The sequence below is a fragment of the Rhinoderma darwinii genome, chromosome 1 (genome assembly GCF_050947455.1).
Source record: "Rhinoderma darwinii isolate aRhiDar2 chromosome 1, aRhiDar2.hap1, whole genome shotgun sequence".
NCBI lineage: Eukaryota > Metazoa > Chordata > Amphibia > Anura > Rhinodermatidae > Rhinoderma > Rhinoderma darwinii.
Genome location: NC_134687.1, coordinates 629,995,155 through 630,139,333, shown reverse-complemented (window position 1 = coordinate 630,139,333; position 144,179 = coordinate 629,995,155). Strand labels below are relative to the sequence as shown.

The 144,179-nt window shown below is 43.7% G+C and overlaps 1 protein-coding gene across 1 annotated transcript; it reads left to right on the top strand.

The window, feature by feature from the left end:
• Window positions 1–22,624: 22,624 nt before the first annotated feature.
• LOC142656549 (uncharacterized) lies at window positions 22,625–129,617 on the top strand. The gene is made up of 14 exons (XM_075831513.1): window positions 22,625–22,756; window positions 48,879–49,001; window positions 66,147–66,244; window positions 66,334–66,415; window positions 66,544–66,641; window positions 66,720–66,798; window positions 66,905–67,002; window positions 67,154–67,268; window positions 81,598–81,804; window positions 99,717–99,814; window positions 99,904–99,982; window positions 100,110–100,207; window positions 100,373–100,481; window positions 126,994–129,617. The coding sequence occupies exons 2-14, from the start codon at window positions 48,977–48,979 to the stop codon at window positions 128,577–128,579; spliced, it is 2,772 nt and encodes a 923-aa protein (XP_075687628.1). The 5' UTR covers window positions 22,625–22,756; window positions 48,879–48,976; the 3' UTR covers window positions 128,580–129,617.
• Window positions 129,618–144,179: the final 14,562 nt, after the last annotated feature.

The following is a 144,179-nucleotide window of genomic DNA, read 5'->3' as shown; positions in this document are numbered from 1 at the left end:
TTTGTTTTCTGCTATGGCTTTTTACCTAATAAAACTGGCTGAGGCCAGTAGTACCACACTGTGACTGGACTGTAGTCTGTTCTTACTGTGCCAAAAGTGCCTGTCTACCCCAGTAGACAGCGATCCGGAGGGCTGCCCCCTTACAAAAAAAATAAAATATATATATATATATTGTATAGATAGATAGATAAATAGATACATATATCTATCTATAGATATATATATATATATATATATATATATATATATATATATATAGTATTATACCAGATGATATCTTTCCATTCCATTCTTTATTATCCGGCAGCAAGTAACATGGCCGCCTGACTGTAGCAATGTCACAGAGCTAATATCAGGGTTGGGGGCCACTTATTATGAGCGGGTGTGGTCACTGTAGTGATGTCACAGAGCTAATATCAGGGTTGGGGGGTCACTTATTATGAGAGGGTGAGGTCACACTCACATATGATGTCATAATGACACTCACATATGATGTCACAATGACAAGAAGTTCTGTAAGCCCTAAGCACGGTGACATCAGCGCCATTTCCTGAGTTCATGCTTTTGCTGATACTTCATTTTGGTAGTGGAAGAGCGAACTAGTTTGTATTGCACATCTAGTCTTTACTTCCCGAGCTTCTTATTGATCCTTGATCAAGGCCAAATAACACCGGGGCCACCTGAGAACACAGTTCTCGAATTTTCCTTCAACCCAGTCTCAGGTAACTAAGCCATGAGTTCCCGAGAGCTGCGTCAGCTGACTGCTGACAATGATGCATTTTTGAGCCGACCCGAAAATCAAGGTAAGTGACATGTTTGGGGAGGGATAGACAATATTCCCACCCTGTAGGAGCTTTCCTGGGAGGGGTTATCCCTGGGGTCTGTTGGGAATTGTTTTAGTTAGACAGTGCATTTTCCAACTTCTATTTCTTTTCCTTGGGGGCAGTTTTACCTTCAGCCCAGTTCCACCCCTGCCTTGTGACGTCTATACTCGGCAGCTTTACTCAGCCCATAGTTGAACTGATCTTTTCTAGGGCTCCCCTCTCCCTAATTCGCATAACAGCAGCAGGGTCCGTCCCTATGGCCCAAAAGTAATTGATAAAAATGTGTCAAATTCTAATAAATTATATCCTCTTTGTAGGTGAGGCCATTATTATCCAAAGACTCAGGTCTTCCCAAAGAGAACAGGGAAGGCCTCCTACCATCGATGATGTCACTGGGAGGAGAGAGAGACGGGTAAGAGTTCCTCTGCGGCGCAGGGAACAAGAAGAGAGCAGGGAAAGAAGCCGCTCTCCACTAAGACCCGACCCAGCGGAGCCCTCCAGAATAACAGGAGAGAGCAGCAGGGATGACGGCCGTCAAGCAAGTGGATCTGCAACCAGCACCACATTTGAATTCAGACGGCCAAATGCAATTTCACCCTACCGCAGACCCATAGAGGTACCAGCTCCGAGCAGACCTCCTGCCATGATGACACCACCGCCACAGGCAATGCCACAGGTGCAGCCACCACCACCACCTGCACACAATCTGCCTATGCAGGTAAGACGGCAGCCTAGACACAGAGGGAGAGCGCTGCAAATTCAGAACCTCCCAACAAGGAATATATCATCTCCAGAGGAGGAAGAGTCATGTGTCATCTGCATGACTGAGTATGAAACCGAGGAGCTGGTCACAGTGCTACCATGTGCCCATACCTTCCATCAGGGCTGCATCTCTACCTGGCTCCACACCAACCCTCAGTGCCCCCTGTGCCGTAGCCACTGCTTCCAATGAAGCACCCAAAAAAACAAAACTGAAAGCTTCAAGAAGGAGGAGAAGATCAAGGCGCTGGCAGGGGAAGAGAACATCTTCTATTCATAGGAACACTGATCCCATCATGTGCGGTGATCCTGATAACTGCGACATCTCCAGACTCGGATGTTGTCATATATTCCATCCATTGTCAAATTATTCCTAAATATAATACTATTTTACCATCTTTATATCTGGAGTGTAGAGTTATTGTTTACTGTATATATCATACCACACCACAGCTGCTGCAGAACTACAAAAAGAGGGAGGTTGAAAATGATGTCATCAACATGTTGCCTAGCAGTTTTTCCGTAAATACGGACGGCTTACGGATGCGCATCAGTAGCCGTTCGTATTTACGGAAGCTCCCATAGACTTCTATGAGGGAGGCCCCATGCACACGACCGTGAAAAACCTCAGTTTTTGCGGGCCGCAAAAACGGACCCATTCTCTTTAATTGAACGCGGACACCTTTCCGTAGCGCTACGGATGGTTGTCCGTGCCGTAGATATGTTCAGAAAATTATGGAATGTGTACGTTCTTTTGCATTTTGCGGGCCGTGCTCCCATACTTTGGTGGTCGTGATTGCAGGCACAGTCGTGTGCATGGGGCCAGACTCCTTGCCGTAATTACTCGCAAGAGTAGGACAGGTTCTATAATTTTTTCAGCACGGACACCCATCAATAAAAATACTGAAAGTTGTCCGTGGCCAATAGAAATAAATGGGTCCGTAATTACTGTCAGTATTTACTGTCCATAAGGACTGATGAAAAATACTGTCGTGTGAATGGGGCCTTACAGGTGACCGGGGCAGATCTAGCAGATAATTATTATAATGAGGGTATGTTCACACGCTTAACCAAAAACGTTTCAAGAGAAAACAGCTCCTGATTTTCAGAAGTTTTTTAAGCCACTCGCGATTTTCGCTGCGTATTTTACAGGCGTTTTTATAGCTGTTTTCTATAGAGTCAATGAAAAACTTTTTTCGCAGCCGTTTTTTTACGCGGCTGTTTTTCAAAACGGCTGGGTAAAAAACGGCACATCGGAACAGAACGCCGTTTTTCCCATTGAAATCAATGGGCAGGTGTTTGGAGGCATTCTACTTCCGATTTTTCGGCCATTTTTCGGGCGTTTACGGGCAGAAAAACGGCAGAAAATAAGCCGTGTAGGCATACCCTAATAGCACTTACGAGTGACCGGGCAGATCTAGCAGATAATTATGACTGTGTGCATGCTAAACCTTTTATATCCCGCTAGGTTGGACTATGACACCTTTAATTACAAATAACTTGACCAACTACCAATGAACTTTTGAACGTGGGTTGACACGAAGGGTCGGCCACAGCTTTATTTATTTATTATTTGGATATTTATCAACATAACCGTAAACCAATACACATTTTAATGTACCTGTATGCCAGCCCGCCTATGGAAGGGCATGTAGGTCGTACCTATCCACAAATACCGCCTGCTGTGACATAAAATTAACAAACATCCTGATAAAATACTAAAAGTATGATAACCAACTTGGCAACAACAACTAATTTAGCATCCAACATTGGAGTGAATTGAATAAGCATCAAATTTGAAATTGTTTGCGGTTTTCCTTTTTTTAAATTATTTTCTTATCTTATATTTTTAATTATTTTTTTTTATATATATACACAAACCGTTCTTTTTCTGTTTTTTTTTTATATAACAAGCAACCAAAATAGGGAGGTAAGTGCACACACAGTTTTTAGCAGTACAAATCCCTGAGTGGTAACGGCCAAAAGAGGAAGATGTCTTCACTCCCTGCCCTTATAAACCCTAGCACGGGGAGGGTGTGTAAGACTGCCCTATATCCCCCCCAAAAACACCATGTAGGCGGGTACCCCATCCCTATAGGCCCCATTATTATAAACATTACATGGAACAATCCCCCTAGCGTAACGTGGCTAAGTTAACCCTTTTATTGCCACCCAGTCATGGGCACAACGGCCAATAAACCTGAGTGCCTTCAAAACACTTACTGTATGTGCACACACAAACTCAAAAACTTCTCAAAATACGTAGCTGTTTTGAAGGGAAAACAGCTCCTGATTTTCAGACGTTTTTTGAGCAACTCGCGTTTTTCGCAGTGTTTTTTACGGCTGTTTCTGGAGCTGATTTTCAATAGTGTCAATGAAAAACGGCTCCAAAAACGTCCCAATAAGTGACATGCACTTATTTTTCGGGGCGTATTCATACGCGCCGTTTTCGGAAAACGAGGCGTAGAAGAACGCCCCGTTGGAACAGAACGCCGTATTTCCCATTGAAATCAATGGGCAGATGTTTGTAGGCGTTCTGCTTCCGATTTTTCATCTGTTTTTTTGGGATGTTTATGGCCCGAAAAACGTATGAAAACACTATGTGTGAGCATACCCTTACAGGTGACAGGGCAAATCTATCAGATAACAATAATAGTACTTAGGGTATGTTCACACGCAAACGCAAAATACGTCTGAAATTACGGAGCTGTTTTCAGGCGAAAGCAGCTCCTGAATTTCAGACATTTTTGTATGTACTCACGTTTTTCGCTGTGTCTTTTACGGACGTAATTGAAGCTGTTCTTCATTGGAGTCAATGAATAACGTCTCGAAAAACGTCTAAAGAAGTGTCCTGCACTTCTTTGACGCGGACGTAATTTTATGCGCCATCTTTTGACAGCGACGCGTAAAATCGTAAGACCCATTGCAAGCAATGGACAGATTTTTGCAGATGTATTGGAGCTGTCTTTTCAGACATAATTCAAGGCATAAAACGCCTGAATTACGTCTGAAAATAGGTCGTGTGCACATACTTTTACAGGTGAACGGCGCAAATCTAGCAGATACTTACAATAATAATAGCACTTACAGGTGACCAGGGCATATCTAGCAGATAATAATAATAATAATAATACAAGTGACCGGGCAGATCTATCATATAATAATAATAACAACACTTATAGGGGACCGGCGCAGATCTAGCAGATAATTATAATAATAATAGCACCTACAGGTGACCGGAGCAGATCTAGCAGATAATAATAATAATACAGGTGACCGGGCAGATCTATTATATAACAATAATAACAACACTTTTAGGGGACCGGTGCAGATCTAGCAGATAATTATAGTAATAATAGCACCTACAGGTGACCGGGGCAGATCTAGCAGATAATAATAATAATACAGGTGACCGGGCAGATCTATTATATAATAATAATAACAACACTTATAGGGGACCGGTGCAGATCTAGCAGATAATTATAATAATAATAGCACCTACAGGTGACCAGGGCAGATCTTGCAGATGATAATAATAATACAGGTGACCGGGCAGATCTATCATATAATAATAATAATAACAACAACATTCATAGGGGACCGGCGCAGATCTAGCAGATAATTATAATAATAATAATAATAGCACCTACAGGTGACCGGGGCAGATCTAGCAGATAATATCACTAACAGGTACAGGTATATGGGAAAGCTCTAGCAGATCCGAAATTTCATGAACTGACTTGTGGTAAAGGTGGAATCCTACGACAGTGCCACGTGTAACGTCACTGATCTCTTCAGTACGATCCATACTACTAGCAATGTCTGTCAATGGAGATTACATGACTGTGTGCTTGATTTTATGCACCTGTTTGCAATTGGTGTGGTTGAAACACCTGAACTCAATAATTAGGAGGGGTGTCTAAAGTCTTTTGGCCATACAGCTGATGCAGAATCTCATAATACACATATCAGCTGTTGCAGATCATAAAGGATGACGGTGTTACATATCAGTCAATGGTGAACAGGAATCTCCCACTTAGGCCGGATTCACACAAGCCTGTGCGTTTTGCGCGCGCAAAAAGCGCAGCGTTTTGCACGCGCAAAAGGTCCGTGTGTCATCAGCATATGGTGCGCGGCTGCGTGATTTTCCCGCAGCCGGCATCATGATGACACTCTGTTTTTATGTTTGTAAACAGAAAAGCTCGTGGTGGTTTTCTGTTTTCATTCATTAATTTTACTACTGTTGCACGAATCACGCGCGGCACCCGGAAGTGCTTCCGTGTGCCGAGCGCGATTTGCACGCACCCATTGACTTCAATGGGTGCGTGCAGCACGAACCACGGCCAAATATAGGACATGTCGTGCGTTTCATGCAGCGCACATACGCTGCGTGAAATTCACTGACAATCTGAATGGCCCCATTCAGTAACATAGGTCACTACCGGGACAGGCACACACTTGTTATTTCAGTCAGGGACAGGCTTACACTTGTTATTTCAGTCAGGGGCAGGCTTATACTTGTTATTTCAGTCAGGGGCAGGCGTACACTAGTTATTTCAGTCAGGGGCAGGCGTACACTTGTTATTTCAGTCAGGGACAGGCTTACACGTTATTTCAGTTCGTGACAGGCGTACACTTGTTATTTCAGTCCGGCACAAGTGTACACTCCTTCTTTCAGTCAGGGACAGGCGTATACTTGTTATTTCAGTCAGGGGCAGGCGTACACTTGTTATTTCAGTGAGGGACAGGCGTACACTTGTTATTTCAGTCAGGGACAGGCGTACACTTGTTATTTCAGTCAGAGGCAGGCGTACATTTGTTCATTCACTCCAGGACAGGCGTACACTTGTTATTTCAGTCAGGGACAGGCATACACTTGTTATTTCAGTCAGAGGCAGGCGTACACTTGTTCATTCACTCCGGGACAGGTGTACACTTGTTATTTCAGTCAGGGACAGGCGTCACCCAACGATCTCACCCAAACCTCCCACTGATACCAGCCAGCCACATATGCAACAGACGTAGGCCTAGCCAATGACTGCTTAATCAATGCTTCTGCTGCAGTGAAACCAGCTCCCATAGATGATCCGGGCAAGCCGTGCCGATCCGATCTGCTCCAGGCGCCAGGTGCCGGAAACAATCCCACTGCGAGCGAGAGAGAGCGTCAGCAACACAATTTTCAACCCCAGGCACATGCACCGCTACCACCCAAGCATTTAATGACAAAATCACTAAATGCCGCAACAACTGAACAACCGGGGGAGAGGACACCGAGATATTATTGATAGCCAATACCACATCAAAATTGTCGCAGTGAAAACGAACCTTCTTGTCCCGGAGCCTATCCCCCCAAATGGTCACAGCAACCAGGATGGGAAATAGCTCGAGCAGGGCCAAGTTTTTCGTCAAACCGCCCTCAACCCATTCGGCCAGCCACCCTCCCGGCACACCACCGACCGCCGCAATATGCCCCAAACCCCCCCCCCCGCTGCTTCCGTAAACACGTCCAAGTCGGCAGAGTCCAGGGCCCCAGACATCCAGAGGGACCGCCCGTTATATTGCCCCAAAAAACTATTCCACAACCTCAGGTCCACCCGATGTTCAGCGCTCAACCGCACGAAGTGATGTGGTGCTTGCAAGCCCGCAGTTGCAGCCGCCAAACGTCTACTAAACACTCTACCCATAGGCATGATTCGACACTCGAAATTCAAGGACTGCAAGCTGCGCAACGTAAGCTTTTTGAAACGACATGTCTGCAGCACCTACAAACGAAGAGCGCCCAGTTTATCCTCAGGGAGTCTGCATTCCATCGCGATAGAATCAATTTCTATGCCCAAAAAACGAATAACCGTAACAGGACCTTCTGCCGTTTTGTCAGGAGCCAACGGGACACCGAAATCCCTCCTGACCCCCTGCAAAGCATACAGAATATTAGCACATACCGAGGATCCACCCGGACCAACACATAAAAAATCGTCACGGTAGTGAATTTACGGAATTCACCCCCGCAACCTCCCGCGTCACCCACTCTAAAAAAGAACTAAAGGCCTCAAAATATGCGCATGACAATGAACAGCCCATGGGCAAGCAACGATCGACAAAAAACTCCCCCTCCCAAAAACAACCCAATTGTCGTTGGCTGTCAGGATGTACTGGCAACAGCCAGAACTCTGCCTCAATGTCCGTCTTTGCTAACAGTGCTCCTTCCCCCTCTGCCCTAACTAAACAAACCGCCTTATCAAAAGACGCGTACACCACTAAACACAACACTGGATCTATGCCGTCGTTAACTGACGAGCCCTTGGGAAAAGAGAGATGATGGATCAAACAAAACTTGTTAGGCTCGTGCTTAGGCACCACACCCAACGGGGAAACCACAAGATCAGCCACAGGCGGGTCCAAAAAGGACCCACCATGCGACCTAATGCCACTTCCTTCTGGATTTTCTTGGACACAACATCAAAGTGCTGGAAAGCAGACCGAAGGTTCCGACGAAAACCTACACTGAAACCATCGTAAAGTAAACCTGCCCCCGCCCTATCCTGATATCTACTTAGAAAGGGGGCAATCCGTTTTAACTTCACCGACGTCACCCTCTTGACCAGCTGAACCCGACTGACTACCCCCTCTCTTGCTCTTTCGAAAGCAGTTGGACGCACCATGGGAAGACCCGCTGCAATTGGAACAAACGTGCTTTAACTTGCACGTTGCTCCAAATTTACATTGGCCGTCGTTAAATTGCCAGCAAAACCCGAGTTTTGATCCGGAAACCCTGACCGGACTGGCCGACCTGCCCTGCAGACCCACCGCTCCCTGAAAAGGGCTGACCCAGCTTAACTGGAGCAGTTACCCTCAACCATAACGCAATATCCTTCTGATCCCACCTAATGCTTGGCCTCACCGCCTTCCTCTGACGAAACTGCTCGTTGTAACGCAGCAATGCCAGACCCCCAAAAACACAATGCGCTTCACCAATAGAATCCAAATAACAAAAAAGGGCAGAACAATTGTCCGGCGCCTTATCCCTAATCACACTAGCCAATATAGAGAAAGCCTGCAGCCAATTGACAAAAGTCTGCGGAATGAGACGATAACGCCGACGTTCCTCCTCCTCGTTCTTACTCTCATCCCTTTTTCCCTTATCCAAATTAAATTTAGCCAGGGGGAGGAGAGAAAATATTTCCATGTACTCGTCCTTCCAAATACGCTCACGAATTTCCTGTTTCAGATGCGCCCCCAGAGGGCCCTCAAAGCACACAACACTTTACCCGCGCCCGATCATCAAGCTGAACCCTGTCCCCATCCTGTAAAGCATCCGTCTGCACTGAAACCGCAACACCCGCCGCATAGGCTGCTATGGCCCCCATGACCTGAGACTGCCTAACCACCGCCGGCTCTCCACCCCCCCAAACCGCTACAGGGGACACCACCAACGCGACCCATCCAATTTTACCACCAGCTCGCGCAAGCAGCCTACCAGTTCAGCTAAACCGCCGCTACCCCCCCCCCCACTTGCGGAACCACCCCCACGGAAGACCCGTACGCGGCCGCGCTGCCCGACGCACCCCTGACTCCTCCTGACATTAAAATAGCAGGAAAAGGTAAAGAAGGAGATAATCACCCACCTGGCTACCCAGGCGCTGTGATCCCACCAGCCGGAAAAGCTTGAACGCGCTGAATCTCATCCACTTCTCCGTCCTACAATTCAGGCGCCATCCGCGGCCGCTGCCCACAAGCGCAGCAATGGCAAGGAGATCCACGAGACGACTGACCCGAGGGGCCGACATCCAGAAGATCGCTGCTGTTGAAAGGGCCGGCAACCTGCCACCCGTGAGGCGGTATCTACACCTCAGACCGCACGCCACGAACATCCGGACTCCTGGCCATCCGTGAGACATCCTCTTTAGAAGCCAGCCCCCTGGTCGGCACATCACCAGGCGGGGCTGCCAACATCCCTCCTCCATTCACAACACCAGATGGAGGGGGTGTGGCCGGGAAGCCAGGAGTTGACCTCCCCCCCTAACCGCCGGGAATCGCCGCGGCTGGGAATTCCTGCCAGGCCTGGACCGCCTGGGGGATGCAGCTCTCCCGGCTGACCGGCCTGCAGTGACCCAGGAGGGGCTTCCCCTGCAACGCCGAACCCGCGGGACCTCCTCCGGACTAAGCCCGCAAGTGGGCAGGGACGCCGAGACCGGCGAGCCGTCACAGCTACAGGGGATTCAGAACCATGAGTGCTCCCCCCGCTGCCAGGGGGATTGCACAACAACGGGCTGCCCACCACCAGGTCCAAAACGGCGGGGGCCGACATAGGAGGGGGAGGTGCGCTACGCCTAGCGACAGACACCGCGCGATGTGAGCGCCGGGGCCCAGCTGCCTGAGGAGTAGGCAACCCCACAAGTCTCGTCACCTGAGCCTCCAGCCAGCCTGGATACTGCTGTTCGGCCGCAGCCCGGAGTCGCTCCACCAGAGCTTCAAACTACGCTATCCCACAAGTAGCACCGAGGAAACAGGTAAGACTTGATTTTACTGTTCACTCGATTTTGCTGTTCTTCTTCCCACAACTTCCTACGCACTGAAGAAAACAGTGAGAAGACCTAGTTACCACCCCACTCCTCCCATCCAACCCCTCCCACCTCCTTACACTATTTTAAACACTCCCCATCTTAACTCAGCAACTTAACCCTTTCCTCACCTACTCCCTCCTATACCTGTCATGGCGGCCTCCCCTTACTACTTTCAGGCCGGCAGTGCAGCCTCTCATGGAAACTTTACACTGGACCGCAAGCAACTTGGATTGATGCCTCTCCACTCTTCCTCCAGACTCTGGGACCTTGTTTTCCAAATGAAATGCAAAATTTACTTTTATCTGGAAACAGGACTTTGGACACTGAGAAATAGTGTTGGTGCACTAGGTTATATCAAGTTCAGAGTCAGCGCAGCCATCTACCAGGAAATTTTAGAGCCCTTCATGCTTCCCTCTGATGACAAGCTTTATGGAGATGCTGATTTCATTTTCCAGCAGGACTTGGCACCTGCCCACACTGCCAAAAGTACCAATACCTGGTTTAATAACCACAGTATCACTGTGCTTGATTGGCCAGCAAACTCACTTGACCTAAACCCCATAGAGAATCTATAGGGTATTGTCAAGAGGAAGATTAGAGACAGGAGACCCAACAATGCAGACCAGCTGAAGCCCGCTATCAAAGCAACCTGGGCTTCCATAACACCTCAGCAGTGCCACAGGCTGATCGCCTCCACGCCTCGCCGCATTGATGCAGTAATTCATGCAAAAGGAGCCCCGACCAAGTATTGAGGGCATATACTGTACATACTTTTCAGTAGGCCAACATTTCGGTCAGGGGCGTAACTAGGAAAGACTGGGCCCCATAGCAAACTTTTGACTGGGGCCCCCCTCCTCTGGGTGTCACACAACCCCCCCCTTGTAGATAGTGCCATTTTTACAGCCCCCCCTGTAGATAACGCCATACAGCCCCCCCTCTGTAGATAGCGCCATACAGCCCCCCCCCTGTAGAGTACGCCATACAGCCCCCTGTAGATAACGCCATACAGCCCCCTGCAGAGAATGCCATACAGGCCCCCCCTGTAGAGAACGCCATACAGCCCCCCCTGTAGGGAACGCCATACAGCCCCCCCCTGTAGAGAACGCCATACAGCTCCCCCCCTGTAGGGAACGCCATACAGCCACCCCCCCTGTAGGGAACGCCATACAGCGTTCCCCCCCCTGTAGGGAACGCCATACAGCGTCCCCCCTCCCAAAAAAATGTGACCTACAGTGTGTCCTACAAAATACATGTATCCCCTCTCCACAGGATCTCCACAGGATAGGGGATACATGAGTGATCGCTGGCAGCGATAGGGAGAACGGGGGACTGAAAGTCCCCTGAACTTCTCCATGACAAACCTCTGACTTCCGGCGTCTGCGCAGCTCAATAAAAATGAAAGGAGCGCTGGTCACGCATGCGCACAAGCACGACCGGCGCTCCATTCATTTCTACGGAGCTGCCGACACAGACCCCGGAAGTCCGAGGTTTGTGATGGAGAACTTCAGGGGACTTTCAGTCCTCCGTTCTCCCTATCAATGCCAGCGATCACACATGTATCCCCTGTCCTGTGGAGAGGGGATACATGTCTTTTGCTCTATTTTGCGCCTTCAGGACCAGACACCGTTTAGCCATTTTTAGCACGTGTTAGTTAAATGGCTATAACTTTTTTATTTGTTGGGCTAACGACGTGATTTTTGCGACGTTTTTTTCCGTAGACAATGCAGGTTTCATTTTTTATCGTTTTTATACACACTTTTTTTGCTATTTTAGAATTTTTATTAATAAAGTTTGAAAATAATAGTAAAAAAATAAGCTTTTTTACATTTCAGGTATTTTTTTTTTTGGGTAATAACATAGTTTTACCCTAAAATAGACCTTTTATTTGTGATCGTCATTGTCTACCGTAAATGTTTATATATTACATGTCTATATTAGGGTAATTGGGTCAGCGCTAGCATTACGTCAATGATTGGTGGGGGGGATGTTTTTTTTTTGGGGTGGGTATTTTATGTGTATTTATTATTTACATTTTTTTTGCACTTTACTTTGTTATTTTTTTATTACTATGGTCTGTCCCCCAAAGGTCAAAAAAGACCTTTGGGGAACTTTATATATATTTTTTTCTTTCTTTTACACCATCTTTTCCACTGTAACTGGAGCTGCACAGCAGCCCTAGTTACAGGGGAAATCAGCCCTCTCATAGTGACGATTGTCACTAATAGGGCTGTGCTGGGTCTAGTAAGACCCAGCAACAGTCTGCCACTAACGGCACCCGGCGATCATGTGACCAGTCACTTGATCACCGGGAGGAATAGAGACAGCGCCGCTGCTGTCTCTATTCCTGTATACAGCGCGCATTGAGCGCTGTGTACAAGTGATCGGAGAAGACAGAAGCAGCTAAAGCTGCTTCTATCCTCTCCTCAGGGTCCCCGGCAGTCACTGACAGCCGGAGACCCGACATTCAGCTGCCCGATCGTGCGGGCAGCAAGTTAAAACCCGAGCCGTAGAAAGTCTATGGCTCGGGTTTTAAGGACCCTGAACGCTGGCCGTAAAAATACAGCCAGCGGTCGGGAACCAGTTAATGGCAGAGCGGGGAGATACCTCCCTGCTCTGCCGTAGTGTTCAGTGGCGTCCCGCTGTAGCAGCCATAGCGGCTGCTAGCGGAGCCTCCGGCCATGGTGTGGGCCCGTGCCGGCGGGCGACACGGGCCCCCTCATGCCGCGAGCCCCGTAGCAGCCGCTACTGCTGCTACGGCGGTAGTTACGCCACTGATTTCGGTATTAATCCCTTAATGACCAGCCTATTTGGGATCTTAACCCCTTCCCGCCTACAGCCCTTTTTCAGATTTTCATTTTTGTTTTTTCCTCCCCACATTCCAAAAGCCATAACGTCTTTATTTTTCCGTCTATATAGTCCTATGAGGGCTTGACTTTTGCGGGACGAGTTGTAGTTTTGTGTAGCACCATTTATTCTGCCATATAATGTACTAGGAAATGGGAAAAAAATTATTTGTGGGGTAGAAAATGAAAAAAACATTGATTCCTCCATGTTTTTTTTGCGTGCCGTTTTTACGGAATTCACTGTGCAATTAAAACATGTGAACTTTATTCTGTGGGTCAATACGATTACGGCGATACCAAATATATATAGTTTTTTCTATATTTTACTACTTTTACAAGTAAAAACCTAAGTGTAAAAAATAAAGTTTATTTTGTGTCGCCAAATTCCAAGAGCCATAACTTTTTATTTTTCCATTGATTAAGTGGTATGAGGGTATTTTTTTGCGGGATAATCTGTCATTTTTAATAATACCATTTTGGTGTACATGCAACGTTTTGATCACTTTTAATATATTATTTTTTGTGGGAGATGAGGTGACCAAAAAATAGAGATTCTGGAGTTTACAATTTATTTGCGGGTTAAATAATGATATATTGTAATAGTTCAGACTTTTACGGACGCGGCGATACCAATTATGTTTATTTATTTTTTTACTATGCTCTAGGGGGAAAATGGGAAAAGGTTTTTTTTTTTTACTTTTATTTTTATTTTTTTTACATAAAAAAAACCTCTTTATTTAACTCATTTTTACTTTTTTTTTTTATTAGTCCCAGGGCTTAATAGGTGCACAAAGATAGCAGACCTGGGGGCCTTCATTAGGCCCCCAGGCAGCCATAGCAACCATCGCCCCCCCGCGATTGCGTTGCGGGGGGCGCGATGAACTGTTAGAGTGGGTCACCCCCCTCTTTCTAACGATTTAAATGCTGCAGTCGCTATTGACTGCAGCATTTAACGAGTTAAACGAGCGGGATCACGCTCGAGCGCGATGCCGCTCGTTACTCTGAAGTGTCGGCTGCAACATACAGCTGACACCGGCATTGTATAGTAGCGGGTTCACTTTGTGAGCCCGTTCCATACTTCCCCTACCAGACTTTGGTGTATGGATACGTCAAATGTCGGGAAGGGGTTAATGACCAAGCCATTTTTTAAGTTTTTCCATCGTCTCACTCAAAGAGCTATAACTTTTTTATTTTTGCGTCGGCATTGCTGTATAAGATCTTGTTTTTTGCGGGACAAGTTGTAATTTTTATCTTACCATTTTGGGGTACATAGAATTTATTGATTAACTTTTATTAACTTTTTTTTGGGGGGGAATAGAAAAAAAACTGCAATTTCGCCACACTTTTTTGCATACTAAATTTACGCCGTTTACCGTGTGGTATAACTAACACAATAACTTTATTCAGCAGGTTGTTGCGATTGCAACGATACCAAATTTATATAGATTTTGTATGTTTTACTACTTATTATTATTTGTTTTTGTGTCTCCATATTTGAAGAGCCATAACTTTTTTATTTTTTCGACGATGCAGTTGTATGAGGGTTTTATTTTGCGGGATGACTTGTAGTTTTTATTGGTACCATTTTCGAGTAGATGCAACTTTTTGGTCACTTTTTATCACATTTTTTTTAAGGCTGGATTTAAAGAAAACATCAATTTTTGCATGGTTTTTTATTTAATTTTATAGTTGGGGTCATTACGGATGCGGTGATACCAAATATGTGTAACTTTTTTACTTGAATTTATTTTTTAATACTAAAGCAGCTTTTAAGGGTAAAAAGTGGGTTTTTCATTTTTTTTCCACTTTTCATGAAACTTTTTTTTAAACTTTTTTACTAATTCTACTAGGGGACTTCACTATGCGATCCTCTAATCGTATTTATAATACACTGAAATACTTATGTGTAAAACAGACAGGCATCTGCTAAGCCATGCCACTGGCATGACCTAGCAGGCATTTACTACAGGCAGACCTGGGGGCCTTTATTAGGCCCCCCCGACTGCCACGGAAGACAGACACTCGGCGATCTTAAAACAACTCAGATGCGGCGCTTGCTCTTGAGCTCCACATCTGAGGGGTTAAACGGGTGAGATCGATACTGATATCGATCTCACCCGTTAGAGCAGGGATGGCCCCAGCCCTCAGCTACCTCTGGCAGCTGAGAGCAGGGAGATTTAATTTTCTCAGACACTACATTTTGGGTTTTCATTAACTGTTACCATAATCATCAACATTAAAAGAAAAAAATGCTGGAAATAGATCCCTCTGTGTGTAATGAATGTATATAATATAGGAGTTTTACTTTCTGAATTGAATTACTGAAATAAATAAACTTTTTGATGATATTCTAATTTATTGAGAAGGACTTATACACACTACCGTTCAAAAGTTTGGGGTCACCCAGACAATTTTGTGTTTTCCATGAAAACTCACACTTATATTTATCAAATGAGTTGCAAAATGACTAGAAAATATAGTCAAGACATTGACAAGGTTAGAAATAAATGATTTTTATTTGAAATAATAATTTTCTCCTTCAAACTTTGCTTTGGTCTTGGAATGCTCCATTTGCAGCAATTCCAGCATTGCAGACCTTTGGCATTCTAGCTGTTAATTTGCTGAGGTAATCGGGAGAGATTTCACCCCATGCTTCCAGAAGCCCCTCCCACAAGTTGGATTGGCTTGATGGGCACTTCATACGGTCAAGCTGCTCCCACAACAGCTCTATGGGGTTGAGATCTGGTGACTGCGCTGGCCACTCCATTACAGATAGAATACCAGCTGCCTGCTTCTTCCCTAAATAGTTCTTGCATCATTTGGAGGTGTGCTTTGGGTCATTGTCCTGTTGTAGGATGAAATTGGCTCCAATCAAGCGCTGTCCACAGGGTATGGCATGGCGTTGCAAAATGGAGTGATAGCCTTCTTTATTCAAAATCCCTTTTACCTTGTACAAATCTCCCACTTTCCCAGCACCAAAGCAACCCCAGACCATCACATTACCTCCCCCATGCTTGACAGATGGCGTCAGGCACTCTTCCAGCATCTTTTCAGTTGTTCTGCGTCTCACAAATGTTCTTCTGTGTGATCCAAACACCTCAAACTTCGATTCGTCTGTCCATAACACTTTTTTCCAATCTTCCTCTGTCCAATGTATGTGTGCTTTTGCCCATATTAATCTTTTGCTTTTATTAGCCAGTCTCAGATATGGCTTTTTCTTTGCTACTCTGCCCTGAAGGCCAGCATCCCGGAGTCGCCTCTTCACTGTAGACGTTGACACTGGTGTTTTGCGGGTACTATTTAATGAAGCTGCCAGTTGAGGACCTGTGAGGCGTCTATTTCTCTAGAGACTCTAATGTACTTGTCTTGTTGCTCAGTTGTGCAGCGGGGCCTCCCACTTCTCTTTCTACTCTGGTTAGAGCCTGTGTGTTCTGTCCTCTGAAGGGAGTAGTACACACCGTTGTAGGAAATATTCAGTTTCTTGGCAATTTCTCACGTGGAATAGCCTTCATTTCTAAGAACAAGAATAGACTGTCGAGTTTAATTGAACCCACAAATGTAATGCTCCATATTCTCAACTAGCTCAAAGGAAGGTCAGTTTTATAGCTCCTCTAAACAGCAAAACTGTTTACAGCGGTGCTAACATAATTGCACAAGGGTTTTCAAGTGTTTTCTAATCATCCATTAGCCTTCTAACACAGTTAGCAAACACAATGTACCATTAGAACACTGGAGTGATGGTTGCTGGAAATGGGCCTCTATACACCTATGTAGATATTGCATTAAAAACCAGACGTTTGCAGCTAGAATAGTCATTTAGCACATTAACAATGTATAGAGTGTATTTCTGATTAATTTAATGTTATCTTCATTGAAAAAAACTGTGCTTTTCTTTCAAAAATAAGGAAATTTATAAGTGACCCTAAACTTTTTAACGGTAGTGTGTGTATATATATATATATATATATATATATATATATATATACACGTAATGCAATATACGGCCGGAGAATAACCCAGACACACACACTGTATGGTGTATCGTGCAGATTCTGCAAAACCATGAGTTTCAGGTTTGTTTATAACTTCCTGCTTTCAGTTAAAAAAAAATAAAAAAATCAACCAATCAGATATTTACAACAGTAGAATATATACGTCACTTTTACATAATTATGTCTAGAATATCACATGATGATAATTATGACCTGTCTTACATAAAAGTTCTTTCTCAGCACTAAATTTTGTAAAAATACAACAACGTATTTTTATCTGTAATCTCTCAGGATGGGATGCCACCTATGTCCTGCCTTCTGTGCGGTGGCTAGAATTCTATTGCTCTTACAGCTCCTTTCAAAACTGCTTATGAGACATCTTTAAACAATGAGGACTATATTCTTAATTTGAAACATTAATAAAAAAAGGTATACAGTTTCATAGACATTAATCTGTATTATTCTCAATTATGCTTTAATTACTCTTATACGACCAATAATAATTGTGTAGAGAAAATTTGTGTAGTAAAACAAAGACCAATATTACCACCATACAGTGGCCATATAGTGGTACATATCAGTTCTACACAGGTGCTCTGCAGGCCATATAAGTGAATACAGTACAGTGGCATCCTGTGACTCACAGGTGACATCTTCTCAGATTGCAGTACTTTACTTTCTCTTTTCTTCATCTGGCCCAGAACCCCTTGACGTCTTCCTGCCATGAATCACTTTTGCAGAATTACAACACAAACATCTTTGGCTGCTCACTTTTCAGCACCCTCACCACCTATTCCCCATCCTCTAGAAAAACTTTCCATTTATAGTGCCCCAGATATAAATAATGCCCCCTCTTGGTGCCGCACACTGAAATAGTACCCCCTTTGGGTTCCACATAGTAATGGTGCTCTTCATAGTGCCCTCAAAACAGTAACAGTGACCCCTCTAGGCCTCACACAGTAATAGTGACCCTTTATACTCCCCACAAATGAATACCCCTGTATGTGCCCTCACACAGTAGCAATGTCCCCCTTTTTGCCTGATGCAGTAGTTAGGTCCCCTTTGTGCCCCCTTTAGTAGATATGCCCACTTTGTGTCCTTTTATAGTCGTTAGACCCTCTTTAAACCCATATATAGTAGTTAGGTCTACTTTGTGCCCCGATAAAGAAGGTCCCCGTTTGTGCGGCCATTATAGAAGTTAGGCCTTTTTTTTCCCCTTATATAGTAGTTAGGCCCTCTTTGTGATGTCAATGTAGTTGTTAGGTCCCTCTTAAAGTTAGGTTCCCATATGCGCCAATTTAAAAAAAAAAAAAAAACTCACCTGACCCCGTACCCAAGATGAGTGGATAGGTCCAATGCTGTTGTCATCACATCACTTGCATCGGGACGCCATCAGTCAGCCCATTCCTCCATGAACTCCACTCAGCAAAACCACGTTCCACTCAGCAAAACTTTGTTCCACTCAGCAAAACCTCGCTCTGCTCAGAAAAACCTTATTTGCAGTCTCTGCCGCCTGCAGCTCATTCCTGTGGCAAAGAAATTTGTCTGGAATCTAGAGATAATATTACCATTCTTCTATCTAATTCCTGGAAAAATTAAAAATGAACAGAACAGCGTTACAAGTACGTTTAACACATGCACAAAACTATTTTTGGGTGGTTGTGGGGGTCAGCTTTAGATGTTGTATGACCATGTAGGAACAACACTATAATAGAGCATGTATGTAATGGGAATAGGACTGGTTCCCCTTGTGTGCGGTGCCCACCTTGCCGGGCATTTTGAGAATCAGCAGACAACTGGACAAGAATCCACGTACAAAAGAAATGAGGCACTCGCCTGGCGCAATCCTCGTCTGGATAAATATGCTTCAGAAATGCTTGTAGGTTTTAAAGCTTTATGCGCTTTTTTAAAAAGACTTCACATTTCCGGGTACTTTGGACCCTTTCTTCAGGTCAAACAGAGACGTGTACACAACATGGAGGCAAACAAATTTAGGCCGGGTCCACATGGGATGGTAATTCACTGCAGATTTTACCTGCGCAAATCCATAGGTAAAATCGCTGCAATTCTGTCCCATGTGGATTTATCCTATAACGGCCGGTGATGAAAAGCGAAGTGGCGGTCGCGTGCTAATTCTCACACCGTGATCCTGGCAGGTTAACCCCTTAGATGCCGCAGTCAATAGCAACTGCAGCGTCTAAGGTGTGTCACAGGGGGCGTGGGCTCACTCTGTCCCTCTATTAGTGCCCCCACGATAGGATACCAAGGAAGCCGTGAACCTAACAAAGACCCCCAGGCTTGCCACCGGTATCTTCCTATTAGCCACTTCAAGAGCGTAACACGGACAGACAATAATGTTGAGGAAGACGATGTACTCCAAAGTATACAAAGTAAGTATTATGTACATGCATTTTTTATAAGAGATTATTTGGGGTGTTTTTTTTATGGTGTGTTCAGCATGTGTTTTATTCAAGTGTTTTTCACGTCTTTTAGGGAAGCATGGGGAAATGTCAGAAGAAAGACGCTATACCTAGAATATTAAAAAAAAATAAAACGGCATGGACAAAAAAAATGCACCAAAAGTGAAGAAAAACAAACAAAAAAATCCTGTGCCGGACTGAAAGAACAAGTGTACGCCTGTCCCTGACTGAAATAACAAGTGTACGCCTGTCCCTGACTGAAATAACAAGTGTACGCCTGTCCCTGACTGAAATAACAAGTGTACGCCTGTCCCTGACTGAAAGAATAAGTGTACGCCTGTCCCTGACTGAAATAACAAGTGTACGCCTGTCCCTGACTGAAAGAACAAGTGTACGCCTGTCCTTGACTGAAATAACAAGTGTACGCCTGTCCCTGACTGAAAGAATAAGTGTACGCCTGTCCCTGACTGAAAGAACAAGTGTACGCCTGTCCCTGACTGAAAGAACAAGTGTACGCCTGTCCCTGACTGAAAGAATAAGTGTACGCCTGTCCCTGACTGAAATAACAAAAGTACGCCTGTCCCTGACTGAAAGAACAAGTGTACGCCTGTCCCTGACTGAAAGAATAAGTGTACGCCTGTCCCTGACTGAAATAACAAGTGTACGCCTGTCCCTGACTGAAATAACAAGTGTACGCCTGTCCCTGACTGAAATTACAAGTGTAAGCCTGTCCCGGAGTGAATAAACAAGTGTATGCCTGTCCCGGACTGAAATAACAAGTGTACGCCTGTCCCGGACTGAAAGAACAAGTGTACGCCTGTCCCTGACTGAAATTACAAGTGTACGCCTGTCCCTGACTGAAATAACAAGTGTAAGCATGTCTCGGAGTGAATAAACAAGTGTACGCCTGTCCCTGACTGAAATTACAAGTGTACGCCTGTCCCGGACTGAAATAACAAGTGTACGCCTGTCCCGGAGTGAATAAACAAGTGTACTCCTGTCCCGGACTGAAATAACAAGTGTACGCCTGTCCCGGAGTGAATAAACAAGTGTACGCCTGTCCCTGACTGAAAGAACAAGTGTACGCCTGTCCCTGACTGAAATTACAAGTGTACGCCTGTCCCTGACTGAAATAACAAGTGTAAGCATGTCTCGGAGTGAATAAACAAGTGTACGCCTGTCCCGGACTGAAATAACAAGTGTACGCCTGTCCCGGAGTGAATAAACAAGTGTACTCCTGTCCCGGACTGAAATAACAAGTGTACGCCTGTCCCGGAGTGAATAAACAAGTGTACGCCTGTCCCTGACTGAAATAACAAGTGTACGCCTGTCCCTGACTGAAATAACAAGTGTACGCATTTCCTGGCCTGTGTGATCAGGTCTCCATGTGTTCCACTTTCATCTTTCTTCTTGCCTATACATATAAAGGAGTGGCGGTGCTCGAGATAAAAAATAGAAAAAGTCACCCAAATATTGGAAAAATCCCCTCCCCACGCCTGGTGCCCACCAGATGTACACGATGGGGAACAAGATGGAGCAGGAGACAAATGTAAGGGAGCCAAGGAACTCTGCGCTTCTGACTGTCTGGGGCCAGATTAGAGTATCCACCAGGCCGCTAATCCACCTGCAGCAGGAGGCCGGTGCCGGTAGTAATTTCTCTGTTCTTTCTGGGTTATGCTGTGACTTGTAGTGCTTCAGTGTATCATTATATATATGAGTGTGGAGCAGACGTGGTTCCTGGGTTTTTCTGTGAGTGCGGTGTCCGGTATCATCATGTTTCTGATACGGTGCGAGAATGTCTTGCTGTGGAGAAGAGAATTACGTCACCACTGATGGAGCCCGGCAGCAGCGGGAAGACACTGGAAATAGACCGCGCCAGGAGTGGATTCACTGCAGGTGTAAAGACAGTCATCTATAAAGTGAGCGCTGTATCCCAGAATAACATATGACACAACGACTGACGGGAGCGCCACACCGGCCGTATCTAACCTGACATTGTAGTCTGGAGAGAAGAAGAACTGTTTATATCACTGCATGGATTTATGTCAAGGCTGTTATTATGGGATATCAGAGGACATTACAGGGAGGAGGTATAAGAGAGAACTACAACTCCCAGCATGTCCAGGCTGTTATTATGGGATATCAGAGGACATTACAGGGAGGAGGTATAAGAGAGAACTACAACTCCCAGCATGTCCAGGCTGTTATTATGGGATATCAGAGGACATTACAGGGATGAGGTATAAGAGCAGAGAACTACAACTCCCAGCATGTCCAGGCTGTTGTTATGGGATATCAGTGGACATTACAGGGAGGAGGTATAAGAGGAGAGGACTACAACTTCCAGCATGTCCAGGCTGTTATTATGGGATATCAGAGGACATTACAGGGAGGAGGTATAAGAGAGAACTACAACTCCCAGCATGTCCAGGCTGTTATGATGGAATATCAGAGGAGATTACAGGGAGGAGGTATAATAGAGAACTACAACTCCCAGCATGTCCAGACTGTTATTATGGGATATCAGAGATTACAGGGAGGAGGTATAAGATGAGAGAACTACAACTCCCAGCATGTCCAGGCTGTTATTATGAGATATCTGAGGACATTACAGGGAGGAGGTATAAGAGGAGAACTACAACTCCCAGCATTTCCAGACTGTTATTATGGGATATCAAAGGACATTACAGGAGGAGGTATAAGATGAGAGAACTGCAACTACCAGCATTTCCAGGCTGTTATTATGGGATATTAGAGGACAATACAGGGAGCGGTATGAGAGGCGAGAACTACAACTCCCAGCATTTCCAGACTGTTATTATGGGATATCAGAGGACATTACAGGGATTAGGTATAAGAGAACTACAACGCCCAACATGTCCAGGCTGTTATTATGGGATATCAAAGGACATTACAGAGAGGGGTATAAGAGAAGGGGACTACAACTCCCAGCATTTCCCTGGCTCCAGTTCTCACACAATTGCTGACAATCTATAGAAGAAAACACTGAATCAATTACTTCTCCAGACAGAACAGTAGCCCCGCCCCATCACAGAGCCCTGCCCCCCTCATGTCACGTGATCATCATCACTTCACTTCATAGTACAGGAGCCCCGCCCATCACAGAGCTCCGCCCGTTACGTCACTTGACCATCGGTCACAGGGCCTTCATCCAGCACTTATACGCTGCACTGCTAAGCCCCGCCCCCTTTATATGCCGGTCACGTGTACGTGACATCTTCACAGGTCCTTCAGCTATTGTGCAGTAACAGGTAGAGCGGCCTCCACCGCTTCTCAGCTTCCTCCCGGCTCCTAGACCGGCCGCAGTTCTCGGCTCCCTGCAGAGAGCGCCAGGTGGGTAGCGCCGCCGCTATCGGAATAAGTAAAGTGAATGTTACGCGGTGATCACACGCGGCTGTCCAGCGAGGAGCTCGTCTCCTGTGTTACTGGCAGCTGTACACACCAGCTGACAGGAAATCAAGAGCTCTAACTATATACAGGGGGTACATGCCAGTCACAGTGCCCCCTATCAGTGCTATCCACGTGCCCCTTCTCAGTGCCAGCACCAGGTTCCCCACATTAGTGCCAGGCACATGCCCCTTGTTAGTGCCCCCTATCAGTGCTATCCACGTGCCCCTTCTCAGTGCCAGCACCAGTGTCCCCACATTAGTGCCAGACCCCCTTATGGCGGTGTTATCCAGTCCCGGTATCGTAGTGTTATCCAGTCACGGTATGACAGTTTTGGCCAGTCACAGTATGGAGAACAATCTAATGTCACAGTATGGTGGTGTTATCCGGTCACGGTATGATGGTTTTGGCCAGTCACAGTATGGAGGTGTTATCCGGTCACGGTATGATGGTTTTGGCCAGTCACAGTATGGTGGTGTTGTCCGGTCACGGTATGACGGTTTTGGCCAGTCACGGTATGGAGGTGTTATCCGGTCACGGTATGGAGGTGTTATCCGGTCACGGTATGACGGTTTTGGCCAGTCACAGTATGGAGGTGTTATCCGGTCACTGTATGGAGGTGTTATCCGGTCACGGTATGACGGTTTTGGCCAGTCACAGTATGGAGGTGTTATCCGGTCACGGTATGACAGTTTTGGCCAGTCACAGTATGGTGGTGTTGTCCGGTCACGGTATGACGGTTTTGGCCAGTCACAGTATGGAGGTGTTATCCGGTCACGGTATGATGGTTTTGGCCAGTCACAGTATGGTGGTGTTATCCGGTCACGGTATGACGGTTTTCGCCAGTCACAGTATGGTGGTGTTATCCGGTCACGGTATGACGGTTTTGGCCAGTCACAGTATGGAGGTGTTATCCGGTCATGGTATGACGGTTTTGGCCAGTCACAGTATGGAGGTGTTATCCGGTCACGGTATGACGGTTTTCGCCAGTCACAGTATGGTGGTGTTGTCCGGTCACGGTATGACGGTTTTGGCCAGTCACAGTATGGAGGTGTTATCCGGTCACGGTATGACGGTTTTGGCCAGTCACAGTATGGAGGTGTTATCCGGTCACAGTATGATGGTTTTGGCCAGTCACAGTATGGTGGTGTTATCCGGTCACGGTATGATGCTTTTGGCCAGTCACAGTATGGTGACGTTATCCGGTCACTGTATGGAGGTGTTATCCGGTCACGGTATGATGGTTTTGGCCAGTCACAGTATGGTGTTATCCGGTCACGGTATGACGGTTTTGGCCAGTCACAGTATGGTGTTATCCGGTCACGGTATGATGGTTTTGGCCAGTCAGAGTATGGTGTTATCCGGTCACGGTATGACGGTTTTGGCCAGTTACAGTATGGAGGTGTTATCCGGTCACGGTATGACGGTTTTGGCTAGTCACAGTTTGGAGGTGTTATCCGGTCATGGTATGACGGTTTTGGCCAGTCACAGTATGGAGGTGCTTTCGGTCACGGTATGATGGTTTTGGCCAGTCACAGTATGGTGGTGTTATCCGGTCACTGTATGGAGGTGTTATCCGGTCACGGTATGACGGTTTTGGCCAGTCACAGTATGGAGGTGTTATCCGGTCACGGTATGATGGTTTTGGCCAGTCACGGTATGGTGGTATCCGGTCATGGTATGATGGTTTTGGCCAGTCACAGTATGGTGGTGTTATCCGGCCACTATATGGAGGTGTTATCCAGTCACGGTATGACGATTTTGGCCAGTCACAGTATGGTGGTGTTATCCGATCACGGTATGATGGTTTTGGCCAGTCACAGTATGGTGGTGTTATCCATTCACTGTATGGAGGTGTTATCCGGTCACGGTATGACGGTTTTGGCCAGTCACAGTATGGTGGTGTTATCCGGTTACGGTATGATGGTTTTGCCAGTCACAGTATGGTGGTGTTATCCAGTCACTATATGGAGGTGTTATCCGGTCACGGTATGACGGTTTTGGCCAGTCACAGTATGGAGGTGTTATTCGGTCACGGTATGACGGTTTTGGCCAGTCACAGTATGGTGGTGTTATCCGGTCACGGTATGATGGTTTTTGCCAGTCACAGTATGGAGGTGTTAACCGGTCACTGTATGGAGGTGTTATCCGGTCACGGTATGACGGTTTTGGCCAGTCACAGTATGGAGGTATTATCCGGTGACTGTATGACGGTTTTGGCCAGTCACAATATGGAGTTATTATCCGGTAACGGTATGACGGTTTTGGCCAGTCACAGTATGGTGGTGTTGTCCGGTCACGGTATGATGGTTTTGGCCAGTCAAAGTATGGTGGTGTAATCCAGTCACTGTATGGAGGTGTTATCCGGTCACGGTATGATGGTTTTGGCCTGTTACAGTATGGTGGTGTTATCCGGTCACTGTATGGAGGTGTTATCCAGTCACGGTATGACGGTTTTGGCCAGTCACAGTATGGAGGTGTTATCCGGTCACGGTATGATGGTTTTGGCCAGTCACAGTATGGATGTGTTATCCTGTCACGGTATGATGGTTTTGGCCAGTCACAGTATGGAGGTGTTATCCGGTCACGGTATGACGGTTTTGGCCAGTCACAGTATGGAGGTGTTATCCGGTCACGGTATGATGGTTTTGGCCAGTCACAGTATGGTGGTGTTGTCCGGTCACGGTATGATGGTTTTGGCCAGTCACAGTATGGTGGTGTTATCCGATCACGGTATGATGGTTTTGGCCAGTCACAGTATGGTGGTGTTATCCGGTCACTGTATGGAGGTGTTATCCGGTCATGGTATGACGGTTTTTGCCAGTCACAGTATGGAGGTGTTATCCGGTCATGGTATGACGGTTTTGGCCAGTCACAGTATGGAGGTGTTATCCGGTCACGGTATGACGGTTTTGGCCAGTCACAGTATGGAGGTGTTATCCGGTCACGGTATGATGGTTTTGGCCAGTCACAGTATGGTGGTGTTGTCCGGTCACGGTATGATGGTTTTGGCCAGTCACAGTATGGTGGTGTTATCCGATCACGGTATGATGGTTTTGGCCAGTCACAGTATGGTGGTGTTATCCGGTCACTGTATGGAGGTGTTATCCGGTCATGGTATGACGGTTTTTGCCAGTCACAGTATGGAGGTGTTATCCGGTCATGGTATGATGGTTTTGGCCAGTCACAGTATGGTGGTGTTATCCAGTTACGGTATGATGGTTTTGGCCAGTCACAGTATGGTGGTGTTATCCAGTTACGGTATGATGGTTTTTGCCAGTCACAGTATGGAGGTGTTATCCGGTCACGGTATGACGGTTGTGGCCAGTCACAGTATGGAGGTGTTATCCGGTCATGGTATGACGGTTTTGGCCAGAGTCATGGTATGGCGATATTATTTACATTTACTGATCGTGCCTCTAACAGTGATTCGTTCTTTCAACAGCACTAGCTTTTTGTCTAGGTTACCTCGTCTGGGACCCAGGCTCACTTGGCAGATGCCCCAAAATTGAAGAGTTTTTATATTTCCACTATGCATTAGCCTCATATGTCTTGATAAGGGGGGGGGGGGGGGGCTGCCTGAGTGCTGATAGCACTAAGGTGTTTGGAGATTCATCTCTTTAATTGTTGGATGGTTTTGCCTATGTAAACCTTGAGACAAGTGCAAATAGCACCATGAATAACACCATGACTTAGACAATTAATACATTGTTTAATAATGTCTCATCAATTGGGTTGGAGAAACATTTTTAAGTGGGTATAAGGGTATGTTCACACGCACTAATTACGGACGTAATTCGGGCGTTTTTGCCCCGAATTACGTCCGAAAATAGCGCCTCAATAGCGCTGACAAACATCTGCCCATTGAAAGCAATGGGCAGACGTTTGTCTGTTCACACGAGGCGTAATTTACGCGCCGCTGTCAAAGAAGTGACCTGTCACTACTTTGGCCGTATTTGGAGCCGTTATTCATTGACTCCAATGAATAGCAGCGCCAATTACGTCCGTAATGGACGCGGCGTTCAAGCGCCTGCACATGCCGTTACGGCTGAAATTACGGGGATGTTTTCAGGCTGAAACATCCCCGTAATTTCAGCCGTAACGGACGCCCTCGTGTGAACATACCCTTAGAGGGCAGAAGGAACACCTTCCACAAGGATGTGAGCCCTTCGTGGGAGACCTGAGCAAGTACCCACCGATGCTTCTTCATTCTGAAAATGACTATGCACTAATATTTCCTGTATATTTATACCACCACGGTAGGTTCTAGATGGATAGTCTGCTAAGACCTGTCGTAAGGTCTGTATCGGCTTGAAGTATCGGCCAATACCTCCGTAGTATGTTGTAAACTTCTCGTTCATTAATATCAAAAGTGCCAATACACCTAATTACTTTCGAAGGATCAGTTTTAGGTTTGGGTAATAGTAAGGTTTTCCGATCCGATCAGTCGCCCTAGCTCTGCATACGCTCTGTGTAATGTTTTTTTGGGGGTATCCCTGTGCTAAAAATTTAGGAGATTGTTACAGTCTTCTTCAAAGCTAGAGTTATCAGACCAATTCCTTCTCAGCCTCAGATATTGCCCTACTGTTACCCCTCGGATGGGAACTGTTGGTCGCCATTGTTTTAGGGTAAATAGAGGTATGGATGCTTTCACCAGGCTCCAGGATAATCTTTAACACCTTCCCGACCGCCCACTGTCTTTTGTTCGTCAGGCGGTGCGGGTGCTTAGTCTACAGAGACGTCTTTTGGCGTCGCTGCAGATCAGGCTGATGAGCGCTCGTGAGAGCGCTCATCCTCTAAGCAGGAGCTGTTACTAACAGCTCCTGATCTTAGAGCAGCCTCCTGAACACAGCTGGGGTCGGCAAACATTCCAACCCCAGCTGTTTAACACTTTGATTACCGCAGTCCGTGACCGCGGCGGCATGATGAAAGGGAATTCCCCTCTTTGATCGCATCACCGGGATTCCAGCGATGCGATCAAACACCAGGGAATCCCTCTGCAGTCAGCCCTGGGGACCTACAAAGGACCCCAGGGCTGTCTGTTCCGTGTGCCTGCTGTTCGGGCACACTATGTGCTGCCTTATCAGCAGCCTGTGACACAGTGTAGTGTATTAGCATACAGAAGTATGCTAATACATTACAAGTAAAAAATAAAGTTACAAATAAAGTTATCCCTTGATGGGATTAAAAAAAAAAAAAAAAGTAACAAAACAAATAAATAAATAAAAAAAGTCCCAAAAAGAGTTGTAAAGGATCTGCCAGGCACAACTTCTGTATATACGCCCATGGGTAATCAGTCTGCACCTGGTTCTATGTCTCTGAGACTGACTCCATCTTCCACCACTCAGGATGGCAGGCTTAGGAGTGGGAGAGCCTATCGCAGCCTGGCCAGACGGAGCTAGCTCCCGCCCTCTGTCTATTTATACCTGCCTTTCCTGTTCCTCCTTTGCTTGTGATTCTTCTCGTGTGGTTTCCTGGCCTTGCTGCAGCTCCTAGCTATTTGACCTTGCTTCATACTGACCCCGGCTTACTGACTACTCTCCTGCTCTGCGTTTGGTACCTCGTATATTCCTGGTTTAACTGGGCTCGTTCACCTCTCTTGTTGCTCACAGTGTTGCCGTGGGCAACTGCCCCATTTCCCTTTGCTTGTGTCCCCTTGTCTGTTTGTCTGTCGTGCACCTACTGAGCGTAGGGACTGTCGCCCAGTTGTACCCCGTCGCCTAGGGCGGGTCGTTGCAAGTAGGCAGGAACTGAGTGGTGGGTAGATTAGGGCTCACTGTCTGTTTCCCTACCCCCCTGCCATTACATAATCACAAGCCCATATACCTAGGCTACCCTGGTCCCTCACTCTATTATGGACCCCCTTGAGACCCTGGCTCAGCAAATGCAGGGTCTCTCCCTACAGGTCCAGCCCCTGGCTCAGAGGGTCAACCAGCCTCACCCCTTGAACCCCACCTCAAGTTGCCTGACCGGTTCTCAGGGGACCGGAGGACTTTTCTCTCCTTTCGGGAGAGTTGTAAGCTCTACTTTCGCTTAAAGCCCCACTCCTCAGGTTCTGAGAGCCAGCGGGTGGGTATAATTATGTCCCGGCTCCAGGAAGGGCCCCAAGAATGGGCCTTCTCCCTGGCTCCTGACGCCCCTGAACTTTCCTCCGTTGACCGTTTCTTTTCTGCTCTCAGACTCATTTATGACGAGACTGACAGGACTGCCCTTGCCGAGAGTCAGCTGGTGACCTTACGTCAGGGTAAGAGACCTGTGGAGGAGTATTGCTCTGACTTTAGGAAGTGGAGCGTAGCTTCTTGGTGGAATGACCCTGCCTTAAGGTGCCAGTTTAGGTTGGGTCTGTCGAACGCCCTGAAAGACCTGCTAGTTAGCTATCCCTGTTTTGACTCCTTAGACCAGGTTATGGCTTTAGCGGTACGACTTGACCGACGTCTCAGGGAACGACAACTTGAACGGTTTTGTGTTTTCCCCTCTGACTCCCCCATGATGCCTCCCGAGGTCCCGTTGCTTCGCTCTTCCACGGAAGACTCAGAGGTACCTATGCAACTCGGGGCCTCCGTGTCCCCCCGACAACGTAGAGAGTTCCGCAGGAAGAATGGTCTCTGCTTCTATTGTGGGGATGACAAACATCAAGTGAACACCTGTCCTAGGCGTAAGAATAAGCAGCCGGAAAACTTCCGCGCCTAAGTGATCATCGGGGAGGTCACTTGGGCGCACAGGTATTTCCCGTAAATATGAAACGTAATAAAATCTTGCTTCCCTTTCAGGTCTCTTTTGGTGGTAGGTCTGCTACCGGCAGTGCCTTCGTGGATTCAGGGTCTTCTGCTAATATCATGTCTGTGGAATTTGCTATGTCTCTAGCTATGCCTTTGATTGATTTGCTTAAACCTGTCCCGGTAGTGGGTATCGACTCCACTCCTCTTGCTAATGGTTATTTTACTCAGCATACCCCTGTTTGTGAACTCCTTGTTGGCTCCATGCATTTGGAGCAGTGCTCTGTACTGTTGATGCAGGGATTATCGTCCGATTTGGTTTTAGGCCTTCCCTGGTTGCAGTTGCATAATCCCACGTTTGACTGGAATACTGGGGAGCTTACCAAATGGGGTAATGAATGCTTGACGTAATGTTTTTCTGTTAATTCTATTTCTACCCCTGAGGAGGTGAACACGCTACCTGAGTTTGTTCAGGACTTCGCCGATGTTTTCTCTAAGGAGGCCTCCGAAGTGTTACCTCCTCATAGAGAATACGATTGCGCTATCGATTTGATACCAGGAGCTAAGCTCCCTAAGGGTAGGATATTTAACCTTTCTTGTCCCGAACGTGAAGCCATGAGAGAGTATATCCAGGAATGCCTGGCCAAGGGTTACATTCGCCCCTCTACTTCTCCGGTAGGTGCTGGCTTCTTCTTCGTAGGGAAGAAGGATGGTGGTCTTAGGCCATGCATTGACTACCGTAACTTGAATAAGGTCACTGTAAGGAACCAGTATCCCCTTCCTTTGATTCCTGATCTCTTTAATCAAGTCCAGGGGGCCCAATGGTTCTCTAAGTTTGATCTACGGGGGGCGTATAACCTTATCCGCATCAAAGAGGGGGATGAGTGGAAGACTGCGTTTAACACGCCCGAAGGTCATTTCGAATACCTCGTCATGCCCTTTGGGTTGTGTAATGCCCCCGTGGTCTTCCAGAATTTCATAAATGAGATTTTAAGGGATTACCTTGGGGTATTTCTTGTAGTGTACCTTGATGACATACTCGTGTTTTCCAAGGACTTGTCCTCCCACATTGAGCATGTCAGGAAGGTGCTCCAGGTCCTTCGGGAAAAAAACTGTTAGCTAAGACCGAATAATGTGTGTTTGGGGTGCAAGAGATACCATTTTTGGGTCAAATCCTCACTCATGAATTCCGCATGGACCCCGCCAAGGTCCAGGCTGTGGCGGAATGGGTCCAACCTGCCTCCCTGAAGGCGTTACAGTGTTTCTTGGGCTTCGCTAATTATTACAGCAGATTTATTGCTAACTTCTCGGTCATCGCTAAGCCTCTTACGGACCTCACTCGCAAAGGTGCTGATCTCCTCCACTGGCCTCCTGAGGCTGTCCAGGCTTTTGAGGTCCTTAAGAAGTGCTTTATCTCGGCTCCGGTGCTTGTCCAGCCCAACCAAATGGAGCCATTTATCGTGGAGGTTGACGCATCCGAGGTGGGAGTGGGGGCTGTCTTGTCCCAGGGTACCAGGTCCCTCACCCATCTCCGTCCCTGTGCCTACTTCTCCAGGAAGTTTTCGCCCACTGAGCGTAACTATGATATTGGCAACCGCGAACTCTTAACCATTAAATGGGCATTTGAAGAGTGGCGCCACTTCCTGGAGGGGGCTAGGCACCAGGTAACGGTCCTTACTGACCACAAGAATCTGGTTTTCCTAGAATCTGCCCGGAGGCTAAACCTGAGACAAGCTCGATGGGCGCTATTTTTTACCAGATTCAACTTTTTGGTTACCTATAGGGCTGGGTCTAAAAATATTAAGGCCGATGCACTGTCGCGTAGCTTCATGGCCAGCCCTCCTTCGGAGGAAGATCCTGCTTGTATTTTGCCTCCTGGTATAGTCGTTTCTTCTATTGATTCTGATTTAGTCTCTGAAATTGCGGCTGATCAAGGTTCAGCTCCCGGGAACCTTCCTGAGAACAAGCTGTTTTTTCCCCTGCAACTCCGGCTAAGGGTACTTAGGGAAAATCATGACTCCGCACTATCTGGTCATCCATGCATCCTGGGTACCAAACACCTCATTGCCAGAAACTATTGGTGGCCTGGGTTGCCTAAAGACGTTGAGGCCTACGTCGCCGCTTGTGAGGTTTGTGCCAGGTCCAAGACTCCCAGGTCCCGACCAGCAGGCTTACTACGTTCTTTGCCCATTCCCCAGAGACCTTGGACCCATATCTCCATGGATTTTATCACCGATTTTCCTCCATCTCAAGGCAAGTCGGTGGTGTGGGTGGTAGTAGACCGCTTCAGTAAGATGTGCCACTTTGTGCCCCTCAAGAAACTACCCAATGCTAAGATGTTAGGTACCTTGTTTGTCAAACACATCCTGCGTCTCCATGGGGTCCCTGTCAATATTGTTTCGGACAGAGGGGTACAATTTGTTTCATTGTTTTGGAGAGCCTTCTGTAAAAAGTTGGAGATTGATCTGTCCTTCTCCTCTGCCTTCCATCCTGAAACTAATGGCCAAACTGAGAGGACTAATCAGTCTCTAAAACAATATTTAAGGTGTTTTATCTCTGACTGTCAATATGATTGGGTCTCATTCATTCCCCTCGCCGAATTTTCCCTTAATAACCGGGTCAGTAACTCGTCAGGGATCTCCCCCTTTTTCTGTAATTTTGGGTTTAATCCACGGTTCTCCTCCGTTTCACCTGGTAGTTCCAACAATCCCGAGGTAGAGGTCGTTCATCGGGAACTGTGCACAGTCTGGGCCCAGGTTCAGAAGAACCTAGAGGCGTCCCAGAGTATACAAAAAACTCAAGCTGATAGAAGACGTTCTGCTAACCCCTTGTTTATGGTCGGGGATCTGGTGTGGTTATCGTCAAAGAACTTGCGCCTTAAGGTCCCGTCCAAGAAGTTTGCTCCCCGGTTTATAGGGCCGTATAAGGTCATTGAAGTCCTCAATCCTGCCTCTTTCCGACTGGAGTTGCCCCCATCTTTTCGTATACACGACGTGTTTCATGCCTCCCTCCTTAAACGCTGCTCCCCGTCCTGGGCTCCCTCGTGGAAACCTCCTGTTCCCGTTCTCACCCCTGAGGGGATGGAATTCGAGGTGGCCAAGATTGTGGACAGCAAGATGGTCCAAGGCTACCTCCAGTACCTGGTCCATTGGAGAGGATACGGGCCTGAGGAGAGGACTTGGGTACCCGACCGGGATGTTCACGCTGGAGTATTGGTCAGGAAGTTCCACCTTCGTTTTCCCAATAAACCAGGTCCACTTAGAAAGGGTCCGGTGACCCCTCATAAAAGGGGGGGGGTACTGTAAAGGATCTGCCAGGCACAACTTCTGTGTATAGGCCCATGGGTAATCAGTCTGCACCTGGTTCTATGTCTCTGAGACTGACTCCATCTTCCACCACTCAGGATGGCAGGCTTAGGAGTGGGAGAGCCTATCGCAGCCTGGCCAGACGGAGCTAGCTCCCGCCCTCTGTCTATTTATACCTGCCTTTCCTGTTCCTCCTTTGCTTGTGATTCTTCTCGTGTGGTTTCCTGGCCTTGCTGCAGCTCCTAGCTATTTGACCTTGCTTCATACTGACCCCGGCTTACTGACTACTCTCCTGCTCTGCGTTTGGTACCTCGTACATTCCTGGTTTGACTCTGCTCGTTCACCTCTCTTGTTGCTCACGGTGTTGCCGTGGGCAACTGCCCCATTTCCCTTTCCTTGTGTCCCCTTGTCTGTTTTTCTGTCGTGCACCTACTGAGCGTAGGGACTGTCGCCCAGTTGTACCCCGTCGCCTAGGGCGGGTCGTTGCAAGTAGGCAGGGACTGAGTGGTGGGTAGATTAGGGCTCACTGTCTGTTTCCCTACCCCCCTGCCATTATAAGAGTCTTTATTTTGCATTAAATATATTTTATTGCCCCTACACTAAATAAAAACAAAAAACCTACGCATATTAGGTATCTACACGACCGTAATAACCTGAAGAATTAATCTAATCGGTTATTTAGCGTGAAACGTGAACGGGATAAAAAATAAACCCAAGAAAACTACTCTGAGAATCGCTTTGTCCTACATTCACGCCGTAAAAAAAAATTTTTTTACCCCCAAACTGTGGGGAAAAAAACAAACTATTTCTCTCGCATATAACAAGGCCTCATACAGCCACAGCAATGAAAAAATAAAAAAAGTTATGGCTGCTGAAGCGCAGAGAGGCAAAAACAGAAACTGAGCTGGTCATTAACCCCTTAAGGACGCAGCCTAGTTTTGGCCTTAAGGCTCAGAGCCCATTTTTGAAATCTGACATATTTCACTTTATGTGGTAATAACGTCGGAATGCTTAAACCTATCCAAGCGATTCTGAGATTTTCTCGTGACACTTTGGGCTTCATGTTCGTGGTAAAATTTGGTCGATATATTCAGTCTTTATTTGTGAAAAATTGCAAAATTTAGAGAAAATTTTGAAAAAATAGCATTTTTCAGAATTTAAATGCATCTGCTTGAAAAACAGACGGTTATACCACCCAAAATAGTTACTAGTTCACGTTTCCCATATGTCTACTTTAGATTGGCATCGTTTTTTGAACATTATTTTATTTTTCTTGGACGTTACAAGGCTTAGAACATAAACAGCAATTTCTCATATTTTTAAGAAAATTTCAAATGCCTTTTTTTTAAGGTACCTCTTGAGTTCTGAAGTGGCTTTGTGGGCCTATGTATTATAAACCCTGATAAAACACCCCATTTTAAAAACTAGACCCCTCAAAGTATTCAAAACAGCATTTAGAAAGTTTTTTTTAACCCTTCACTCATTTCACAGGAATTAAAGGAAAGTGGAGGTGAAATTTGCAAACTTCATTTTTTTTTCTGTAACACAGAAGGTTTTACCAGAGAAACACTACTAAATATGTATTATCCAGATTCTGCAGTTTTTAGAAATGTCCCACATGTGGCTCTGCTGCGCTCGTGGAATAAAACACAAGCCCCAGAAGCAAAGAAGCACCTAGTGCATTTTGAGGCCTCTTTTTTCTTAGAATATATTTTAGGCAGCATGCCAGGTTTGAAGAGGTGTTGAGGTGCCAAAACAGTAGGAATCCCCCAATAGTGACCCCATTTTGGAAACTACACCCCTCAAGGAATTCATTTATGGGTAATGTGACCATTTAGACCCCATAGTTTCTTCACAGAACTTATTTGAATTGGGCTGGGAATTAAAAAAAATATATATTTTTTCCAATAATATGTCATTTTAGCTCAAAAAGTCTTATTTTCACAAGAAATAAAATTCTCCATTTTGTTGCCCAATTTGTCCTGAGTGTGGCAATACCCCATTTGTGGTGATAAACTGCTGTTTGGGCCCATGGGAGGGCTCAGAAGGAAAGGACCACCATTTGGCCTACTGGGGATTTTCTAGTGCGAAGTCATGTATGCAGAAGCACCTGAGGTACCAGTACAGTTGAAACCCACAAGAAGTGACCCCGTTTTAAAAACTACACCCTTAAGGCATTCATCTAGAGGTGTAGTGAGCATTTTGACCTACACCCCATAAACTGTAATGTGGGTTCTCTCGGGTATGGCAATACCCTACATGTGGCTGTTATCAGTTGCCTGGGCACACAGCTGGGCTCAGAGGGGAAAGACGAGGGGGGATAAGCTGTGCGGAGTGCATCAGGGTAAGTAAAATTGGGGTAAATTATAAACCAACGGATGTATGATAAATTTTAAAACACTCTTTCATACAGAGCTCTGGTTATTCGGGACACGAGTCACATTGATATATTGTGTCATCCCTTATCCCCCTCTTATAGCAGACTTTGCACCTCTTTTGACTTTTTCCCTTCTTGCCAGTTTGGGGAACTTCTCCTGGAAAGTGTTGCCGCCCTGGTACGATGCGTGTGGCCTCGCTTCCAGAAGTACTGGGTGCCCCCCTTCTTGGTCCCTAAAGATTAGGTTCTGGCCTGCACATCTATGTAGCACGTACACATTGTACAATGCCATCTGTATGATGTGCCCGGCCAGCTTCTTATACCACACCGCATGGCGCTGTAGGGCTTCAGGATTTGATCTGACAAGTCCATCCCTCCCATGTACCTTTTGTAGTCCAGGATGCAGTCTGGTTTGGGGGTGGCCTTTCTTTCATATATCCTAAACCTGTAGGTATACCCTGATGCACTCTCGCACAGATTAGACATCTTCACGCCATACCTTGCCCTCTTATCCAGCAGGTACTCGCGGAATTGAACCCTCCCTTTAAAATGTACCAGGGACTCATCAATAGAAATACACTTCTCGGGGGTGTATGCTTGGGAAAACCGGGCTCTGAAACGGTCTAATAGGGGTCTCCGTTTATACAAACGGTCAAAACTGGGGTCATCTGGGGGTGGGCACGGCTCATTATAAGTATAATGTAAGAAGCGAAGTATTGCCTCATTTATTTATTTTTTTAGGTTACAGTTCAGTTCTGAAGTTGCTTTGAGGGGCCCATATATTAGAAACCCCTATCAAACACCCCATTTTAGAAACTAGACCCCTCAAAGTATTCACAACAGCATGTAGAAAGTTTATGAACCCTTTAGGTGTTTCACAGAAATTTAGAGCAAAGTAGAGGTGAAGTTTAAATTTTTTTTTTTGTCAGAAAATCCTCTTTATTCCATTTTTTTTACAACACAATTGGATTTATCAAAGAAACGCAACTTAATACTTATTGCCCAGATTCTGCAGTTTTGATAAATATCCCACATGTGGCCCTCGGGCGGTAATGGACTGAAGCGCCGGCCTCCGAAGCAAAGGAGCACCTAGTGGATTTTGAGGCCTCTTTTTTATTAGGCACCATGTCCGGTTTGAAGAGGTCTTGTGGTGCCAAAACATTGGAAATCCCCCAAAAGTGACCCCAATTTGGAAACTAGACCCCTTGAGGAACCCATTGTAGTTTTCTTGGGGTGCATGCGGCTTTTTGATCCGTTTTTATTCTATTTTTAGGTGGCGTGGTGACTAAAAAACAGCAATTCTACTATTGTTTTTTTATTCTATTTTTTTTACAGCGTTCACCGTGCGCTATAAATGACACATTCACTTTATTCTGCGGGGCGATACGATTACGGCGATACCAGATGTTTATAGGTTTTTTTTATGTCTTATGGCGTTTGCACAATAAAATAAGTTTTGTAAAAAATCATTCACTTTTTGTGTTACCTTATTCTAAGAGCCAGAACTTTTTTATTTTTCAATCAATAAAGGCGTGCGAGGACTTATTGTTTGCGTAACGAACTGTAGTTTCGATCAGGACCATTTTTCGGTACATGCGACTTTTTGATCTCTTTTTATTCCATTTTTTGGGAGGTGAAGTGACCAAACAATTGTGATTGTGGTACGGTTTATTATTATTTTCTTTTACGGCGTTCACCGTGCGGGATAAATAACGAAATAGGTTTGTAGTTCAGGTCGTTACGGACGCGGCGATACCAATTATGTATAGTTTATTTGTTTGTTTATATATTTTTATTAATAATAAATGACTGATAAGGTAAAAAGGGGGATTTTTACTTTTAATACTTTTTAAACTTTTATTTTCTTATTTTTACACATCTTTTTTTAACTTTTTTTTTTACTGTATTACTCTGCCCCACTAGGGGACTTGAGGACAGGAGGCCCTGATCGCTATTCTAATACACTGCACTACATGCGTAGTGCAGTGTATTAGAACTGTCAGCTAGTCACTGACAGCAAGCATAGTGGGTCCTGACGTTGTCAGGACCCACTAGGCTTCCGTCTATGGCATAGCCGGACGCCATTGTTTGGTGTCCGGTTGCCATAGTCACCATCGCCGGCCGCTATCGTGTAGCAGGCCGGCGATGGCAGCTTAACCCCTAAAAAGCCCCGATCTCTATAGAACGCGGCTTTTAAGGGGTTAATCAGCGGGGACACAGCGATCGGTCCCCGTTGTAGGAGCTGCGGCAGCTGCTGAACAAGACAGCAGCGTCACAGCTCCTGTATGTGTCGGGAGGACGGCCGAAACGGCCGTTACTTCCGAGACGTACTATTCCATCATGGAGCGCGAACGACACAGCTGCCATGACGTAATAGTACGTCCAGGAGCGGGAAGGGGTTAAGGTCTTTTCAGGCCTGGTCATTAAGGGGTTAAATAAGGAACGTTTATTTATTTCTACTACTATGTAGATTATTCTTAAATACTAATTACTAATTAACTCTTAATAAAATAAATCTCTTTCTACAAAATTCGTCTTGAGAATAACTTAACGTCTATTGAAAAACAAATCTTTTGAACACATATCCTTTCATAAACCATTGATATTATTTTATCTAGACAAGGAAATACAGGTATCATTTGTCGAATAGCCATGATTACTTATTTCTGTTACTCTATTACATTTTGTAAATTGTTTATTGGTATATTTATACCCCAGTGTACCCAGAAATATCAACAGTTAAATGCTAAGTTCAGGGAACGGCAAAGGAATTGCCTCGATATTATGCTTTTAAGTTCTAGCAGAATTACAATAGCTAAATAGCAAGCCTGCAGAAACCAAGTCCCTGGGCATGCGCAATACAATATACTCCAATACTGGCATGCACAATACAATATACTCCAATACTGGCATGCGCAATACAATATACTCCAATACTTAACGTCTTTCCTATGGGCTGTGCGCAAACACCTGAATCTTTCACCTATTGGCTAGGGACATTCAGACAGATGATGCGTGGGTATGACTTAGCACGCTCTTTCTTGATTGACTTCTTGGCATCAATCCGTTTCAGTAACGACGACCGAGGATATTTAAGCCTGCTCTCTGGCGTTTACGGCGCCATTACCCCATATATCCCTGAGGACTCCGTATTGTGAGATTAATCCCCATCACTCTTGAGTTCCTTTTCTCCATAACAGAATTTGTCAAGGATTCATTCGTATTCACAAAAATTACAGATCGAGAGAGATTGCACATACAATGGTTTGATGTACAGAAATCTTAAATGGCTGTGGACAGAGCCTTTATTTATAGATTCATGCTTTAACTTAACACACATTAACCAATCAGATGATGCCAAGTACATATAGGTATACACCCAAAAATAGTTCCATATAAGGTAATTACTTTCTTCCTAATATATAGGAATCCTGGTACTCATCAGTTTGGAATGCCAGATGATGTCATCTTTACCCTATCTTAGATGATAGGCAATACATTCATTTAAGAGACGATTAAAAACATATCTAATACATATCTCAAACAATATAATGCAGTCATTTTGATAATAATACAATATATAAATCTAACGGGTATTAGATTTATTACTCTGACAGTTCACCTCTTTTTTCTTATTCAAAGTTTTATTAAGTTTCAGTACACAAAGTTACAAGACATAGTGGAGGGAAGGCCTCCACACAGTAAATTAACAAACAAACAAGGTCAAAGACCAAAGCAAAAACCCACTAAAACAAAATCAGAAATGTGCATCACATCCCCATTCAAGAACATTATTCAGTATACGTCAGTAGCATGAATGAGTTCATGAGCAAAGCAGCAGAGCATACGTTGAGGCCACTTAATTGAAGCAGAGAAGGAGAGGCACATTACCCTAGACAGGGGAAAAGAACGAATAGAAAAGGCCCCAAGAGAGGGAGGGAAAGGAGGGAAGGGCGAGGGCAAGAGGATCCTGGACTCCTGTTCCGGGGTATTATGAATGCAGCCAACAGAAAATAAGCACCACCGTACACTTCACAGGGGCATAGGCCAACTCAGGTCACGGCCGTGAGGTATGAAGAAGACGAAAGGAACACTATCCATGGCGACCATGTAGACGTATATTTTACCACAGCTGCCGGGGAGTGAGCTACCAGGTGTTCCATGTGCTGTATCACGGCAACCTCCCGAAACCACTCATCTAATGTTGGAGGCATTGCAGTTTTCCACCTGCGCGGGATCACTGACTTTGCCGCCTGAAGGAGATGTCTAGCTAGGGAACTTTTATAAACGTGTATTGGCATCGGGAACATAAATAACAGAGCAGCTTCTGGGGAATCGGGAACAGAAACTCCGGTAACTTCTAGTATTAATCTAAGTACTGCATCCCAAAAACTCCTCAACAAGGGGCAACTCCACCAGACATGTGACATGGAGCCTCCCGCAGCACCACACCGCCAACAACTGTCAGGCACAGATGGAAACCATTTATGCAGAGCCGCCGGGACCCGATACCATCTAGAGACAATTTTGTAACTAGTTTCCTGGGCCCTACTGGCTATAGAGACTTTTTGAGAAAGGGTGAAACACCTCTTCCACTGTGCTTCTGTAAATGTAGTCTGTAATTCTCTCTCCCAAGCCCCGCAGAAGGAGGGGAGTTGTTGGGATCGCTGTGCAAGTAGTAGTTTGTATAATGTGGAGATGGCGTGGGTAGGGGGCTGGGTGGAGACACAGAGGCGTTCAAAGTCAGTTAACAACCGGTGGAGATGTGCGCGTCGATTAACTGCTCCATAAAAGTGCTTCAACTGGGCGTATTCATACATACGGCGAGGAGAGAGCACGTCCTCGGGGCAGATAGAGGTTAAAGGGAGAAGAGAGGAGGCAGATAGAACCTGTGCAAAATACAAGGGGTTGGTGGGTGACCTACCTAGGAAGGAGCGACCAGCCTTACCAGCAGGAAAGGCAGGATTGTCCGTAACCGGAGTTAAAGGACCCAGGGGGTCAACCAGCGTACTTCCAGGCTTTATGTGCCTCAACGCCACAAGGGTATGGTGTACAACAAAGGAGGGTTGGGTCGGTCTATTCCCAGGCAGGGTCCACGGCAGGGTAGATAGGGTACTGGGGCATAGTTGTTGAGCCAAACGAACCCACAGTTTTGATTCTCGGTTGTGAAAAAAATCTAAAACCCGCGCATGTGTTGATGCTAGATAATAGAGCCGACAGTCCGGCAGACCCACCCCACCCGCACCCCTGGAGCGAGTCAGAAGAGCTCGGCTCAAACGCGGACGACCAGTCGGCCAAATGAAGGAGCCAAAACACTGCTGAAACCGCAACCAGTAGGTAGATGGGATAGTGATGGGGATGGTCTGCAGGAGATAAAGTAAACGGGGGAGTAGAGACATTTTAATAATATTAATCCGGCCGAACCAGGAGAATTCAGTCTTATGCCAGGAACTAAGGTCAGTACGAAACTTGGCCAGCAGGGGGATGAAGTTATTTGTAAACAGCTGTGTGAGGTCTCTACTTATACGAGCACCTAAATATGTAATGCCTCTGGAAGGCCACGAGAAAGGGAAGTTACTTTGGAGAAGCGACACTAGCTGGGCAGGGAGAGAAACATTTAACGCTTCAGACTTAGAGAAATTAATCTTGAAATTAGACCAAGTTCCAAAACGGGACAACTCGGACATCAAAGAAGGGAGGGAGACATGAGGGTCTGTGAGATAGACCAATAGGTCGTCAGCAAATGCCGAGCACTTATATTCCATTCCTCCAATGTTAATGCCTTTGATATCCAAGTTGTTCCGGATGGAGGCCATGAGATGCTCCATGACCAGGACATACAACAGGGGAGACAGGGGGCATCCCTGTCTAGTGCCATTATGAATCGTGAAAGGTGCCGAGAGGGATCCATTTATTTTTATTTGGGCCGAAGGTGTGTGATACAGTGCCATAATTTTTGCCAGGAGAGAGGGTCCCACACCTACATGTCGAAGGGTTTGGTGAAGGGCAGGCCATGATATTCTGTCAAATGCCTTTTCGGCATCCAGGGACAGGATCATGAGCGGGATGTGTTTAGTCTGTGCATGGTGGATGATATCAAATGTTTTGAGGGTGTTGTCCCGCGCCTCCCGGCCCGGTACAAACCCCACCTGGTCCGGATGAACTAGACTAGGCAGGTATTTATTCAATCTATTGGCAAGCAACTTGGCATATATTTTTAGATCTACATTGAGTAAGGAGATGGGACGATAACTTGAGCAGAGTTGAGGGTCTTTACCCGGTTTAGGGATAACCGTGACGTGGGCTAAAGTGGAGCTGGGAGGAAACATGACCTCTGGGGACACAGAGTTAAACGCTGGCCGTAGGAGCGGTATTAAATGATCAGATAACATTTTGTAGAATTTGGCAGTATAGCCGTCCGGGCCAGGACTCTTTCCCCCAGGAAGATCGGTTATAACCGCAAGGAGCTCCTGGGAGGTGAAGTCCATATCTAGTTCCTCTGCTATCTCCCTAGACAACGGTGTGAAGGGAGAGGAGAAAGAATCCCGGTCCGGCGGAAGGGAGGGGGCGCGGGCGGGTGAGTCAAGGCTGTACAGGTCAGAGAAAAAACTATGGAAACAATCCGCTATTTCCGGGGTCGTGTGAACAACCTGGCCAGACGGAGATTTAGTGTTTGGTATGTGTGACTGGGCAGTCCTAGCCTTTAAAGCTCTGGCCAACATGCGTCCGCTCTTATTGCCAAACTCATAAAACCTACTACGACAGACTTGAAGAGCACGCTGCTGGGCCGAGTCCAGCAGCCGCCTGGCCTCCTGTCGGGCAACCTGTAATTCCCGTAGAATCGGAAGAGAGAGCGCACGCTTGTGAGCCAGTTCCAGGGAGCTAATTTTTTGGAGCGCAATTTTAAGGGAATGGGCCCTCTCTCTTTTAAGGCGCGCCCCATGTTTTATGAGTACCCCCCTAAGAACACATTTAAGGGCCTCCCAACGAATCAAGGGGGACGTGTCATCACGAGCGTGGTCCAGTGTAAAATGCTCCACCGTCTTAAGCAAGTCAGCATGGCATACCCCATCCAGGAGGAGGGACTCGTTAAGTTTCCAAGTCCAGGGGCCCTTAGTGAGGAAGGGGAGCTGCAAGGTGCAATACACCGGCGCATGGTCAGACCACAGAATACTACCAATGGACGTGTTGGTGACCCAGGGGAGAGCATGCTGCTGCAGAAAAATGTAGTCCAAGCGACTGTATGTGCCATGCGGATGAGAGTAAAAACTATAATCCTTATCAGCGGGATGTTGAATGCGCCATGCATCACATAATTGGAGCTGCAAGAGAGCACGTTTCACCCGTCTGATAGCACCATATGCCAGACTCGAATGACCAGTAGAATTATCCACTGTCGGATCCAAAGTGAGATTGAAGTCTCCGCACAGCACCACAGTCCCCCTGACCACCGGAAGGGCAGTATCTATAAGTTTAAGAATGAAAGGCACCTGTCCCTGATTGGGAGCATAAGCATTAATCACCGTGAACTCCCTCCCACCAATATTAAGCACTAAAATGATATACCTAGCGTCGGGGTCCACGACCGAATTGACAACCTGATGGGGGAGGGACTTGTGGAGCGCTATGGCCACTCCACACGCTCTGGAAAGTGGGTTATTATTGAAGTGCCAAGTAGTGTAAAATTTATGTTTAATGGTAGGGGTGTGTCCTTCCTTGAAATGTGTCTCCTGGAAGCATGCAATGTGTACCTTACGCTTGTGTAGATGGTGGAGGATTTGCGCCCGCTTTTCAGGAACATTCAGCCCCTTCACATTGAAGGAGGCAATATTGAGGTCAGCCATGGATGTAGACTAAACGGCTTGGAGAGGTGCACTGGAAAACCCACGAGGGGCAGGAGTCCAGGATCGCCAGGAGGAAGGAAGGGGAAGGGAACAAGCTAGAAGTAAAAGACAGAGCATTAGAAAAAAAACACATACAAGTATTCAACAAAAAAGGCAGTATGAGAAACACTACCGCATCAACTAAACGCACAAATGCGAAAGACCAAAAATTTGGTCCAATACCTACAGGGGGAAGGTGACAACTATGCATGAGAGTTATCCGCACTCCCCAGCGTACTATAATAAAAGTATGAACAGCTTAACATCTAAAACTCAATGCAAAGACAAAAGCAGTAGTAAGGCATCTAATGGAAATATTCAAACAGCAGGCAGCCTCAATTCCACACAGAAGAGGAAGCAGTCCTCGTCGCCGTGAAAGGCACTCCAGGTCATCACGCCGAGCGGGCAATTTCCATAGGTGGAGTAGGATCGCGTTCTTGCCGGCGACCAGATCTTCTGCGGGGTCCGCGCTGAGGGCGACCCACCGTCGCATGCAGGGGCCGAGGAAGCGGCCGTCCCGACCGCGGTCCTCCGCCAGCAGAGGATAGCAGCGAGGGCCACTCCGGTAGAGAAACCTGAGGGAGGTTCAAGTCCCGTAAGAATCCAGGCACGTCGGCCGGGGATCGTACTGTATGGGTACGACCATCTTGTCGGACCATCAGGGCAAAGGGGAAGCCCCACTGTAGATGATATCACGGCTCCGGAGTACCTCCAAGAGGGGTTTGAGAGCAGCTCTCTGCGCCAGCGTATGTCGTGATAAATCCGGCAGAATACGTAGTTGCGTGCCTTGGTGAAGGATGATAGGCTGTCGTCTGATTTTTTGTAGGATAGAGTCTTTGATGGCGTAAAAGTGAATTCGGCAAATGACATCCCTCGGGCGTGGATCCTCAACACTCACCGGGCGGAGAGCTCTATGTGCTCGGTCAATTTCTATATGGGTGTTCGGCGGGCGACCCAATAAATTATTAAAGATGGTTGACAGGGTTGAAAACAGGTCAGACGCAGGAATGGATTCTGGTAACCCCCGGACTCGTAGGTTATTCCTCCGGTTACGGTTTTCAATGTCGTCCAGATGTTGCTGTAAAGTGAACAGTTGGGCTGAGTGCTGCTGGATCGTTGTTTGGATATTCACAATAGTAGCATTATCAGCCGCCCGATCCTGAGTGAGTGTGTCCACTCTCGCAGTAAGTGAGGAAAGTTCAGCACGGAACTGGGTAAACTCTAGCTTACACTCTTCCACGATCTGTCTCGCAAAGGAAGACATATCCTCCCTGGTGGGCATCAATTGCACAAGCTGGCGGATATCCGAGAGGGTTGCCGGCCTATTTTCACACACAGACCCAGACGACGGATCTGGGAAATGCGATCCCAAGCCTGCTGATGTATGGGTATTATCCAGGTCAGGAGAAGAAAGTGGGTGGCACTGGGGACCCTGGCCGCATGTCCGCAGCACAGACATATTCCCGGGGTGCGGGAAAGACCCCATATTCAGGGGCTGAGTGGTTGTCAATAAAGCGCTGGGGGTATTGCTCAGGGACCAAGAGGGGGAGGCCCCTACCTGCCCAGGTCCCCTGAGAGGGGGATCTGGGTATATCAGCCCCACATGGTGAGCCGTGGCACTAGCGGTATGTGGCACAGGGCCCTGGTACTCACTGCGGTCCTCCCTCTGACCATCCACCGTCCGGTCGTCCGCGGAGTCTCCCATTCTAAGGGACTCCAGGTCAGTCTGTGTCCGCCCCTCATCTTGTCTAGGAGGCACAGAGAGCTCTGCTGCAGGATGCTTCCCCGACTTCTGCTGGTCGGCCCGAGAACGCCGGCGGCCATCTTGCGGGACCACGTGGTCCGACTGCAGGAGCGCGGCGGCGACCGCAGAGGAGGCCCCAGAGACCCCAGAGACCTCAAATCCCGGTCGGGGGTCCGGTTCCCTCGGATCCCGAGCTCTCCCAGCTGGCGGGAGTGAAAGAAGGGCCGAGCTCTCCTGAGCGGGCCCGTTTCCAGCCGACACAGAGTCCCGGCGGCCATCTTGGGAAGTAGCAGGCGTCGTCGGCCGGGCCCCCGTCTTGTCCGATGCCTGGTGAGGAGACACGGATCCATCGACCTCCTGCAGCTGCACCCTGGAGGGTAAGTGGACGTCGTCAGATGCGGTCTCCGGAGGCCCAGGGCACCGAGCTAGCGTCGAGGACGGCTCCGAGCGGCCATCTTGGTCGCCTGCTTCAGACCGCGATGAGGCCCTCAGCTGCATCTGCTGATGGCGCCCGAAATAGACCCCAATATCGCGCTGGGGTGAAGAGGGGCAGGAAAGGGCTGCTGCCTTAGATTTTTTTGAAGCTTTTCCCATTACTGGGAGTCGATGCTAGCCACTAATATGAACGCTGGGTGAGGAGCTGGAGCAAACACGACTTCACTCTCCCATAGCTGGCCACGCCCCCCCAGTTCACCTCTTTTTGACAAAATACTGTATCCAACTATTCTATCCCTATGGGAACCGATATCCTCTGAAGGTAAAAACTCGGATCCTCCTATCCCTTCCTAACCTAGTATAGTGGCCATTAGATTTGGGGAATCTACCTATCATGAGTTACAGCTGAAACTGTGGTATATCACGGATTACACGGGTAGCCACATAAACAGTGGGATCATCAAACTTGCCTTGAGATCCTTTACCACAGATCATCTATAAATCATTTACCTAAGAGTGGGGTGTTCCTGGCCACACAAATCTATCCCTAATTATCTGATTGTTTCCTAACACCACCCCGATGGACACATATAAAGACTTGAGAGGGGTTCCATCCATCATCCTTTGATTAATTGAGGCATGGGAACTGTTACTGGAAGTAAGGATGTAGAAGTTATTTTATTTCCCAATGTTTCTCCTTTTCCTACACATAGAACTTGGGTTTTTATAACCATTACAACACTTCGTCATCCGCATAAAAAATTAGTTTGACAATCAAATAAATAAGTATTCCTATAATAAATACCTACAAAGCCACATCTAATATTCCATAAAACGGAACCACCTATTCCCTTAAACCAGTTAGCTGTGTTTAGCCAACTAAGCAAATCTGAATTCAAGTTTCCTGAACTTTTCCTTTACCCTCTTATCCTGCTCGATATCATACGTGGCTTGCAACAGGCCAGAGGGTTATATATAATGGCAGCAGGCAGGACCTACTATCTGACACGTACCGCATTGGGATGTTATGAGATAGTCCAGGACTATAGTATGCTGGTTAGTTACTAAGATAAGCTGACTGGTAAATGTGCTAGTTATATGTAAAGCATCAAAGACATATTCTGTAATATTGTCAAATAAGTCAGCAAGCTTTTCAATATTATGTGCATTTCTTACAGATAGCCCTACTAGTGTGAGTCATAGGCCAAACTTTTCTTACCAGGGAACATGTATTAGGGATTTAGCATTACTCGGTCATTTTTGTGAATATGAATGAATCCTGGACAAATTCTGTTATGGAAAAAAGGAACTCAAGAGTGATGAGGATTAATCTCACAATATCTACGGCAAAACATGTTGGGGGGGTATATTCTATGTTTTTAAATCTGTGTCTATCGCTCTATATGGCTACTGGATGTGATCTGCAGATGCATCCAGTGATTTATATTACTATTGGTCTAGCGGTGAATTCACTGCTTTGTTGTATTGTCCATTATATGGATTTATTGCACTATTAGGCTTATATGCCCATAATCACGGCCCACGAGTTGAGGAGTCCCCAGGCAGAGCATCAGCTGATGCACTGCTCGGGGACTCCAGCGATAGGAAACCCCTGAATTGACCAAATATGGACGTCGGGAGCAGTGCTGGAGTCCCGAGCGAAGTGCTAGCCGATGCTCTGCTCGGGACTCAAGCAACAGGCAATGTGACTGCCCATTGCTGTCATGTTCACGAACAGCACATGAAGCAAGCCCTCAGTCACATTGGGCCATGTCGGAGCGTCATCACTATTAGAAAAGCTCCAGCACTTCCTGAATAAGTCATGAGGTTTGAACTGCACCATTTAATACAGAATTTTTAATTAAAGTACATTAGTAAGTTACTTAGTTTCACATAAATATATTAGTGCAATGCAATTTTTAGTCGCTGGATAAGCCCTTTAACAAAAGCTATAACGATTATTTTTCTTTATCAAAGCACAGTGTGGGCGTTATTTGCTAAGGGGGCACAGTGTGGGCGTTCGTTGCTAAGGGGGCACAGTGTGGGTGGCATTTACTCAGGGGGCACAGTGGAAACGCCATTTACTAAGGGTAAGATGTGCAGTATACAGTAAAGGGGCTGCAAAGGACAGGCCCTTACACAACTCCATCGATGGAAAAGTAGAAAAGTTATGGCTCTTGGAATACACCAGTGGAAAAAACCCCAATGCATTCTCAGGGCAAGTTAAATAATAAGGATTCTGAGATCTGTAAGTGTGGTCATGGAGGGCCCCGTGTTAATTGTGGGGGTCAGGGGGCCCCACATAAATGAACTGCTTCGTACTGTAGGCAGCCACATCCAGCCCCGGTGAACATATTCTTATATAACCAGTGATTGATCTGAGCTGCTCTTATATTCTCTCCAACATGAGTGTAACGTTCTACCATGTGGGAACAGCGGACATGACAATCGTGTGGAAAGATGTTGTGCAGGTTCAGTGAGAGAAATACTAAAATTGGAGTCTACTCTTCTACACATGGATAAGGGCCTGTTCACATCAGCGTTGGCTTTCCATTCCAGGGTTCCATCAGAGGTTTCTGTCGGGTGAACCCCGCAACGGAAAGTCAAACTAAAACCACAGCTTCCGTTTCAGTCACCATTGATATGAATGGTGACGGAAACATTGCTAATGGTTTCCGTTCGTCACCATCCAGCAGGTTTCCGTTTTTCCGACGGAATCAATAGCGCAGTCGACTCCGCTATTGACTCCGTATGTCCTATAAGTTTATATTAATGGCCAATTGGGGGTTTCTGGATCGGTACCCCACTCTTGTAGTCAGAGCAAAGGTTTGCTTTACCCCCATCACATTGAAATGAGAACAGCCATCCTTAAAGTGTCACTTGGTGCCGGAAGCAGAAGGCGCTGACCACTGTATAGCAGCTGTGCTGGGTTACTGCAGCTCTGCTCCTATTCACTTGAATAGGAGCAGAGCTGCAGTACTACAGCACTGCCGCTATACTGTGGTGGGAGCCTTCTGCTTCCGGCACCGACCCCTGCATACCTTCCGGCTCTCGGAGGCAGCCAGAACAGCTGATCGGTGCGGGGTCTGGGCGTCAGACCCCAACCGATCATATACTGATGACCTATCCTGTGGAAGTGGTTATCAGTATAGAAAATAGCCCCCAACCTGGGCAACCTCTTGAAAACCCTGTAAATTTGTTTGCCCCCTGTATTCTTTATTTTTTCATGATTGTAGCTGTGTGAGATCTTTGTTTTCTGCAGGATGAACTGTAGGTTTATTTTTTTCTCTGAACCATTTTAAAGGAAAATGTATGTAGCATGCAATTTATGTTACAAGGAAAATACATAAAATTGCAAAAGAAACTGCAACAAAGTTTCCACCAGAGTTTTTTTTTTTCCCCTGTCCCCAACTGATCGTCATGTTTTTTATTGGAGGGGATAGTTTAGATTTGATCATAATACGGGGTATGGAAGATCTCTGTTATAAAGAAAGGTGATCAAATGTATTTCCCCTAGAGAAGAGAAGGCTGAGGTGGAGGGGATATCTTTTATATAAATATGTATATGTTTCTATAAAACCAATGTAATACATTTATTCTTTTTGCAGGCACAGCAGAGAAAACGGGGTCACTGCTTATCATTAAAGGAAGTTTTATTTCGTCACAAAGTTCTGAAGCCACACATCACTGTCCGAACCGTAAAGTTATGGAACCTTCTCCCACGGGATTTGGTAATGGCTGAAAGTGTGGAGAGATATATAAGAAGGGGGTAGATATCTTCCTTGTAAGACACAAAATACCGGGTTACTGGTAGTAATGCAGAATGTGGATCCAGGGATCTGTCTTTTTGTCAGCTGGGGGCAGGAAGGAATTTTCCCACTTTTTAAAGAATTCGATTTCTGCCATTTAAATGCTATGGACACCTTTTTATTTAAATGTATCTATTTGGGCAAAAACAAGTTTTGTAATTAACTTTTATTACAAAAAAAAAAGAAAATCATTGTTTCACTTCTAATGCTTGTATGTATCACAGTACATAGAAGCTGCAGAAAGCCATTCTAAGCCAAATCTGTGAGTGAGCTGCCCTAATGGCTCGGGTGACATCGGCTCTTATGTGCTCCTGAATTAATTTTTAAGCTTTGGCTTGATCAGAATTTAGCTTGAAAAAAATATATTTTTTATACCGTTTGTGGGGAGTAGCTGCTGCTTATTGTAAGTTGTTCTCGCTGCTGTAACACTACTGTCCGAGCTGTGCTATGCTTAAACAGTTTTGTACTTTTTGTCCCGAACGAGCACAGCTCAGATTTTGCAGTGAGATGGATCTGTCACGTCTCTTATATTATAAGAAGGCAGCATCGGATCGTTGGGTAGATGCTGAGATCTGGGATATAACGTTTTCTATGACTTAGTTCAGTATTTTCATGTTAAGAACTGTGTAAATGCTGCCTGCACTCCTAGAGGGAGCCTGGTTCTGGCTTTGGCTCCTGTCCGTGCAGAACGTGTAAGGATTGGTGCTGGGAGTCGTTACTATCAGGCCCCCACAAACATTGAGATTGTGTTCTGCCAGGTGTATCTTACTGCCATTCATTAATATTAGCCAGTGTGTTAGGCTAGTAGTTTGCAAAACTGAGATCTAAACTGATCAGCGATAACTTTAAAACCACCTGCCTAATATTGTATAAGTCGCCCCCGTGATGCCAAAACAGCTCTAAAGAATCGAGGCATGGACTCCACAAGAACTCTAAAAGGTGTGCTTGATATATGGCACCAAAACGTTAGCAGCGGATCGTTTAAGTCCTGTAAGTTGCGAGGTAGTGCCTCCATGGATCTGACTTATATATCCCCTACGCAAATGACAGCACCCAGGGAGACCGGCTCCAATCCGAAATAGGAACCCTCCAGAAATGCTTTAAAGGGAAAACTCCCCCTCAAACCAACTCAGTTGCAGTTCCTGTTTTCTTTGAACATAGGAAAATGCTTGACCTCTGGATTGCGACATTCTAGACTGCAAGACCTCTGAGCCCTGTAGCTAATCCTAGGGTAAATGAAGGTTAACTTAGGGCATAAGGCTCTACTAGGATCCGCTTTTTATTCTTGGCCTTTTTCCCTTCCTTATTCCCTGATCGGAGTAGATACCGGGGTATTTATTCCTTACCATGCTGAGCAGGCATTACCTGTAATGCGGCTGGCATGCTGGGTGTTTCCTGCCTTGCAGTGGATTGTAGGTCTTGGCATTATCCTCCCGCTTGGTGCCGCATTGCTATTTTGTCTTCTTCTGTTGTCCTGACGGATGTTCCAACATTGCAATGGTAATTCCCGATAACCTCAGGGAGGTGAACGGGGTGGAACAAAATTGGTACAGCATTAGTGCCCGTTATGGAAGTGGGGCAGGGCTAGCGCGCATTGGCACGGGAGTTTGTACAATCTAAAGTTGAAGTGGAACAAGCGTGGGCTGCGATCCAATCACGTGGTGCAGTGGGAGGATACGCGGAAGGGGTGGTAATTTTAAAAACCAGCACACTTGAAGGAAGAGAGTCTCGGACAGTCTTTAGACTCAAGTGTCTCGTGACCTGCCTTGGGTTAAGAAGCCACAGCGTGCTGACAATCCAGAAGCTGGACATGATGAGGAATCGTTAGTGTCTCAAAAGGGGATAAGAGGGTTGAATACTTGGTTTAGGTGTGTTCTATCGCTTCTGATGCATTGTGTTTTTGAAGGTATTGAAGGAGCCATCTTAAAAAAAAGTACCCACAAGCAGAAAAATAGGGAGTGTCCCGTCTGTAGAAAGAAACAATGTTTAAACAAGGTGTTGGGTGGAAATTTATGTGAAAAAGGCTTGTGGCGAATTCCTTGGCTGTTATACTTTGCCAGAGTGGCAGTTTTAGCAATCTCTGCCCGTAGAGCCTTATAGTCAAAAAGCTGGAGTGGAAATGCTGGATCCAAAGCTAAATTGTGTTCCATCCCTAGTCAGGGAGATTTTATACTTGGTCCTATTTAGGGATGTCACGATACCAGAATTTGGACTTCGATACCGATACTTTGTGTAGTATTGCGATTTCGATACCAATTCGATACTTTGCCAGCAGTAATAATAAATAAAAAGTTCTTCCATTTTCTGATGTGAGGCACGTGGTGTGATAATGAATTTAACCTCCACGTGCCTCACATTAATAGTAATTAACCCCATCATGTTTCTCAGTCATAATGGGTTAATATGTAATGTACATGATGGGGTTAATTACTATTAATGTGAGGCACATAGAGGTTAAATTCATCACACCTTGTGCCCCAAAATAAGTTATAGAAAGCAGTTTTTATCTTATTTTTTTTACAGCGTACACATCATAAATGATGCAAAAAAATTGTTGTTTAGGTTATTGCGGCCGAGCCAATACGGTTTGTGTGTATATTTTATGTATTGAGACTTATTTTAATGTTTATTGTAAAAAAGGTGTATGTGTAATTTATTTAACATTACTTTATGTTTTTACTTTATTTTTTAATCTTTAATGTACTGGCATATATCTATATTACAGTACATTAGCCTGTGTACTGATAGTACACAGGCTGTTGTTAGGACGTACCTAAGTATGCCCTAACAGGAAATATGGTCAGACAGCCCTGGGGTGCTTCAATAGACCCTGGGCTGTCTATCCATATATGGTATGTCCCTCAATCGCGTCACAGGAATTCCCTGTGACGCGATCCAAGGGGCATCCCATCCCCCCTTCTCATTTTCTCCTGAATGCTGCAGTCCGCTGTGATCGCAGCATTCTGGGGAATAGCGGCGGAGATGAGAGGTTTCTCTGATCTCCGCCGTTATAGAGCGGGGCTGCGGCTGAGCAATACAGTCATTGCCCCGCTTCTGACAGGAAGTGCGTGCGCGGTCAGCATGAGGAGATGCTGCCGGCACTGCACTAATGAGCGGTTGTTCAGGCACTGAAGACAGAACACGGGTGTTTTGCAGTGCGCCTGCCATGTTCTGTCTTCAGTGCCGCCGCTCATTAGTGCAGCGCTGGCCGCATCGCATCATGCTGACGGCGCGCACACTTGTCAGGACTCGGGAGCGGGGCACTGGCATTACACAGCCGCAGCCTCGCTCTAATACATTCATGTGTTACTATACTGAGCTGTGCGGCCGCACAGCTCAGTATCGAAATACATGAAATAACGGTATGGAACCGTTTGGGGATGCACAGTATTGAAACAGTATCGAAGTTTCGATGCATCGTGCATCTCTAGTCCTATTGATAAATTCCTGTAGAAGTCCTCTGACCGATAAAAAGGATTTCGAACTTCAAGTTTCCCTAACCTAAAAAAATGTCCTTTTGCCCCCGTGAAAGGAGGGAAGAGAACAGGGACTTCAAAAGAAACAGAAACTAGCGTAGTTTTTCTTGTTTATTTATTTTCTACATTGTAGATTCACATTAAAGACATACGTACACGTATGGAAATAAGTATTAAACAAAAAAGTGTTAAACAAACCAGAATATGTTTTAGATTTTAGATTCTTCAAAGTAGCCCCCTTTTGCTTTCATGACAGCTTAGCACACTCTTGCCATTCTCTCAATCAGGTAGTGGTCTGGAATGGTTTACCAATAGTCTTGAAAGAGTTCCTAGAGGTGCTGAGGACTTGTTGTCTGCTTTTCCTCCTCTCTGCGGTTCAACTCATTCTAAACCATCTCAATTGGGTTTAGGTCGGGTGATTGTGGAGCATATGTCATCTGACGCAGCACTCCATCACTCTCCTTCTTGGTCAAATAGCCCTAACATAGCCTGGAGGTGTTTGGGGGTCATTGTCCTGTTAAAAAAACAAATAATGGTACCACTAAGTGCAAATTGATGGGATGGCATGTCGTTGCAGAACGCTGTGGTAGCCATGCTGGTTAAGTGTGCCTTTATTTTTGAATAAAGTACCAATAGTGTCACCAGCAAAGCACCATCACACCTCCTCCTCCATGCTTCCCGGTGGAAATCCCACGTGTAGAAACCATGCACTCACCTTTTCTCCATCTCACAAAGACATGGTGGTTGGAACAGAAAATCTCAAATTTTGACTGATCAGACAAAGCACAGATTTCCACTTGTCTAATGTCCATTCCTTGTGTTTCTTGGCCCAAGCAATTCTCTTCTTCCTGTTGTTGTTCCTCAGTAGTGGCTTATTTACAGCAATTTGACCATAAAGGCGTGATTCTCGCAATTTCCTGTGAACAGATGATGTTGAGTGTAGCGTCCATGGCCGCGGGCCGTCGGGTCTACTCACCTCCTGACGCCCTTAAAGGGCCAGCGCGCACACATGAAGAAAATCACCATCATCAACACGCATGATTTCCTGGACTACAAGAAGGCCCCAGCCCTTCTGATCTTTGCCCGAGCCTTGTTAGTAATTCCCAAGTCTGTCTTGCAAATGGTCCCTTAGTGTTTCCCGTTTCAGTTGTTACCCATGCCCTGTTACCTTTTCCTGTATCCCGTGCTGTGGTGTTGTTCCTGTGCCTACTAGTTGGAGTCGTGTCTACTGCACCTGTGTCATCTGCCACGTCCTGTGTTATCTGCCACGTGAAGAGGGATTCGCCACGCCTGGCGCGACCTGCGTCACCTACTGTCATCCGCAACGTCTGGACTATTCAGGTACCCTTGTGTGGGAGTTAGTATTCCTGGGGTTCCCTGTTGTTTGGCCAGCTGCCTCCCTGCTACGGCGGTGCGGCCTAGTGGGTCCACATACCCAGACATAGTGACATTGAAATGTGTCTGGTACTTGATTTGTGAAACTGTCACGTAGGGTTCGTGGACATACTGGGCCGTACCGCCTTGGCGGTATGGCAGCTGGCCAACAGGGCGCAGGTCAGAGTCTATAGTTCATATAGGGTACCTGTGGCAGCTCAGACAGTAGAAAGGCAGGCTTGGCTGGCACTAGGCAGCAGTTAGACGTCAGGCGTGGAGTAGCAGGACAGGCATGGTATACAGCACGACACTAGATCAGGATACAGGGAACACTGGGAGCAGGAAATGCTAGGAGACCATTTGCAAGACAAACTTAGGATACGACGACAACGCTCAGGCATGGGAGGAAGGGGCTGAGACCTTTTTATAGCCCTGGGAGCAATCGGCTCAATTTCCCACTTGCGTGCGCTCTGGCTTCTTAAGTCTGGACTGAGCTCGCGAGCGTACCATTTTGGTCACTGTGGAACAGGACGGCCGTATGTGCAGACATCTCTGGAGAGAAGAAGCGTAGGCTGGATGGAAGGAGTTCGTGGTCAGTGACCACGGACATTACAGTATCCCCCCCTCTTACGCCCTCTCCTCTTGGGACCAGAACGAGAGAGAAGCCTCTTAATGAGGGTAGGAGCATTGAGATTCTCTTCTGGCTCCCAGGACCTCTCTTCTGGACCAAACCCCTTCTAAACTACTAAATACAAGGTACTTCCGCTTACTTTTTTAATGTCCAGGATCTCCTTAACCTCGAAGGTGTCTGAAGGACCGCTGGAGGCAACTGCAGGGCTGGGAGTCTTGGTTCAGAACCACCGGTTTCAGGAGAGAGACATGGAAGGAGTTGGGGATCTTGAGGGTAGGAGGCAGCCGAAGCTTGTAGGCGACAGGGTTGATCTGCTGTAGGATCACGAAGGGTCCGAGGAACCTGGGAGCAAATTTGTACGACGGCAGCCTCAGACGAATAATCCTGGAGGTCAGCCAGACCTTCGTGCCAGGAAGAAACTGAGGTTCTCTTCTCCTCGTGTCCGCCTTCCGTTTCACGCGGTCGACCGCCACAGGCTCGAGGATCGACTCTGTTGCCAGATCTGCAGAAGGTCCCTAAAAGCCGTGTCAGCAGCTGGTACCTCGGACGTATCAGGCACCTGGAGAGGAATTTGTGGGTGTTGGCCGTAGACAATGAAGAACGGTGTCTTCTGTGTGGACTCGCTGGTGTGATTGTTGTATGAGAATTTAGCCCACGGAAGCAACTGCACTCAGTAATCATGCTGCTTGGAGATGAAGTGGCGTAAGTAGTTCTCCAAGATCTGATTGATCCTCTCGACCTGACCATTGGACTGAGGATGGTAGGCTGAGGAAAAGTCCAACTTCACACCTAGGAATCTGCAGAGGGCTCTACAGAACTTCGAGTCGAGGTGAACTGAACACCCTGATCAGACACAATATGCTGCGGTAAGCCGTGCAGACGGAATATGTGTTGGATGAACAGCTTGGCCAGTAGAGGAGCAGAAAGAAGACCGGTCAGAGGAACGAAGTGTGTCATCTTCGAAAATCGATCAACCACCACCCAAACAGCACTGCATCCAGCAGAGAGAGAGAGGAAGGTTCGTAATAAAGTCCATAGCTATATGCTGCCATGGAGCATCGGGCACAGGCAATGGCTGGAGCAGGTCTGGAGTGAGCGACCTTGTTAGCTGCACACACTGAGCAGGACGAAGTAAAGTCCAAAATGTCCTTGGGCAGCGTGGGCCACCAGAAATGACGGGCAATCAGATCTCGGGTCTTACGGGTCCCCGCGTGACCTGCCAGTCTAGAGGAGTGTCCCCAGCGGAGGATTCTCCCTCGGTCAGCCGGGCAAACAAAAGTCCTCCCTGTAGGAATGTCTCCAACTTGCAGGGAATTGACAGAGACAATGCAAGACGGATCAATAATGTTCTGTGGCATCTCCATGATGTACTCTTTCTCGAAAGACCTGGACAAGGCATCGGCCCTCACATTCTTGTCGGCCGGGCGATAATGGAGCTCAAACTGGAACCTGATAAAGAACAGCGACCACCTGGCCTGACGAGGATTCAGCCGTTGGGCCGTCCGGAGATAGGTGAGGTTCTTGTGGTCCGTAAAAATCAGTATGGGATGAGCTGCGCCCTCTAGTAGGTGTCTCCACTCATCCAGGGCCAACTTGTTGGCCAGTAACTCCTGATCCCCAATCGAGTAGCTGCGTTCTGCAGAAGAGAAGAGCTTAGAGAATTATCCACATACCATAGACTTGCCCTTAGAACCTCTCTGGAACAGGAGTGCACCAGTACTGACAGAGGATGTGTCCGCCTCCAGCGAGAACTGTAGAGAAATGTCGCGATGATGGAGCATATAAGCTGACGTTAAGGCACTCTTCAGGCTTTTGAATGCAGACTGCCTTAGGAGTCCACACCTTGGCGTTCATGCCCTTCTTAGTGAGGTCAGAGATAGGAGATGTCAGTGAGGAGAAGTTTGGAATAAACTGTCTGTAAAAAATTGGCGAATCCCAGAAAGCACTGTATGGCCCTCAAGCCTTGAGGGCGTGGCCATTCCAGAACGGACTTTACCTTTTCAGAATCCATCATGAGACCTCTATTCGAGACAATGTAGCCGAGGTAGTGCAGAGCATCCTTTTCAAATACGCACTTCTACAACTTAGCGTACAGACGATTCTCTCTTAACCACAGCAAAACTTGACGGACATATCTCTGATGAGTCACAGGATCTGGAGAAAAAAATCAAGATGTCATCAAGATAGACCACAACAAAAACATAGAGGAGGTCACGGAAAATGTCATTAACATACTCCTGGAAGACCGCGGGAGCATTACTTAGGCCGAAGGGCATTTCTAGATACTCATAGTGTCCATCACGGGTGTTAAATGCAGTCTTCCATTCGTCACCCTGGCGAATCCGGATTAGGTTGTAAGCCCCACGCAGGTCTAGTTTGTAAAAAAAATTTGGCATCATGTATACGATCAAATAATTCAAAGATCAGCGGCAACGGATATTTATTCTTCACCGTGATTTGGTTGAGACCCCGGTAGTCAATACAAGGACGCAGGGATCCATCCTTTTTCTTGACTAAGAAGAACCCAGCTCCTGCCGGGGAGGAAGACTTTCGTATGAAGCCCCTCTCCAAGTTCTCCTTAACATAGGCGGACATGTACAGAGTCTCTGGCAAGGAGAGAGGATATATCCTACCACGTGGATGGGATGCACCAGGGATCAACTCGATAGGACAGTCATACGCCCGGTGTGGAGCCAGTGTCTCCGCTCCCTTTTGCTGAAGACGTCCGAAAATGCAGCATAATGACCAGGCAATCCTGCCAATGATTGAGGCAGAGGAGGCTGGACCGAACTAATTTGCACCAGGCATCGGCTGTGACACTCGCGGCCCCACTGGAGAACTTCTCCAGAGTTCCAGGACTAGGGCATGTAGTCGGAGCCAAGGCAGACCCAGCAGCACAGGGTTAACGGCCTTGGACAGGACATAGAACGGCAGAAGTTCGGAGTGGAGAGCCCCTACTTGGAGCCTCAGCGGCTTGGTCACAGCTATAACTGGGTCTGGCAGACGTAGTCCAATTACTAATGCAACCATCAACAGTCTTTCTAGAGGGATAGTGGGTAATTGGAGAAGGTCCACCAGGTCTCTACAAATGAAATTAGCAGGGGATATAGAGTCCAGATACGCAGAGACCGGATGCGATTTCTCACCGGACACTATGGTCACTGGTATGGACAACTTAGACGGGAGTCCTTCTTTACCCAAGGTTGTCTCTCCTACCAACCCTAGGCTTTGGGGCTTTTGGGGACACAGACGCACAAGATGGCCTCCGAGGCCGCAATAAAGACAGAGTCCTGAAGTGCGTCTGCGTTGTCTCTCCTTGGGTAGATAGCTTACATTTGTCCATCCTCAGACTCCTGAGGAGGATCGGCATCGGAGTACGGCAGGGGTTGCTGCATGGTAGGGGCCAGACTAGGAAGGCCTCCCTCCCGACGAACCTCTTGGAGCCGTTCTCGGAGCCTTCTATCAATCCAGGCAGCCAGGAGGATGAGGTCATCCAGGGTGGACGGCAGGTCTCGAGCGGCAAGTTCGTCTTTAATCTTAGGAGACAGTCCATGCCAGAATGTAGCCACCAGGGCCTCATTGTTCCACAACAGTTCTCCTGCCAGGGTGCGGAAGTGGATGTTGTACTCGCCCAGAGAGATGTCTCTTTGGCGTAGGTTCAGCAAGGAAGCCGCATCAGAGGAGACTCGTCCAGGCTCCTCAAACACCGTGCAAAATGTACTGAGGAACCCCTGGAAGTCACGGGTCTCTAGTCCTTGTCTCTCCCAGATAGCGAACCTTGCGCCATCAGACGAAAATGCCCTTGAATACAGGCTGAAGTGGATCTGGCACTGGTTCAAAAATCCACGACAGGTACTTGCGTCTCCATCATAGCGGTTATGAAGTGGCAAAGAAAAACGAGGATCAACACTTCCAGTTGGTGTAGTAGGAGGAACGGCAGCTCGTGCCTCCTGCCGACGTGCGAGAATGTTCAAGGCCTGGGGGAGTTGGTCCTGTCGAGACCGGAGGTCTAGCATATCTGCCCGCATCTCTTGTGACGTTGTCATGGTCTTGGATCGACCAGCGGGGTCCATGGCCTGTGAAACGGTCACGTAGGGTTCGTGGACAATAGGGCGCCGGTCAGAGTCTATAGTTTTATATAGGGTACCTGTGGCAGCTCAGACAATAGCAAGGCAGGCTTCGCTGGGACTAGGCAGCAGGTAGACGTCAGGCGTGGAGTAGCAGGACAGGCGTGATATACAGCACGGCACCAGATCAGATTACAATATACAGGAACTGTTAGCAGGAAACACTAGGAGACCATTTGCAAGACAAACTTAGGATATGACAACAACGCTCAGGCGTGGGAGGAAGGGGCTGAGACCTTCTTATAGCCCAGGGTGCTCTGGGAGCAATCCGCTCAATCTCCCATATGCGTGCGCTCTGGCTTCTTACGTCTGGACTGAGCTCACGAGCGCACCCTGGTGGTCACTGGGGAACAGGACGGCCGTATGTGCAGACATCTCTGGAGAGAAGGGCGTCGACTGGATGGTCGGAGTTCGTGGTCAGCGACCACGGACGTTACTGAAGCATTTATGTGGGCTCTAATCTGAGGTGCTGTTAATTTGCAATTTCTGAGGCTGGTAACTCTTAAGAACTATTCCTCTGCAGCAGAGATAACTCTTGGTGTGCGTTTCCTGGGGCGGTCCTCTTAAGAGTCAATTTCATCATGGCATTTGATGGTTTTCATGAATCCATTTCAGGATACCTTCAAAGTTCTTGAAATTTTCCGGGTTGACTGACTGTCAAAGTAAAGTAATGATGGACGGTTTTCTCTTTACTTAGTTGGTGGTTCTTGCCATAATGTGGATTAGAACAGTAGTTGAATTGGGCTAAACACTGTATGGAAGTGTGTACCAATCCTACATCTGCACAACACGACTGTTGGTCTCAAACACATTATGAAGGCAAGAAATTCAACAACTTGACTTTTTGACAAGGCATATCTGTTAATTGAAAACCATTCCAGGTGACTACCTCATGAAGCTTATCGAGAGAATGCCAAGAATTTAAAAATCAAACTGGTTTGTTTAACCCCCTACGTGATCCGTTTTTTTAGGCCCTAATGACCAAGCTATTTTTTAAGTTTTTCCATCGTCTCGTTCAAAGAGCTATAACTTTTTTATTTTTGCGGCGACATAGCTGTATAATTTCTTGTTTTTTGCAGGACAAGTTGTATTTTTTTTATTAGCACCATTTTGGGGTATATATAATTTATTAACTTTCTCCTTTTTTTGTGGGGGAATAGAAAAAAACCCAGCAATTTCACCACAATTTTGCGTCCTGAATTTACACCGTTTACCGTGTGGTATAAATAACACAATAACTTTATTCAGTGGGTTGTTACGATTACAACGATACCAAATTTATATAGATTTTGTATGTTTTACTACTTTTACACAGTAATTTTTTTTTTCACATTTCAAGAGTCATAACTACCATACCATTTTAGAGCAGATGCAAATTTTTGAATTTTTGATCACTTTTTAAGGCTGCGGGTTTTAAGGCTACATTGCGGGTGTCAGCTGTGTATTACAGCTGACACCCGCGACTAACGGCCAGGAACAGCGATCGCGCTGTTTCCGGCCGTTTAACCCCCCAAATGCTGCAGTTGTGCTGAGGCGTTAAATGGAGGGGACGGCCGCCTCTGATAGCTCATTGCCCCACATAGAATTTTTTTTTTCAGTACATTATTTGGTACTTTAAATGGTGCCAATAGAAACTACCAAAAATAGAAAAATACAAAATGAAAAATCAAAAAATGGCTTGGACTTCAAGGAATTAATGGAACCAGGATTGTATTCCCAAAGAAGGTATGCTTATCTCTTTTCCCTTCGAAATGCAGCGATCAGCATTGATTGTGGCATTTAAGGGGTTGACGGGGAACTCTGATCTCTGCCGTCAGAGCGGGGCTGCGGCTGTGTATTCCAGCTGTTATGGTCACACTTGCTGTGCCAGTGCAATCAGCATAATGAGTATGCTCCTTGTGATTCAGCACGGGATTATATTCCCTTGTCAGGTGCCATTGTCCCGAGATCATCAATGTTATTCTCTTCACTTGTTATCGCTTGTAATGTTATGGCTGATAGGTGTGTATATATATATATATATATATAATATATATATGGAAGACGACTGTTTGGGTTGTCTCCATTTTAACCGCTTCAGGACCAGGCTATTTTCAGCCTTCAGGACCAGGCACCATTAAGGCATTTTTAGCACGCGTTAATCGGCTATAACTTTTTTTCTTTGTTGGGCTAGCTACGTGACTTTTGTGAAGAATGTAGGTCTCCTTTTTTTTTTTTAAATAATTTTTATTCACCTAATTTTGTGTTTTTTTTAATATAATTTTTAGGCTTATAGTTTGTAAAAAAAAATGGTAAAGAAATAAGCTTCTTTACTTACCAGCTCATTTGTTTTTTTTGTTTTGTTTTTTTTTTTTAAATTAAGATAGTATTACCCTAAAATAGATTTTTGTGATGGTTATTGTCTACTGTAAATTTTGACATATACGTGTCTATTTGAGGGTAATTGGGTTAGTGTTAGGACAATATTGGCGGGGGAAATGTTTTTTTGGAGGAGTATTTTATGTGTATTTTTTTATTTAATTTATTTTTGCCTTTTTTTATTATTTTGCTCAGAAAAAAAAATCTATGGGAACTTGATTTAAAATTTGCAACATTACCTTCTTGTAAAACAGATAGTAATACCACACAAAAGAGTTACTATTTCACATATCCCATATGTCTACTTTATGTTTGCATCGTTTTTGAACGTCCTTTTATTTTACTAGGATGTTACAAGTCTTCGAACTTTCGCAGCAATTTCTCACATTTTCTAGAAAATTTAAAAAGGCTATTTTTTTCAGGGACCAGTTCATTTCTGAAGTGGCTTTGAGGGTCCTATATATTAGAAAGTCCCCAAAAATCACCCCATTTTGAAAACTGCACCCCTCAAAGTATTCAAAAACACATGCAGAAAGTGTTTTAACACTTTAGGCGTTTCACAGGAATTGAAGCAAATTAAAGGTGAAATTTACAAATTTCATTTTTTTCCAAAATTCATCTGTAATACGTTTTTTTGGTAACACAGAAGGTTTTACATGAGAAATGCAACTCACTATTTATTGCCCAGATTCTTCAGTTTTTAGAAATAACCCACATGTGGCCCTAGTGTGCTTATGGACTGAAGCACAGGCCTCAGAAGCAAAGAAACACCTAGTGTATTTTGGGGCCTTTTTTTTTTTTTTTTTGTAATTTTTTTTTGTAATTTTTTTTAAAGAATATATTTTAGGCACCATGTCTGGTTTGAAGAGGTCTTGTGATGCCAAAACAGTAGAACACCCCCCCCCCCCCCAAAGTGACTCCATTTTGGAAACTACACCCCTCAAGGAATATTTCTAGGGATATAGTTAGCACTTTGAACCCACAGTTGTTTTGCTAAATTTATTTGAATTAATTTTTTTAGTTGAAAATCTACATTGTTTCTGAAAAAACGTAGATATTTTTAATTTTTACAAGGCATAAAGGAGAAAAAGCACTCAAATTTGTAAAGCAATTTCTCCCAATTACGGCAATACCCCATATGTGGTAATAAACTGCTGTTTGGACCCACAGCGTCCCAGAAGAGAAGAAGCGTCATTTGGATTTTGGAGCGTGGATTTTGCTGGAATAGTTTTCAGTGCCATGTCATGTTTGTAACGCACTGGAGGGACCAAAACAGTGGAAATCCCCCAAAAAGTGACCCCATTTTGGAAACTACACCCCTCAAGGAATTGGCAGAATCTTGTGGAAATGTGGCGTGAAAAAAAATTTCTTCACAAATGCTTCATTTATAGGACAGATTGTTCAGAGCATTCAAGTGAAGAAAAGCACCTCAACATTTATTGGACTATTTGTAACGCGTTCAGAGAGATCCCCAGAGTCGTCCAAATATATTGTGTAGACACATGGCAGGGCCCAAGTTTTTCATGATTGGTTCCACTGCCACATTCGATCTTTGAAGAGACTGAGCCCCCAGAAAGATGGAAACCCCCCCCCCCCCAGAAATGACCCCATTTTGAAAACTACACCCCTCAAAAATGTATCTAGGTGTGTGAGCACTTTTTTTAACCGCACAATTTTTTTTGCAGAATCTTGTGGAAATCTAGTGTGAAAAATAAAATTTTACATTTTCTCACAACTGCTTCATTTATAGGACAGATTTTTCTGACACTGAACATGTAAGTGAAGAAAAGCACCTCAAAATGTATCAGGCTATTTATTCTGAGTTTAGCAATACCCCCAAATTGGCCCTAATCTGCTCTTGCTGGACATATGGCAGGGCCAGAAAGTATTGGAAAACCACAAGGATTTTGAGGCATTATTTTACATGGCTTATTTTTGGGCACATGTCATTTTTGCATAGGCCTAAAAAATTGTGCAAATACTACACCATTTTACAAATCCTAGGTATTCATTTAGGGGTATAATAAGAAGTTTTGTTTCAGGGGATGTTCAAATTTTAAATGGTGAAATGGTTATGGCAAATGAAAGGGATGGTAATTGTTAATGAAAGGGACGATAATTATAAGTGAAAGGGACGGATAAAAATAAAATGTAGAAATCCAGAGAGGTGTGGTATATCCTGAAGCACTCCTTCATACACAGTCCAGGGTGGTAGGGACAGCTGTTACACTGGTATGTCGTGTCTTTTCTTATGCCTCTTTTGGCACAGGCACGGCATGGCATCTGGTCCCCCCATAAATTTGTTATATACCTGGATGCAGACAGGCCGTGACGTGGTGGTGGGTGTTGCACCACACACAGGGACAAGAGAGCAGGTGGCATCATGAATGGATGTTAGCATCAACACATCCTTCTTGTCCCTGAATTCCAAAAATAGGACCCCTTCGCTTTGCAGCGCCCTGCTCTCCCCACGCAGGGTTGGCTCAGAAGGGTTTGTGCGGACCGTCCCACATGCCACCGGTTTTTGGTCTGCCAGGCATTTGAATAGGAGTACACAGTTGTCTATATACAAGTGGTACCCCTGATGAAACAGTGGGTGCAGGAAGTCTTAGACAATCTTCCCAGTTGTCATCAGGATGGGTGGACAGTTTGGGGGCTCAATCTGACGATCTCTTCCCTCGTATATTTTAAACGTATGTGTGTAGCCTGACTCCGACTCACACAACTTGTTTATCTTGATGCCATACCTGGCACGTTTGGGCAAATACTGCCTGAATTTCACCCATCCCTTGAAATGCACCAGTGACTCGTCAATGGCAATTTCTCTTCCAGGAGTATATGACCATGACAATTTTTGGGCCAAATTGGAAATAAGGGGTCTAATTATATAGAGTCGATCAAAATTGGGGTCGTCCTGGGGGGGGGGGGGCGTACTGGGAATTATCATTAAAATGTAAGAGATTTATTGCCTCAAAACTAGCCCTGGGCATTGTGGTGCGGTATAAGGGGCAGTGGTAAAGAATATCAGTGGACCAATAGGCCCTCACCGATGGCTTCTTTGTTAGGCCCATATTCAGTGCCAATCCACAGCACTGCAGCATTTCTGCTTTGTCGGTGGGATGCCACCTGTGTGGCCCGGCATAAAAACTACCGGGGTTAACAGCAATAAATTGTTGAGCACAGAGATTTGTTTGCTCATCAATTTTGTCCACAATGCTGGAAAAACTCCATTTCGGACAGACCTGCTGTCTGGACTTGGACCCCTGCAGCAGCAGTAAAGTCCACTACTTGGGGGGTTTAGGAGGTTGGGGGCAACCTATTAGGTGCAGGTGTAACCTGAACACTAACCCTCCTGCGACTGCGAGGAGGTGTCTCAGTGTCACTTGAGGAGGAGGAGGACAGAACAAAAGCGGACCCTGCATCACTCGCAGTATCTGTGTCCGATGCGAGCATCTTATATGCCTCCTCTGCGGTAAATATTTTGTGGGCCATTTTTATTTTTTTTGTACAGTAAATTTTATGTACACTTGTATACTGTAGAAAGTGTATACAAAATTTTTTAGAATATAACTTTTTGGTCTTTTTTCTTTTTTTTACATAAAAAACTAAATACTAACACTAACGTACACGAATATATATTTTTTTATTTTATGACACTAAAACTGACTAAACTACACTGACAAATAGGCGATGACTAACTGACAATCACACACTGACGGACGCTAACTGACTATTGACTGATGCTGACTGACACTAATGGACTGACTGATTGACGCTGACTAACAGACGGTCTGACGCTGACTGAGTTACCTAAGTTGACGCTGACTAACGATGACTAAATTGACGCTGACTAACAATGCCGAATTTTTTTTCGAGTTTTATTAATTAAAAAAAAAAAAAAAGTTCCCTTATAGACTGGGGGAGGAAGGGGGGGGGGTGATCAGTTACAGACTGATCAAGGGGTTAATGGGGATATTAAGTGTTTTTTTTTTACTTTCTCTGCACTCGACGGCTATAGGCTCTGATCTCCTCGACTTCCTGACTCTAACAGAGGAGATCAGAGCCTGTAATGTAGTTTTTCTAAAGATCTATTCTCTGATTGGTAAGTCTGTACAGACTCTCCAATCGGAGCGATCTCCAACAAGGGACAGCTTCGATTGGTCTCTTGTACTCTGCCCGGAGACCAGGGCAGATAGACTGCACAGTTAACTGCCGCTGCGGTGTAGCACCTCGCCGCGGTTAACTTTTAAAGTGCAGGAGTAACTTCACGTCAAGGTGCGCAAAGTTACTGCACACCTTGACGTGCAATTCCGTTAAGTTGCGCGAAGGTGTTAAAGCACCTGGAACACCCGCCGTTCATATACAGCAGGCAGTCGTAAACCAATTAAAAATTTAATTGGAGTAACTGTCCACATAATAGGTCCAGAAATCTTTCTACAGAGGAGGATGGGGGTGTTCCCTCTCTTTAAAATGATCTCAAAGGTTCCTGTTCAAGAGGATTGCAGTCTCGCTCTCGCTCTTGCACTCAAAACCAATTACCAGTAAATGTAATCACATATTTATTTTCTTTTTTTCTCACCTTTTGCCATAACATTACAACTGAAAGGATACCTGGGGATGAATAAATGTAGATCTTTTTCCAATACGTCAGTCATTTCCCATCGCTTGTAGCGAGAAAACTTGGAGTATTGTTTTCCTTACTACAGGTACTTTGTCTGACTGATAAGAGATGAGGGTCTCCACTGTGGGTTTTACAAATGTTAGAATTCCATAATAAGCAGGGGCGTCATTGCTCCATGGAAACACCCTGGCACTTTCTTTGGTTAGTAGGGTGCTCCCTAATACTTTCAAATGTATGTGCATCCTCAGGACGTGCACACAATTGAATATTGTGGCGGAGCAGGGAGCTTTTGGCTCCCCGCGTTGCTATTTGCTTTGGTAGGCCACTTTAGTCCTGTGGCTTACAAAGTGCTGGGACCTCAACACAGGTGGTGAGGAGCACAACATTGTAATTTCGGCTCTGATAAATAAATAGAGAAAGGTCTGATATATAGACAGATACACAGTAGTAATGTATTCAGTCACTGTGTGTTTCCTACAGATGGATCCAGTAGGAGAAATCCACTAGAGAGATGTCCCAGTCCTCTGTATTCCCAGGACTGTCCAGAGGAAAATCACAATGTCCCAGAGAGTCATCAGGTATGTGGCGCTAAACTCTCACAAACAAAATGGCCATAAAGTAATTAACACCAAATTTATTTGAAATTGTTTTCTTTTTTTTTATTTAGGGTGTAAATCTGATTGATATTAAGGTTGAGGTTAAAGATGAAGCAGAAGAAGAGGAGACGGATTTAATGGCTGATCAGCAGTGTAAGGAGGGGGAGACTTTCATTAGTTGTACAGATAAAAAACCTGTTTTGAGGGTCATCTAGATACTACTCCCATCATCCCATCTTCACATGTAAACAATCTATTCCCTCACTGTGTATTTTCTACAGATGGATCCAGTAGGAGAAATCCACCAGAGAGAAGTCCCAGTCCTCTGTATTCCCAGGACTGTCCAGAGGAAAATCACAACGTCCCAGAGAATCATCAGGTAGATGGCGCTAAAGTTTTATCAAAATATGATCGTAACTCCAAGTTCATTTAAATCATTTTTTTCTTCTCCGTTTAGGGTAAATATCTGATTGATATTAAGGTTGAGGTTAAAGAAGAAGCAGAAGAGGAGACAAATTTAATGGCTGATCAGCAGTGTAAGGAGGGGGAGACTTTCATTAGTGGTAAAAGAAAAACCTGTTTTGAGGGTCACCTAAATACTACTCCCATCATCTCATCATCACATGTAAATAATTATTTCAGATGGATCCAGTAGGAGGAATCCACCAGAGAGATGTCCCAGTCCCCTGTATTCCCAGGACTGTCCAGAGGAAAGTCACAATGTCCCAGAGAATCATCAGGTAGATGAAGCTGAGCCCTATACCAGATCTATATAGGGGGGTGTGGAGCTTTTTGCTCCTGCGGTCATAGATTTTGGTGGTTTCTTATGTTGATCTGTTAGATGCTTCGCACTCTCTCTTGTATTGTACTGAATTGTTACTGTGAAATCAGGGGGAAGATCTGACTAATAATAAAGCGGAAGATGAAGCAGAAGAAGAGCGGGTGAGGGGCGACCAACCGTGTAAGAGTGAAGTGGAGGAGGAAATGCCAGGAGGTGTTACCACAGGTAAGTAATGATGAATTTAGAAAGTGAATTGGGAGGCTTGTTAAGGTGAGGTTCCTCCTTAGTTCTACATTACAGTAACACTTCAGACAATGTGTTATACATAGTTCAGGACCTGAGGGAGCTGTGACTGCACTTTGAAGTTCTCTACAAGGTGTTCTATCAATCCGGTCATGCTCTAGGCTTAGCATCAGATTTTGGGTGGCACCAGCTGCAATTAACATCTGCACTAAGAGCCAGGATCAGAGAAAACGCAGTTTATCCTCTTAACCACCGCAATGAATGCTGATAGGGGCTCGCTTTGAAACTTCCGGTCCTGATACTGTAAGAGTGGTTTCACACACAGCACATTTTTTGGTGTGTTTTTTCCGTCGTTATTTGCTACGGTCAGAGGGTACATGAGGGTCTATAGTGAAATATAAAAAGCACTACAAACAATGCTTTTTTGTTTGTGCCAGTTTTTCTGAGCTTTCAATTCGTTCTTTGGGTCCGTGGTATTTTTTATTATAATTCTGCATGCTCTGGTTATGGCGTAGTTTGTTTGTTTTTATGCTTTGTTTTGTTTTTTTGGGGTTTTCTGGTGTTTTCCGATAGGCTTTTCTATAGAACATGCGAAATGGCAGGACAAATAATACACGTTACAAATTATGAATTAAAAAAATGCTATTGAATGATTGTAAAAATCGCATTAAAAGGAGTCCCTGCCTCGCTGCCAGACAACTGTCCCGTACTGTAATCAGGTTTTCAGTACGGGACAGTAGTTCCACGGAGAGGCAGGGACTCCTAGCGTAGTACATAACTATGATGCTAGGAGCCCGGCTCCCTGCAGGGTGTTCGGTCCGGGACTAGCGACCGAAATACGTTCCGTCCATTACGGAAGTAACATGCTCGTGTGAACCCAGCCTAAGGGTGAATTTACATGCGGCAGATTTGTTGCAGAAATTTCTGCAACTGTCCCTATTCAGATGTGTGGAACTGATTTTCAGTCGCAGAATTTTGCCACATGTGAATTACAAACCACCAGTGGCCTACATGTATGTCATTTTGGGATAGTTAATAGAAATGTACTTTGTAATTTATTTGGTTCAACCATTACAAATCCCCTAATAATAACAGCTGAGAATAAATATCCTCATTATAGCTCTATATTTAACTCCTTCCCCCTGCTTGCATTCTGGGCCCTAATAACCAAGCCATTTTTTACGTTTCTCCATCGTCCCATTCGAAGAGCTATACCTTTTTTATTTTTGCGTCGACATAGCAGTATAAGGTCTTGTTTTTTGCGGGACAAGTTGTACTTTTTAATAGCACCATATTGGGGTACATATAATTTATTCATTGTATTAACTTTTTTCCGGGGGGGATAGAAGAAAACCTGAAATTTCGCCACTCTTTTGCGTCCTAAATCTACGTTGTTTACCGTGTGGTATAACTAACACAATAACTTTATTCAGCGGGTTGTTACGATTGCAAAGATACGAAATTTGTATAAATTTTGTATATTTTACTACATACACAGTAAAAACACTTTTTTTTCAAAATTATTTGTTTTTGTGTCTCCATATTTGAAGAGCCATAACTTTTTTATTGTTCCGCCGATGTAGTTGTATGAGGACTTTTTTTTTTGCAGGACGACTTGTCGTTTTTATTGGTACCATTTTGGATTAGATGCGACTTTTTGATCACTTTTTATCACATTTTTTTTAAAGTTAGGATTAACAGAAAAGCAATTTTACCATTGTTTTTTATTTTTTTACGACGTTCACCGTGCGGGTTAAATATTGTAACCGCTTTATAGTCGGGGTCGTTCCGGTCGCGGCGATACCAAATATGTACAACTTTTTTCTTTATTGTGTTTTTTTTTAATAGTAAAGCATTTTCTAATGGGAAAAAGTGGGTTTTTCATTTATTTTTTTCAACTTTTTTTTACTAGTCCCACTAGGGGACTTTAATATGCGATCATCCGATCGCTTTTATAATACACTGCAATACTTTTGTATTGCAGTGTATTACTGCCTGTCCGTTTAAAACCGACAGGCATCTGCAAGGACATGCCTCCGGCATGACCTAGCAGGCATTTACTATGGGCAGACTTGGGGGCCTTTAGTAGGCCCCCGGCTGCCATCGGAGAAACAGACACTCGGTGATCTTATCGCCGGGTGTCAGTGGGATGAGAGGGAGCGTTCATTTTGTGGTAAAAACTCCATGTTCACTTCATACTGCGGGTCAATACGATTATGGTGATACCCAGTATTTTTTTTCTTTGTTTTATTTATTTTACAAATAAAAAATACTTTTAAAAATAGAATTAGTCATTCGGATTCTATTAAACCCTCCATGACAGCACATCAGAGGTTGAATCTCCAACCCTAACAGGGACAGGAACACACAAAAGGTTAAATAGCCCCTCCCCACCTCAGTGTATTTCAAATAACCGAATGGCATAGTATCCAACATATCTATTATTCCATAAACATATTTGTGAAGAGCATATACACATTGGAGGGTAGTAACTGTGCTGTCATGGAGGGTTTAATAGAAACCGAATTACCGGTAAGTACTAATTATATTTTCTCAAATACACCCTCAATGACAGCACATCGGAGAGTACCAAATAAATACTACTAGGGAGGGATTACAGTTTTCAGGACTTTCCTACCGAAGGAAAGATCACTGTTGTGAGAAAGATCTAATCTATAATGTCTCACGAACGTATGGATAGAGGACCAAGTGGCCGCTTTACAAATCTATTCTATTGAGGTGTTACATTTTTCAGCCCAAGATGTTGACATAGCTCTTGTTGAATGAGCTTTTTATTTATCTGGAGGGAAAAAATGTTGATTTAGATGAGCATCACAGATGGCTTTCTTTATCCAATTGGAAAGAGTCCTTTTTTAGACCTTCTTCCCCCTATTTGCGCCAAATGGCTGGATAAAGAAGTTGTGATCTATCCTCCAGTCTTTTGTAGCTGCCAAGTAGGTAAGTATGTTTCTCATAACATCTAGTGTATGGAAACTCTCTTCCTCTTTGTTCCCGGGTTCCTGGAAAAAAGAGGGGAGTATAATATCTTGTGAAATATGAAAATGGGAGACTACTTTAGGTAAAAAGGTAGGATCAGGGCGTAGGATGATTCTATCCTCTAAAATCTGAAGATATGGTTGACGTGTTGAGAGGGCCTGAATCTCCCCTACCCTTTTAAGCCCCATGCACACGAACGTAAAAACGGCCGTAATTAGGGCCCGTACTTACGTGCCCATAGACTTCTATTGGCCACGGGTACCTTCCCGTTTGCTTACAGGAAGGTGCCCGTGCCGTTGAAAAATATGGAACATGTCCTATTTCAGGCCGTAATTACGGCATGGGCAGGCCCATAGAAGTCTATGGGGCTCACGTAATTACGGTTGGCTACGTGTGTGCACCCGTAATTATGGAAGCGTTGCTAGGCAACGTCAGGGGATTTCCCTGTCTGCAGGCTACAGCCTCCATTTCTTAGCAGAGTGGCTGAAGATAATCTGATCAAAAAATGGCACTCACAAAACTGAGGGTGGAGAACCTCATTTTATTTGTTGAAGGCTACCCATTGATATGGGAGAAACGCCTGGAGGAGTACAAAGACAAAGGAACAAGCCTGGAACGAGGTGGTTAAGTCCCTCGACTCGGAGGAATGGGAGTCGGCGACGGTGAGAGAGCGCCGCAAACTAGGTAAGTTGCCACCCCCTCCCTCCAAATGTTATTGCAATCAGTCTTTTTTTAAATTAAAATGTATACTAAAATTCTGTTTTGTTTTTTTCTCACACAGTGGCCAATGCTAAGTCGCGATGGAGCACCTACCGCGACCAGTTCCGGCGCGTGATGGTGTCCAAAAACCGCACCGGGAAAGGACAGATGAAGAAAAGGCAATGTGTCTACACCCAGCAACTGCAGTTCTTGAAAGCTGTCATGGACATTGGGCCGTAAGTATACAATTATGTCAAATGTCACATGCTATTGTGTTTAATTTAAACGCATGGGGATATGTTATGTCCCCCAGATACCCGTGTGACATCGCATATCCCCATCCGTCACACCTTGATATGTGGCCAGGAGACATGCTATTGTGTTTATTTTATACGCATGGGGATATGTAATGTCCCCCAGATACCTGTGTGACATCGCATAGCCCCATCCGTCACACCTTGCTATGTTGCCAGGGGACATGCTATTCATGCTGTTGTGTTTAAATTGAACGCATATGGGGATATGTTATGTCCCACAAGTACCTGTGTGACATCGCATAGCTCTCTGCGTCTTTTTTTATTTTTATCGCCTTTAAAAAAGCTTTAATAATATTTTAGCTACTTATATTGAACTGATTCAATACTTTTATTTTAAACATAGAACTAGCGATAATCTTCAGGAAGTTGACTCTGACGCTACGTTGGTGGAGTCTCCATCAGGGACCACGAATCCCCCCTTAGAGGAAAATACGCCTGTGCTGGGGGATAGGACATCGCCCCCACCACGTCGTCGTAACAGAAAACGACGAAGTGGAGAGACTCTCGTCCATAGATGCTCATGTGCTACCCCAACTACAGCGAAGAGCAGAGGACAGTTTGGAGGACGTGTTTGGGAAAACAGTGTCTCATCATCTGAAAAGGATGCCATCTGAAATGCAACTTCGATGCCAATTGGCAGTCCTTGGAGTCCTTGACACATTCATGAACAGTCCTGCTCCGATGGAACTCTGCAATGCAATTGAGTTTCATCGGAACAGGCATGTCATGCAATTTTCCCCTATCACCACTCCACCCCCACCGCCGCCATGTGCTGCCACCTATCGTGGATATGTGCCCTCCTCCCAGCCTCAATTCAGCCAGGATCGGCACACGTTTAGTGCACCCGGACAGTTTCCTGGTGGCCAATACGCTTATCAGCAAGTGCAGCAGGGAGGGGAACAGCAAGGTGCTAATGTGGCGGGGCCTTCTACTTTTGTCGTTTTTTTTTTGGGTTATCTGACTTTTTTTTTGTTGTTTTTCTTAAATTTGTGCTTTTTTTTACTAAAAAATTTGTTGCACCAAAATACTTTGCGTTGTCTTTTTTTTTTTTTTTGCTTATTAGGTACAATACTTTTCACATGTCTTGTAACGAACGTTGTATGTATGTAGATTTCCACATTACACTTCATATTGGTCTGGATTTTAGAAAAAAAAATTGTGAACGTGTGTTATTTTTAACCAACAACCAAAATTATCATTTTCATTGTGTTTGCATTTTTATTTATTGAAAAAGTGAACATATCATAATTGTAATGAGGTATTGGTATGTATTTCTGCACACAATACCTTTTACCATTAACTTACATAACGTACAATGATATTGTGGCAGAAATACATAAGCTCGCAACCCACATCAAGGGTCCTCATTGGCTTGCGAGTCCCTAACTAATAACTCCAACCAGGATCAACTAACTACAATAAACAGTCCTGAACCAATTAAAAAATGACAACTTTCCATATCTAACTATTTTCCGCCGTGGATTACATCTATCTGCCAAGGGACCGCCCCAGTAGAGGACACAAAGTAGTCTGCATAGAATTCCCACATCAACAGTCCTGCTGCTCCGGGTCTTCCATGCAGGGTGTTGTCCACAGGGACGCAAGAATCTGCAGGTACGTCGTCCAGGTCAATGTCTAGTGTTGACTCGTGAATGCTGCAAAAATTGTGCAGAATGACGCTGGCTTGGATAACAAGCATCACATTCTGGGGATCCAATTGAAGGGGGCTCTGCAATAAACGCCATTTGTTTCTCAGGATCCCAAAGGCACATTCCGCATACCATCTCGCACGGGTGAGCCGGTAATTAAAAATGCGCCTCCGGTCATCAAGATCACGGTGGGGGAATGGCCGCAACAGATGGGGTGATAGGCCAAAACCGTCATCTGCCACCATGGCGCTGGTGGTCCTGAAGATCCAGGTAGTTATCTTGGTTCAGGAATGGAAAGCTGGTTGGAGAGAAGACGTTCACCCATTCGGGAAGCCTTGAAGATGCCAGCATCCGAGGAGCTCCCATAGGCCCCTATATCAACAATCACAAACCAGTAGTCGCTGTCAGTCAAGGCCAACAGCACCACCGAGAAAAATTGTAATATAGGGACCCAGAGTGAGGCGGCTTCTTTACATGAATGTGTTTCCCATCCAGTGCTCCCTCACAGTTGGGAAACTGTGCATATTGGTAGAAGCCCTCAGCAATCCGTAGCCAATCTTCTGCCTTGGGCTGTGGCATCACCGACGCTGCCAGATGACTTTGCAGGTCAGACGGATGATCTGCGAAATTGTTGAGCAACCCAGCAAAAACTCAAAATGCAGTGATGCAAATGAGTTGCTGGTTGCCAGAAATCTGTGAAGAAAACCCCAAAAAAAATGACTGCTGGTACAGGGGGCAGGACATCCATTTCACACGGGACAACTACGGTTATGCAGGACATGACGGGAATGGGCACAGGGTACAAGTACAGTTCTACTAACTGTCGCAGGGCATGGAAGTTGTGAAACGTCTCCGGGTGCTTCTGCAGGTCATCGTATAGGGTATGGAAATAACCCTTCCTGGGCCTTTTGGAGACAATGGGGTGAACCCAATACCTCCTCTTCCTCAACGGTTCCTCGTCCATCATAGGTCGCTGTCCAAATCGCCGCGCGACAAGCTAGTACAGCAGAGCATTATCCACACGAGTGTCTGACATCCTTGCTGTGAAATAAAAGTCAAGATCCCAAACTATCTCAGCACAGGAATCGCACACAGCTCTCACAGTGCACAAATGGCACATAAAATGGCGTTTTAGCGATCATGTGACACTTTTAAGGGGTTTGTACATGATTGTGACATCATTTTCAGCCCCCACCTTTTTTTTACGGGTCCGTAAAAACGGGTGCTAACGGGACCGTATTTACGAGCACGGGTCCGTAAATACGGGTTGAATGCGTGTGACAATGGACCCGTATTTACGCGAGTATTTACGGGAGGAAAAAAATACTGACCAAAAAGGCTGCTTTCCAGGAAAGATTTTTAATTCCGATATCTGCTATGGGTTCAAAGGGAGAGGATGTTAGACCCTTTAAGACAATATTTAGATCCCACCGGGGAGGTTTGATGGTTTACTAAGGGATAACTTATTGGCCCCAGAAAAGAATCTCTTGATCCAACGATGATTTGCTAAATCATGGTCAAAATATGAACGAAGTGCAGAAATCTGGACTTTTAGTGTAGCAGGTCTTAGCCCTTTCTCTAGACCTTCCTGTAAAAATTCTAAGATCTGAGCTATATCTGGATGGCATAAGTTAGGGATATCATCCTTGGACTAGTACAGGAATTTTTTTCCATACCTTATTATATAGAACATTGGTGACCTCTTTTCTGCCTGTCAGAAGAGTTTTAACCACTGCTTCGGATAGCCCTCTAGCTTTTAAGACTGCGCTCTCAGAAGCCAGGCTGCTAGCTGCAATTTTTGAGGGTTCTAGTGATAGATAGGGCATTGGTACAGAAGGCCCAGGAATGATGGCAGGATCAAGGGTTCTGCTATATTTAGGCTGTGAAGTAGACCATACCAAGCCCTCTTGGGCCATAGAGGAGTTACTAGGATTACCGTGAGATTTTCTTTGTGGATCTTCTGAAGGACTTTTGAATAAGAGCTATGGGGGGAAAGGCATAGGCTAGGGAGAAATGACCGTTGTGAAACAGGGTGTCTACTCCTAAACTGTAATCTCTTGGGTTTAGTGAAAAAAAAAAACTTCTACTTTGGAGTTTTGTTGATTCGCAAATAGATCTATTTTCTGGACTGCCCCACAACTGTTTGATGTGATAGAATATCTCTTCGTTTAGGCACCATTCTTGTGGACTGAGATCCTTCTGACTGAGAAAGTCTGCCTTTACATTTAGAGACCCTTTTAGATGGAGGGTAGAGATGGATTTTACATGTTGTTTTGCCCAGTTGAAGATTTGGGCTGATAGAATCTGGACGTTTTTCCTCCTTGTTCCTCCTTGATGATTCAAGTAGGCCTCTGCAGTTATGTTGTCGGAATAAATTTTTATATTTGAGCCGCCTGTAAGATGTTCTGATACCATCAATACTTCCAGAACTGCTCGGAGTTCCAGAAAGTTGGATAAGTGATGTCCCAGGTTTTGAAGCCAGACTCCCTGAAATTATGAGTGGGAGACCACTGCTTCCAAGCCTCTTTTGCTGGCGTCTGTGGTGATGGCACAGGAGAAGGATGCCAGGCTACCCCTTGATTTAAATTTCTTCAGTGTGTCCACCAATTTAGTGAATATTTCACTCCTATGGGCAATCTGATTTTCTTGTCTAAAGATCAGAGGGATCTGTCCTATTCTGAAAGGAATAACGCCTGCAACATCCTTGAGTGAGCTTGCACCCATTGGATTGCCTGAATGCATAAGGTCATGGGCCCCAGTATCGACATCTTATAGATATCTTCTGATTTTTTTCTGAAACAAGGATATCTTTTTGATTAGCACAGATTTCTTCTCTGGAGGGAGAAATGACATCTGCTGATGTGAATCCAGGAGAAAACCTAGAAATACTCTTCTGTGAGAAGGCGAGAGATTGGATTTCTTGAGGTTTATAATTCATCCTAAATTCAAGAGGGTCTGAGAAATCTGATGCTGTATGGAAAGTAGTGATGGCGTTGGAGCAACTACTAGCAGGTCGTCCAGATAAGGTATTCTATTCAATCCCTGTTTCCTGAGGAACACTATTACCTCTACCATTTCTTCGTGAATATATGGGGTGCCGAAGATATTATTAATAGAAGGGCTCTGAACTGATAATGTAGTATCTTTTGATTTTGTAGAATGGCAAATCTGAGGAATTTTTGATATTGTGGATGTACTGGGATATGGTAATAGGCGTCCTGTAGATCGAGGGTTGCGATGGAGCTGTTCTGACCTATTAGTGGGATGGATGATCTGATTGATTCCATCCTGAAACGATTATATACTATTAAGTGATTTAGTGGTTTCAGGTTTATTATAATTCGACAATCCCCACTGGTGTTTTTTGTTTTTTTTACTAGGAATAGTCGAGAATAGTGACCGTCCCCTATTTCCTGTATTGGGACTATTCATCTCTTGTAATTAATGGATTCCCTTTATCAGGGCTTGTTGCAAAGTGCTGGAGGGGAGAGAAGTGATCAATAATTTTTTGGGGGATAGGCAAAAAAACAAAACGGGATCCTGTAACAGTCTGAAATAGTGTTCAGGATCCATTGGTTTGTGGTGATCTGTTTCCACTGAGGAAGAAATCCTGACCGCTTGCCCCCCACAGGCCTGGCCTCATTGCCTATCCTGTTGTCTATTTTGATTGAAGAAAATATTTCTTCCTCTACCCCCTTTTGTGTCCTGTCTTTCCCTTTCGTCTATAGTCCTGACTGTAGCTACGAAAGGGACAAAGAGTTGTCTTTTTCTTTGTTGTTTTTTACTCTGGCAAGGTCTTGTTGGCAGCCTTTTCTAATATAGTGTCCAAGACAGGACCGAAGGCTTATTCTCCCAGGAAGGGTAAGGCACATAATTTTTGCTTTGAGAGTGGATCCCCAGTCCACATCTTAAGCCACAGAGAACGTCTGGTGGTATTTGATAAAATGCCAGCTCTGGCTGCCACATTGACTGATTCTGCTGATGCGTCCGCTAAGAATCCTGTTACTTTCTGTAGGAGTGGTAGTGAGGCTATGATATCCTCTCTAGGGGTACCTCCTTTTAAGTGGCCTAATTGGTTGAGCCATCTATGCATTGCTCTTGCCACACATGTGACGCCAATGTTAATTTGTTGAAGGGCTGCTGAGGCTTCCCATGTCTTTTTCAACAAACTGTCAGCTTTCCTATCTAAGAGATTTTTAAGCTGAGAAGAGTCTTAAAAGGGTAAAGTAGTCTTCTTACCCACTTTTGTCACCTGTAGATCTATTTTTGGCACCTCTGACCAACCTTTAATATCTTCTTCATCAAGAGGGAATCAGTCCTTTTTTTCCTGAGGCAGGGATAGCCTTTTCTCCGGGTGTGACCATTCCTCCTCTATAACAGCCTTTAGGTTTTCATGAATGGGAAAAACGAGCCATTTTTTTAGGCCTAAGCCTTGCAAACATTTCGTCATGTACAGAACGAGATTCCCGAAGCTCTTCTATGTCCATCGTTGCTGTAACAGCAGATATTAATTCGTCCGTGAATTCAGACTAAAAATAATATTTTTTACTTCCTCAATTCTCCTAAGTAACCTTCTGGTATAGAAGGAAAATAAAAGTCGCTGTCATCTGATTTTTAGTTGCAGGTGATGGTACAGAGGGCAAAAAGGTTTGAGAAAAGGAAGCCAAGGAGGTCTGAAATTCCTGCTTTACAATACCTCTAATTTCATCAATTAAAGAGGGCTGTTCTTCCCTAATAATTTTCTCTGTGCAATGTTGACAAAGAGGTTTTTTGTTAGAAGATAACTTCTTGCAACGTATCGCACATTTCCGATACTGACTCTCCCTTTTAGATTTAGAAGATAGCTCTCTGGGAGTATCCTAAAAAACATACAACAAGAATGGAAAATAAGACCCATAATATGTATAGGGTAGACAAACCCATAGCCAGATTATTTACTGGAGCTGGGAGCACGCGTGGTTCAGAACCTAGCTTAAAGGTTAGAGCCTCATCTCCTGTCATCATGGTAATAGTAGACGTCCTACCTGATCGAGATCTTCCTGTAGTCTGGCGGTGTTTAAATCCACCGCGAATACTGCGTGACGGTGGAAATCTCTCTTCCCCCCCGTTCCCTGGATTTGCCTGTCCGGAGGAAGGCCATAAAATTTCTGCTCTCCGGACCGGAAGTGCGTCACACGTACGACCAGAAGTACACGCACTCCTAGCACTCCATCTGGAGGAGTAAGATGTGCGTTCTAAAGGTGGAATGCACGCGAGAAACGAGGGTAGTCCGCAAAGAAGCCAGGCTGGGGAGCTACAGGAGGACTGGGAGCCTGCTTGTTCAGCCGTCTCAGCATTACCCGGAGGCGCAGGAGAGGTGGCACAAGACCAGAGGTCTTATCCTGGAGCTAGGGAGCAGGTAACTGAACTGAAGACTAGGCTGTAAGGAAGGAACATTTTTTGTTAAATCTTTGCTGCTACAAGAGCAGTAACCTCTTGTATGACCTAGCAGGGACAGGAAAAACACTGAGGTGGGGAGGGGCTATTTAACCTTTTGTGTGTTCCTATCCCTGTTAGGGGTGGAGATTCAACCTCTGATGTGCTGTCATGGAGGGTGTATTTCAGAGAAAAAAATATTTTGTTGTCAAATCTTAAGTCTCATAGCTTTTTTGTTTTTTCGTTAATGTAGCTGGGATCTTTTTTTGGGCAACGAGTTGCAGTTTTTATTGGTGCCATTTTGGGGTGATTACAACATTTGATAATTTTTTATTCCATTCATTCTAAGATTCTATTCACGTGATAGGGTCCGAGTGTCGGCCGATAAAAACGGCTGTTTTGCATCCGTTCTGGGCCGTGTTGGCGTTTTTAACGGCCGATTTTGAGTTTTATAGTTGGATGTATTTGATTTGTAAATTTTTTGCCACACACTTCCCTCTGTAGATAATGCAACAGCCCCCCTGTAGGTAGTGCCACACAGCCCCCTCTATGTAGTGCCACACAGCCCCCTGTATGTAGTGCCACACAGCCCCCTGTATTTAGTGCCACACAGCCCACTGTAGGTAATGCCACACAGCCCCCTGTAGATAATGCCACACAGCCTCCCGTAGGTAATGCCGCACAGCCCCCTGTAGGTAGTGCCACACAGCCCCCTGTAGGTAGTGCCACACAGCCCCCTTGCAGGTAGTGCCACACAGCCCCCTGTAGGTAATGCCACACAGCCCCCTGTAGGTAATGCCACACAGCTCCCTTGTAGATAGCGCCACACAGCCCCCTTGTAGAGAGTGCCACACAGCCCCCTGTAGGTAACGCCACACAGCCCCCTTGTAGATAGCACCACACAGCCGCCTTGTAGAGAGCGCCACACAGCCGCCTTGTAGGTAGCGCCACACAGCCGCCTTGTATGTAGTGCCACACAGCCCCCTGTAGGTAGTGCCACACAGCCCCCCCGTAGGTAGTGCCACACAGCCCCCCGTAGGTAGTGCCACACAGCCCCCCGTAGGTAATGCCACACAGCCCCCCCCCCATAGGTAATGCCACACAGCTCCCCCTGTAGGTAATGCCACATAGCCCCCCGTAGGGAATGCAACACAGCCCATATATGGACACTGAAGTCAGGGACTTCTCCTGGAGCGGAAACACTGGCCACAGGGTCGGGGATTCCGCTTCAGAAGTGCCTGACATCACTGTGTCCATATATGGACATTGAAGTCAGGCAATTCTGATGCGGAATCCCCGGCCACAGCGTTGCCGAGGCTGTGGCCGGGGATTGGGGATTCCGCTCCTACAGGGAACAAAAAAATACCCTCCTCCTCCTCACATGCACTTCGCACTGTGAGAAGGAGAGAGAGCGAGCGGAAGTCACGGCCGTCACTCGGGACACATTCCAGTGATGTCCGTGTATTACCCGGCCCCATAGACTTGGGGGCCGGGAGAACGGCCGAAAATAGAGCATGTCCCATTTTTGATGGCCGGTTTTCCCAGGCCATAAAAAAAACGGTCGTGTGAATAGCCCCATTTGGGAAACCCTGTCGTGTGATTTTGGCATAAGGTGACCAAAAAATAGCAAATCTGGTATTTTTAATTTTTTTGTAACTGTTCAGTGATTTTATTCATTTGGTTCATTACGGATGCGGCGATACCATTTTGTTTTTTTTTTACTTTTTTTTGTTTTTAGTATATCGTGATTCTGACAGTCCACTCTGAAGCCCAGAGCAGAGCTTCAAAGGAGTACAAAGATGGCAGACCTGGGGGCTTTTGTTCGGCCCCCAGGCTGCCATAGCAACCATTGTAACCGGCCGATCGTGCCGTGCGGGAGGCGATCGTGTGTTTGAGAAGGCGCTCCCTGATTTTAACACTTTAAATGCCGCGGTCGCTATTGATCGCATCATTTAAGGTGTTAAACGGGTGTTAAAGTGAACTTTGATTCCGCTCATTGCAGGGAGGTGTCGGGTAACAGCCGTCACCCGCTGTGTATGGAGCAAGCTCAGCCCGTGAGCAGGCTCCATACTTCCCCTTAACCCTCATCACGTACAGTTACGTGATTTTGCGTGAAGGGGTTAAACCTTTGGTGTACTTTTAATCTTCCAGATACATAATTATTAGGAGGCACCTATTTCACATTTAATTATTGTACATACAAAGACGTATCCATTTTTTTTGTACTTGATTCTTAATACATCCTGAATTCTTAGTGTAATGGATTAATCAATGTATTGGAAACCTTTACATTACAGATTCTGATTGAAAACGTAACAATAAAACTGAGATCTGGTAACTTTGCAGCTATAATGCTGGATTCACACGAGCATGTTACGTCCGTAATGGACGGAACGTATTTCGGCCGCAATTCCCGGACCGAACACCCTGCAGGGAGCTGGGCTCCTAGCATCATAGTTATGTACGACGCTAGGAGTCCCTGCCTCTCCGTGGAACTACTGTCCCGTACTGAAAATATGATTACAGTACGGGACAGTTGTCCTGCAGTGAGACAGGGACTCCTAGCATCGTACATAACTATAATGCTAGGAGCCCGGCTCCCTGCAGTGTGTTCGGTCCGGGACTTGCGGCCGAAATACGTTCCGTCCATTACGGATGTAACATGCTCATGTGAACCCAGCCTAAGGCTACACAGACCTTGTTGTCATTTCCTGAGATGTGGGCTTTGTCTCATGGCACGTTAACTTGTTAGCCAAGATTAGATTGTCAATAATAATTTTAAGTTATGTTGTATTAAAGTGATGCCCAATTGGTAGTGAAGGGCCAAATGTGTTGGTAAAGAACAGGTGTGAGTACCAGACAAGGTTGTGCTTTTCAAATTTTGAGTTTTATTATGCCAAGGTTTATATGATAAAAGTGGGGGACTGGGTGTAGACTAGAACACTGGACTTTGTTACTGATAGATTTTAAAGTGTTATACACCGCTTTATAGGACTGGAATCACACATTTTTCTGGCAGTTCTTGGTGCAGTTTTTTTTAGAACCAACACCAGGGTTAGATTCAGTACGAACAGTTTATACTTCTCCTTCCTGTTCGATCCACTGCTGGCTTTGGCTCAAATAGCAGCAGCAAAAACTGCATGTGTGTTTCCAGCCTGATTGCAATGTGATCATTTTCTGTTTTGTGGTTTAAAATTAAAAATACATTTTGAAATCCATTTTTAATCCTAACAGAAATTCCCAGGAAGAACTCTGAGGCAAACTTAATCTTATTGCTAAATTATAAAGTAGAAGATGAAGATATCATGCAGCACTGTTCAGGAGAAAACCTCATTACCCTTAATGTACATCCAGGACTTCTCAATACAGATCTATCATATAAATCCCCTAATCATGAGGAACCTTCTCCTGACCAATCACAGATATTTACCACAAGTACAGGTCAGAAAGTGGGTCAAAGGTTCCAATGTGGTAAACTGTTTACAAAAATCTCAGGTCATTTTACACACCAAATAACTCACACAGGGGAAAAGCCAAACTCCTGTTCAGAGTGTGGGAAGTGTTTTACAGATAAATCAAGTCTTCTTAAACATCACAGGATTCACACAGGAGAGAATCCATTTTTATGTTCAGAATGTGGGAAATGTTTTAAATATAAATCAAGTCTTGTTAAACATAAGAGAATTCATACTGGGGAGAAGCCGTATTCATGTTTAGAATGTGGGAAATGTTTTAAAGATCAATCAAATTTGGTAAGACATGAGAGAAGTCATACAGGGGAGAAACCATATTCATGTTCTGAATGTGGCAAATATTTTAAAGATAAATCAAGTCTTGTTAAACATCATAGAAGTCACACTGGGGAGAAGCCATATTCATGTGCACAATGTGGAAAATATTTCCAAAATAATTCAAATCTTGCTAGACATAAGAGAAGTCACACAGGGGACAAACCGTATGCATGTTCAGAATGTGTGAAATGTTTTAAAGATAAATCAAGTCTTGTTAGACATGAGAGAAATCACACAGGAGAGAAGCCATATTCATGTTCAGAATGTGGGAAATGTTTTACAAATAAATCAAGTCTTGTTAGACATAAGAGAAGTCACACAGGAGAGAAACCATTTTCATGTTCAGAATGTGGGAAATGTTTTAAAGATAGATCAGGTCTTGCTAAACATCAGAAAATTCACATAGTAAAAAAGTCATATTCATGTTCAAAATTAGGGGAATTTTTTAAAGTGTAACTAAACTTTATTAAATCATTTGATATGTCATCGTGGCATGTCAGAAGTTTTGATTGGTGAGGGTCCAAACCCTTTGCCGATGCCCCGTGCAGTGTCACGTGTATATATAAAGTTGGCAGCCTGTAACGTGGTTTAATGAGTGCAGTGCTTCTTCATTGTAAGCAGCACTGCACTTTCATCTTCGCCGAGGCTTTGAGAGCCCTGGAATACACCGCTCTGTTGATAGCACCACACACACTCCACCTAAGCTCCCTCTAGGAGCGGAATCCCCGGCCAGAGCGCTCTGGCCTGGGGATTCCTTTCCTAGAGGGAGCCCCCAACGTCTCTCCATCCCCGCTGTAGAGAGTGCCAATGCCCTGTATATAGCGACAACACTAGAGGGAGCTTAGGTGGCACTATCTGTGGGGGGGGCTATGGTACTATCTGCAGGGGGGGCTCTGGTGCTATCTGCAGGGAGTGGCTCTGTCTACAGGGGTGGTTGCTCTATCTGCAGGGTGGGATGACGCTATCTGCAGGGTGGGATGACGCTATCTGCAGGGTGGGATAGCACTATCTGCAGGGTGGGATGGCGCTATCTGCAGGGGGGATGATGTTATCTGCAGGGGGTAGTGCTATCTGCAGGGGGTGATGTGCTGTCTACAGGGGGGGTGCAATATACAGAGCTGGAACGGCTTATATATATCTATACACACAAAATATAGATAAATATATTTAAAAAATTACAAAAAAAGTGTTTAGTCCTTTGTCTGCTCATAATAAAAAATAACATGGAATTAATTAAACTGATCCTAGAAAACGAAAGCCTCATAAGTCTTGTAAAAAAAAAAAAAAAAAATTGTTGATATTTAAAGCGGTTACAAAGATATTATCATTTAAAGAGGCTCTGTCACCAGATTTTGCAACCCCTATCTCCTATTGCAGCAGATCGGCGCTGCAATGTAGATAAGAGTAAAGTTTTTTTTTTTTTCAAAAACGAGCATTTTTTGGCCAAGTTATGACCATTTTTATATTTATGCAAATGAGGCTTTAAGTACAACTGGGCGTGTTTAAAGTTATGTACAAGTGGGCATGTATTGTGTATGTACATCTGGCCGTTTTTACTTCTTTTACTAGCTGGGCGTTGTGAATAGAATCAGCATCATCCACTTCTTTCCGTTAACACCCAGCTTCTGGCAGTGCACAGACACAGAGTGTTCTCGAGAGATCACGCTGTGACGTCACTTCCTGCCCCAGGTCCTGCATCGTGTCGGACGAGCGAGGACACATCGGCACCAGGCGACAGAGGCTACAGTTGATTCTGCAGCAGCATCGGTGTTTGCAGGTAAATCGATGTAGCCTCTGTCGCCTGGTGCCGATGTGTCCTCGCTCGTCCGACACGATGCAGGACCTGGGGCAGGAAGTGACGTCACAGCATGATCTCTCGAGAACACGCTGTGTGTCTGTGCACTGCCAGAAGCTGGGTGTTAACGGAAAGAAGTGGATGATGCTGATTCGTCAGCATTATACACTTCTATTCACAACGCCCAGCTAGTAAAACAAGTAAAAACGCCCAGATGTACACACACAATACACGCCCACTTGGACTTCACTTTAAACACGCCCAGTTGTACTTAAGAAAGCCTCATTTGCATAAATATAAAAATGGTCATAACTTGGCCAAAAATGCTCGTTTTTGAAAAAAAACAAAACGTTACTCTTATCTACATTGCAGCGCCGATCTGCTGCAATAGGAGATAGGGTTTGCAAAATCTGGTGACAGAGCCTCTTTAAAGAAGTGCATATCGAAAATGGGAATTTTGACCTGGACACAGGGGCATCAATGTCCCTTGGTCATGAAGATGTTAAACATCAGAAAATTTACACAGGTGACTCCATTTTCATGTTACAAATGTGTGAAATGTTTGACAAATAACCCACTTCTCATTATACATGAGAGAAGTAACACAGGACAGAAACCATATTTAAGTTCAGAATGTGGGAAATGTTTTACAGATTTATTGTATCTTGGTAAGCATGAGAGAATTCACACAGGAGAAAAGCCATTTTCATCTTTAGAATTTGGGAAATAAAATCATCTTCCAGTTCCCAAGAAGCAACAATCCTCTTCTCTCCCACTTTTCCTATTGTTCACTTTCAGCATTTGACAATGACAGATGATGTTTTGGCTCTTCTCTTCTTCTCGCCCTAGTCAACTAGCTAAATATTTAGTCCATCTCGGCCTCCTCTTTTAACCCTTTAAAGAGGATCTGTCACCAGATTTTACAATACAAACTGCATACACTATTAAATAGATCTCTCAAACCTGATGAAGCTGGTGGAGTATATACATGATGTAATCTCAATCTTCATTTACCTAGAGCTGGCAGGCTCCTATCAGTCTCCCTCCTCCCCTGCACCTACTTCCTACCTCTCTGACCGCTTGTTCGGTGTACCATTCGCGTTTTCTACTTCCTCTCCTCTTCCCCTTGCTATTGGGGTTCCTCAGCGATCAGTCCTAGGTCCTCTCCTGTTTTCCTTTTACACAGCCCCTATTGGACAAAATTATCAGCAGCTTTGGCTTCCCGTATTATCTCTACACTGATGATACCCAATTCTATACCTCTTCCCAAGACGTCATCCCTGCTCTAATATAGATGACCAGTGATTGTCTGTTCACTGTCTTAAAACATCATGTCCTTTCTGTCTGGTATTCAATCACTTGCACATTCATGTCACCTGTACCTCGAAACCATCTCCAGAATCCTCCCTTTTCTTAATGTTGAAAGAGAAATCTTTTATTGTTGCTCTGATTTATTCTTACCTTGACTACAGTAACTAAATACTAATCGGTCTTCCCCTCCCCAATGCTGAATGTAGCAGCCAGGCTCCTCTTTCTTACCAACCGCTACACAAATGTCCCTATTCTGTGCTAGTTTCTGCACTGAACCACTAACCCAATGCCTCTACCCTGCGCCAGTCACTGCACTGGTTACCCATTCACTTTTAATACAACTCAAACATATTACTTTGACCCAGAATGGTCTCCACAGTGCTGCAACTTTTTACATATTTGTCATCACCATTGACCTTTGACTAAGAACCTCCATAATTCGAACCTCCCACAACTGTCTCCAAGACTTTTCAAATGCACCAATTCTCTGGTATGCTCTGCCTCGGAAAATTAGATTAATTCCCAACACCAATAGTTTTAAGTGTGCCCTTAAAAACACATTTTTAGGCAGACTTCTCTCAATCCCTTATCTGTTTCCGTTCCTTTACCCCCCTCCCTAATACATTAATCCTCAAAACCTTATTCCCTCTTTCAAAAGTATCCCCCACGCTCCTTGCACCCTAATATGCTTCATATCTGTGCATACAGAGATACTGACTGGTCATCAAATTTTATGTAGACTACCCAATGGCTGGACCATTGTACAAAACAAGCACTTCTTACATTTTGTACACTGCTATTTTCTCTTAGATTGTAAGCTCTTGCGAGCAGGGCCCTCACTCCTCTTGTTTGAATTGTTAACTACTTTGTCACTGTGTAATGTCTGATATTGTTTGTGAATGTTCTCTCTCATTTGTAAACTGCTGCAGAATACGTTTGCACTATGTAAATAAAATGTATTATTCCCTCTAAAATTTTGGATAATGTTCATAGCCGATGTTAATGACAGTGTTGTGTCTCCCAAGAATAATAACATATCGTCGGTGTAAAGCACCACTTAAACATCCTAAATGTCATATCGAAAACCCATAACATCTGGGGATGTCTGTATTAAAGGTGCAAGTGGATCAAGAACTAGGGCAAATAGGAGTGGGGAAAGGTGAGAGCCTTGTCTTGTTCCTCTTTCCAACAGAAATGGATCAGCGAGAGAGAGAGACATTTGTCTGCACCTGGGCTCTAGGGACACATGCTGGAAGTCCAAATCTCATTTCTAGCAGGACCTTCCATAGGTATACCTATTCAATGCTATCAAATGCTTTTGCAGCTTCAAGAGATAGCACTGTTCTATTCCCAGTTTTGGATGCGGTAATCTGCGAATTTGGAGAGATTTAGTAGGTTTATAGCCGTTGATGGTCTCAGGCATAAACCCAGTTTAATCTCGGTGGATGACTAAAGTTATTATCCAGGACAGCCTCATGGTCCACAACTTTTGCAAACATTTTTATATTCGTTCTGATTAGGGATATTGGCCTTTGAGAATCTGAAAGTGAGAGGTCCTTTTCTAGTTTGGTGAGGTCAACTATTATAACCTTAATCAAAATGAGAAGCAAGCCACCTTAAAAAACCTCCTATAGTTTGGTAACCAAAATGTGGGAGAAGAAAGTCTCCGAATGTCCGATAGTAGACCATCCACCCAGATCACAATCGTTAGTCATAGCTCCAATAGCTGCAGTTAGTCCTTAAAGAGTAATGGGTAGCTCTAATAAATTCATTCTCTTTAGACAATCTAGGCAAGGTTTTACCCTGCAATATCATTATTATTAATGGTTAGCCTTGACTTAAATAGTGCAGATGTGGAGGGCACCTTAGAACTATCGTCCCTCTTTAACGAGATGATATGAGATATATCCTTTTGGGCCTGTACTATTGTGGCAAGGACATGTCCCACGCCCTCACTCTCCTCATATTACCTTTGCTGAGTAAAAAAGCATTTGTGTTCAGCCACTTCCAGATAATGGGATTGGAGAAAGCTTCCACCGATTTCCGTAAATTTGTATCGGAGGTTTCAGTAGTGTTATTTACATTCTGTCTCCTCTACTCTAGATTGTAACACTTGCCCCATTTGTTTGGTTTTGGATTCAACAGTGTATAACTCCTTAATAATCACACCCTGCAAATAAACCTTCATGGTGTCACAAAATATCATAGCAGAGGTCGATCTTACGTTAATGTTCGTCCTCCTGCAGTGGATTTATAATCTCAGGAGCAGACAATATTTTGAGCCTATAGGGATTGAGCTTCCATAAATAAGTCTAGGGGATACACTGTTATCTAATGCCAATTCTACCAAGAGAGGTAAGTGATTAGAAATAGTTTGAGTCAGGTATTTTTCATCATTCATTAAAGGAAGCATAGATGGAGAAACCGTGGCCACGTCTATTATAGATCGCGATCTACTAGATTAACAAGAGTATTGTCTCATCGGTGGAGAATGTTGTCTCCATATATCTACTAGTGCCAGTTCCTGTAGAAGTGTACCGAAGCTCGTGGGTGTGCGGTACATTCCAGCAGGTGGTGTAGGTTGTGTTTTTAAAGCGGGTTCTCTATACATATTAAAATCACTTTTAAGCTGACAGAGAAAAATAATCATAACTTTTCTAATAATATTCTTATGCTACATATACACTCCTCAACATTTAAATTGCAATACCAAGAAGGGCAAGTCTTAAGGTTATGCAAATCGAGGAAGAAGCAGGTGTCGCAAAGATCTGCAAATTATCACATTTTCAAGCACCTTTTCACAGGAATTAAAGGTGACATTTACAAATGTAATATTTTTTTGCAGAAATTAATTTTTAATCAAATTTTTTTATAACACAAAGTTTTACCAGAGAAAAGCAACTCAATATTTATTGCCCATGTTCTGCAGTATTAGGAAATATCCCACATGTGGCCCTAGCGTACTACTGGACTGAAGCAGTGGCCTCAGAAGCAAAGAAGTACCTAGAGGATTTTGGGGCCTTATTTTTATTACAATATATTTTAGACACCATGTCAGGTTTGCAGTGCCAAAACAGTGGAAATCCCCCAAAAGTGACCCCATTTGGGAAACTACACACCTCAAGGAAATTATCTAGGGGTATAGTGAGCGTTTTGAACCCACAGGTTTTTAGCAGAAATTATTGGAAGTAGGCCCTGAAAATAGAAATCTACATTTTTTCAAAGAAAATGTAGGTTTAGCTAATTTTTCTAATTTCCACAAGGACTGAAGGAGAAAAAGCACCACAAAATCTGTAAAGCAATTTCTCCCGAGTTAAACAATACCCCACATATTAAACGGCTGTTTGAACACACGGCAGGGCTCAGAAGGGAAAAAGCGCTATTTTGCTTTTGGAGATCACATTTAGCAGGAATGGTTTGCGGAGGGCATGTCGCATTTGCAAAGCCCCTGAGGGGACAAAACAATGAAAATGCCCAAAAAGTGACTCCATATAGGAAACTACTCGTCTTGAGGAATTAATCTAGGGGTGTAGTAAGCATTATGACCCCAGAGGTGTTTCATAGAATTTATTAGAATTGGGCAGTGAAAATAAAAACAATCCCTTTTTCTTCAATAAGACATAGCTTTAGCTCAAAATTTTTAATTTTCTCAACAAATAAAGGAAAAAAAGAACCCAACATTTGTAAAGCAATTTCTCCCGAGTACAACAATACCCCATATGTGGTCATAAACTGCTGTTTGGGCACACGGCAGGGCTCAGAAGGGAAGGAGCGCCATTTGGAGTGCAGATTTTGCTGGATTGGTTTCTGGGCGCCTGTGGGACCAAAACAGTGGAAACTCCCCAGAAGTGACCACATTTTGGAAACTACACCCCTCAATGCATTCAGAGAATGTTGCAGAGTGAAAATGGGATTTTTTCTATAGATATGCCAATATGTGGTGCCCAGCTTGTGCCACCATAACAAGACGGCTCTCTAATTATTATGCGGTGTTCCCCGATTTTAGAAACACCCTACATGTGACCCTAATCTTTTGCCTGAACATTCGACCAAGCTCAGGAATGAAAGCGTACCATGTAAAATTGAGGCCTAATTTGGCGATTTACAAAGTATTGGTTCACAATTGCAGAGGCTCAGATGTGAAATAATAAAAACAAAGTGACCCCATTTTGGAAACTACACTCCTCAAGGCATTTATTAAAGGGTGTAGTGAGCATTTTCACCCCACAGGTATTTTCCATAAATGAATGCGCTGCGGATGGTGCATATTAAAAATTTATATTTTTCCCTAGATATGCCATTTCAGTGGCAAATATGTCGTGCCCAGCTTATGCCACTAAAGACACACACCCCAAAAATTGTTAAAAGTTATCTCCCGGGTGTGGCGATGCCATATATGTTGAAGAAACTTCTGTTTGGGCACGCTGTAGGGTTCAGAGGAGAGGGAGCGCCATTTGGCTTTTGGAGAGCGGATTTTACTTGGTAGTAGATTTGTTTGAGTATTGCTGGTGTTTCCATTTATAATGTGGGGGTACATGTAAGCTGGGCAGAGTACATCAGGGGCATAGTCAGGTGGCATAATAATGGGGTAAAAAAAACAATAAAATGATCCATAGATGTGTGTTAGGCATCATTTACACGAGCTTAATATACGCGCGTGCTTTTCACTCGTATCGTACCCACCTATATTAGGCTATGGGGCAGTGCAGACAGTGCGTGAATTTTGCGCAGCGCGAGTGCGTTGCGTAAAACTCACGACATGTCCTTTCTTTGTGCGCTGTTCGCGCATCACGCACCCATTTGAAGTCAATGTGTGCGTGAAAACCACGCATGCCGCACGGAAGCACTTCCGTGCGAACTGCGTGATTCTCGCAACAGCTGTCAAACTCTGAATGTAAATAGAAAAGCATCACGTGCTTTTCTGTTTACAAACATCCAAACAGAGTGTCAAAATGATGGCGGCTGCGAGAAAATCTCGCAGCCGCGCATCATACACTGATGATACACGCGGCTGTTAAGTGCCTTTTGCGCACACAAAACGCTGCGTTTTTTGCGTGTGCAAAACGCACACGCTCGTGTAAATCAGGCCTTACGCTGTGAAGCAATCCTTTCTGCACAGGCCAGTGTCGCACTGATATTTGGCGTCCTTTCTTATGCCCCTTTTGGTCCACACCTTTGCCGTTTAGGGAATTTTGCTGGGAAGTGTTGTTCTGGTATAATACGGGCACCGTCGCTTCCAGCAGATATGTTTGGGCCCTCCCCTTCCTGGTTCCCTAATTTTAGGGCCTTCATAAATCGCCTCTTGAAACCGAAGAAATGTTCCCCTCGGGCTGCACAACTGCATGTTTTTTATTTCCTGACTTATTGGAGCCTTAACTAATTTTATTTTTTCATAGACTTAGTGGTATGAGGGCTTTTTTTTTTGTGGGAAGGGCTGTAGTTATTATTGGTACCATTTTGCGGTACATGCGACTTTTTGATCACCTTTTATCCTATTTTGTGGGGGGCCAGGTAACCAAAAAGCCGCAATTCTGGCATCGTTTTTTTAGGGTTTTTTTATACAGCGTTCACCACGCGTTATAAATTACATGTTACCTTTATTCTCCGATTCCGACGATACATATTTTATAGTACTTTTTTATGTTTTACAACGTTTTGCACAATAAAATTACTTTTGTAAAAAGAATGTATTTTTTCTGTCGCCAAGTTGTGAGAACCATAACTTTTTAACTTTTTTGTCGACGGAGCTGTATGAGGGCTTGTTTTTTGCGAGGCGAGCTATAGTTTTTAAAGGTACCATTTTTGGATACGTGCGACTTTTTGATCACTTTTTACTCCAATATTTGTAGGGCAAAAGTGTCCAAAAAACAAACTCTGGTATAAGTTTTTTTTTTTCTAATACATTGCGCTACCTACGTAGTGCAATGTTTTAGATCTGTCCGTTATTAACTGACGGCAAGCCGATTAGGCTTCGCCTCCCGGCGGGGCCTAATCGGCTTCTGTAATGGCAGAGCAGGAGGCCATTGGGTTCCCTTTTGCCATAGAAGCAGTCGCCAGTCCTGATTGCCTGTCAGGGCTGGCGATCTGCTAGCAACCGCTAAGATGCAGCGATCCGGGGGGCGTGGCCAGGCACTGATGTGAGCGGTCGCACGGAACTTCGGCTCTGACCAGAGACCCCTATTATTTATCCTGCGGAGGAATTACTGTGGCCACCATTCCTTATAACTTGCGGAGGAAGGGTAAGAGACCCACAAGGAGCAAAATGGGTCCGTCAAAAGCGACAGGAGCTGCGGAGAAGTTGAAGGAGTTTGCCCGGGGTGCGGACCAAGATGGCGCCCGCGGCGAGTCCTCACAGCATGGAGCAGAGGGGCCGGCAAAAGTTTCTGGAGGGCAGTCGGAGTCACTCCCTGCGGCTGAGGTAACAGCACAGCTTGGACTGACATTGCAGCAAGTATCGGAGACGCTGCTGGCGGCGATATTAGAGACCAAGACCTCGGTCACAACAAAAATAGAGGAGGTTAAGGTGGATGTGGGGCAGGATTTGCACAACTTGAGGGACCGAGTCGCACATGCTGAAACCAGGTTGTCGGATCTGGAGGACCGTACAGCTAATATACCCCACACACTTCGGGACCTCTCTGGGAAGGTGGATTTATGGCGCCAGAAAGCGGATGATTTGGAGAACAGGCTGAGGAGGAACAACCTTCGCATCATAGGCCTACCAGAACGAGCAGAAGGATCCCGCCCGGACGAGTTTACAGGGAAATGGCTGAGAGATATGTTTCCAGATACGGTGTTTTCGCAGGCTTTTGCGGTGGAAAGAGCGCACAGGGTTCCGGCGAGGCCGCCACCACCCCCTGGAGCGAACCCTCGACCATTCCTGGCGAGATTGTTAAATTGTAAGGACCGGGATCTGGTCCTGCAGGCAGCCAGACGCAAGGGGGCTATTAAAGTGGATAATGTCACGGTGTCGATTTTCCCCGATTTCTCTCCGGAACTACAACGTCAACGCGCATCGTTTGTGATGATTAAACGAAAGCTGCGAGACCGACAAATTCCATATTCTATGGCTTATCCGGCCCGCTTGAGAGTCGTCGATGGAGATCGAGCGGTATTTTTCGCCAACCCTGAGGAGGCGGATGAATGGTTGCTGAGGAATAAGAGGTCGCCTAGAAGATGAAGATTTTCTTGGGGACTTAAGCGCGGGAATGGTGAATATGTATCCTGAATGGTCATTTGCTGTCTTGCATGTGGGGAGAGGTTATACATGGGGGAGACAATGTTTAAAGTTTCCTTTCATAATGCTTTATCTTCCTGTAATATGCCTATAAGGGGGTCCGGAGTTCAGAATGGTTCCAGATCATATACTACTCTTGTTACGATATGTGATTGTAGTAGGTTACCGAAGTGTTAATAGGGGGATTCTGACCAACGGGTTGTTGTTCCTCTAATTCTGTGGCACAGTAAAGCACAATATAGGGGGGAATCTGCTGGAGTATGCAGTCTGATTTGTGATTCCACTGTGTATATTCCTTAGCGGTGGAAGCTACCCCTTTCATATATAGTATATAGCTCTTGAGCTCCTGTTGAGCTCCTGATGGCAAACTGGGTTTTTATGTGGTTTATGTTTTTGATCTCTGTTTTACACTGTCAGACAACGAGTACCTTACATTTTGAGAGCTGCATATCAGGGAATGGCACTACCTAGGGAGAGGGGGAGGGGGGAGATGGAAGGGATGTTATCAGTACATAGAGAGTTTTCTAAGTATGGCGTCACTTAAGTTCTTGTCCTGGAATGTGAGGGGCATGGGGACTCCAAGGAAACGGAATATGATTTTCTCTGTGCTTAAGAAAGTGAACCCACATATAATTTGTCTTCAGGAGACGCATCTGACAGCAGACACAGTACAGTTTTTATGTAAGCCCTGGATTCAGTGGAGTAAACACACTGTTAGAACTTCTGCCTCTAGAGGGGTAGCTCTATTAATACATAGAACTCTTAGGTGGGAAGTGATGCATACCAGAATTGATCCTGAGGGGAGATACATATTTGTGCATGCCAACATTAATTCCACACCTTATGTCGTAATGGGGATATATAACCCACCGCCAGGGTCTCTGGCACTACTTAGGGAGGCGGTTTCCTTTGCTTCCGCATATCAAGAAGCCAGAGTGATCCTCCTAGGAGACCTGAACCTTATAATGGATCAGTCTATTGATCAGTTCCTGTTGAGGGGAGAGGGTGACGCAAGACAAGGGGTCTCCCCATTAGCCTCATTAATGGAGGAGATAGGCTGGGTAGATCTATGGAGAGTTAGTCATATGGGACTTCGTGAATTCACATGTCACACACCACAATTTGATGCATTGTATCGTATAGATTATATTTTTGGCACGTCCTCTGTATATAATTCTATGGAAAGCATTGAACATCTCCCCAGAGCAATTTCTGATCACAGTCCGATTCTCCTGCAAATGTCACTACCGGAGGTGGGTAGGAGGGGGGCCCTTAAAATTCACCCGTTTTGGCTCCAATTAATCAAACCAAACGATAGGATCCCAGATCAGCTAGATGTCTTTCTTGAAGCACATAGGCAGGAGCAGAATGGGTTACTACGATGGGATACGCTGAAAGCGTATTTGAGAGGCTGCCTGAAATCATCAATATCATTTGTGAAGCGCTCCTCGGCCCAAAGGGAAAAGGATTTGGCGGGAAAGTGTGGAGAATTGGAGGCCGCGTTTGTGGGTGATCCCTCCCCACAAAACAGGGAGGCTTGGCTCTCGGTGGGGAGAGAATCTTTTAGTACTGCAGGAGAAGGCGGACCGTAGAATCTTCTTCACTGGCCAATCCTTTTTTGAATTGGGTAACCAATCCGGCAAACTCTTGGCTCATGTGGTGAGACAGAATACCATGTCTCCTCCAGTGTTGAACATTCGAAATGCTCAGAATGTTTTGGTCCATACCTCCCAGGAGATAGTGGCTCAATTTGCAGACTTCTATAAGAACTTATATACGTCTAGGGCTGGGCACTCAATGGAAGAGTTGGGGAAATATTTGGATGACATGCAGTTTCCACAGTTGTCGGAGGAGGGGTGTGAGTTACTCGAGTCCCCCTTCACAGTGGAGGAGATTTCTGAGTGTATATTGGATATGACTAAGGGTAAGGCCTCGGGCCCGGATGGGATTCCTCTGGAAGTATATATTCAATACATTGAGGTTATGTCAGCCCAACTTCTTTCTCTATTTGAGGTGTGCTTATTGGCGGGTGACCTGGCGGATTCTATGAAAGAAACTACCATAGTAGTTATTCTAAAACCAGGCAAGAACCCAGAGGATTGTGGTTCTTACCGCCCCATATCACTGCTTAACATAGACTATAAGATACTGACTAAATTAATGGCCAATAGACTAGCGCGGGTCATCAATGATGTCATACACTCTGATCAGACCGGTTTTTGTACCAGGGAAATCCACTTCGGATAGTATTCGTAGAGCTCAGGTGGTTACTCAGATGGGGTGGTGGGAGCAGCAGGATTGGGCGCTGGCATCCTTGAATGCAGCCAAGGCATTTGACTCTGTAGAGTGGACATACCTATGTGAGGTGCTCAGGAAATTTGGGTTCGGGACTACCTTTATCAAATGGATTACAATCATATATAAAGAGCCTCGAGCCTCGGTAGTGGATTTTGTCCCCCTCCTTTTTGCTTCATAGGGGTACGAGACAGTGGTGCCCATTGTCCCCCCTATTGTTCGCACTTGCCATAGAGCCCCTGGCTATAGGGATTCGAAGAGATATGGCCTTTCAGGGCATTCGGATCGGACCGCGAGAAGACCGCATAGGACTTTACGCTGACGATATGCTGCTGTTCCTGGCCAACCCGAATGCCTCATTACCTAGGGCTATGAGATTGATGGAGGTATTTAGCAGTTTTTCAGGCCTGCATGTTAACTGGAGTAAGTCCTATCTCATGCCTCTCCATTCTAACAATTGTGGGTGGGGCTCACATTTTCAGGGTCTACAAGTGGTGCATAGTTTTAAATACCTGGGAGTTTGGATATCTAGGGATAGTTCACACTCATACGATATAAATGTGTACCCCCTACTTTCATATTTGAAAGATAAATTTGCAGTCTGGAAATCACTCCCCTTATCAGTGGCGGGTAGAATTAACCTAATTAAAATGGTAGTGCTACCTAAATTGCTATATGTCTTGGAACACGTGGACACAATGGTTCCTAAAAAGTTCTTTAATTTGGTCAACTCTATGTTTACTCCATTTATCTGGGGAAAGAATAGACATAAGCTCAAAATAGACACTCTGCAGAGGCCCAAACAGAGGGCGGGAGCGGCCCTACCGGATGTGTTTTTGTACTATTTGGCACGTCAACTTCGATATATTAGGCTGTGGATGTTGGATGATCCAATGCCGAACATCATCTAGCACATTTTCTCAGAGTACCTAACTTATGGTCCGTTTTAGAACCACATGATTTTAGCCCTAAGCATACGTTACCGTTGATTAAACTGGCGAAGCAGGTGTGGGCTCATGCAAAATCACTGTTGAAATTTAAAGATACGGTAGCTGAGTTGCCGCTGTGGTCCAACCATGGGTTACCTCACTTTTTGGGATTTCAGGATCATGCATTCTGGGAGGGTTGAGAGGTGACACAAATGAAACATTTGAGTACTGGAGATGGACACGCGTTATCAGCAAGGGAGATACAAGATACATTCCAGGTGCCAGAGAGGGATACATTTAGATGTGTACAGCTGCACCACGCTCTCAGGGCCCAATTCAGACACGCTCAGACTTTGATATCTTCTCTACCCCTTATAGGGGTGCTTCGAACACAAGGCCCGCGGGGCCTGATATCAGTAGTCTACACGTTCCTGCTGTCTCAAAGGTTAGCACACGCGGGTTGTGCGGTGGAACTTAGATGGAAGGGGCTGATTCCGAACCTGACTGAGGAGGATTGGCTTGATGCAATGTCTTCACATCTTGCGGTTTCACCAGTGGCTAATAATAAAATGACGCAGCTATATATTATCCATAGATGTTATATAACTCCTACCAGGCTATTGCATATGGGCAGATCTTCCTCGGCTAGTTGTAAAAGATGCCGGCATGGTCGGGCAGACTTTGACCATATGGTGTGGCACTGCCCGGTAATAGCTAAATTCTGGAGAGGGGTCACGGACTTTCTCTCATCAGTAACAGGTAAACGAGTCCCCTGTGAGCCGGGGCTATGTTTCTTGGGTCTGTTCCCACCGAACTCCTGGACACACTATGAAGGTATATTTTTACGGGAGACCCTGTTCATGGCCAGGAAGGCTATTGCACTTCGTTGGATGGGAGATCTTCACCCAACGGTTCCACAATGGAAATCACTGCTCAACTCAGTAATACCTTACGCTAATCTAGTATACAAACATCGGGGATCTCCGTATAAATTTCTGGAAGTGTGGGGTAGTTGGTGCACATCGCCTCTTGCATCGTTTAATTTAGGTGACCTCAGGTCCTCCCTAAACAGTCTGGGGGTTTAATTGAGTAAGCAGGGTCGGGGTAGCGGGCCCTAACTGGGGGGGGAGGTTCGATAGGGGGTTGGACGAGATCAGTCCTGGATTGTACAACTATTTATAACAGGGTTGTATATATTTGCATTGCTTTTGTTCCTATAAATGTAATGGTTATACTGCGTAACATACCGGAAACGGATGTACCAAATCTTATTCACTGTGTAAAGGAGATCGATGTTGTTTGTATGGTTATGTTACATTGAAATAATGGGTTTCTTGCATGTCACCCAAAATGTTATGTTTATCATACCTTGTGCACTGTATTTTTTCAATAAAATGAGTTTAAAAAAAAAGATGCAGCGATCCATCTTACCGACGGCTACAGAAGCCAATCAGGCTCCGCCGCCGGGCGGGTTCTGACCAGCTTCCATGCTAGGCAAACCGGGAGGCCAGTATTAGGCCTCCGGTTGCCATTGCAGCCACCGGTACCCTGGCAATTTCATTGCTGATGGGCTGCAAACACCTTAAATGCAGCGATCACGTTTGAGCGCTGCATTTAAGGGGTTAATGGCAGGGATCAAAGCTAATTTCGGTCCCCGCCATTACAGCCGGATGTCAGCTGTAAGATACCGCTGACATCCGGCGATGATGGCTCCGGCTCAGCTTCTGAGACGGTACCAAGCATTTGGCATATGGATACGGCAAAATGCGGGAAGCACTAGCTTTCCATGGCATACCCATACGTCAAATGTCGGGAAGGGGTTAAATAATCTTGCCAGCTAAGGTTTGTTCTTAAATAGTATTCCCTGAATATCAGACTGCTGGCCTCCCTGCCATGCCTTCAAGGCCGTTCCAAGATAAGATTACCAAAGTGACCAGAGACAGAGCTGGTTCTCTAGACAACATACAGTTATAACAAAAACATAATACACCATTTTTGAATTCCATGGCTTTGCATATCAGGACATAAAAAAAAATTAGGTAAATATGACCTCAGATGAACAACAACACATGACAAATTATACCGTGTCATTATTTAACCAAAACCAGGCAAAAATGGAAAAGCCATGTGTGAAAAACTAAGTACACCCAATGAATTAATAGCTTGTAGGACCACTTTTAGCACCAATAACTTCAAGTAATCGTTTTCTGTATGACTTTATCAGTCTTCTACAGTGTTATAGAGAAATTTTGGCCCAGTCTACTTTACAACATTGCTTCAGTTCATTGAGGTTTGTTGGCATTTGTTTATGCACAGCTCTCTTATGATCCCGCTACAGCATTTCAATTATGCTGAGGTACGGACTTTGGGCCAGTGCACTAGCTTGATTCAGGTGTTCTTGGGATCATTGTCCTGTTGCATGACCCAGTTTTGGCCAAGCTTTAGACATATGGCCTTACATTTGACTTTGAAATACTTTGGTATACAGAGGAGTTCATGGCCGACTCAATGACTGCAAGGTGCCCAGGTCCTCTGGCTGCAAAACAAGCCAAAATCACTACTCCTCCACCACCGTGCTGGATAGTTGGTATGAGGTGTTTGTACTGATATTCTGTATTTGTTTCTTTCCAAACGTGGCACTGGGCATTATGTCCAAACATCTCCACGTTGGTCTCATCTTGTTACGACCAGCAGGTTGTGGAATCATTGGGCTACTCCAGGGGTTTGGCTTAGGACCACCTTTAAGGGCATTACCTAAGTTGCTTCCCCGGTCTTCACCCTTTAACCCCTATACAGGGATCTTGTATTTTCTGTGTGGAGGCTACCGGTGCGCTACCTCTTGAGGTTGTTCCAGTGGAGTAGCTGCTGGCCCAGGGGAACAAGCACTGTCAGATGGTACCTTGAAGGATGGAAGCATAAGGCTTGTCACAGACAGTTGGAGGCAGACTGGCAGGGAGCAGCTGGATTGAAGCTGATTGCGGATCGCTGGACACAAGCTAATAGTGGATGACTGAACACAGGCAGGTAGCAGATAGCTGGACACTAGTTGACGACAAATTGCTAAACACAGGCAGAAAACAGTCTTTACTCCAAAGTCCCTGACATTCAGCTGCCTTAATGATAAGACAGCCAGGTAAAGTCCATGCTGTAGCTGTACTATAACGCAGGTTTTCAAAGGCCTGGACCCCCTGCTGTTTATATACAGCAGGCGGTAATAAACCAGTTAAAAAAAATTATTGGCATAACTGTCCTTCTAATAAGTCCATGAATTTTGCTATAGAGGAGGATAGGGGTGTTCCTTCTATTTAAAGCGATCTCAGATATTCCGGTTTCCTGTCCAGGAGGGAGGCAGTCTCTCTCATGGTGCTTTCATGCTCTCACAGAAAACCAATTACCAGTAAATGTAATAATATATTTTTTTTTCCTCCCCATTCTCCATAACATTACAAGGCACAGGAAATCTGGGGGTACATAAACGTAGAGCTTTCTCCAACATCTCAGTGGTTTCCCATCCGTTGTAGAGAGGAATTTTGCAGTCGTTGTTTTCCTTTCCACAGGTGCTATGTCTGCCTGATAAGAGTTGAGGGTCTTCACTGTGGATTCCCTCTCTTAAAATTTTAGAATTCCTTTATAAGCAAGGATGCCATCGCTCCAGGGTGATGCCATCGCTCCAGGGTGATGCCCTGGCAGTTTTTTGGTTTGGCAGGTCGCAACAGGGTGCTCTTCAAAGAGGTGCCCTACTACTTTTAACTGTATGCGAATACAATTCAATGTTATGTTGGAGCAGGGAGCTCCCCGCCCTGCCATTCACTCGAGTAGGCCACTGCAGGCCTGCGGCTTACAAAGCGCTGGTGCCTTAGTCCGGTTGATGAGGAGCACAACATTGTAATTTCAGTTCTGATAAATAAACATAAAATTTAAGGTGTTGAGGGAAGTGTCTGATATACAGACAGATATACAGTAGGTCATGTATTCTGTCACTGTGTTTCCCACAGATGGATCCAGTAGGAGAAATCCACCAGAGAGACGTCTCAGTCCTCTGTATTCCCAGAACTGTCCAGAGGAAAATCACAATGTCCCTGAGAATCATCAGGTAGATGGCTCTAAAGTCTCACCAAATTATGACCATAAGGTAATTGAACCCAAGTTAATTTTACATTTTTTCTTTTCTTCCCTATTTAGGGTGAAAATCTGATTGATATTAAGGTTGAGGTTAAAGAAGAAGCTGAAGGGGAGATGGATTTAAAGGCTGATCAGCAGTGTAAGGAGGGGGAGACTTTCATTAGTTGTAAAAGAAAAAACTTTTTTTGAGGGTCACCTAGATACTACTCCCATCATCTCATCTCCACATGCAAACAATCTATTCCTTCATTGTTCGTTTCCCACAGATGCATCCAGTAGGAGAAATCCACCAGAGAGATGTCCCAATCCTCTGTTTTCCCAGGACTGTCCTGAGCAAAACCCCAATGTCCCTGAGAATCATCAGGTAGATGAAGCAGAGCCCTATACCAGATCTATATAGGGGGTGTGGATCTTTTTGGTCCCGCGGTCATAGATGTGGTCATAGATTTTGCTGGTTTCTTATGTTGATCTGTTAGATTCTTCACACTGTCTGCTGTATTGTATTAAATTGTTGCATATGTGAAATCAGGGGGAAGATCTGACTTATATTAAAGCAGAGGGTGAAGAAGAGCGGGTGAGGGCCGATCAACCGTGTAAGAGTGAAGTGGAGGAGGAAATTCGAGGAGGTGTTACCACAGGTAAGTAATATTGAATTGAGAAAGTGAATTCAGAGGTTTCTTAAGTTGAGGTTCCTCCTTAGTTCTACATTAAAGTAACACTTCATGCAATGTGTTATGCATCGTGCAGGACCTGAGGGAGCTTTGACTGCACATAGAAGTTCTCTACAAGGTGTTCTATCAATCCTAGATTTAGCATTCGGTTTTTTTGGGGGGCACCAGCTTGATTAACAGCTGCACTAACAGCCGGGTTCTGAAAAAACTCAGTTTATTTACTTAAGCACCTCCATCAATGCTGATAGGGGCTCTTGTAGACACTTCCAATCTTGATTCTGTAAGAGTGGTTTCACACACACCGCATGATTAAGGTGGCTTTTTCTTTTACTGTCTTTTTTTTTTTCCTAGTAACACTACGGCTAGATGTTACAATGCTTTTTTGTTTGTGCCGGTTTTATCTGGCCTTTTTAATGCGTTTTCTGGGTCAATTGTATTTTTATTCAAAATTCTGCAGTCCTGGTAATGGACATTTTTTTTGCTGGTGTTTTCCAGTAGGCTTCTTTACAGCACATGAAAAATGCCAGGAAAACAAACACTCATTACAGATTATAATTTAAAAAAACACCAGGATTAAACATTTGTAAAAAAAAAAAAAGGCATGAAATTTCTTGTGTTTATGTTTCATGGAGGCCTAAGGGTGAATTTAAATGTGGAATATTTCTTGCAAATGTCTGTGACTGTCCCATTCATCTGAGTGAGGCTTTAAGAAATTCACACACAGAAAAAAAAAAGTATTCAGTTGTGTGGCACTGATTTTTCAGAACAATAAGGTGCAGGAGATGGTAGGGGGCAGGTATCGCTATGGATAATAGAATTGCCTAAAGGCAAAAGAATACCCTATTTCTCACTCTACTGAAAGAGAGTAACTTTAATCACATATAAAATCAAATATTTATAATTCATTTATCTAACCAATCAACAACTATGACAACTTTGCTTAACCCGTTAGTGACCGCCAATACGCCTTTTAACGGCGGCCACTAACGGGCTTTATTCTGATGCATATGCCTTTTTACGGCACTGCATCAGGATGAGTAAACAGAGCAGGGAGCCGTCAATTCTCCCTGCTCTCAGCTGCCAGAGGCAGCTGAGGGCTGGGAGCGTCCCTGCTCTGCCGTGTGAGATCGATATAAGTATCGATCTCACATGTTTAACCCCTCAGATGCGGTGCGCAATAGCGAGCACCGCATCTGAGTGGTTTTGGAGAGAGGGAGAGAGCTCCCTCTCTCTCCCATCGACACCCGGCGATACGATCGCCGAGTGTCAGTGTCTTCTATTGCAGCCGGGGGCCTAATAAAGGCCCCCAGGTCTGCCTGTCATGAATGCCTGCTAGATCATGCCTCTGGCATGACCTAGCAGATGCCTGTCCATTTTAAACGGACAGGCAGTAATACACTGCAATACAGAAGTATTGCAGTGTATTATAATAGTGATCGGAGAATCGCATAGTGAAGTCCCCTAGTGGGACTAGTAAAAAAGTAAAAAAAAAAGTTTCATAAAGTTAATGAAAAAAAAAATGTGAAAAAAAATGAAAACCCCAGCTTTTGCCCTTACAAAATGCTTTACTATTAAAAAACCAAAATAAATTAAAAAAGTTACGCATATTTGGTATCGCCGCGTCCGTAACGACCCCGACTATAAATCTATTACATTATTTAACCCGCACGGTGAACGCTGTAAAAAAATTAATAAAAAACTATGGAAAAATTGCTGTTTTCTGTCAATCCGGACTTTCAAAAAATGGTATAAAAAGTGATCAAAAAGTCGCATCTACTCCAAAATGGTACCAATAAAAATGACAAGTCTTCCCGCAAAAAAAAAAGCCCTCATACAACTGCATCGGCGAAAAAATAAAAACGTTACGGCTTCAAACATGGAGACACAAAAACAAATAATTTTGAAAGAAAAGCGTTTTTCCTGTGTAAAAGTAGTAAAACATACAAAATCTATACAAATTTGGTATCGTTGCAATCGTAACAACCGGCTGAATAAAGTTATTGTGTTATTTATATCACACGGTAAACGGCGTAGATTTAAGACACGAAAAAGCGTGGCGAAATTTCAGGGTTTTTTCTATTCCCCCCCCCAAAAAAAATTTAATAAAAGTGAATCAATAAATAATATGTACCTCAAAATGGTGCTATTAAAAAATACAACTTGTCCCGCAAAAAACAAGACCTTATACAGCTATGTCGACGCAAAAATAAAAGACTTATAGCTCTTGGAATGCGACGATGGAAAAACGTAAAAAATGGCTTGGTCATTAAGGTTTAAAATAGGCTGGTCATTAAGGGGTTAAATCTTCCATTCTAGGCTTTTAACCGTGTGAACATTGTACCTTTTGTTCCCCAATGTCTAAAAAGTTTTACCAACCCGGTAGATGATAGAGAGTACACCATTAGACAGTTTATGAACTGTCAAAGTTTTGGAGTCCTATATATCTACATAGGCAAAACCATGCAACCGATAAGAAGGAGAATATCCAAACATATTTGCTCTATAAACAGACATACTCCTCTGTCTAGACACGTCAGGTTATTCCATAATGGCTATACTAAAACCCTCCAATTGGGGGGCGTGGTCTGGACGGACATGGTGGTGGACATGTAGCTGCTGAGCTCCTGAGCATTGAAGCCTAAAACGGTTTAAACTAAACCCTGTACCTGTACTTACCTGCTTCTGTCGGGTCCTGCTGACTCCCCTTCACGGAGAGAGTCCACTGTTTGGTCCTCGGTGAGTATCGCTGAGCTGTCTCTGCTGTGTCATCACTTCGGCTGCTTGCCGGGAACCAGTGTCGGACTGTGCCGGCAGCCTCGTGTCATGAAGGAAGCGCGTGCCCGCAGCTACTGGAGAATAGCTGTCTTCCTGCATGGGTTACCTCGGCTCTGATCTAAGCTCTGCACCTCTTGCAGTCCTGCTCGGACTTGGCTGTATGCCTCTGAGAGGCGAATCTGCGGGTTGATTCTGCCACGTTTTGCTGCCATTTGAGGCCCATCTTCCTCTCTGTGGCCATCTTCGGTACATTCTCTGCTGTCCCGCTGCATCTGCTTAGGAGGAGGAGGAAACCTGCTGTCGTTATATGGGCATCAACAGACCTGCTGCCTGCATTTGAATCAGGGTGATATGGACTTTTGTGCCAATGTACAGCTGTGAAAGAAGGTACTTTTATTTCTGCTCAATACAATTCTTCCTGCACTTTTTACATATTGCACTTGAGACTGTTTTCCCGCCGGGCCACCATTTTGCAGTAATGACTGCTAGTGCATAGCTATACCTCTACAAGTGTTTGCAGCTAGATTGCTCTAACGTTATATCTAGATTCACTGTTATTATATTTCTATAAACTGATCGGATCTGTGTTACTCCAATATCGTTGTACCAGTTTGGATATCATTGAATTGTGCTCCCTACCTTGGTTGATACACGTGTTGTTTTTCATTTGGATACCATGGGTGGTACGGCAAAGCGGAATGCTAAGGCTAAACCGGCCAAGCTAACGGAATTCTTTACGAACTCTTCCTCTCAACGTTCTGATGTAAACAGACGCATTTCTCTTCCTCCTTCCTCTCCTTCGCCCTCGAGGGCAGACTCTATGGATAGCGATGTGTCGGACGAAATTGACACGCAATTCGTTTAGAGATTCCCTTCAAGCTGACCTCAGACAAGCCATAGGGGAGCTGAGATCTGATATTCAATATATTGCTACGAGAACTGATCATATAGAGAACAAAATGGAGCAATTTACAAAATATCGCAATTTACTCAGATGCAAACTCTAATCTAGAGGAAGAACTGGTACGTCTTTCCAACAAAGTTTTAGACCTGGGAGATCGTTCAAGATGGAATAACGTTCACATTAGAGGAATTCCTGAGTCTGTCGCCCCTGACCTCCTCTCCCAATTTCTTGTGGATTTCATGTCTCTGGTACTGACTAACAAATCTACCATGGACTGTCTGATCGATAGAATTCACCGGATTCCTAAAGCACGTCATATTGCAGCTCATCTTCCTAGGGACACGATTGCCCGTATCCATTTTTTCTCTGTGAAAGATGAATTTCTTAGAGCATTGAAATCCTTTCCTGACTTGCCGGATCGCTTTAAGGATATTTCTCTGTACCCTGATTTGTCTGCTGCTACTATGCTGAGGCGTAAGGAATATGCTCCGTTGACAAAAAATTTGCGAGACAGAGGGATTCTGTACAAGTGGGGTTTCCCGGTGAAGCTCATTGTTTCCAGAAATGGCACTCCGCATGTGTGTATGTCTCCAGCCGCGATGAAAGAGCTTCTACATTCATGGTGTTTACTCAACTCTCCTCCGCATAGTCCTTCTCGTTCTTCTGCTGCTCGTCCAGAAGTTCTAACACCTTTGTGGTCTGAAAAAGTCGGCAGGACCGGAAGAAGACCTAATGATTGATGTAATTTCCAGCTTCTACAGGTTCTATATGAAGCATTTTATTGTCTTATTTTAGTGGGGGTTAAAATAGTATCAATTAATGCTCACGGCTTGAACTCTCCATTTAGGGGATCCCTTCTGTGGAAGGAAGCTTTTAAGTCTAATTGTGATGTATTATGTGTACAGGAGTCTCACATTTCTTACAAGGATTTACACTTATTTCATAATAAGATATTTCCACATGTTTTCTTTTCATCCACAAAGGTTAAAAAAAAAAAAAAGGTGTCATCATAGCAATTAGAGACACGGTTTCATTTAAATCCCTTAATTCCTACTCTGACCCGCAAGGTCGGTATGTAATTCTAGTTTGTGAAATTAATAATATAATTTATACCTTAGTTTCTTTATATGCCCCAAATCAAAGACAACTTCCATGTCTCAAAAAAGTGTTGGCTAAGGCATCAAAAATTCGTAGGGATGGGTTGATCTTGTGTGGAGATTTTAATGTCGTATGCAATTCTGTATTGGATCGTTCTGTAGGATACCGTAGATTGATTCAAGATTTACAATCTTTCCTCTCTGAGGAAGATCTCCCTGATGTTTGGAGGTACCAACATGCTTCCGAGAGAGACTATACATTTTATTCCTCCCCTCATAAAATGTATTCCACAATTGATCTGTTCCTAGTGGATAGACTAGTTTTATTAAATGTTCAATCGACTAATATTGGGCTTTTGACTTGGTCGGATCACGCTCCAATTGAACTCCTACTTGCGGACAATTTTAATACTTCACAGGGCTCTGTGGAAAGTCCCTGAAAGAATTCTTTGAGATTAATACTGACACGGTTTCTTCTCCTGAGGTCCTATGGTGTTCTCATAAAGCTTATGTCAGAGGTTTATTTATTCAGGCTGTTTCTAGAGCAGAAAAAGAACGGAATAAAACTTTGGATTCTCTTCTTACTAGGATCAAACTCTTAGTCACAACTTAAATCACATCCCTCTGATGCTTGTAGACAAGAGATAAGAAAACAACGAGATAAACTCTGTCTACATAATCTTTTTTTGTATGAAAAAACTCTAAAAAGGTTGAACTGGAGCTTTTATGTTCAAAGGGATAGACCGAGCAAAATTTTAGCAAATCGGGTCAAGCAACACATAGCAAAAGCCAAAATTTCTTCACTATATTCTCCAGATGGGTCCAAGATCCTCAAAAAATCACGGACGCTTTTGCTGAGTATTACAGCTCCTTATATAACTTCAAGGATGACCTCTCCCTTCCAGTAATTACTAAAGATAAGGTTCGTGCTTTTCTGGATACACTAAATCTTTCCACTCTTTGGGACTTCCAACTGTCCCATTTTAATGCCCCTATTTCCCTAGATGATATCCGCAAAACCATTCTTCAATCTAAACCCAATAAACTTCCGGGACCTGACGGCATGCCTAACGAATATTATAAGACTTTTACTGAAAGTCTACTCCCTCATTTACACACTTTTATGAGTATAGCATCTAACTTAAAGCCCCTTCCAGAGATACTACAGGCAACTATAATTTCTCTGGCTAAACCCGGCAAATCACCAGTCACACCTGCTAGTTTTTGTCCCATATCTCTATTGAATTGTGATATAAAACTTTATGTTAATATTTTAGCGGTTCGACTGAAGGAGTGTTTACCTTCTTTGATTGCATTGGATCAGGTGTGATTTGTGAAAGGTCGCTAGGCAAGTGATGGCACTCGTAGAATCTTAGATCTCATACAAGTAGCTAACATCTCCCTGAATCCCACTGTTTTTATTTCCTTCGATGCTGAAAAATTGGAGATACTTGGAGGGTATATTGAACAAATTTGGTTTCAACTCTTTCATAAAAAATGCTATTCTCACTCTATATTCATTGCCATCAGCTAGGGTCCTTTCCTCTGGATTTACTTCAAAACCATTTCAGATTACAAATGGTACCCGTCAAGGCTGTCATTTATCCCCTCTCATATTTGTTTTATGTATGGAACCCCTTGCAGAAATTATTCGGAATTCCCAAAGAGTGACCGGTATTAAAGTAGGAAAATCAGAACATAAAATTGGACTGTGCGCAGACGATCTTGTCTTGTACTTCGTCTGAGACATCATTATAGTCTCCCAATTTTCCTCTATTTCATATTACAAGCTTAATGTGTCTAAGTCCCTGATGTTATCACTTAATGTTGACCCTCTGCTTAAATCCAAACTGACAACTTCTAAATTGGCCTGGGTTACCTCAGGTCTCCCTTATTTAGGCATAAAACTATTTCATACTCCCTCCCAGGTAATCTCCGAAAATGATATGGAACTTTTAACCTGTTTAAGATCAGAATGTGATAGATTGGATAAATTAAATTTATCGTGGATTGCTAGGATTAATTTAGTTAAAATGTTGTTACTACCTAGATACCTTTTATCTATGTAGAACCACACCTTACCTCATACCCACATATATCACCTCACAGATACAATAATTGTTTCTCAGTTTTATATGGAACTGCAAACGAGCACGGGTAGCTAAATACCTGCTTTTCCGTAAAGTTCGAGATGCAGGCTTGGGGGTTCCAGAAGTAGTGGCCTACAATATAGCGTCCATTATTAATCAAATATACCCTCTATGGTGCTCTCAGCCTACTAATGTGGTCCCAATTTGAAAATGAGGTGATACCTAATCTACAGATGAAGTCTTTATTGACGGCTGTGTATATGGGAGCTCAAACGCCAACATTACCATTACAATCTATGGTTGACACGTTGAAAACTTGGAAATTCTATGCCTGAAAACTTAATTAGGTACACATTCCCTTGGAACATATCCCTTTATAGACTATCTCCCTCCTCTCCACTCATATACCTGTAGCTCCCTGGCAACGAGCGGGGGTGGATTCTATCTCCGCTTTTTATGAAAATGGGTTTATTCAAACCTATGCAAAGTTGGCTGAACATTATGATTTATCTGGGATTCTTCATTTTCATTCTTTTCAAACACGACCTTTATTAAGATCTTTGTCCTTCCCTCCGAAACTGAAGTCTTTTTCTGCATTTCATAAATTTTTATTTCATTGGCCTTGTTTTCATAAAGGTCTCTCTTGGTTTTATGTTCTTCTGTTGTCTAAAGGTATTGATCCTAAAACCTCTTATATGGTAAAGTGGGAACGACAGCTGGGGGGGTTTCCTTTTCTGTGGAACAATGGTCTAAGGTGTCTAAATGGATATTTCAGCATACTAAATGTATTAATCATTTAGAACTCACTCGTAAAATCCACCTCAGATGGTATTTGACTCCGGCACGCTTATCACACCTTTTTGATGGGGCGTCTAATATTGGCCATCTTGGCTCTGCCCTACATATGTGGTGGTCTTGCCCGACAGTAGTTCCTTTGTGGAAGGAAGTGTTTAAGTTGATATCCGAAATTGCTGGTATTCCTATACTCACTGGTCCAGAACTGGCCGTTCTGGACATAGGACTTGAGAATATCCCCATGGCATTTAGGATAGTTGCTCATCATATTTTACGATCAACTAGAATTTCTGTTGCCAAATCTTGGAAATCTCCCAGCTCTCAGCTCATTTCTGAAGATTTGAGTCGAGTCAATAGTAATTATCATCATGAAACTATACTTATATACTCTGTTGGTTTACATGAGAGAATGGTGAATTCCTGGCAACCCTCGAGTAATTCTCACTATCTCCTTTAATTGTCTTTCAAAGATTTGTCTACGTACTTTTGCTTTGTATTTGGCAGAGTTCTTTCGTGAGATGGTATTCGTGATTTTGTTTTTGTCTTCGATGATCTCGAACTGTTTAGAGGTCATCATTTTATAATTTTACTGTTTGTAAATTTCAATAAAAATTTATTGTTTAACAAAAACAAAACCCTCCAATTGGGGGGTATTTGTCAATTGAAATTGGACCCTAGACGAGGGAATCTAAATAAAAAGCTTCTACAAGAAGAAGCCTGTTAGATTTATCGCATGAATAGTCTGAGACCTAATTGACTCAATGAAGGCTTTACCTTCTCTGCCTTTTTATGACATTACCTACCAGTCCCCTCTCCTGTATCGACCCTGCAGCTCAACTAACGATATATCTTAATTGACTTATTAGTATATATAAAGAATAATTTCAGTAGCATTCTGCTGCTATGATTATCTATGCTATTATACACTATACTTCTAACCGAAAAGTTGGTGTGACTGTCCTCTTTTGGGAGTAACCTTTTTTCACTCATTATTAAGGATAATCATAGATGTACTGTGATTGTATTTATCCATTTAATTCTACTTGACTTGTCCTTATAATGTTATCACTTATAGTGAAGGGTCCTTTTATCTATACGTATCCTATATAATTACCATTATATTTACAATTATTATGCAATTATTCTCACATTCAATTTGCAAACTTTCTCAAAGATTAAACTACATCTATTTTATAATGAATGTTATATCTATCTAAATATTCTTAGGAGCGAAGACTGTGTGCGCGCATAAATGACTATTGTGTATTATATATTCTAAGTCTAGGGGCATGCGTAAATACCGGGGGTGTGCGCATCAACGACTCTTATATGCCATGTATTCTAAGTCCAGGTGTAATGTCAGGATAGGGAGACAGACAGGTGAGCCCTAATCTACCCACCACTCAGTCCCTGCCTACTTGCACAGCCCGTCCTAGGCGACGGCGTGCAACTGAGCGACGGTCCCCACACTCAATAAGGGCACGAAAGACAAACAAGACAAGGGTACACAAAAGCAAGGGATGTGGGGCAGTTGCCCACGGCAACACCGTGAGCAACAGAGAGTAGTGGACGAGCCGAGTAGAACCAGGAGTGTACGTGGTAACAACAAATGCAGAGCAGGAGAATAGTCAGTTAAGCAGGGTCAATATAGGTCGATGGTAACAGCAGGAACAGCAGAGCCAGGAAACAGGAGAATAACAGGCAAAGGACAAGCAGATCGAGTCACTCTAGCAGACCTAGGAACAGATGCAGGCTGATTAACCACAGGCGTCGACACAGAAGCTGTCAGGAAAATCCTTCACAGTACCCCCCCTTTTATGAGGGGCCACTGGACCCTTCCTAGGTGGACCTGGATTGTTGGGGAACAGAAGATGGAACTTCCTGAGCAATAACCCGGCGTGAACATCCCGGGCAGGTACCCAAGTCCTCTCCTCAGGCCCGTATCCTCTCCAATGGACCAGGAACTGGAGGGAGCCTTGGACCATCCTGCTGTCCACAATCTTGGCCACCTCGAATTCTACACCTTGAGGGGTAAAAACAGGGAGCGGAGGTTTCCTCGAGGTAGCCAAGGACGGGGAGCAGCGTTTCAGGAGGGAGGCATGAAACACGTTGTGTATTTGAAAAGACGGGGGTAACTCCAGCCGGAAGTAGACAGGGTTAAGGACCTCAATGACCTTGTACGGCCCTATATACTAGGGAGCAAATTTTTGGGACGGAACTTTAAGGCGCAAATTTTTTGAAGACCGCCACACCAGATCCCCGGCCACAAACAAGGGGTTAGCAGAACGTCTTCTATCTGCCTGAGTCTTTTGTATGCTCTGGGACGCCTCAAGGTTCTTCTGAACCTGGGCCCAGACTGTGCACAGTTCCCGATGAACGACATCTACCTCGGGATTGTTGGAACCACCAGGTGAAACGGAGGAGAACCGTGGATTAAATCCAAAATTACAGAAAAAGGGGGAGACCCCTGACGAGTTACTGACCCGGTTATTGAGGGAAAATTCGGCGAAGGGAATGAAGGAGACCCAATCATCTTGGCAGTCAGAGATAAAACACCTTAAATATTGTTTTAGAGACTGATTAGTCCTCTCAGTTTGGCCATTAGTTTCAGGATGGAAGGCTGAGGAGAAGGACCGATCAATCTCCAACTTCTTACAGAAAGCCTTCCAAAACAATGAAACAAACTGTACCCCTCTGTCAGAAACAATATTAACAGGAACCCCATGGAGACGCAGGATGTGTTTGACAAACAAGGTAGCTAACGTCTTGGCATTGGGTCGTTTCTTGAGGGGCACAAAGTGTCACATCTTACTGAAGCGGTCTACTACAACCCACACCACCGTCTTGCCTTGGGATGGAGGCAGATCGGTGATAAAATCCATGTAGGTATGGGTCCAAGGTCTCTGGGGAATGGGCAAAGAACAAAGTAAGCCCACTGGTCGGGACCCGGGAGTCTTGAACCTAGCACAAATTTCACAAGCGGCGACGTAGGCCTTAACGTCTTTAAGCAACCCAGGCCACCAATAGGTTCTAGAAATAAGGTGCTTGGTACCCAGGATGCCTGGATGGTCAGATAGTGCAGAGTCATGATTCTCCCTGAGTACCCTTAGCCGGAATTGCAGGGGAACAAACAGCTTGTTCTCAGGAAGGTTCTCGGGAGCTGAATCTTGATCAGCTGTAATTTTGGAGACTAAGTCAGAATCAATAGAGGATATGATTATACCTGGGGGAAAAACACAAGCCAGATCCTCCGGAGGAGGAGGGCTGGCCATGAAGCTACACGACCGCGCATCAGCTTTAATATTTTTAGACCCAGCCCTATAGGTGACCACAAAGTTGAATCTAGTAAAAAACAACGCCCATCGAGCTTGTCTTGGGTTTAACCTCCGGGTAGATTCTAGAAAAAACTGATTCTTGTGGTCGGTAAGGATCGTTACCTGGTGCCTAGCCCCCTCCAGGAAGTAGCGCCACTCTTCAAATGCCCATTTAATGGCTAAGAGTTCGCGGTTGCCAACGTCATAGTTACTCTCAGTGGGGGAGAACTTCCTGGAGAAGTAGACACAGGGACAGAGATGGGTGAGAGACCTAGTACCCTGGGACAAGACAGCACCTACTCCCACCTCGGAGGCGTCAACCTCCACGATGAATGGCTCCATCTGGTTAGGCTGAATCAGCACTGGGGCAGAGATAAAGCACCACTTAAGGCCTTTAAAAGCCTGGACCGCATCCGGAGGCCAATGGAACAGATCGGCACCTTTGCGAGTAAGGTCCGTAAGAGGCTAAGCGATAACCGAGAAGTTAGCAATAAATCTCCTATAATAATTAGCAAACCCCAGGAAGCACTGTAAAGCCTTCAGGGAGGCAGGTCGGACCCATTCAGCCACAGCCTGAACCTTGGCAGGGTCCATGCGGAATTCATTAGGAGTGAGGATTTAACCCAAAAATGGTATCTCCTGCACCCCAAACACACATTTTTCGGTTTTAGCAAAGAGTTTGTTTTCCCGAAAGGCCTGGAGCACCTTCCTGACATGCTCAATGTGGAAGGACCAGTCCTTGGAAAACACAAGTATATCATCAAGGTACACTACAAGAAATACCCCCAGGTAGTCTCTTAAAATCTCATTAATGAAATTCTGGAAGACCGTGGGAGCATTACACAACCCAAAGGGCATGACGAGGTATTCTAAATGACCTTCGGGCGTGTTAAACGCAGTCTTCCACTCATCCCTTTCTCTGATTCGGATAAGGTTGTAAGCCCCCCGAAGATCAAACTTAGAGAACCATTGGGCCCCCTGAACCTGATTGAAGAGATCAGGAATCAGAGGAAGGGGATATTAGTTCCTTACAGTGACCTTATTCAAGTTTCGGTAATCGATGCACGGCCTAAGACCACCACCCTTCTTCCCTACGAAGAAGAAGCCCGCACCTACCGGAGAAGTAGAGGGACGAATGTAACCCTTGGCCAGGCTTTCCTGGATATATTCTCTCATGGCTTCACGTTCGGGACAAGAGAGATTAAATATCCTACCTTTAGGGAGCTTAGCTCCTAGTACCAAATCGATAGCGCAATCGTACTCTCTGTGAGGAGGTAACTCTTCGGAAGCTTTTTTTAGAGAAAACATCAGCGAAATCCTGAATAAACTCAGGTAGAGTGTTCACCTCCTCAGCGAAAGCAAATTAATAGAAAAACAGGACGTCATGCATTCATTACCCCATTTAGTAAGATCCCCGGTATTCCAGTTAAACGTGGGATTATGCATCTGCAACCAAGGAAGGCCTAAAACCAAATCGGACGATAATCCCTGCATCACCAACACCGAACACTGCTCCGAATGAATGGAGCCCACAATGAGTTCAAAAACAGGGGTATGCTGCGTAAAATAACCATTAGCAAGTGGGATGGAGTCGATACCCACTATCGGGACAGGTTTAGGCAAATCAATCAATGGCATGGCTAGAGACATAGCAAACTCCACAGACATAATATTAGCAGAAGACCCTTAATCCACGAATTCACTGCCGGTGGCAGACCTATCGTAAAAGAGACCTGAAAGGGAAGCAAGATCTTATTAGGTTTCATGTATACGGGAAATACCTGTGCGCCCAAGCGACCTCCCCAATAGTCACTTAGGCGCGGAAGTTTTCCGGCTGCTTATTCTTACGTCTAGGACTGTCGTTCACTTGATGCTTGCCATCCCCACAGTAGAAGCAGAGACCATTCTTCGTGCGGAACTCTCTACGTTGTTGGGGAGACACGGAGGCCCCGAGTTGCATTGGTTCATCCGAGTTTTCCGTGGAAGAACGAAGCAAAGGAACCTCGGGGCCATCATAGGGGAGCCAGAGGAGATTGCACAAAAACGTTCAAGTCGTCGTTCCCTGAGACGTAGGTCAAGACGTACCGCTAAAGCCATAACCTGATCTAGAAAGTCAGAAGAGGGATAACTAACTAACAGGTCTTTCAGAGCGTTAGACAGACCCAATCGAAACTGGCACCTCAAGGCAGGGTCATTCCACCGATAAGCTACACACCACTTCCTAAAGTCAGAACAGTACTCCTCAATGGGTCTCTTACCCTGACCTAAGGTCACTAGCTGACTCTCGGTAAAGGCAGTCTTGTCAGTCTCGTCATAGATGAGTCCGAGTGCCGAAAAAAAAGGTCAACAGAAGAGAGTTCAGGGGCGTCAGGGGCCAAGGAGAAGGCCCAATCCTGGCGGCCGTCCTGGAGCCGGGACATAATTATACCCACTCGCTGGCTCTCAGAACCTGAGGAGTGGGGCCTTAAACGGAAATAGAGCCTACAATTTTCCCGAAAGGAGAAACAAGTCTTCCAGTCTCCTGAGAACCGGTCAGGCAACGAGGTGGGGTTCAAGAGGTGGGGTGGAGGGCACTACCTGGGTAGCAACACACTGGTTGCACCTCTCAGCCAGGTCTTGGACCTGTAGGGAGAGACCCTGCATTAGCTGAGCCAGGGCCTCAAGGGGGTCCATAGTGTGTCAGGGACCAGGGTAGAAAAGGTATATGGGCCTGTGATTATGTAATGTCAGGATAGGGAGAAAGACAGGTGAGCCCTAATCTACCCGCCACTCAGTCCCTGCCTACTTGCACAGCCCGTCCTAGGCGACGGCGTGCAACTGGGCGACGGTCCCTACACTCAATAAGTAGTCAGAGAAGGAATGCCTGCAGGCAAACAAAACCCTATTTCCTGACCACCCAATAGATAATAAGGATAAAGTTAGAGTTTACAACTTTTATTGAGCTACGTGTAGCAAGAACAAACTATACACATAAATTTTAAAAATTTCACTGCCACAGACCGAAGTCAGTTTAACAGCTGGAGAAACCCAGCAGAGTATCTGAGAATTGCGGTGTATGCCGAGTGTCGGCAGACAGTCAGTGCAGGGGCACCAGTGCCTCTATTAGTATGTACCAACTAAATGATACAAAATGTATGCAGGTGCAAGAACACCCATGACTGCAGATATACAGCAAACATAGAATGGTGACAGCACCCTGCGACACTAATGCCACCTAAACCACTAAATATAAATAAATATGCACTAAAGCTAAATCTACTTACAAATAGGGAGGTTCTTAGTGCACATTTTGATCAAAAAGTGTTAGCCCACCTGCCACGACAAGGCGACCTCTGTAAGGTGGGAACCTACGCTGCACATACACCCAGAACTGGGACTAAGCCTACATATATACCTGGGGATGGTAGGATCCAGCATTGAACTGATTAAAATCACCCAGGGCAGAATGGGAGGAGTGCAAGAACAACAAGTGGAGGCAGTCACTAACCCCACATATATGGATACCATAAGCACAACAAAAATTTGAACAGCACATTCCAACTAAATGATACAAAATGTATGCAGGTGCAAGAACACCCATGACTGCAGATATACAGCAAAGATAGAATGGTGACAGCACCCTGCGACACTAATGCCACCTAAACCACTAAATATAAATAAATATGCACTAAAGCTAAATCTACTTACAAATAGGGAGGTTCTTAGTGCACATTTTGATCAAAAAGTGTTAGCCCACCTGCCACGACAAGGCGACCTCTGTAAGGTGGGAACCTACGCTGCACATACACCCAGAACTGGGACTAAGCCTACATATATACCTGGGGATGGTAGGATCCAGCATTGAACTGATTAAAATCACCCAGGGCAGAATGGGAGGAGTGCAAGAACAACAAGTGGAGGCAGTCACTAACCCCACATATATGGATACCATAAGCACAACAAAAATTTGAACAGCACATTCCAACTAAATGATACAAAATGTATGCAGGTGCAAGAACACCCATGACTGCAGATATACAGCAAACATAGAATGGTTTGCTGTATATCTGCAGTCATGGGTGTTCTTGCACCTGCATACATCTTGTATCATTTAGTTGGAATGTGCTGTTCAAATTTTTGTTGTGCTTATGGTATCCATATATGTGGGGTTAGTGACTGCCTCCACTTGTTGTTCTTGCACTCCTCCCATTCTGCCCTGGGTGATTTTAATCAGTTCAATGCTGGATCCTACCATCCCCAGGTATATATGTAGGCTTAGTCCCAGTTCTGGGTGTATGTGCAGCGTAGGTTCCCACCTTACAGAGGTCGCCTTGTCGTGGCAGGTGGGCTAACACTTTTTGATCAAAATGTGCACTAAGAACCTCCCTATTTGTAAGTAGATTTAGCTTTAGTGCATATTTATTTATATTTAGTGGTTTAGGTGGCATTAGTGTCGCAGGGTGCTGTCACCATTCTATGTTTGCTGTATATCTGCAGTCATGGGTGTTCTTGCACCTGCATACATTTTGTATCATTTAGTTGGAATGTGCTGTTCAAATTTTTGTTGTGCTTATGGTATCCATATATGTGGGGTTAGTGACTGCCTCCACTTGTTGTTCTTGCACTCCTCCCATTCTGCCCTGGGTGATTTTAATCAGTTCAATGCTGGATCCTACCATCCCCAGGTATATATGTAGGCTTAGTCCCAGTTCTGGGTGTATGTGCAGCGTAGGTTCCCACCTTACAGAGGTCGCCTTGTCGTGGCAGGTGGGCTAACACTTTTTGATCAAAATGTGCACTAAGAACCTCCCTATTTGTAAGTAGATTTAGCTTTAGTGCATATTTATTTATATTTAGTGGTTTAGGTGGCATTAGTGTCGCAGGGTGCTGTCACCATTCTATGTTTGCTGTATATCTGCAGTCATGGGTGTTCTTGCACCTGCATACATTTTGTATCATTTAGTTGGAATGTGCTGTTCAAATTTTTGTTGTGCTTATGGTATCCATATATGTGGGGTTAGTGACTGCCTCCACTTGTTGTTCTTGCACTCCTCCCATTCTGCCCTGGGTGATTTTAATCAGTTCAATGCTGGATCCTACCATCCCCAGGTATATATGTAGGCTTAGTCCCAGTTCTGGGTGTATGTGCAGCGTAGGTTCCCACCTTACAGAGGTCGCCTTGTCGTGGCAGGTGGGCTAACACTTTTTGATCAAAATGTGCACTAAGAACCTCCCTATTTGTAAGTAGATTTAGCTTTAGTGCATATTTATTTATATTTAGTGGTTTAGGTGGCATTAGTGTCGCAGGGTGCTGTCACCATTCTATGTTTGCTGTATATCTGCAGTCATGGGTGTTCTTGCACCTGCATACATTTTGTATCATTTAGTTGGAATGTGCTGTTCAAATTTTTGTTGTGCTTATGGTATCCATATATGTGGGGTTAGTGACTGCCTCCACTTGTTGTTCTTGCACTCCTCCCATTCTGCCCTGGGTGATTTTAATCAGTTCAATGCTGGATCCTACCATCCCCAGGTATATATGTAGGCTTAGTCCCAGTTCTGGGTGTATGTGCAGCGTAGGTTCCCACCTTACAGAGGTCGCCTTGTCGTGGCAGGTGGGCTAACACTTTTTGATCAAAATGTGCACTAAGAACCTCCCTATTTGTAAGTAGATTTAGCTTTAGTGCATATTTATTTATATTTAGTGGTTTAGGTGGCATTAGTGTCGCAGGGTGCTGTCACCATTCTATGTTTGCTCTATTAGTATGTAGACAAAGATCCGGCTGAGGCAGGGATTAAAAAAATCAATACAGCCCCCCCGACATGTTTCGCTAACTAGTAGCGTCCTCAGGGGTACACGGGCCTTAACTCAATAAGGGCACGAAAGACAAACAAGACAAGGGTACACAAAAGCAAGGGCAACACCGTGAGCAACAGAGAGTAGTGGACGAGCCGAGTAGAACCAGGAGTGTACGTGGTAACAAATGCGGAGCAGGAGCATAGTCAGTCAAGCCAGGGTCAATAAGAAGCAGAGGTCAATGGTAACAGCAGGAACAGCAGAGCCAGGAAACAGGAGAATCACAGACAAAGGACAAGCAGCAAATGAAGGTATAAGTAGACCAAGGGCGGGAGCTAGAACCGTCTGGCCAGGGTGCGATAGGCTCTCCCACTCCTCAGCCTACCAGCCTGAGTGGTAGCAGATCGAGTCACTCTAGCAGACCTAGGAACAGATGCAGGCTGATTAACCACGGGAGTCGACACAGAAGCTGTGTCAGGAAAATCCTTCACATCAGGAGCATGCGCAGTTGATAGGGATGCTGACACAGCGACTAATTCCTAGTACATGCGCACTTTCCTTCTGTCAATACACTGCATCTTCACTGCCATTATTTCTCTCCTTCTGTGCATGCTCCACAAGCTTTCTCTTTATTGGCTGTTTACTGTTCAGTGTTTATTGGTGGAATTTTCCCTCAATCATTGATACTTTAGGCCTACATCTCTGATTGGTGAGTGACTGGTACTCCCCTTCTTTGACACAGCCTTAGGTTTTTAGAGCCTCCCGCCTGTGTATTTGGTGCCATTGCCCCGCTTATCCCTGAAGGCGCTGCTTGTATTGCGAAACGTGTCGCGGGAGTCATTGAATATTTTTAATTTCCAGATTGGCTCAGTTAGTAGAGTAGATGCGATCTGCAGAGGCATCCATTAAATAGTTCAAATACTTTGACTTTTGATAGGCAATAGACACAATGTCTTCTGTCCTTGGTTAATCAAATGCAGGGATTGATATAGTTTAGCATTGAGCCTTCTTTTAAATGTATTTTTTTTTTTATTATAAATAAAGATTAGATTTTATATGTGCTTGAAGTTACTCTCTTTCAGTAGAGTGGGAAATAGAGCATTCTTTTGCCTTCGGAACTGATTTTTCAGCTCCAGAAATCTCCGCAATAAATCTGCCACCTGAATTTACCCTAAATTAAAGTACTTGCATTAAAGTGTGCAGAAATGATATACCGCCAATTATGTGCTATATCAGAAATGATATACCGCCAAAAATATGTGCGTCATTTTTGGATAGTCAACGGAAATAAAAAAACACTGGTGATTTTCTTTGTGCTTTGTAATTTATTTAGTTCAACTATTACAAATCTCCTAATAATAATAGCTGAGAAGAAATATCCTAATTATTGTTCCATATTTAATATGAGGCTGGGACAAGAATTGAGGAACTATTTGAAAACACACGAGGTCCCCATGACAACTCTGCACACAAGTTACAAGGGGACATGTGGTCTTCAGTATATTTCCGTAGTACAACCTTAGGTTGCAATATCAAGCAATCCGATCTCCGATATAATCTACTGTACACTAAATAGCTGTTTTGAAACATGTTTTATGGTCGGTCTGCAACCAGTTTTCATTTTTTCATTTACATTTTTTTCAGTCCCACCCATCAAAGAGCAATAACTTTTTTTTTTGTATGAGACCTTGTTTTTTTTCCGGGATGAGTTAGTTTTTTCTACAGTGTACTGAAAAATTAAAAAAAAAATGATTGTGTGGTGGAATGAAAATAAAAAACATCAATTACGAGTAAAAATTACATGTTAATTCTATACTGCAGGTCAATTCGATTATGGTGATATCAAATTTATACAGTTGTTTTTCTTTGTTTCACTACTTTTACAAAAGAAAAATACTTTCATTTTTTGGGGAGGCAAGGTGATCAAAAAAAATGCAATTGTGGATTTTTTTCCCCCCCTTTTTTTCAACATTTAACGTGCAGGAAAAAAAAACTTCTATTATCTTGGATCTCTACGGATGCAGTGGTATTACTTATGTTTCTTTATTGTTCATATTATCTTACATAATTTACTTTTAATGTTTTGTTTTAGGTATTTTTGAAAATTGTATTTTTTGGTTTAATCGTACTTGGGGACTTGAAAATGCAATCGCTTGAATACAGCACTTCTGTATTGCAGTGTATTGTCATTCTTAGCGTTTTCTTATTAAGAGTAGTGGGGCCTCCACTGCCATAACAACCCATCTGTACCCCTTGATCGTGGAGACGGGGGTGATGGGGTGATAGAGGGAGCCGCTTAGATGCTGCAGTTGCTATTGACTGCGGCATCGAAGTGGTTAAATGGCCTAGATCACAGTTATTTCTGTTCCCAGGCGATAGAGCAGTATGCCAGCTGTAATATACAGCTGACTGCTGCATATAGTGAGGGCTCATCTCCTGAGCCAGCTTCATACTTTTCCTTCCAATTTCAGCCATAAATATACGACGAATGTCAGAATGGGGTTGAGAAACTTTTATTTGGGTTTAACCCTTTCACGACCAATGACGAAAATGAACGTCCTGGTCGGCTGCTAGTTCCTGCCCCAGGACGTTCATTTTCGTCAGTATTCAAAACTGTCACTCTGTGTAAACACAGAGTGACAGGCGCGCGCTGACAGCTGTCCTAGACAGCTGACATATCAGTCTCGCCGGACAGCGGACCATCGCCGCTGCTTTCGGCAATTAACCCCTTAAGTGCGGCGACGGATTGCCGTCGCCGCATTTAAGTGGTTTGAAGCACATCGGCAGCCCCCACGAAGTGATCGTGGGGGATACCGATGATTGTCGTGGCAATCGGAGGTCAGATATTGACCTCTGGGTTGCCATGTACGGAAGCCTCGGAGGAGCAGCCTCCGGCCGGTCCTCAGAGGCTTCCTGTCAGTGTGACTGTCACGTCACAATGACAGTTGGAGTACATTACACTACGTGTGTAGTGTAATGTACTCTAGCAGTGATCAAAGCTCCAAGTCTAAGTGTCCTCTAGTGGGACAAGTGAAAAAAGTTAAAAAAAAGTAATAAAAATGTTTTAAAAAAAGTGTAAAAATAAAAGTTATAAGTGATATAAACACAAAATGCTTTTTTTTCCTATAATAAGACTTTTATTATAGAAAAAAATGAACACGTTAAAAAAGTACACATATTTTGTATCACCGCGTTCGTAACGACCCCAACTATAAAACTGTAATGTTATTTTTCCCGCACGATGACCACCCCAAAAAAAATCAATAAAAAACTACGACAGAATCACAATTTTTTTGGTCACCACCGCTCCCTAAATAAAGAATAAAAAGTGATCAAAAAGTTGCATGTACCCAAAAATAGTACCAATAAAAACTTCTATCCGTCCCGCAAAAAACAAGCCCTTACACAGCTTTTTTGACTAAAAAATAAAAAAATTGTCTCTCAGAATATGGTGACACAGAAATGTATTTCTTTTTATAAATAAGTCATTTTATTGTGCAAACGCAAGAAAAAAGGACCAAACCTATATACATATGGTATCGCCGTAATCGTACCAACCCGCAGAATAAAGTAAAATGTCATTTATAGCGTACGGTGAGCGCCGCAAAAAGAAAACCTAAAAAACGGTGTCAGAATTCCTGTTTTTTGCTCAGGATTGCAAAAAAATTGAATAAAAAGTGATCAAAAAAAATCGCATGTACCCCAAAATGGTACCAATGAAAACTACAGATTGTCCCGCAACAAATAAGCCCTCACAGGGCTCCGGTGGTGGAAAAATAAAAAAGTTCTGGCTTTCAGAATATGGCGATGCAAAATGTGCAGAGTGTCCAAAAGTGGATAAGATCAGGCGCCATTTATCAGTGCGACACCGTGCACATATCTATGAAATATTATTTATTTACCCCATTATTATACCCTCTTATTATGCCCTCATGTACTCCGCATAGATTACAAATACCCCCAAATTATAAACTGAAATACCAGCAAAACCCCAAACAAAACTACTGCCAAGCAAAATCTGCGCTCCAAAAGCAAAATGGCGTTCCCTCCTTCTGAGCCCAACCTTGTGCCCAAGCAGCAGTTTGCGCCCACACATATGGCGTCGCCATACCCGAGAGAACCGGCTTAACGTTTTATGAGGTATTTGTCTTCTGTGGCACAAACTGGGCACAACATATTATGCACTAAAATGGCGTATTAGTGGAAAAGTGCAATTTTCACTTTGAACCATCCGCTGTGCATTAACCCCTTTGCGCACTATGACTTAATTGCCCGTCATGGTGCGGCGGTTGATGTATGGAGCCGGCTCACGTGCTGAGCCCGCTCCATACGCTGCGGGTGTCAGCTGTGTATTACAGCAGGCCCCCTCGGTACTAACGGACAGGTACAGCGATCGCTCTGTTACAGAAGCCTGTAAGAATAACAGTATACTGCAATACATTAGTATTGCAGTGTGTTGTACCAGCGATCCAATGATCGCTGGATCAAGTCCCCTAAGGGGATTGATTAATAAAATGTGTAGAAGAATTATAGCTATTAGTAGTGCGATTTTTATTTATTTTTTTAAAGTAAAAAAACAAAAACACCTTTTCGCATTTTTCTTCTAAAGTAATGTAAAAAAAATGAACAAAATTGGTATCGCTACGTCCGTAAAAGTCCGAACTATTACAATATACCAGTATTTAATTTGCACAGTGCACACCTTAAAAAAATGTAATAATTGAAACCGCCAAAATCGCAGGTTTTTTTTTTTGTCACCTTCGCTCTAAAAAAAAAAAATGTAATACAACTTTTGAATCACTTTTTATGTACCAAAAAATGGTACCATTAAAAACAGCAGCTACTCCCGCAAGAAATAAGCCCTCACACCACTCTATCGATGGAAAAATAAAAAAGTTATGGCTCTTGGAAAGCGGGGAGTGAAAATCTAAAATATGAAAGCAAAAAATGGATCAGTTCTGAAAGGGTTAATTCATTTCTAATGAAAAAACGTATGACCACATGTGGGGTATTTCCGTACTCGTGAGAAATTGCTTTATAAAAAATGGTTGTTTTTTTCCTCCTTTATCCCTTGTGAAAATGAGAAAATGCAACATTTTAGTGGAAAAAATTTTGATATTAATTTTCGTGCCCTAATTCTAATAAACTCTGCAAAAGACCCGTGGGGTGTAAATGCTCACTATACCCCTAGAAAAATTCCTTGAAGGTTTTTCCAAAATGGGGTCACTTTTGGTGGGTTTCCACTGTTTTGGTCCCTCCAGTGCATTGCAAATGCGACATGGCACCTAAAACCATTCCAGCAAAATCATAAATCCAAATGGCGCTCCTTCCCTTCTGAGCCCTGCTGAGGGTCCAAACAGCAGTTTATTACCACATATGGGGTATTGTCATAATCGGGAGACATTGCTTTACAAATGTTGGGGTGCATTTTCTTCGTTATTCCTTGTAAATAATAAAAATTTCTATGTTTCAGAAAAAAAAGTACATTTTAATTTTTACAGACTAATTCCAATATATTTAGCGAAAAATCTGTGTGGTCAAAATGCTAACTATACCCCTAGATAAATACCTTAAGGGGTGTAGTTTTCAAAATGGGGTCGGTTATGGGGAGTTTCTATCGTTCTGGCAGCTCAAAGCTTCTCCAAATGTACAGTGGGGCCTAAAACATTTTCAAGCAAAATATGAGTCCTGAAAGCCTCCGGGTGCTCCCTTCCTTTTGGGCCCTGCCGTGTGTCCAGGCAGCGCATTAGGGCCACAATGTGGGTATTTTTGAAAACAGGAGAAACAGGGTGATAGATTTTGTGGTGTGTTTCTTCATTCTTATGTTTGCTTTACAAAGAAATCTGTCTTCAAACTGATACTTTTATGAAAAAAGTGAAATAATTTTTTTTTTCACCTGTTATGCATTAAATTTAGCAAAAAACTGTGGGGTCAAAATACTTACTATACCCCTAAATAAATACCTTATGGGGTCTAGTTTTCTAAATGGGGTCGTTTATGGGGAGTTTCTATCGTTCTGGCAGCTCAAAGCCTCTCCAAATGTACAGTGGGGCCTAAAACATTTTCACGCAAAATATGTGTACTGAAAGCCTCCGGGTGCTCCCTTGCTTTTGGGCCCTGCCGTGTTTCCAGGCAGCGCATTAGGGCCACAATGTGGGTATTTTTGAAAACAGGAGAAACAGGGTGATATATTTTGTGGTGTGGTGCTTCATTCTCATGTTCGCTTTACAAAGAAATCGGTCTTCAAACTGATACTTTTATGAAAAAAAGTTAAATTTTTTTTTTTTCACCTGCTATGTATTAAATTTAGCAAAAAACTGTGGGGTCAAAATACTTACTATACCCCTAGGTAAATACCTTAAGGGGTCTAGTTTTCTAAATGGGGTCATTTGTGGGGGTTTCCATCACTCTGAGACCTATGAGCCTCTGAAAACCTGGCTTGGTGCAGGAAAACAAAATGTACTTCAAAATTTATAAAATTATTATTCAATTTGTAAGTCCTCTAAATTGCTGAAAATTTATTTTATTTTTTCAAAAGTGCTGCCAAAATAGAGTAAAGAGATAGAAATATATATTTAATTTAAAAAATTGTACAGTATGTGTACATATGTGACATATTGCAGTTAAAAATATGGAAAAATTTTAATTTTTACAACATTTCTTCAATTTTTCTATTTTTTAATTAATTTCCGCAAATTGTATCAGTCTACTTTTACCACTAAAATAAAGTACAACATGTGACGAAAAAACAATGTCATAATTACTTGGATATTCAAAACTTTCACAGAGTTATTCTCTGATAAAGTCAGACATACCAGATTTGACAAATCTGGCTTGGTCATTAAGGTACAAACATGTCCGGTCATTAAGGGGTTAAAGACTTTATTTATTGTTTTGTTTTTTTTACTTTCAGGGTATTCTAATCTTCCAGATACATGATTATTAAGAGGCACCTATTTCACATTGTATTATTGTACATACAACAATGTTTCAGTGATGATTACAAGGTTGTACTTTTCAAATGTTGGAGTTTTATCAAGTCAAGGTTTATGTAATAAAAGTAGTGGACTGGGTCTAGACTAGATATATTTTAAAGTGTTATATAAAACTTTGTAAGACTTAAATCACACATGCAGTTTTTGTGGCAGTTCTTGGTGCAGTTTTTTTTAGCCAAAGCCAGGGATGGATTCAATAGGAGTTGTTTATACCTCTCCTTCCTTTTTGATCCACTTCCGGCTTTAGCTCAAATAGCTGCACCAAAAACTGCATGTGTTTTTACAACCTGATATGAATGCCAAAAATTTACCTCCCTGAAATTTAATTTTCCTTGAGTCCAAGGCAGCACCCATAGGATGTTCCTGACCCCTTCTAGGACAGAACATATTATGAAGCAGCAGACTTTAAGGGTTAACAATATGCAACACCCCTCCATTATAAATACCACCAACTATAGTAAAAGCAGGTAGATAAATCTCTTGGCTAACACACAAAAATATATAGACTTGGCCGCTCTGATGACCCGATAAGTCCACCAACATAAGCCTTGGTTAACATTAGTATCAGAAAGAACTTTAGGAAGAAAGGCTGGAACAGTTCTTACCCTAACACAATCTGGCAGAACTTTTAAGTAAGGAGAGTGTGGAGAGAGCCTGCAGCTCACTGACTCTTTTTTTTTTTTTTTGGCAATAGCAACGGCAGAAGAACTTTACCAGAAAGGATTTTGAGGTCCACTTGTTCAAGAGGCTCAAAAGCTTGTCAGGTGCTTCAAGACAATAGCTAAATCCCAGATAGGGCAAAAAGATTTTATTTTAGATTAGGTCTTAAGATCTTGGTCTCGTTTAAAGAAATGCCAGATAAGGTAGTAATTTGAAAATCTGAATTCCAGAGAGGCATTAATAGCAGAATAATGGACACGATGGGTATTATATTTCAACCCTGCTTGAAGACCTTGTTGCAAAATTTAAAGCAACTCAGCTGACTGAATCTTTCTAGGGGAAAGCTCACGGGCTGTACATCAAGTGGATAAAATTAGCAAACACGATTATTGACCTTTCGAGTAGAAATTTGAGAAGACAATAGAGTAGTGACAGCATCTTGCAAAAGACCTTGGTTATAGAGATTTATCCTCTCAATGTCCATGCCACTTCAGGCCTGGGTGGCAAAATCCTTCCTGAAGAAGGAGATCCTCTCTTAGGGGGAGTTTCCAATACATTCCATTTGAGAATTCTAATAAGGCCTGAATCCAAGCGCTCCTGGGCCAGAACAAAATCATTGATAGGACCTTGGCCCTGTCTTTTCTGATCTTCTGTAGTCACTTGAATATCAGCGGTAGAGGGGAAAACAGATAGAGAAATGTCCCTGTCCAGGATAGGGAGAATGCATCTAGAGTCTCTGGTTTGCCTTCCCTGCTTGAGGCACAGAATTTTTTGAAGTTTCCTGTTGGAACACTAATGGATTTAGCTCCCACTCTCCAGGTATAATGGTTTCCCTGCTCGGGATATCTGCCGAGCAGTTTTCGGTGCCTCTGATATGAACCGCTGCAATACTTGCCAGATGACATTCGGCCCAAGACTTGATCTTAGCACATTCGTTCTCCAGTAGGCGACTTCTAGTACCTCCCTGCTTGTTCAGGTACCATGTTATCTGACTGAACCTTCAGATGTGTACCTCTTCTGTAATTGTAGCAAGGCCAGTGTCGCCGCTTTCAATTCCCTGTAATTGGATAAAATCTTGCTGTTCTGAGAAGACCATCGTCTCTGAATCCAAACATCCTGAAGATGGGTACCCCAGCTGAGTTTGGAGGCATCCATGGTTAATATAATCCACTGCTGGGCAGCAAAGGATTTCCCTTTAAGAAGATTCCGTTTCATCAGCCACCATCTGAGAGCAAGCTTTGTTTTGGGAGAGGTGACAATTCTCTTGACTAATCCAGCAGGGAGTCTGTTCCAAGATCTGATGATTTTCGCTTGAAGTGGTATGAGATGGGCTTTTGCCCACATAACTGCATCTGTAGAGTCAGTCAGGAGGCCCAGGATTCCCATTGTGTTCTTGATCGAGGTAACGGTAGTGGAGAATTGACAATACTGCATTCTGGTTGATCAAAATTTTCTCTGCATAAAGAAAAACTTTCAAGTTTCTGGTGTCTATTTTGAGCCCCAGAAACTTGAGGGACATGCTTGGGGAGAGTAGAGACTTTTTCCACTTGATTATGTAGCAATGGTCTTTGAGGCAGTTTTTGACGACTTGAATGTGTTCCATCCAGATCTGACGTGGAAGCCTTTATCCACCAGTCATCTAGATACGGGACTAGTCATATTCCCTGAAAATGCAGTTTTGCAGCTAACACCACAGATGTTTTCGTGAATAACCTTGGAGCAGACGAGAGACCAAACGTGATGGCAGCAAATTGGAGGTGTTGAACCCTGCTGCCTTGATGGTAAGCGAGCCTTAGGAAGTTTCTGTGTTCCAGGTGAATGGATATGTGCAGGTACGTGTCTTTGAGATTGATTTTTTTAAACTTAGACGAGGTAGTTGGTGTGTTTTTTATAATAGAGGGGAGTTCGCCCATCATTAATCCTTTAAAGTCTGCTGCTTTATAATATGTTCTGTCCTAGAATAGGTCGGGACCAACATCCCATGGGTGCTGCCAAGGACGATAAGGAATTTATAACTTGTCTGCTTTGTGGTTTGAAAAACTAAATTTTTAAATCCATTTTTAATCTTCATAGAAAAACCCAGGATGAACTCTGAGGGAAACTTTGTGTTATCGCTAGATTATAAAGTAAAAGATGAAGATATCATGCAGCACTCTTCAGGAGAAAACCTCTTTACCCTTAATGTACATCCAGGAATTCACAGTACAGATCCATCATATTGTCCCAAACATGAGGAACCTTCTCCTGACCAATCACAGATTGTTACCACAAATAAAGCTAAGAAAGAGGATGAAAGTTTTCAATGTGGTAAAGCGATCACAAAAAGCTCAGGTCATTTTACGCACCAACTAACTCACACAGGGCTGAAGCCATACTCCTGTTTAGAGTGTGGGAAATGCTTTACAGATGAATCAAGTCTTGTTAAACATCAAAGGATTCACATAGAAGAAAAAACATTTGCATGTTTACTGTGTGGAGAATGTTTCATGAAGAAATCAGATCTTGTTAAACATGAGATAAGTCACACAGATAATAAGCCATATTCATGTTCAGATTGTGGGAAATGTTTTACACAAAAAAGAAGTCTTTTTATGCATCAGAGGATTCACACAGGAGAGAATCCATTTTCATGTTTAGAATGTGGCAAATGTTTTAAATATAAATCTAGTCTTGTTAAACATAAAAGAATTCACACAGGACAGAAGCCATATTCATGTGCAGAATGTGGGAAACGTTTTAATGATAAATCAAGTCTTGGTAGACATAAGAAAAGTCACACAGGAGAGAAGCCATATTCGTGTTCAGAATGTGGGAAATGTTTTAAAGATAAATCAGGTGTTGTTATACATGATCGAACTCACACAGGGGAGAAGCCATACGCATGTTCAAAATGTGGGAAATGTTTTAAAGATAAATCAAGTCTTGTTAGACATGAGAGAATTCACACAGGTGAGAAGCCGTATTCATGTTCAGAATGTGTGAAATGTTTTAAAGATAAATCAGGTCTTCTTAAACATCAGAAAATTCACACCGGAGAAAATCCATATTCATGTTCAGAATGTGGCAAGTGTTTTAAAGATAAATCAAGTCTGGTTACACATGAGAGAAGTCACACAGGGGAGAAACCATATTCATGTTCACTATGTGGGAAATGTTTTACAAATAAATCCATTCTTGTTAGACATGAGAGAGGTCACACAGGCGCAAAGCCATATTCCTGTTCAGAATGTGGAAAATGTTTTACAGATAAATCAAAGCTTTTTAGACATGAGAAAAGTCATACAGGAGAGAAGCCATACTCCTGTTTAGAATGTGGAAAATGTTTTAAAGATAAATCAACTCTTGTTAGACATGAGAGAATTCACACAGTAGATATGTCGTTTTCATGTTCAGAATGTGGGAAATGTTTTAAAGATCCATTAGGTCTTATTAAACATCAGGAAATTCACACAGGAAATAGTTCATTTACATGTTCAGAATGTGGTAAATGTTTCCCAAATAAATCAATTTTTGCTATACATCAGAGAAGTCACACAGGGGAGAAGCCATATTCATGTTCAGAATGTGGGAAATGCTTTACACAAAAATCAAGTCTTGTTAAACATGAGATTAGTCACACAGGTGAGAAGCCATTTTCATGTTTAGAATGTGGGAAATGAAATAATTTCCCAGTCTTCAAGAAGCAACAATCCTCTTCTCTCCCACATTTCCTCTTGTTCACTTGTTCAGCATTTTGACCCAATGACAGATGAAGTCTTAGCTCCTCTCTTCTTACATAGTTATGTTAGTACGGTCGAAAAAGACGTGTCCATCAAGTTCAACCAAGGGATGGGAGAAATTATAAAACTACTTCGCGCCCTACTACCTGCTTTAGCAGTCCCATTCTCTTGCAGCTTGTCCAGTCTATCTCCCCAGCTGTTACTAAACATTTAGCCACTCTCTTTTGGGACTTGTTTAAAAATCTGCTCTCTATATAATCCTTTTTCAACGTTTTCCAGTCTGATATTAAATTTAGTATTTTATGAGACCAAGTATATGTATGATATAATATCAATCTTCACCCACCTAGAGCTGACAAGCTCCTATCAGTGTGCCCCCTCCCTTGCATCATGCTGAAATATTGCACATGCTCAGTTCAATCTGCAGTTTACGAGGCTCTGCTGTGAGAGCGCATGTCTTCCAGCAGCACTTTTAGTATAGAATTACAGCTTCTAACTTCATCTGCTGCTTTCTTTTACTGCAAAGCCAGGGAGACTACAGCCTGTACTGAGTTTTCCTCCTCCTAACCTGAAATCTCACTCAAACTAATAAGAGCTTGTCAGCTCCGATCTGTATGAGTGAAGATTGGGATTACATCATGCATATACTTGTTTATCAGGTCTAAGAGATTTTTTTTTTTTTCAGTGTATACAGTTTGTACTGTGAAATCTGGTGACAGACCCTCTAAGTATCAAGTCTTTTTTTAGTTTTTCCTTCCCCGCCATAACTATTTTCGGCTAACATGACCATACGAGGGCTTGTTTTTTCAGGGAAGTTGCATTTTCTATTGGCACCATTTAATGGACCATCTAATCTACTAAAAAAACTGGTAAAGTGTGAAGAAAACAGCAATTCTATAGTTATTTGGATTTTGATTTCACGGTCTAAGCCTTGTGGTTAAAATTACATGTTAAATTTATTCTGCAGGTAGTATGATTAAGACAATACTTAATATTTTTTGTATTACTACTTTTACAAAATAATAAAAAATTTGTTCACATATAGATTTTTTTTCTGTATCTACATTCTGAGACTTATACGCTTTTATTTTCTGTCCATGGATGTAGTTTTCATTAGTACCATTTTAAGGTACATACAGCTTTTTGATCACCTTTTTTTTTTGAGGAGAGGTGAACAATTGTGGCGTATTATATCTTTTTTTTTTTTTTACGGCGTTCACCTTGAAGGATAACTTAGGTTGTATTGTAATAGTTCGGACTTCTACGGACACAGTGATACAAATTGCTTATTTTTTTACGTTTTCATTATATTATGGCTAAAAAGGTTTTTGGTTTTTTTACTTGTATATTGTTAAAAACTTTATTTATTTTAACATTTTAACATTTTCTTTGTCTCACCAAGAGACTTGAACATGCAATCATTTATGCAATATATTTCATGTCTTACTAGAAGTACTGGTAGACCTGGGGCATACAGTAGGCCTTCCACAGCCATGTCAAAACATCAGCACTCCACGGTCACTGGGGAGTTTGCATGATGAACTAACAAAGGGGGTGTCCCCTATGTCTAACGGCTTAGTTGTGGTTTCTATTGACTGCAGCATCAAAGCTGTTATTTCCAATCCCACCCGTTAGAGCGAGGTGTGAGCTGTTATATACAGCTGACACCCACAGGGTATGGAGGGACAGTCCATACTCCACCCACATCTGCGTGAAAAGCTATTTCTTGACCTGTCCTGCGCTGCTAACCACAATTTGTCTGTAATCTCCCCTTTATCTCTAAACTCCTGGAATGCTTTGTTTGCTATTGCCTAATCCACTATCTCTCTTCTAATTCTTGTGTGAACTCCATACAATCTGATTTCCGCACTCTACAGAAACTGCCCTTATTAAAGTCTCAAATTATCTATTGACGGCTAAATCTTACAGCAATTCTTCTGGATCTCTGTGGCATTTTACACTGTAGACCATCAACTCTTACTCAATATGTCCCACTCTTTTTGTTTCACCACAGACATTTATGGCATATCCACAGGACACGCACCTATCTCCCAAAATAGGGTGGGGGGCTCGTGTAACATAAACTGTTTATATGTGAGTTGTGGCCTTTTATACGATTATGTGTATTGCCCAACTATTGTCTGCCACAGCCAGGATGAGAACACAGTGGGGGGGAGATAATTTCTGCTTCGTTTGCTAGTCTGCACCCTAGCTATGTGATGGTGGTGCTTCCTGATGATCCCTTGGACAATGAGGACACTTTATGCTTTGTGACTGTGACTCATCTGATTGTCCTTTACCTGCGGTACCTGATGAAGAATGCATTCCTCTCTGCCAAGGGTTAACTAGGAATTGCCAAGCTGTCCCCCCACCCTTTGAGATTATAAGGGCTTGACCTGGGAAGGATGGGAGTTCCGGATATAGCCCTTCATGGCAGCTGAAGTGGAGGCCAGCGCTCTGAGGATTGTCCTGTGGTTACCCTATTTTGTGGACTGTGTGCTGTTGCTGCATGGAAGGCTACCTGTTCTGTCATTATTTGATGCAATGAACCTTGTTGGAGCTGCCCTGTCTTCACTGGCTTTGTGGATCGTGTAATCACCTAACGAACCATATGACCGGTACTAATGCAAAATACTGCCCAAAATATGCACGCATGAATCAGGCCTTATAATAAATGCCTGCTAAAGGTTGTTTTTGCCAAAGAGGCAGCAGCAGGTATTTGAGCAGCAGAAGGTAATGTCATATCTGTGAAGTGTTTTGTTTAACAAATGTATTGCAAATTCAAATTACTTTTTTGTTCAACTACGTTACCTGTATAAACTGTTCAAATTTAAATCAAATATTAATCCATATGTCCACATATGATAAAAAAATAACATGGTGTCGCTATTTTTGTATTTTTACGTGACTGTATTCAGAGACTTAGGCACTGTACGTCCCATAAACGTGTAATTTTGAAGCGTGGGAGAATAATTGTAAGTAAACCTAAGAAAAACATGATGTTTTACATATGAAAACTAAAAAATATTGTTTTGATACCATGCACAGAACAAAGGCCCCTTATAGCGTAGGATTTGGAAAGATGTTCACTGGCAAAGCCATGGTATTCTATCAAAGCTTGTTTATGGGAATTTCATTTTCTTAATGATCCTCTTTTTGAAACGCCACCTTTTCTAGCTGTATCAAGTTATTGACTTTCCATCCGTTGCTCTTATGTGAAATCCGTATCGAGCAGCAGAGAGCGATTTGAAAAAGTTAGGTGGGTCCTAGCAAGAAAAAGGAAAGTGAATGCTTTGGAATAAAATGGATTTCTGCATGGATTACTAATACAATGTGGTCTGATTGTTATCGAAGTCACAATTCTAGACAAACACAATCTAACTGAAGTAATAACACACAAACCGTTGTACTGTACCGTTGTCTTTTAGTGCAAGAAGAATAAGTGATCCCCTGAAGTTAATAACCTTTAGATCCCCTTTAGCAGCACCTCCACCAAATGTTTCTTGTACCTGCAAATAAGATTTGCACGTATTTGTGGGAGAATTTTGGACCATTCTCCCTCTAAATGTGATGCTGTTCATTGATATTTCTGGAATGCCTTGCGTGCACAGCCCTCTTTAGGTCATGCCATAACATAGGATTGAGGTCAACTTCAACTATTCCTTAGTTGGCTTATTTGTGTGCTTTGGGTCGTTGTCTTGTTGCAACACTCAACATCTATTCAGCTTGAAGTCAATGACTGCTGCCCTTATTCTCCTGTAAAATGTTTTTAATTTACTATCCCTTTAATGATTGCAAGACGTTAAGGCTCTGAGGCAGCAAAGCACCCTGAAAACATGATGCTCCCGCCTCTGTTCTTTACAGTTTATATGAGGTTTTGGTGTTGTTGCAGTGTTATTTTTCCTCCAAACATAGTGTTGTGCATTTGTGCTAAATAGTTCAACTTTTGTCTCACCAGTCCATAGAACATTTTCCTAGAAGCATCGTGGAACAAGCTTAAAACGGGACGTCATTTTTTTTTTTGTCAGCAGTGGCTTCCTTCATGGCATGCTTCCCTGAACACCATTCTTATTCAATGTGGTGTTTTTTTTAATAGTTATCCTTTCAAAGAATGCCCACTCCTAGGGAAAGTAGCAACTGTCCTGTCTAACTATAATTTTATGTATATTACGGTCTTTAGTAATGCTTTTCTAGCTTCATGCTTCTCTCTAACATGTCTTCTGAAAGTTTTTTTTGTCTCTAGGCATGGTTCGCACTAAAAAGTAAAATCGTTTTTGCAAAGAATAGATTTGTCCGTAACCAGGCTTTGTGTGCCATTATTTAAATGGTCACTGCACTTTGAAACAACTTTGTTTTGATGGCCGATGAGACCTGGAACTAGTTGCTAAATCACTTCTATCTTTAAATCTTTCTCGCCGCAGCCATTTTTCAGATTTTCATTTTTTTCCTCCCCACATTCCAAAATCCATAACTTTTTTATTTTTCCGTCGATGTAGCCCTATGGGGGCTTGATTTGTGTGGGACGAGTTGTAGTTTTATGGCACCATTTATTGTACCATTTAATATACTAGTAAATGGGTCAAAAATATTTGTGTGGTAGAAAATTTTAAAAAATTGATTCCTCCATTGTTTTTTGCACTTTTTTTTTTACGGCATTCACCGTGCAATTGAAATTATATGTTAACTTTAATCTGCGGGTCAATACGATTACGGCGATACCAGATTTATATATTCTGGTGGAAGTGCTATCCTCTAAAGGCATTTCTTTGCCTTCAAACTATCTGGAAAAAAAAATAGCAGTCCAACATATGATAAATCAATGTTTTCGGTAGAAGTGATATTTGTACATAGCAAATAATTTACTTGTAAGTGTAGTAGAAAAAAACAACAATTAGGACATGCATGCCGCTCATTCTGAGTAATTTAATCACTGAAAGGGGCTTGTTCAAAATAATAGCAGTGAGGAGTTAAATTGGTGAAGTCATTAATTCTGTGTAATAACAGATTTCAATTTTGGCCCTTATGTAAGGTAGGAGGGTGGCAAATGGATCACATGTTGGTTATAGTGCATTTCCTTCGGAAATACCAGGGGGAAATGGGTCATTCCAGACATTGTTCTGATGAAAAATTTACTTTATTTAAAAAGTTAATTGGAGAGGGAAAAACATAAAGAAAAGTGCAGCAAACTATAGGCGGCTCAGCTAAAATGATCTCAAATGCCTTGAAGTGTCAACCAAAACCTGAAAGACGCGGAAGGAACCGGGGAACTACTGTTCGAATGGATCAAGGAATAGCCAAAATGGCAAAGGCTCAGCCAATGATCACCTCCAGAAAGATCAAAGAAGATGTGAAGTTACCAGTGAGTACTGCTACAATCAGAAGATGATTAACCCTTTCAGGACCAAGCTCATTTCGGCCCTTGAGGACCAGCCCCATTTTTTCAAATCCGACATGTCATTTTATGTGGTAATAACTCTGGAATGCTTTTGCCTATCCAAGCGATTCTGAGATTGTTTTCTCGTGACATATTGTACTTTGTTAGTGGTCAATAAATTCATTGCTTATTTGTGAAAAACACAAAAATTTGCAAAAATTATGATTTTTCTCATTTAAAATGTATCTACTTGTAAAACAGATAGTAATACCACACAAAATTGTTGCTGATTGACATCCCCCATATGTCTACTTTATATTTGCATAATTTTTTGAACATTATTTTATTTTTCTAGGACATTACAAGGCTTAGAACTTTAACAGCAATTTCTGACATTTTCAAGAAAATTTCAAAAGGCTATTTTTTCAAGGACCCGTTCAGTTCTGAATTGGCTTTGAGGGCCTTATGTACTAGATAGACCCCATACATCACCCCATTTTAAAAACTGCACCCCTCAAAGTATTCAAAACAGCATTCAGAAAGTGTTTTAACCATTTAGGCGTCTCACAGGAATTAAAGCAAAGTAGAGGTGAAATTGACAAATTAATTTTTTTTTACCGAAATTCATTTGTAATAAAAAAAAATCTGTAACACAAAAGGTTTTACTAGAGATATTTACCTCAATATTTATTGCCCAGATTCTGCAGTTTTTAAGAAATATCCCACATGTGGCCCTAGTGTGCTAATGGACTGAAGCATCGGCCTCAGAATTAAAGAAGCACCTAGAGGATTTTGGGGCCTCCTTTTTTTTTTTAGAATATATTTTAGGCACCATGTCAGGTTTGAAGAGGTCTTGTGGTGCCGAAACAGTGGAAACTCCCCAAAAGTGACATGGTTTTGGAAACTCCACAACTCAAGGAATTTATCTAGGGGCATAGTGAGCTTCTTGACCCAACAGTTATTTTGCTATATTTATTGGAGTTTGTCTGTTAAAATGAAAATCTACTTTTTTTCTGAAAAAATATAAAGAGCTACTTCTCCCGATTACGGCAATACTCTATATATGGTAATAAACTGCTGTTTGGACCCACAGCAGAGCTCAGAAGGGAGGGAATGGCTTTTGGAGCGCAGATGTTGCTTGGTAGTTTTTCTGTTTGGGGTTTTGATGGTATTTCAGTTTATAATGTGGGGGCATATGTAAGCTGGGCAGAGAACATCAGGGCATAATAAGAGGGTATAATAACAGGGTAAATAAATAATAATTCATAGATATGTGGCCGGTGTCGCACTGATAAATGGTGCCGGATGTTATCCGCTTTGGGAATGCTCTACACAATTTCCAGAACTTTTTTATTGTTTCTCCACCGTAGCCGTGCGAGGGCTTATTTGTTCCGTTACAGTCTGTAGTTTTCATTGGTCTAATTTTAGGGTACATCACTTTTTATTTGATTTTTTTTGGCAAGCAAAGTGATTTTTTGATTTTTTTTTACAGTGTTCACCGTGCGCTATAAATGACTATTTACTTTATTCTGCGGGTCGATACAATTACAGCGATACCATATGTATGGAGTTAGCGCAATAAAATTACTTTTCTAGAAAATTATTTTTTGTGTCACCATATTCTGGGAGCCATAACCTTTTTATTTTTCAGTCAAAAAATCTGTGTAATGGCTTGTTTTTTGTGGGATGGGTTGTAGTTGTTATTGGTAGTATTTTGGGGTACATGCAACTTTTTTATCACTTTTTATTCTATATTTTGGGAGGGGTGATGACCAAAAAAATAGTGATTGTTTTTAAAAAAAAAAAAAATTCCGGTTCTCATCGTGCGGGAAAAATAATATTATAGTTTGGGTCGTTACGAATGCAGTGATACCAAATATGTGTACTTTGTTAATGTTTTCATTTTTTCCCTATAATAAAAGAATTATTATAGGAAAAAAGCATTTTTTGTTTTTATACTTTCATGAAACATTTTTATTACTTTTTTTTTTTTACTTAGACCTGCAGCACTGATGGCTGCTATAATACATTACACTACCTAGGTAGTATAACGCGTTATAAACTGTCAGTGTGACATTGACAGTCACACTGACAGGAAGCCTATGAGGACCAGCTGGTCCTCATAGGCTTCCGTACATGGCAGACCCGGAGGCCGTTGTATGGCCTCCTGTTTTGCCATGCAACCGACGGCAGCACCCGCAATCGGTCCCCGGGAAAGTTTGTTGTAGCAACAAACTTTCCAGTTTGTTGCTACAACAAACTTTTCCTGAACCAATTAGGTCCCGATCATGTCTCCGGGACCAGAGACAGGGGTTAACAGCGCGATCCGGGTGTCAGCGCTACTCTGAGACACCCAGATCACACTTTTAACACCCCCTGTGAATTCACGTCGGCACTGCACAGAGCCCAGTAAGCGCCAACGTGAATTTACTGTGGGCGGTCGGGAAACAGTTAAAAATGGTGATCATATTCTCTGTAGTCGAACCAATTCGGCTGTAAGAGAAGAGGTTGCTGGGGAGCCGCGGACACTGACACCGCCGGCGTCGGAGCAATCTCAGCGCTATGCTGGCAAAAGCAGAGGTCTGCAGATTCACGTCCTATCCGCATATACCCTGTGCAGCGATTGTCGGCATGAAAGGGTTAAGTGAAGCCAAGTTACCAGCAAGAACTCCCCGCAAAGTCCCGTTGTTGGAAAATAACTGAATAGCTTAAAATTTGCCAAGGAACACATTAACTGGTCCAAAGAGAAATGGTGCAACATTTTGTGGACTGATGAAAGCAAAATTTTTCTTTTTGGGTCTAGTGTCAGTCTAGACAGTATGTCAGATGACCCCCGCGCACTGAATTCAAGCCACAGTACACTGAAGACAGTAAAGCATGGTGCTGCAAAAATCATGATATGGGAATGTTTCTCATACCGTGGTGTTAGGCCTATTTATCGCATACAAGGGATCATGAATAAGTTTGAATATATCAAAATACTTGAGATTATGTTGCCCTATGTCCAAGAAGAAATGCCCTTGAAATGGGTGTTTCAACACGACAACGACCCAAAACACACCAGTAAGCGAACAACATCTTGGTTACAGAGAAACAGCATTGAGGTAATGGAGTGGCCAGCCCAATCCCCTGATCTCATACCCATAGAGAACTTGTGGGGTGACATAAAAGATGTGGTTTATGAGGGAAAACCCAAAAATGCAGAAGAACTGGATTGTCATCCAATCTTCCTGGACTGGAATACCTGTTCAGAGGGGCCAGAAGTTGGTCCACTCCATGCAACACAGATCTCAGAAACAATGGTGATACCACTAAATATTAGTTCAGTAAAGTGAAATCTGAAACATTTTTTTTTCAGTTTATACAATATATTTGTGAGATTTTAAAGAAAAATGCTGGCACTGCTATTTTTTTTGAACAGCCTAATATTCCTTTTTTCTATAAAGGATTAACACAAACTGGATACATATTTGTTATTGTTTTAATTTGGAATTTAATGTGTAGTATTTCCAGTGCATTTGCATTTAGGCAAATAAAAGTTATAATGATTTTGCACTTTGCTTTTTTAAACTCACTATTTTTTTTTAACACTACTGTATGTGCATGATCATTAACGAAAAGAGAAGCCAGATAGAGATATATAGATGGTACTGATTATCAAGGTCATGTTGGTGAATTTATTTTATAAAAAAAAACAAGTATATATATGACATTAATAGAGAAGATTTTAAATACTCTAATTCTGACTGGACAATAGGGCCATTATCTCAATAATCCTAGCTACCTCCTCGCTCAAGTCATTATATGTAGAAAAAAAAATGGTATTCTACGTGTTCTTGTCTGACGAAGGACCTGTTTTCTCTTCATGTTTAAAACCCTCTGTTTATGGGTGAAAATAATCGTATGGTGATAACCTGTCTCAATTCACTAACCATGTTGTCTAAGGTTCTATGTATTTTATCATCCTGGATCACAATCCTTCTAGCCCTCAAAATCTGACTATAAGTGAGTGACCTAACAATTTGTCTCGGGTAACCGCTATCAAATCTCATAATTAGTTTCAGTCAGTCTCCGTAGTGTATGACTCCGTGTGTATTGCACCGTTTGATAACCTTACTTTGGTATCTAGAAATTGGACATGGTCACCTAAATAAAGCAAGGTAATATATTAGAATCAATAGAGTTGAGAAAGGTGTGGAACTCCATGAGTCCACACATTGTGTCCACTTTCTGGATGCCAAAGTAAGATTAGATAGCCAATCACATTAGAGCCTCTGAGCCCTGCTCCGTCATGTCTGTACGTGTTTTGACAGAAATAGGTGATCCGATGGCGATCAGGCAGAGAAAACATTATAGTGGGGACATGGGAAGTGAGTACTTTGACCCAAACAGAACACTGTAGAGTGATTGAAAGTGGAGAGATAAAAACCATTAGAGCACACAGTTTGTGTGTGTGTGTGGGGGGGGGGGGGATTGTGGGTGTAAGGGTTTATATGAAAAAATAGCCAGCATGTCAGAAGTAAGACATAGAATTGTCAGTAAGCTGCTCGGTCACATGATAGCGGTGATGACCAACTGGCAGATAGAGGGGTGGTGGGAAAGTGTGATTGAATTTACGTGGCAGGATCAATCTACAGTAGATGTGCTGCTTACAGATTATTGTGCCTGCGAAATAAAAGCTTACGGAGATCTGTATAGGTGGTTAGGGATAACTAAAGGGAAGATGTCATTTACCTAGCTGATGCTGCATGGACACACTGGAGTAGAGGCTAAGACTCACAATTTATGCTGGCAATGCTGTGCACGATAGCGCAGCTGAACAATTCCTCTACTTCCTGTGCCTCGTCTCGGCTACACACATGGAACACACATAGCAATAGGCAGTGGATGACAATTTAGGAGAAAATGGGACCCCCTAGTGGTCAGCACTTCCCGGTATTTTTTAATTGGTAAGCCGTTATTTTTTTAACCCCCTTCCCGAAGTATGACATAGACTTATGTCATGGCCGTGTAGGGGAAGAATGGAGCAGGCGAAATAGATCGTTTAACCCGTTAAAGGTCATGGTCAATAGCGACCGCAGCATTTAAATCGTTAGAGGGGGGTGACACCCTCTACCAGCACATAGCCCCTCCCTCTGACGCGATTGTGTGGTGCCGATGGTTGTTATGGCAGCCTGGGGCACTAATGAAGGCCCCCAGGTCTGCCATCTTTGTGCTCCTGTCCTCTCTGACAGGCTTAATAGAATCCAGTCCGAAAGACGTTCGACTATATAGTGCAACCGATTGCTGTTTCACTAATAAAAACAAATTTAAATCAGTTAAATAAAGATTTTTTTTTATGAACAAAAAAACTAAAATCGTAAAAGTTTTTTTTTCCTCCTGAAGCATTGAAAAAAAACTAAACATAATTGGTATCGCCGCGTCCATAAAAGTCCGAACTATTACAATATGTCATTATTTAACCAGCATTGTGAACGTCGTTAAAAAAAAGTAAACCGCCAGAATCACAGTTTTTTTTGGGTGACCTCATCTCCCACAATGAAATGGAATAAAAAGTAATCAAAAACTTTGATGTACCCCAAAATGGTACCATTAAAAATGACAGCTTGTCCCGCAAAAAATATGACCTGCCACTCAATCGACAGAAAAAAAAGAAAAAGCATGGATCTGAATTTGGCGATACAAAAGAAATTTTATTTTTTACAGTTCATTTTTTCTTGTAAAAGTTGTAAATCGGAATTCCAAATTGTGCAAGTCGAATTCTCCTGGGTCTTGTGCTTCTACAAAAAAGCATCAGCTCCCCGATCTTAACTCCTCCGATAGTCCCACAAAATGGGAGTTTTTAAATTTAGGATGAAAAAAAAAGTAGAGTGCAACACCTCCGGGACATACTTCATTCCACGCTGTTTTTATTCTGTACTTACAAGATATAAAATATTTTAAGCATATCAATTGATAAAAAGCATACGGCACGCCAGACAACTGTTGCCCGACCCTGGATTTCGCACTTCCAGCTTCTTCCAGGGCATGTTGTTTGGCATGCCGCATGCTTTTTATCAATTGATATGCTTGGAATCTTTTTTATCTAGTAAGTATGGAATAAAAACAGCATGTACTGAATCTTATCCCAGAGTTGTTGCACTATACTTTATTTTACATCCTAAAGGTATAAAACTCCCATTTTTTGGGACTATCTCGGAGGAGTTAACGTCGTGGAGCCAATACCTTCTCTGTAGAACCACAAGACCCTGGAGAATTCAACACGCACAATTTGAGATTCTGATCGCCTACCGCACACAGGCTGGGGGAAGTGCTATCCTCTAAGGACATTTCTTGGACTGCGAACCGCCTGAGCGGCAAAAAGCTTTGACTTCTGGATTTCAACTCTTTTTTACCTGCTCCTGTTTGGATATTTTGAGAAGTGTGCAAAAGGACATTTGTATTTTTTTATATATATGTTTTGAGAAAGGCCCTGAGAGGGGGCTGTAACATAGCATTCACATAGATGAATAAACCACTTTTTGTACTTTAAATCGTTAAAGGAGTGCTGTGATTTCTTTCGTACCTGGTGGACCCTGGCTCAAGGTCAAGTTCGCAAAGCACCTGGCATTATACATAGAGGTGCTGCTTTCTTCTACCTTCTGTATGTGCATATGTATGTATGTAAATTATATATATATATATATATATATATATATATATATATATATATATAGTAGTGAGTTTAAAAAAGAAAATAAAGTACAAAATCATTATAACTTTTGCCTAAATGCAAATGCACTGGAAATATTTTTCATTAGTAATTACGGACCCATTCATTTCTATTGGCCACGGACACCTTTCTGTATTTTTACTGATGGGTGTCCGTGCTGAAAAAAAATCATAGAACCTGTCCTATTCTTGTCAGTAATTACGGCAAGGACTCTCCCATAGAAGTCTATGGGAGCTTCCGTAAATACGGACGGCTGCTAATGTGCATCCGTAAACCGGCCGTATTTATGGAACCATTGCTAGGTAACATGTTGATAAAATAATTTGCAGCCTCCCTCTTTTTTGTAAGGATCCATATATACAGATGGAATACGGATGCAATACTGACCGTATTTATGGACACCCTTCCGTATATACGGATTAAATACGGATGTCTACTGATCCGTATTTACGGTCAGTATTTCGGGATAGATGAAAATACTGTGGTGTGCATGGGGCCTTACAGAAAGTAAAGAAAAGGGAATTTTAAGATGTTCAAAAAAAATAGCAGCGCCAGCATTTTTATTTAAAAACTCAAATTTAATGTATAAACTGAAAAAATGTTTCAGATTTCACTTTACTGAACTAATATTTAGTGGCATAACCATTGTTTCTGAGAACTGCTTGAATTTGTGTTGCATGGAGTCGACCAACTTCTGAACAGGTATTCCAGTCCAGGAAGATTGGACTATATCCCACAGTTCTTCCGCACTTTTGATATCACCCCACAAGTTCTCTATGGGTATGAGGTCAGGGGATTGGGTTGGCCACTCCATTACCTCAATCCTGTTTGTCTGTAACCAAGATGTTGTTCACTTACTGGTGTGTTTTGGGTGATTGTCGCGTTGAAACACCCATTTCAAGGGAATTTCTTCTTTGGCATAGGACAACATGATCTCCTCAAGTATTATTCCATGATCCCTTGTATGCGATAAATGGGCGCAAGACCATGTTATGAGAAACATTCCCATATCATGATTTTTGCAGCACTGTGCTTTACTGTCTTCACAGTGTACTGTAGCTTGAATTCAGTGCTCGGGGGTCGTCTGACATACTGTCTGCGGCCACTAAACCCAAAATCCCAAAAAACAAAATTTAGCTTTCATCAGTCCACAAATGTTCTGCCATTTCTCTTCCGGCCAGCCAATGTGTCCTCAAGACATCTTTTTTTCAACAACGGGACTTTGCGGGGAGTTCTTGCTGGTAACTTGGCTTCACTTAATCATCTTCTGATTGTAGCAGTACTCACTGGTAACTTCACATCTTCTTTGATCTTTCTGGAGGTGATCATTGGCTGAAACTTTGCCATCTTGGCTATTCTTCGATTCATTCGAACAGTGGTTCCCCGCTTCCTTCTGCGTCTTTTAGGTTTTGTTTGCCACCTTAAGGCATTTGAGATCATTTTAGCTAAGCAGCCTATAATTTGCTGCACTTCCCTATATGTTTTACCCTATCCAATCAACTTTTTAATCAAATGTCTAGAACGACTCCTTTTTTCCCCAGTATTTCAGAAGGAAATGCACTATAACCAACATGTGCAACATTTGCCACCCTCCTACCTTTAACCCCTTCCCGCTCCTTGACGTACTATTACGTCATGGCAGCTGTATCGTTCGCGCTCCATGCCATAATAGTACGTCACGGGAGTAACGGCCGTTTCGGCCGTCCTCCCGACACATACAGGAGCTGTGACAGCTGCTGTCTTGTACAGCAGCTGTCACAGCTCCTACAGCGGGGACCGATCGCTGTGTCCCCGCTGATTAACCCCTTAAAAGCCGCGTTCTATAGAGATCGCGGCTTTTTAGGGGTTAAGCTGCCATCGCCGGCCTGCTACACGATAGCGGCCGGCGATGGTGACTATGGCAACCGGACACCAAACAATGGCGTCCGGCTATGCCATAGACGGAAGCCTAGTGGGTCCTGACAACGTCAGGACCCACTATGCTTGCTGTCAGTGAGTAGCTGACAGTTCTAATACACTGCACTACGCATGTAGTGCAGTGTATTAGAATAGCGATCAGGGCCTCCTGGCCTCATGTCCCCTAGTGGGACAAAGTAATAAAGTCAAAAAAAAGTAAAAAAAAGATGTGTAAAAATAAGAAAATAAAAGATTTAAAAGTAATAAAAGTAAAAATCCCCCTTTTTCCATTATCAGTCCTTTATTATTAATAAAAATATACAAACAAATAAACTATACATAATTGGTATCGCCGCGTTCGTAACGGCCTGAACTACGAAATTATTTTATTATTTATCCCGCACGGTGAACGCCGTAAAATAAAATAATAATAAACCGTACCACAATCACAATTGTTTGGTCACTTCACCTCCCAAAAAATGGAATAAAAAGAGATCAAAAAGTCGCATTTACCTAAAAATGGTGCTGATGGAAACTACAATTCGTTACGCAAAAAAGAAGTCCTCGCACGGCTTTATTGATTGAAAAATAAAGACGTTCTGGCTCTTAGAATAAGGTAACACAAAAAGTGAATGATTGTTTACAAAACGTATTTTATTGTGCAAACGCCATAAGACATAAAAAAAAACTATAAACATCTGGTATCGCCGTAATCGTATCGCCCCGCAGAATAAAGTGAATATGTCATTTATAGCGCACGGTGAACGCTGTCAAAAAAAGAAAGAAAAAACAATAGTAGAATTGCTGTTTTTTAGTCACCACGCCACCTAAAAATAGAATAAAAACTGATCAAAAAGCCGCATGCACCCCAAGAAAACTACAATGGATTCCTCAAGGGGTCTAGTTTCCAAATTGGGGTCACTTTTGGGGGGTTTCCAATGTTTTGGCACCACAAGACCTCTTCAAACCGGACATGGTGCCTAATAAAAAAGAGGCCTCAAAATCCACTAGGTGCTCCTTTGCTTCGGAGGCCGGTGCTTCAGTCCATTACCGCCCGAGGGCCACATGTGGGATATTTCTCAAAACTGCAGAATCTGGGCAATAAGTATTAAGTTGCGTTTCTCTGATAAATCCTTTTGTGTTTATAAAAAAAATGGTATAAAGAGGATTTTCTGACAAAAAAAAATATGTAAATTTCACCTCTACTTTGCTCGAAATTTTTGTGAAACACCTAAAGGGTTCATAAACTTTCTATATGCTGTTGTGAATACTTTGAGGGGTCTAGTTTCTAAAATGGGGTATTTGATAGGGGTTTCTAATATATGGGCCCCTCAAAGCAACTTCAGAACTGAACTGGAACCTAAAAAAATAAATAAATGAGGCAATACTTCGCTTCTTACATTATACTGATAATGAGCCGTGCCCACCCCGAGATGACCCCAGTTTTGACCGTTTGTATAAACGGAGACCCCTATTAGACCGTTCCAGTGCCGGGTTTTCCCTAGCATTCACCCCCGAGAAGTGTATTTCTATTGATGAGTCCCTGGTACATTTTAAA

Bases quoted from the DNA above. Each gene is read 5' to 3' on its own strand.
- LOC142656549 (XM_075831513.1), top strand. From the start codon at position 48,977: ATGGAACCTTCTCCCACGGGATTTG. The intron at 66,799-66,904 runs GTAAGGAGGGGG...TAATTATTTCAG, and splicing joins TTTAATGGCTGATCAGCAGT to ATGGATCCAGTAGGAGGAAT. The intron at 67,003-67,153 runs GTAGATGAAGCT...CTGTGAAATCAG, and splicing joins ATGTCCCAGAGAATCATCAG to GGGGAAGATCTGACTAATAA.